General features: G+C 52.5%; 1 protein-coding gene across 1 annotated transcript; it reads right to left on the bottom strand.

Moving 5' to 3' along the window:
• Window positions 1-13,985: 13,985 nt before the first annotated feature.
• On the bottom strand, window positions 13,986-115,453 carry EHBP1 (EH domain binding protein 1). The gene is given in 27 exon segments (XM_078858698.1): window positions 13,986-17,243; window positions 18,960-19,074; window positions 20,332-20,405; window positions 22,259-22,358; window positions 35,887-36,007; window positions 37,088-37,185; window positions 37,758-37,875; window positions 41,450-41,586; window positions 47,681-47,795; window positions 54,532-54,690; window positions 55,350-55,439; window positions 55,940-56,863; window positions 57,418-57,466; window positions 57,983-58,161; window positions 62,214-62,523; window positions 65,066-65,128; window positions 67,199-67,709; window positions 68,248-68,285; window positions 68,287-68,392; window positions 69,198-69,302; window positions 70,713-70,852; window positions 72,162-72,343; window positions 78,013-78,066; window positions 78,690-78,785; window positions 97,630-97,687; window positions 109,812-110,185; window positions 115,341-115,453. Coding segments are annotated over 26 exon segments (4,137 nt in total). The 5' UTR covers window positions 109,916-110,185; window positions 115,341-115,453; the 3' UTR covers window positions 13,986-17,152.
• Window positions 115,454-117,221: the final 1,768 nt, after the last annotated feature.

Genomic DNA, 117,221 nt, shown 5'->3' with positions numbered 1-117,221 from the left:
TGGTGTGGCCAAAACCACGCCCGACCGCTTTTGTCTTCCCATGTTTTAACACACCGTACCAGGTATTGAACTCACATTTCACGACGCTCCAAGAGCGCAGTGCGCTAACCGCTGCGCCACCACTCGGCACACTCGACACACACGAACACACACGCGCACGGACATCCACGCACGCTCATACATCACGCGCACGTCACGCGCGACACGTGTTGAGCCATTGTTACCGTGAAGACTCCACTCTGGCAATCTCTCAATTAGCTGCCGATGTAATCTCCTCGCTCTCGTGCCACGGCGCGTCCACTCGCCCGCCGCTGTCCGTCCGCTCAAGCCCCCCCCCCCCCCCCCAGACCGAGTTCACGGCTCGCTCGCCTCCCTTCATCCACTGCTGGATGAAGGCCTCTTCCGTGCCGCTTAGACACGCGGAGGTGCTTGTTGTTGTTGTTGTTTGACCACACGTAGCCACGCTGCTCGGTGCTGCTTGGTGATGATGGTGAAGGAGGAGGTGAAGGAGGAGGTGTCCAGGATGGGTGAGGGCACGGAGTCGCATGCGGCACTTTGAGGGCCGCTTCGTCGTCACGCTATTTATTAGGGGCCGTCGTCTCGTATTCACCACGAATATTGATATTTTTTAAACCAAATTAAACAAAAATGGCTCATTGTTATTGTGGTTGCCGACCCCTGGGTTAGGGAATCACAACCCCACTGGAGCTCAGATCTCCAGTTAACCCCACTGGAGCTCTCCGTGAACAGGAATAGAACTCAGATCTTCGGTTAACTCCACTGGAGCTATTGGTGAGCGGGAATATAACTCAGATCTCCGGTTAACCCCACTGGAACTCTCCGTGAACAGGAATAGAACTCAGATCTCCGGGTTCACAGCGCAGTGGGCCACGACCACGTCGCCACCTCGAAACTCCCCAGTTTTTAACACAACGCGTGTGGAATGTTGTTATAGATCAGCGTGTGTCTGTGTATGCGTAACTGAATGATGCGTGTGCGTGTACGTACGTGTAGCGGTTAGCGTGTTGCGCTACGAACCCGGCCACCCGAGTTTGATTCCCGCTCACAGCCAGCACCGGTGACGATTATCTAAGGCAGTCGTGGGCCTCCTCTAGGTCGACTTAAAAGAGTACAGTGCCTGGTGCGACGTATAAACATCGCCACTAGGGAGACAAAGGCGGCCGGGCGTGATGCTGGCCACCCGCTCCGGCCTTCATAGGTGCTACTCGTTAACAGCACTTTTCCACAACAGTCTGTTAAGGCTACACGGGGGGTCTTTGTCTTTGTTGTGTATAACAGAGGTTCGTGCATTGCATTGCTATCAACCTTTCCCATCCAAGTTCGATTCCCGGCCACGGAGTTGCGATATTAACCGGCGATGCGGCCTTTAAACGAGTACTGGGGAGACAAAGGCGGCCGGGTGTGGGTTTGACCACGGCGCGGCCTACGATCCATAGTATTAGGATAGTGAATATGTGAATGAATATGTTCATGAATGTGCGGATGAATGTGCGGATGAATTTGTGAATGTGTTCAGTGATGGTCCGTTCATTCTTGAGGACGTGCAAAAAATTGGTCAGTTCTTCAGTCGTCCTCACTCGGACTGCCGGCAATTATCCATTGATTCGCATGACCCCAGTGGCCAAGAAGTAATTATGATATTTTACGCGTAAATTCGAATGCACTCGTGTGTGTGTGTTAGTTTATATCGGTGTGTGAACGTGTACACACGCACACGCGACACAGCATGAATGGTTACGGGTAAACGCGTGAGAATTTGTGTCCTGTATATATGTGTATACTTTATTATGCATTCACACGTACAAATACTCTTTATATAATGACTAATATAAATGTTGTGGTTATGAGTATACAGTATATGTGTGTTTAAGTAAATATTTAGATATGAGTATATATGTGTATATATGAGTGTTTATGGATATTATTGATTACACATATTGGAATATTTGTACATGGGTGTCTATGGATACGGTATTATATGTATTCGCTATTGTATATGAATATATATGGATATATGTGTGTCTACGAGAATGTGTGCACGAGTACAAATGTGTGTTTGATAGTATATGTGTGTGTGTATCTTAGTATATGTGTGTAGCGGTCGTGTAGTGGTTAGCGCTACGCTGCGCTACGAACCCGGCGACCCGGTCCTGGGCCTCCCCTAGGTCGACTCAGCCTCAAATGAGTAGCTGGTGCGATTGTGTAAACATCGTCACTGGGGAGACAAAAGCGGCCGGGCGTGGTGCTGACCACCCACCCCCTCGTGTGCCGTGCTGGCCTTCATTGGTGCTGCTCGCTAACAGCACTTGCCCCAACAGTCTGTGCAGGCTATACGGGGGATCTTTGTCTTTGTATATATATGTGTGTAGGAGTATGTATGTGTGTAGAAGTATATATGTGTAGTTATCCCTTCGACCGCTTTCTATCGCCTTTAACGTCACACTCGTTCAAGAAGTTCCCCAAAAATCATCACAGTCCGCCGTGGCCACTCCACTGCTGGATGAATGCCTCCCCGAGCCGCGTGCCACCGTGGCAAGGCCACGCCACGCGCCGGGGCCTTCACGAGACGAGTTGGATCGCGCACTCCACACACCTTGCCGACGTTCACGCTCTCCCGTCCCCCTCAATGGACCCTGGGGCGTCACAAGCGGCACATTTATTCTTCTGCTGAGTCCCACATTTGTACTGTTATAAGAAAACAATCACTTACATAATTGCCGAATCTAAGCTCACTTATAGCCCTTCTATAACATCACTCGGTCACGCGGGTTTGTAATCAGTCCTGGATGTGTGTGTGTTGAACTTCTTTCGCACCGTACGTAGCCAACCGCGCTAATCGGAGGTGCGGGGCAAGGACAACACGGAACTAAACACACCGAGACGCAGTTCTAGAGAAATGTGTAAATCCACTGCTGGATAGGGGCTTCTCCACGCTGTGTCGGTCGGTCACGTGGTTACATGACCATACTTCTCCACGCTGGTCAATGCGGGTTGGTGAAGGGAAAGATGGTGGCGGGGGGTGCAGGACCAGTTCCGATTTCACTCGCTACTGATGTTAGCCGTGGCCGGGTATCAAACTCAGGTAGCCGAGCTCACAGTTGCAGGAGGAGCTCAGAGTGAGTAAGTCCAGAATGAGTAGCCCAGAGAGAGTAGCTCAGAGTGAGTGAGCCCAGAGTGAGTGAGCTCAGAGTGAGTAGCTCAGAGTAGCTGAGAGTGAGTAGCTCAGAGAAGATCAGCTTCCAGTCCCCAGCCAGGCGACGGTAGCTGAGTGGGGGGCGTGCGCGCTGAGTTCCACCATCGTCACCCGGCCACCCTGCCGCCGTGCCATTTCCGTGAACCTGTCCTGGGCTTTCCTTGCGAGCCACAAACCCGCATTGACAAGCGTGGTGAAGTATGGTCAAATAGCCGCCGTGACCGACGCGGGGCGTGGACAGACCTTTCGCCGGGCAGCGGGTTAAGAGTCAGACGGTAGATTGTGAAAATAAACCAGCACGTGAGATCCGACACGAGGTTTGAGCGGCGAGACTCACGCGGGGGCGCCACGTGCGGTGCGGATGAAGGCGTCGCTCCTCCTCCTCCTCGGGGCAGCGGCCTCAACCCCCAGGGTGTTGCAGCGGCTCTCCTCGCCGGTCACGTGGCCCACGCACGGCTCCATCTGACGGTCTCTTGACCTTCGGGCTTCACGGCCTCGTCATCTACCGGCTTCCTGCTTCGATGGCTTCATGACCCCCTAGCCCCGTGGACTCCCAACCACCTCGATTCGTGAACTCCTGGTCTCCTGGTCTCCTGGTCTCCTGGTTTCCGCTTCTGAGCTCTTGATCTGGTCCCTTGACCTCTTGGTCTCTTGACTTCCTGGTCTCGTGAGCTCCTCTTAGTACGACCATCTGGTCTCCCAAGCTACACGTCTACTAAGTTCTCGTCTCCTAACCTCCTGGAGTCACGACTTCCCGACCTTCCCGCCTCATTTCTAGATGTCCCGGTGTCTTAGTTTCCCGCCCTGCAGACCCCCCAGACCTCCCACTCCACGTTCTCACGGCCGCGACTCCGTGCCCTCTCGCTCGGCGGCTCGCCCAAGACTCGGGCCCTGCAGGGAGACACCCACGGCCAAATTGGCAGCCACATGGGACGAGCCCTGCGCCTTGGATTTAAATCTCCCTCCTCCTCCTCCTTCCCTCATCTTCTCTTCTTCCTCCTACTCCGGAAAAGCCTCCAGATGTCACGGGACGGCGAAGACGGAAGAAACTCAACTCCTCTAATCCGCGCGCTGCTATCGCTCCACGCGCGCTCTCTGTTAGCTCTTTATTTTGCGTGAGAGAGAGAGAGAGGGGGAATCCCTTATCCCTTTTTCAAACGAACCCGACTCGAGCGCCTAAACCTATTTGCAGAGCGGGCGGAGGCGAAGTCCCATCGCAGTGCATTAGCCTCGCGCTGGCCACACACAAGAGACAAAGATACCCCCTATAGCCTTCGCAAACTGTTGGGCCGAGTGCTGCTAGCGAGTAGCACCTGTACCTCCGATTAGCACGGTTGGCTACGTACGGTGCGAAAGAAGTCCAACATACATGCCGATACGAAGGGCGGCTCGGCGCACCTCCACGCCCGTCCGCCTTTGTCTCCTGAGTGGCGATGTTGACACATCGCACCAGGTACTTCTTTAAGGCTGAGTCTACCTAGGGGGAGTGCCAGGACCTGGTCCAGATCATCGTTCACCGGTGTTGGCCGTGATCGGGAATCGAACTCGGGTCTCCGGGTTCGTGGCGCAGCGCGCTAACCGCTACACCACCACTCCCCGCACACAAACACACACGCAATCAAACACAATCGCCCGCACACGCGTGCACACTGTGGCAGATGTGTAATTGAATGAAGACGGGGGAAGGGCGGGGGGTGGAGAGGCGATCACGAAATCAAAAAGATCGCTCGGGTGAGGGGACCCCCCCCCCCTCCCCCCCGCCTCCTCCCAGCCTCCCCCCACCTGAGTAGTGAGGCAGCAACACACGCGCACGTGGTCTCTTCACCGTTGCTTTGCGCACTGTCGATACGTCTCCCATCCCAAGCAACCGTCCGTGCGTCCCTTCAGCGCGAGGCTCAGGGGTCCCTCCTGGGTGCCGCCAGCTGATCTCGAAACGGGGGGGGGGGGGGGGGGGGCTGCACCACGCTGGCAGCTGATGACGCGGGGCGTGGAACGGGAGGAACGCGCGCAACGATGGAACGAGTCGCATCGATTACTGTCGCCGATGGATATTCATTTGCCCACGAGTGGTGAGCGATAGGCGAACGGGTGTCGGAAGCTCGCCCTTTGACCCACACTGACCCGGCGTGGTGAAGTATGATCAGGCGACCTCCCCATTCCTCCATGGTTCTCATTCAACGGTGGATTGGATACGCGCGGGACACATGTTACGCACATGTTACGCACATGTTACACGCGTGTGTAACGGTTCGCGCGCATCTCAGCCACGCGTATTAACGGTACGAAATCAATGAAGAATACGAAACTGTATTTAGACTAAGGGAGGAATCCGATGAGCTATGAAGCTCTTTTTCACAAATGTCCGTTATGGGCGGGTATAGGTGGGAGAAGGTGCTGATGATGATGATGATGCCACCAGTTACTGGTGACATCATCATCATCATCATGATCTCATCAGTGGTGGCATCATCATCATCATGATCTCATCACTGGTGACATCATCATCATCATGATCTCATCACTGGTGGCATCATCATCATCATGATCTCATCACTGGTGACATCATCATCATCATGATCTCATCACTGGTGACATCATCATCATCATGATCTAATCACTGGTGACATCATCATCATCATGATCTCATCACTGGTGGCATCATCATCATCATGATCTCATCACTGGTGACACCGTCATCATCATGATCTCATCACTGGTGGCATCGTCATCATCATGATCTCATCACTGGTGACATCATCATCATCATGATCTCATCACTGGTGACATCATCATCATCATGATCTCATCACTATGATCTCATCACTGGTGACATCATCATCATCATGATCTCATCACTGGTGGCATCATCATCATCATGATCTCATCACTGGTGACATCATCATCATCATGATCTCATCACTGGTGGCATCATCATCATCAAGATCTCATCACTGGTGACATCATCATCATCATGATCTCATCACTGGTGGCATCATCATCATCATGATCTAATCACTGGTGACATCATCATCATCATGATCTCATCACTGGTGGCATCATCATCATCAAGATCTCATCACTGGTGACATCATCATCATCATGATCTCATCACTGGTGGCATCATCATCATCATGATCTCATCACTGGTGACATCATCATCATCATGATCTCATCACTGGTGGCATCATCTTCATCATCATCAAGATCTCATCACTGGTGGCATCATCATCATGATCTCATCACTGGTGGCATCGTCATCATCATGATCTCATCACTGGTGGCATCGTCATCATGATCTCATCACTGGTGGCATCGTCATCATCATGATCTCATCACTGGTGGCATCATCATCATGATCTCATCACTGGTGGCATCGTCATCATCATGATCTCATCACTGGTGGCATCATCTTCATGATCTCATCACTGGTGGCATCATCATCTTCATGATCTCATCACTGGTGGCATCGTCATCATCATGATCTCATCACTGGTGGCATCATCATCATGATCTCATCACTGGTGGCATCATCATCATCAAGATCGCATCACTGGTGGCATCATCATCATCAAGATCTCATCACTGGTGGCATCATCATCAAGATCTCATCACTGGTGGCATCATCATCATCAAGATCTCATCACTGGTGGCATCATCATCATCAAGATCTCATCACTGGTGGCATCATCATGATCTCATCACTGGTGCATCATCATCATCATCATGATCTCATCACTGGTGGCATCGTCATCATCATGATCCCATCACTGGTGGCATCATCATCTTCATCTCATCACCACCTGTCAAGGATGTTGCGGCACACGCACGGCGCGAGGGCGATGTTCCGATGGCCACCCCCGCGTGGTAAGCGCCAGGTGCCGCATGGCAGCGTGGGGTTCCAAATCCATCGGCAAGCGCATCGTGAGCTCCAAAATCGATTCGGCAAATTCTCGAGCCCCCCGCTTCCTGCACCGGGTGGCCGGAGTTTCCTGCACCGAACAAGACGCCGGACGCTCGCCCCAATCGGTCTCGCGCGCACGCGGGGGGGGGGGGGGGACGTCCACGTGCATCCAGAACAGCCCGCGTCGTCAAGTGGCCTCGCCTCGCTGCGTTGGGGATGTTTGGGGCACTTCCTCGTGGTGTACAAGTGTGTGTGTTCACTGAACCCGGCCAACCGAGTTCGATACCCGCTCAGGGGGAACACCGGTGACGATTATCTGAACCGGTCCTGGGCTTCCCCTAGGTCTACTCAGCCTCAAATGAGTACCTGGTGCGGTGTGTAAACATCGCCACTGGGGAGACAAAGGCGGCCGGGCGTGGTGCCGCTCACCTGCCCCATTTGGTGCCACAGTGCCGGCAGCCTTCACAGGTGCTGCTGCGACTCGCTAACAGCACTTGTTCAGGATACACGGGGGATCTTTGTCTTTGTAGGTGTTAGGGGGTCGGTGGGTGAGGGGGGGTCAGTGCGGGTGATCGGGGGGGGGGTGAAGTGAGGCTGGTGAGAATGGTGAGAATGGTGAGGCTGGTGAGTGAGGGCGGGGGAGTGCTCTGTGAGGATTAGCGCGATGATTATGGTGAAGTGCCTGCGTTGCCGCTAAGGCGATTTGTGTGGCCCGGCGTCTGCCGATGATGGCTGCGTGCATCCAGCACACACCTCGTCAACAACAACAACAACACGGCAACACGCACCTCATCATCAAGCAACAGGTCAACACACATCGCGTCCACACATCAACACACTAACATGTTAACACAACAACAACAACACACTGCATCCACTTACCAACGCACCGTATCATCACAGCAATGTTACAACGCCACATCAATACACAGCAACCACACACACAGTGACACACACAGTGACACACAGTGACGCACACAGTGACACAGTGACACAGTGACACACACAGTGACACACACACACAGTGACACACACAGTGACACAGTGACACACACACACAGTAACACACACACACAGTGACACACAGTGACACACACACACAGTAACACACACACACAGTGACGCACAGTGACACACACACAGTGACACATACACAGTGACACACACACAACATTGCCACAGCACCACGCACGCTACACGATGTTGTTCTATGGATGTTCGTCGTCATTGGAGCTCATCAGTGAGCCATGACTGCCAAAACGAGCCCGCATTGTACTCGCAGTTCGGGGAGGCCCAGACACAGATTCAGAGCGAGAGCCCAAAGTGTTAACTGGGTCATCGTTGGCATTGGGGCTCATCAGTTGACGATGGGCTGCCAAAGCCAGCCCCGTGTTGTGCGGGTGCGGAGTGGGGATCGAGTGAACAGACGCAGCAGGATGCCGCGTGCGTCACTCTGAAGGTGAGATCTTGACAAAGACAAACCCACGGTGTGTGTCACTGTGTGTGTGTCACTGTGTGTGTGTCACTGTGTCAGTCACTGTGCGTGTTACTGGAGTGGGGAGCGGTAGTGTAGCGGTTAGCGCGCTGCGCTATGAACCTGGCGACCCGAGTTCGATTCCCGATCACGGCCAACACCAGTGACGATTATCTGAACCGGTCCCGGGCCTCCCCTAGGTCGACTTAGCCTCAAATGAGTATCTGGTGCGATGTTTAAACATCGTCACTAGGGAGACAAAGGCGGCCGGGCGTGGTGTTGGCCACCCACCCCCTCGTGTGCCGTTCCGGCCTTCATAGGTGCTCGCTAACAGCACTTGCCCCTACAGTCTGTTCAGACGATACGGGGGATCTTTATCTTTGTTGTCTGTGTTACACTGTGTGTGTCACGGTGTGTGCTACAGTGGTGGATTTCGCGCCTCGCTCCATACTTGGTGACCCGAGTTCTACTCCTGGGCCTGCCCTAGGTCGGCTCAGCCTTAAATGAGTAAATGATGCCGTGTCACCCACCCACCCATTCGTGTGCCGTGCACGGCCTTCACAGGTCCTCCAGCACGTGCCCCAGCAGTCTGCACTGAGCTACACGGGGCATGCGACGTGCCGTTTGTCTCCACCTGTGTCGCGACTCGACACCTGTACCCAGTCGGCGCCGAGGCTGGGCCGCAGAGCGCGACCCAGGCGAGGGAGGCGAATGGACGCACGGGAAGGGTGAGTCGGGGGGCAAAGGTGAGGGGGCAGGAGAGGTCGGTGAATATTCAAGACAGGTGAGTGGACAGAATTGGTGAGTGGACAGGACACGTGACGAGCGAGTGGACACGTGACGAGCGAGTGGACACGTGACGAGCGAGTGGACACGTGACGAGCGAGTGGACACGTGACGAGCGAGTGGACACGTGACGAGCGAGTGGACAGGACAGGACCTGCTGGCGACATTGGCCGCCCCGCTTGGCGAGGCGCGCGCCGGCCGGGGGCCTCTGGCTAAGCCGCGCTAATGCCCGCGGCGAGGAGAGATTACGCGGCGCGCTAATGAAATCTGATTTTAGAAATCAAATCCCGGCCAAATCTGGGGCAGGTGAGCCCGCACTGGACGGCGTGTGCACAACACACACAAAATACAGCCTCAACAGACTGTTGGGGTGTAAGTGGTCCTTAGCGAACACCTTAATGGGTTACGTGAGGAGTCGGTGTGGCCAGCGTCACTCCGTCTTCGTCTCCCCACTGCCGATGTTGACACGCCGCGCCAGGCATTCCTCATTTAAGGTCGAGTCGGCCGAGCGGAGGCCCAAGAAGGCCAGTTCGGGTGATCTGTCATCGGTGTTGGTCGTGAGCGTGAAATCGAACTCGGATCAGCCGGTTCCACAAAGCCCCGGTGTGAGCGTATCGCGTGTGCCTTCTCATCGGTTCTCTCTAACAGCACTCGCCCCAACAGTCTGTTGAGGCTATGGGGATGATCTTGGTCTCTCGTTGAGTTCCGGGGGGCGGGGGAAGAACCACCAGAACCACTCATCGCTGATTTGAGCCACGGTGGGAAATCAATCTCATACATCGTCGACAATCTCATCCAGTCCGACACGCACGGCGACGACTCCGCGGAACCGCTCCCTCGAGTCGCCGCACGAGACTCGGGCCACGTGCTCAGCGTGGGTCACGTGCTCAGCGTGGGCCACGTGCTCAGTCACGAAAGCTTCATGATGATAAGACGCTTCGTCGATGTATCACTTGTGGCCAGGTCGCTCCTCAAAAAGAGCTACAGAGCTCAGTGGGGCCTTACCTGGTAAAATAAAAAAACTATTGTTTAGTTTGTAGTTTAAGCTGAATTTGACATCATGCGTGTAATTGTGTCCAGCCTCTGGTAACTGATGATGGACGCTTGTGTTGCGCCCGAAACGTCGTGAATTATTATTTTATTTATGTAATTAATATTAGTTCCATTATTTATTTATTTATATCTACCTACGTGACTTTACCGAAAGAACCAAAGAGTATAGATTCCTGCAGTCACGAAAGCTTCACATCAATAATGTTGTTGTTGCTGCTGCCGCTGTATAAACGTGTTTTGTGTAACGCGCTGTACACACCGACCTGGCTTTGATTCCTGGACGGATACAATCAGTGGCAAGGAATGTGTTAGAATCGTCATCATCTATCCACTGCTGGATGAAGGCCTCCCCCAGCCACCCACCCACACGTCGTTGTTCATCATTCAAGGTCCTGCGAGGTCAACAATTTAGGTGGCTCCTGCCCGTGACCTCGCCGCTCCACCTGTAGCACCACGGTGGTCGCCCTCCCGTGCGTGTCCTCATCTCCTTTCTCGCCTCTGCCCATTGGCCACCGACCCTTCAAATGATGCGTTCGGCCCAAGCCCGCTTTGCTATCCTCGCCGTTCAACGCGTCTCAAATGTCTCCCCCCTTTTGTTCACTAATCCACGCGTCCCTCTTTCCGCCTCTCGGTTTAAATCCGTGTGTGTGCGCCTTCTCCAGACTTCTTTGCAACGCTTTTCACCTTTTGTTTCCCACCTTGCCGTGTCAGAGTCCCCGCGATTCCCGGCCCACGTCGTGGCAGGCGATGCGCGCAGAGATTAAAGCAAATGGCTTTGTTGCTGCTCATTCAAAATAGTCGAAATGTTTGTTGTTGTTGTGGTGGTCGTGGTGGTGGGTGTGAAAAACATTTCTCGCTCTCCTTATTTATGTTTGAGCCCGCTCGGACCCTCCTACGACTGCTCTCGTCAGAACACAGAGACAGTCCCGGGTCCGCGTGTGGTTTTTCCACCACCCTCGTGTCGTGTCCCTCCAACAAGCGGCGTCTTTGTCCGGCGATTTGTCAACTCGGCACCCAAGTGAGCAGCAACTGGCGCAGCAGCTTGGCAGTGGCCACTGCAGTGGCCTGCCACACAAAGACAAAGGTTCCCCGTGTAGCCTCCACTGACTTTTGGGCCAAGTGCGGTCACCGAGCACCTGTGAAGGCCGGAACGGCACACGAGGGGGTGGGTGGCCAACGCCACGCCAGGCCGCCTTTATCTCTCCCAGTGGCGATGTTGACACACCGCACCGGGTACTCATTTGAGGCCGAGTCGACCTAGGGGAGGCCCGGAACCGTTTCAGATAATCGGTACTGGTGTTTGCCGTGAGCGGGAATCGAAATCGGGTCGCCGGGTTCGTAGCGCAGCCGATCACCCCCAGCATGCATTAGACAAATTGCTGACATTAGAAACGCAGGGAATCATATACTTTGGGTCTATCGGTAAAGTCACGTAGATAGCTTCAAAGAAAATAAAAAAAACTACGACACCTTCACCTTTACCCTTTTACCCGGTAAAAAGGGTCAATTACCTTACCTTGCCGAGGCCTACGCAGGCACGCCATGCAAGGAGGTTCACATCTGGCAAGCACAGCGATGGCAAGGGCGGAGCTGTGGTCGAGAAGACCCAGAGCAGCTTGGCGTGGAAGTGACACCACAGGCAACTTGCACACAGCTGTGGAGCCGATGACAAAGATGATGTTGCACGACTGATAGGAAGTGAGACCTATAGCAAATGATGAGCCGCTCATGAGCACGCAGGTTATGGGAACTCGTGAACTCTCTCCACGACTGGGCCACTACTCGTGGGGAGTTTAGGGGGGGGGGGGTCTGAGCGAGCATGACAGCCCCCCGGCCCCTCCTCTTAGAGGCACACTCCAGACGCAGCAGTGGCGTTCTCAAACGCCTTCTTGGAGCAATTACCAAATCATCAGCACGCAATGGCCACGGAACGCGCATAAAGCCAGGACAAATATTGACGCGTCCTCGACATGAGTAAATAAACGCGTTCGGGGCGGGTGGGGGGAGGAAATATGTTCGCTTTGCATCAAGTCCGAGTCCGTTATTCTCTCTCACGATAGAAAACGCCAGAGATCCGAGACGGCGAGAAAGTAACTCGCGGGGAGCGACTGCAGCTCTGCCAGGGCGAACGGGGCAGGGCGCGTGTTGGTGGAAGTTGTGGTGGAGGTTGTGGTGGAGGCGAGGAGGGGCCCGGATGAGGGGTGACGATGAGGGGGGTAGGCAGAACAGCAAACACAGGCGGGGAGCCATGACCACCTCCATGCTGCAACATACAGCAGCGCAGACGCGGACAGCGTGCTCGCGAAACACACGCTCGGTGCAAGACTCGCACTTTTAATCTCTCGCCTGTGTCTTCCACCCCCCCACACCCCCTCACCCCCCCACACCCCCCACTCGCCTCTTGAAGTCACTTCCATTGCGCTCGAACCCTTCGCGTTCCCGTCTCACCGTTCACGCTCTACCTAGCCCCGTGTTTCTCTCTTTCAATAAAACGCGTCTGGCAAAAACAAAAACCGAGTTCCTTGTCAACACAAGCTGCCGAGTCAAACCGAGCAAGGTGGCACCCATCCTAGACACGTGCCCCGACCTTCCCTGCCGGCTTGCCGTAACGAGCTCACGACTCGCTACCACGACTCCCACGACGTTGTGTGCAGTGGTGGTTTCGTGAAGAGACACGGCACACGCTCGCACCTGCCCCCCCTCCTCCGCCTCTCCGCCAAGTGTATGGTGCGGCAAACAGGACGCATTTGTACTTTAATAGCAGATGGATAAAACCAGAGAAGCCAAGCGATTGGTTATGAAGAACGTTGGCCAAACATAGCAACGGAGAACACTCATGGAAACCTGTTGAGAAGCAGAGGCTTCTTTGCATAACGATTAGTGGATTTATTTAGAGCTGGGCTATCCGACTATTTAAGTGATGAATTACCCTACCGATTATGGGCAACGATAGCACTCGACTAATCTGATTAAGCGCCGCGAAAACGAGTTGCAGATGCAGCCGTTCCCGCGTGCCCGACTGCACACGTGACGGGTGGGGCCTGTGACGCTACCGGCATCCACGGACACGTGACGGGTGGGGCCTGTGACGCGTCCGTGTCCCCGCTGCGTGTGAGGTAGGAGGGGGGTGGGGACCGAGGGACTCCCAAGGTCTCGACCACAATAAAACGAGTCGATTTAATGGCCTCAATGGACTCATCGTCTCACGTATCGCACCTCCGATGAGCGCGCTTGGCAATGTACTGTGAAAGAAGACTACGTATACGTACATCATAGTTTGTATTATTAATCAATGGATATGAATGGCAAGACGGGTGGATGCTGGCATGTTGGTAGGTGGTAAGGAGAGCCGACGTGAGGACCCCGACATGGGCCGCAGGCTGGCCGATGCACAGAATGCCAAACATCATCTCACAATGTGGCCGTGTTCCCCCCTTTCGCCTGTTCTCACCACGCACCCGCACAGAACGCGAAGCTTCCACGTGTATAGCGGTAAACGGTGCGCGGCACAATTTGAAAACACGGACGCACAAATAAAAAACGCGACACCTTTCAAATGGTCTTCTTTTTTTTTATAAAAACACACGAACATTGCTGGCGGACACAACACACGCGCAAGTCTTACTCACCGCCCCCCCCTCCAATCGATTCGACCGCGCGTTTAATACGCCACGTTCATTGCCATTACTATCACTGACTACTAATTAAAATTCATTAATACAGTATTGCACTGTGGCAGCCTCGCTCGCGTTTACCCATCGGCGTTCCGGGGCCACTCCGGCCAGCACAAGGCACGCCACTCAACTCCCCCAGCCGAGTACCAGCATGGCGGCCGTGACGCTTCACGGAAACTTCGGGGCTGTCGCCGCCAGCAACCGTCTTCGCTGGAAAATGTTGCCGCGACGTTTCCGATCGTTCAGCCTTTTTGGTTGCCCAGATCCTTAACAATTCTTTTCGCTGCTCCCTCTCGTGGCAGATGGGATTGGCAACGTCCAATCGGATCGCACGTAAAGGTCACCTGGCTACCCAACGTTTCAAGCTCGCTTTTTCGGCAAACAGCGCTCCGGCGACGATTGCCGGAGATCTGTTTGCGAGGACAGCCTGAACGTTTCCCCGGTCCGTAGCTACGCTTGGTGTGCAGGCGCTGGTCGCAAGTCTCCCGTCCGCGTTCTACCATCGATTCAACAACAACTCTGTAGCTGTCTACCAGGCCGTCGCGAGGCGAAGATGCGAGGGCGGGGGTCAGAAGGGGTCAGTCGTTGGTGCAACAAAATATCTGGAGTTAAGTTCACACCGATTTAGTTGGGAAACAAAGGGAAGATATCACGCATCCAGGTGTTTTATGAAACTGCCTACAAATCCGTGGGGAGTTCATGGTGAAGTTAGCCATCATCTTGCATGGCAGATATGGTGGCTCCGATCGGCGACAATCAGGTTGAGAATTGCCTCAACCCGATTGCCACCCATCGTGTCGCGATGACTCGACAGAATCGTTTGTGGTGGCAGAGTGCTGCCGAGTGGCATTCCGCCCAATTGCCAAATGTCGCTCGAAATGGATTGCGCGTGAAGCTTTTACACAGCGTCTCGGCAAGTCGCAGCAACCGGGCCGATCTCCTGGCAGAAATGTCACCATTACATTGCGTAAACTCCCCGTTATCTGTGCCGCCCTTGAGCCGTTGCGTACTCGAGTTGCAGGTTCTGATCGCGCAGATGCAGGTAACAACTAAAATGCTGCAGCCAATCAGAGTTGTTTTTGGGGGCTGGCTCCAGGTGGCAATGGGCACGTCTGTAAGCTGCGTAGGACCGGGGCTGGCGGGGGGGGCTGGGATAGGATTAGAGCGACTGATAGGGTGCGGCACTTTTTTACAGCGGCGGTATTTCGCGCTTCAGAGCTCTCGCTCAAGAATCCATGTCGCCCGCGTGTCACCTTCGACACACGCACACACACACGCCGACCGTCCGTCCCAACACCCGCGCAAACAACGCCCACCCAAAAGTTAAAACACTCGCACCATTCACGGCTGCTCTTTAATTTAGATTCGTTTGCTCGCTCTTGTTTATTTATTGTATTTGTGGATCGGCTATAGTCCCCGACACCATCATATCGGTGCCGCCTCTTGTGCCTCGATTCAGAAGGCCACCGCCTTCCCTCTCTGCGCGGGCCGACGAATCGGCGAACGCTCCACCGACGCCGGCTGCCGCAGTTTTGAAAGTTCACGCCTGCCGTTTGTCCGTTAGGCTCGCAGAGCGGTGACGTTTGGGAGAAGAGGCGACGACACTGAGATGTGAAACCAGAGACGGAGACCCCGCAAAATCCGTCGCACTTTAGCGCAGCGTTCACGACTTACGGAAAGGATAGTCTATGTTCACAAAACACAGCCCCAAAAACCCAACGAGTCCAGCGTTTAGCCTAACCTCACCAAGCCCTAGCTCTAAACCCTAATCCACACACAGGCCTATCCGTAATGCAAATCTAATCCTTCTCCAAACACCTGGTCTCGTACTCTTCCCTAACCCCAGTGCTTACCATATCACCTGCCAATCTAGACCTAACCCTTACAAAGCCTACTCTGTTAATCAAGGCCCAGCAAGTCTAGCCCGTGTCATAATGAGCCGAGCCCTTGTGGTAGTTCTAACATCTTGCCTTACTCCCCCTAGCCTGAGCAAGCCTGCCTCTCGCCCTAACAAGCCCGAAGCCTAACAAGCCCGGCCTTTATTAGGCTCCTCGCTCACGCATTGTGAGGGTTTCCCATTAGGCAAACCAAAAGTGAACCCTATTTGTTTTGCGGCAAAACTGCACGGGGATCGCCAAGTTTCATGACAGCTCCATTACGGTGGCACGGGGCTCTCCCCAAAGGCTTTGCATGGCTCCGTGTGTGTCTGTGTGTCTGTGTGTCCGTCCGTCCGACCATCACTCCACCTGCCGGCTCGGCGAGCGGCGTCACCGACGGACGTCGCTTCTCTGCAACAACGGCGACAGCGCGGGGCCGGCACGCTGCCGCCTCGTGCGCGCGACGCTCTCGCGATAAAACGTCGTCCCCAAACGTAGACGCTCAGAAAAAATTCCTCGCGCAGGTGTGGGGAGGAACAAGAACAAAAATGAGCGCAATTAAAAAATCAACAGCAAGGAGCTGGTGGGGACAGACCCGGGGAGGATGGGGGGGGGGGCTAGGATTACGGAAACGACACGCAAGCGCTCTAGAGTCCAATGAGCGAAAGCACACGGCACCACCTCGCATGCGCAGCGGAAGTCAGACGGAGACTGGCGGTTCACCTCTTTCTTACTCCCTCAGCCGCCATAGGCGGGCGCGGAGGTTCGAGCCACCGCACTGCTCCATTAAGGGCCTAAAGTGGATCACTGGCTGCACAGACCCCGGGGCTAAGCCCGACCCGACACGGGGATCTCGGACGCACGGCCGAAGAGCACGGCGGCAGCGGCGGCGCGGCCTTCGTCGTGATCCAGAAGCAGTCCCCCCCCCCCCGTGTCCCGCTGCCGGAAGCGGAGACGCCCCCCTCCCACCGGCGTCACCCACATCGTCACGGGCACCGCCAAGCTCCGCGGAGTCGCTTCTCGCGCTCCGCCGCATCCCGGGAAGAGCAGGAGACGCGAGTTTATGAGTGGGAGCCGCGACCGGCCGGCGTCGTGAGACGCGGAGAGCGGCTCGACGGCCCAGAGGCGGGGAAGCGGGAGAGGGAGGTGCGCGTGACGCGTCTCCTCCGGGCGCTACTGGATGCTGCACTTGTCGTCCTTCTTGACGATCTTGCCCACGTTCTGCTCCAGCGTCCTCTCCACGTGCTCGTCCTCCTCCTCAGCCCTGACGGAGCGGGGAGGGAGACGCGTCAGGTGACCCCGTGGGTGGGACACACCGCAACCGACACGCTTTTGCTTGCATTTTTTTGGGAATGCGAAAGGCGGTTCCTAAATTTCAGTTCCTGCACCCCAGCGAGTCACGGCTATTGAGGGGGGGATTCCAATTGACACAAAGCATAATGCGAGCAGCGGTTGATTGGTAGATGCGGAAAAATACGGACGACCAATCGGCAGGACGAGCGACGCCGCTGGCGCACAGGGGAGGGAGGGAGGGGGGCTGTGGTTTGACGGCCGCTTGCACAGAACGACACAAAATCCACGCCTCTCAAACGTAAACATCACAAAGGAGGCCTTTGAGCCGTACAGGGTGTGCGTGATAAGAGATTGTAATCCGCAACGCGAGCCACAGGTAGCCGCTCGTGTACATCAAGATGCAGGCGGACAGCAAAAAGTGCGCGAGCTCGGACGACGCCGGTCCCGTGCGAGAGAAATTCCCACGCTCGCCTGGATCGCTGCGGACCCCATAACTATTCGCGCGTCCTATACGACTGTACCACTTGTCCTGAATCGTATCACGACGACTCATCTTTCTACGCCGCCGAGATTCGATCAAGTCCAGATGCTGTATGAACCCGCACCGCTTCGTAGTGCGTCGTGGCGCGTGTAACATTGAGAGCGGCTGCCAGGTTTCCAAGAACCAAATCGCATGACATATAAACTAATGCATGATATCTTACAGCCTCTGTCAATGCACTGCTGGATGGAGGCCTCCCCATACCGTGCCACTTGTGGGGTTGTGGTCAATGCTGGCTGGTGGTGTGGTGAAGGGGCACTGGACCGGTTCAATTACCAATTGCGGTCGCTGTGGCGAGAAATAAAACTCGGGCAGCTGGGATCACAGCACGGTGCGTAAACTACGACTTCACCATCAACAACCGCTAAGTGGCGGTGTCGTCACCACGGCGCTCGTGCCAGGCTATGTGCACTTTAAGGCCACGTGAAGTGTCGAACGCCCGCTGGCGGGAGGTCACGGGACAGACCCAGGTGCCATGGGTTGACTCATTGATACTAACACGATAGTTAGAATCTAATTCAACGATTGGTCATGGGAGTAGCTCCGTGTTGTAAAACTTGCAACACACTCTCAAGACAGGCCTGTGCCGCAGTGTTTAGCGGGAACAATGAACTCGGGTTCTTGGCACCTGGGTTATACTCCTTACTACGAGACAAAACATCGATGGCCATTGGCAACACCACCCCTTCACAAAAGTGCCGTGTACGAGTGTGTGTGTATACGTGTATGCGTGTGCTCAGGGAGTTGTGGCACAAGCGGTAAGTGCACTGCCCTATTCTACTGGATGTGTGAAAATGAGCTTTGTAACTCATAGAATTTCTCCCAAGATAAATAAAGATTCTGATTCTATTCATCTGGCTACTTGAGTTTGAGTACTGGCCACAGATAACATCAGCGGTCAGTGACATCAGATATAGTTCATGGCCTCCCTTAGGTTGACTCGGCCTTATGACACAATCACCTTGTGCAATGCGTAACAATCAGCATTGGGGAGACAAAAGTGGCTGGGCGTGGTGCTAGCCACACACAGATACTTTGCAATGCCGGTTCATCCTTGCTGGGTCCTCGCTAACAGCACTTGCCCCAACAGTCTATGCAGGCTACGCGGGGGGGGGGGGGGTGGGGGATCTTTGTCTTTGCTCTCACTGCTTTTCCTGAGCGTCCAGGTCCTGCACGAGCGCGTCGCGCTTGTTCACCAGCGTCACCAGCTCGTCCAGCAGCAGCTGCTCACGCCGCTTCTGAGCCTCCGTCTTCTGCCAGTCTGTGACGCGCGCGCGCACGCACACACACACACGAGTACATGTCAAAGCCAAAGGTGTCTCCCCCCCCATTCAAACAAGCAGAGGGTCAGAATTCAACCTCCGATAGCGACTCTCAACCAACCGGGGGCGAGAATTCCATATTCCCATGGCTGGGCCCTGACGAACGGGCTGCACAGTATCAGCGGCATGGATACAGCACCTTGTGCGTAGCCTCTCTCTCTCTCCAGCTGAGATGACATCCCATAGACTCCAGAATGAAAACACCCCCCCCCACCCCCCCAAATGTTGCTCACAGCTCCGTGCACCGAGCTGCCGAGCGCCGAGGCCCTGGGTTCAAATCCAGGCGTCAGCCACCTCCGCTGAAAGTAGGCTCTCGGGCGTAGCGAGAGTTGTTGGTGTCAGCCTCAGCCACCGTGATTGCGCAAAAAACACCGCCACGTTAAAAATCGGGTTGTTCACCGAACGTGGATACATCTCAGCTCCGAGAGCCGCCCGCCCCCCACCCCCCACCCCCCTTGTATGCAGAGCGGGGGGTGGGACACACAGCCACCCCCTCCCGGCGCTCGGCTCCACGAGGAAACCTCCACCCCTCCCCCGCAACACCGCTTACTCCCCCCTCCCCCTGGCTGGGAGCTGTCAATCACCCCCCCCCCCCCCCATCGTCTCCGCCCATTCAATTACTTCTAGCAAATGCCCCTTTCCTCGCGGGACGGGAGATAACAGCACTCGCCGCTCGATAATAGATGTTTATCCGCTCTGCCGAGTCCCAACTGTTTCAATGTCTAATTAAAATGGAACGAGACGATCCCATCGCAACCCCCCCCCCTCTCCACTTCGTTTGCCCCTAATTCTCTGTAATGAAGGTCTGTCGTGATGCAGAGCCATACGCCGCCGCGAGCCCCTGCGCCAACGCGTATCGATAAAACGTGCCTAACTAGGCGAGAGGCCGTGTGGCAGACGAGGAGGAGGGTCGTACGCACGCCACTAAGTCGCAGCTCCAGAGGCGCTCGATGCAGCGTGCGTGCGTTAGTGCCGTGTGTGCGTCAAGTGACAAGTCATGTAACAAAATGTACTGCGGCATGTGTCACGTCGCGCATAGGCCGTGTGTGTTCTGGTCACGTCTGTTGTATACCTGTGCTGTGCATCTACATGGCTACGTCAAGCATCAGGTGTCTGCGTGTCCGCGCGTCGATGTGTTGCGTCTGCACGCCTTGCGTACACAAAATGTTGTTGCAGTGTTGCGACAGCGCGCGCACCTTCGATGGCCATCATGGCACGCAGCTCGCGGTTGAGCAGCTCGTAGCGTCGCTCCAGGTCGTGCTCCTTCTCCCTGTGAGTGGCGGCGGTAACAACAACAACAACGATGACGCCCGCGCCAGAACCGACGGGAGCAAAGAGCATCAGCGAGTGCCTATTGGGACCAGCACGGCACGTGAACCGGTCAGAATCAGCATCTTATTTTTATACTGGAGAAATCCGATGAGCTATCAAGCTCTTTTCAACATATGTTCGGGAGGGGCAGGTCACCACTCACCCGGCTGCCTTCACCTCCCGAGCGTTTGCGTCGTTGCATCGCTCATCACTCATTCTAACAGGAGTGAACCTGTGAGATGGCCAGGCCAAGAGCTTGGATACAAATTCTAGATTGGCGATGTCACGGATCATCGCGAGTGTGAACAATTCTGGCCAACTCATGACTCGATCGGAAAGTAACAAGACCAAAACATTGGAGAGAGGGCCGTCTCAGCCCATCGTCCCCCTTGCCATCAGCAAAATCGGAACCACTCTTCGACGAATTGCCCTATCACTCGCTTGAGCAGGAAGATCGGTGTTTTGGACAACAGAAAACAGATCATGCAAGCAACTTAACGAGTCACAAAAGTGCCGACGAGATCCATCTGGAATATACGGTGTTCATAATAAGTGATGTATGCGTGGCAACTATTAGCGGTGAAACTTAGACCTACAATGAAATTAGATCGGTTTTTTGGGATTTTTTTTTATCTGTGCAAGGAAACTGCGGCGTCCCGGCGGAGGAAACCCACGTGGAACAGGGGGCAAAACCCGACGAAGTTTACGCAGAAGAGCGCCCGAGTCGGGAATCGAAGCTCGGAAGACCTTTTACTGCGAGGCACAAGCGGTGCCACCGTGCCGTCACCCTGCCTCGGGCCGTAGCACAGGGCACTGCCGGCGAGGAATGCGCGGCACGTGAAGGGCTCGCTCCTCCGCGCTCTCGACTGTAATCGGGGCCGGAGGGGAGGGGAGGAGGCAGCGGCGCTTTGTCCTGCACCGAGCCCACGACGCGCCGATCCGAGTTTGGCCCCAGGGTCACAGAGGAGGAAGCCACCATCTCAAGAGAATTGGCTATAAACGGATGAATGTGGCCTTGGCAGCACACGGTTGAATTTTTTCCGAGAGGACCAGCAGGTCGTATTTTTGCGGCTAACACACTGCGGTATTCATCAGGGCGGCCGCCAAATTCGAACCGCGAACCTCTGCAACAAGCGGCGAGTGCTCTACAGTCACCGCCCGAATAAAAACGTGACGTATAATCACGTAACGTCGAAAATACCGACGTCGGAAATTAAACAGCGGCTAATGGACAAGGGAAGAAGTGAAACAATGGGGGAGTTGGGCTGAACAGGAACGGCGAAGTCATGCTGGAGAAGAGACTGTGCCGTGAGGATACCGTGCCTGGTCAGGCCGAGCCGACGGCTCTCAGAGTGCGAGCTCCGGAGGAGGAGGAAAGGAAATAAAAACAAACTATCCACCCAACCTGCCGATGATTGGCACTAATTAGCAACAGTGAGAGCATTCAAAACATAAATGTATGTAAAATAATACAGCAGCACCTAGGAAAAAAAACACCAACGTTTTTTAAAGGCTGTGAAACAGCCAGGTCAAAATGTCTCTCTGCTCAAATGTGCGCAGAGTAGCACTCATCGCTGGCCCGGAGCCAGAGGTGAAAATTCCATATACCGACGATGGGATCAGTATATTCACGGCATGAATGTTATTGAAATCAAGTACAGGCCAAATTGCTCCCTCCTCCCCTCCGCCTCTTCCTCCTCCTCCGCCGCCTCCTCTTCTCCAATGCCTCCTTCGAGTGCCGGGTGTGGAGGTGTGTGCGCCCGTATGCCTACATGCACGCACGCACGCAGGCGCACGCCGCTCGCGACTCACAGGATGCTGAGCTGGTTCTGACGGCGGATGAGCGCATTCTTCTTGTTTACGAGCGTGAACCACTCCTGCATGAGCATCTCCTCCTCCTCCTTGCTGCGACCTGCACGGCACGGCACGGCATGGCGGCGTCACAATTGTCACACATCGCGCGCCGTCGCGTACGCCAGATCAACGGCACAACGGCGCCGCGACCATACGGACCGGCACGATACGCACGTCAGAGCGTTAACCAGTTTACCGAAGAAACGCACGTAATTATAAAATGCCGCAAACACACACGGCGAAATGACCCAACGTGTACATCCGTCACGTAAATCATGTTAGCGACACAATAGCCAGCACGACGACGCAACACACATCACCACAAAGAACACGACGCAAACACGGGAGGGTACAAAACTGCACGACAACACAAGACACACGCACGGTCCCAAACATAAATGAAGACGTAACCACAGGCAACTACCAAACCTGTACCTCGATACGAAGAACGCACATCATCATCATCTCCAAACCGCTACTCGACGAGCCCCGTCGTCCAACGAAGCCGCGCGCCGACGACAAACGCCGGCACGCACGTAGCTCGGCGCTGCGACGGCACGCTCGGGGGCACTCGGCATTTCATTTACGGCCAAGCGACCCATTCTGGTTCCGCAAACCGGACGTCGGGCGACTACTCTGCCATCAAATTTCGATTTAAAGCTTTCGTGACTGCAGGGATTCATATTCTTGGTTCTTTCGGTAAAGTCACGTAGAAGGGAAATAATAAAATAATAAAAATCAAACAATACAATTCTCACGACGTTTCGACTGCAACACAAGCAATCATCATCAGGTGTGAAAACCACAGCAAGAAAATTATTTTCTTTATTTCCCTTCTATGTGACTTTACCGAAAGAACCAAGAATACTCTGCCATCAGTTCGTCGCACTATTCGACGCCCGAAAGAGAGAGGCTTAGTGATTGCAAGGACCGCACTCTTATTTATTTACTTGCATCGGACGTAGACTGCAGAAATTATAAAAACACCCGGTCTCCTGGGAACACCCCTGTTGCTACCGCTTGTGACACGGGCGTAACGCGAACGCGGTTACACGCGGTTCACGTGGAAGTAACCAACACGCGCGAGGGCACCTGCGAGCACACCCCGCAAGTGAGTATTACGTACGTGCGGTCGTTACCAAACGGCGCGCGTTCGCAATTGCCGCACGTTTTTTTTTTCCTGGCAAAATTGGCACAACGGCCGCCACGGCGCCACTTCCGTGACTCACCCGCGAGCGCGAGCGGTCGACCCGACGGTGGGGGTTGGGGTTGGGGGCTGCGGTGGGGGAGATTGTGCAAGAGAGAGCACGGGAGGCGGAGGAGGCACGGTCTCGTCTTCGCGCGGCACACCGGTTCACGGCACCGCGCGGAGAGGACAGCGTTGGGCTCGTGCGCCCCCATGGCGAACGACGTGCCCCCCCCCCCCCCCACGTTTTCGCTCACACTGTAATCCGCGGATCCAGCCAACCGAGAAAAAAAAAAACCAAACGAGTAAAAAAAATATGTGTACTAGAAACGGGCTACATTTAGAATTCTTCAAAGCGGTTGTTATTCCAAATCCCTTCGCACAAACACGGCAGAGGAGAACAGCTCCTTGTCAGTCGAACAGTCCCTCGTCAAACCAGTTAGGACAGCACAGAGCTATCAAAACACGGCTCCTGACAAGCGGCGTCTATCGTCGCCGCCGCCACCGAGCAGAGCTCAAATTAAACAGCGACATCCGCTCGCAGATCCGATGAATGCGGGGAGCCGGCTACGGAAGCCATCGACACAACAGTGGCGGTCACAATCAGAATCTTTATTTACCCTGGAGAAACCCGATGAGCTATGAAGCTCTTCTTCACAGATGTCCACAGTAGGGGCATGTCAAAAAGTGACAACAAAAACAAAGTAAAGGAAAGGTAAGCAAATCACTATAAAGAAATACAAATAAAGTATATATGGTGAGATGATGGAAAGGGTCCCATCTTGCCTAGAAAGAAAAGTTAAATAAAAAAAGCATAAATCAAAGAGTAAAAAATAACTGCCACCGCCGCCTCCTCCCCCCCACCCCCCCTCCCCTCAAGGTGGAGAGAAAAAAAATTCAAAGCGAGAAAGGGCCGGCAAGAATTGGCGGCGCTGCGGGCAGAGCGGCCGCGGAGAGTTTTTAACTTTTTAACCGCTGCACGCAGAAAAGGGGAAGTCGCTTTTGTTAAAACACGGGCGGCTCTAAATCCCCCCCTCGGCCTTTGTGCGGGCCGCCTTGACGGGCACAAATGGAAAGCCGGGGCGGCTTTAGCTGAGCCCCTCTCGAGAGGAGGCCGCTTCAAAGGATGCAGCCCCAAGCCAAGCTAAACTGTTTTCATGCCGGAGACGCCAACCACCGCCACCGCCGCTCCCAGGGCCGCTCCGGCCCGGCTCGGTGCGACGTGTGCCGGAATCCGGGGCCCTCGCTCGGGGTCCAAGCCTCCGGCGCTCGCGTCGTACGGGACGGGCGACGTGACGACCATCGCCTCGTGCACCTTGTGCGGCGTTGGTGCCTGTGGTGCCAGTGTGCCCGCGCGAATCGCGCCGCCAAAGCGATTACTGACCCTCTCCGAAACTCGAGATGTCTTTCAACGGTTACAAAATTACGAATTCGCATCGCATCGATGGTTTACGCCGATATTGGTTAATAATTTTGCATTCTTCCAGATGTATTCTACATGTTATTGTTCTGGATTTGGAAATTCCCCAAAGCTGGCAGGGCCAGGCTATGGGCACGAGTAAGGACGCATTTCAGCACAAATCGCACACCACAGCAATGCGACCGGGGTGTGTACATGAGCCATGGTCACAATCCACTGCTGGAAGAAGGCCTCCACCAAAGCTGCTGCCATATGTTACAATCCTGCGATGTAGTAATTTACCTAGCACCTGCACACAAGCTGATTTCAAGCTCCATCTCCTCGGTGGACGTTCCATTTCATGGCTGCCACTCCACTCCGTAAGTAATCTTGACCAACATCCATCATTCAAGTAGCTGAGATGATGTCATTAACCTGCGTGCGCTCTTATCCACATGCTCCTCCTCCTGCTCCTGTATCTCAATCGCAATTCCAAGAATGAATTTCTCAGGGGTGTTACAGAACTTTTAGGAGAGCTATTTTACAAAAGTGAAAAAATATTAAGTAAATAAATGATGGAAATGTATGGGAATACTACGGTGATAATTATATATATAATGGCATAAACTTGATTTGAAGCTTTCGTGACTGCAGGTTCTTTCGGTAAAGTCACGTAGAAGGAAAATAAATGAAACAATAGAATACGCAACACAAGAACGTAATCAACCAGGTAAGGTGCTGATTGTTGTGTTAGCCGACTCTCCGTGTTGTATTGCATTGTATTTCTGAGTTCACTAGGTTTGTTTTCTCCCTGATGACGATTGCTTGTGTTGCAATTGAAACGTTGTATTCTATTATTTAATTTATTTCCTTTCTACGTGACTTTACCCAAAGAACTAAAGTGTATAATGGGCATACTAGCCCCTAGCCATAGCAATGTGGAATTCAAACGGCGAGTTCAGGTCTGCCAACAAAGATGACCACTCACCGACACATGCGAGCTCAACCACGTGTGTGACCATTATTGAAGACCAATGTTATTGTTAAATTACAAATATATAGTATAATGGTCTATATATATAGTCCACTTGGCTTTATAGAATCCACACGTCTATGTAGATTCTACAAAGTACTCTATATATAGACAAACAGACTCGATATATAGACAAGCAGACACATCCGCCGCACATCTCTGCGACGAGACCGCCCCCCCCCCCCTCTCCGGGACGCCGTCCTCCCTCTCCCTCCGGGGGCTGTCAACCTCGGGGAGTCTCCCCCCCCCGGCACCCCCCCCGGCACCCCCCCCGGCACCCCCCCCGGCACCACCCCCGGCACCACCCCCGGCACCACCCCCGGCACCACCCCCGGCACCCCCCCCGGCACCCACCACCAATGCAGCAACTCGACGCGTAGCGACTCGCTCGGCGTGTAATGAGCCACCCACCCCCATTCCCCCCCTCCCCCCCCCCCACGGCGATTCGATCAATTTCCACGATTCGGGGGTCGCGATTCAACTCCAGCATTGATTGTTCTTCGTCTCTGTTATTGTACCGCTTCGTTGTACTCTTCTCTCGTTCCGTCTCGCTCCGTCCGCTTTGTTTGCCGCGCTACCCTAAAATGTGACAACTGCGTAAGACGCGCAATCGCCGTCAACCGATCGATCCTCGGGTGCGCAATTCGACGCCCGTATTTGCGAGCGGCGGAATCGATTTTTAAACGACGACTCGACGTCACGGGCCCATTGGGCACGCACATCCGTGGTGCCCCAACGTACGCAGCACCGGTGGCAACGACGAGAGCCGAGGGGGCATCTCACGGCGTTGCGGCGAGCGCGTCCGTGCCGCTGGTCGGTGGCCCCCCGTGTCATCGCTTGTCGTAGCTACGGGGGAGCCGATATTATTTGTTTATTCGTCTGCGTGTCGACGTTCGTTGTGGTGCAGAGGTTGCCAGGCGCTGCAGATATTGTCAGCGACTTGGGTCCGAGCACAGGAATTACTTCCGTGATACTACATCGGTGCCGTTACGCGTTGGCGCCACGGGTGGTGCTAACATCAGCCCCTAGACTACTAATTCTACTTTGCAAGGGAAACCTGGGATAAAGTCAATTCACTTGACCACTCCTGCTCAGGCCACTTCACAGCAAGGTAGGGTTCACTCTCTCTCCCCTCGAGAGAAGCTGCTGCTGCTGTTAATGCACCCAACCGAGTCCTAGAACACACACGGCAGCTGCGATAAAGTTGTTGTTCTTGACTTAAAGCTTTCATGACTGCAGGAATTCATATTCTTTGGGTCTTTCGGTAAAGTCCCGTTGATAGGTTCATCTAGCTACGCGACTAGCTACGCGACTAGCTACGCGACTTTACCGAAAGACCCAAAGAATATGTTGTTGTTACATTCGGCCATGACGAGCAAGGGTGCCCCCACGGGCCTTCTCGTGCGCCCTCCCCCCCCCCCCCCCATGGGCCCCCCCCCCGTGGGCCCCCCCTGCGTGGCTCCACAGGCCCTGCGCGCGAGGGGTCGTGTTTGCGAGTGGCGTCACGTGGGTTATCACCCGCCCGCGCCACCACCACCATCACCGCCGCCGCTGTGAGTTCTGTGCAAACAGCTCGCAAAGCCGCATGAGAACCGGCCGACGGCATGGTGGGGGGGGGGGGTAAAGAAGAGGGGGGGGGGGAAAGAAGAGGGGGGGGGTGTGGGTGAACACGCACACACACGCACGCACACAAACAGACGCGCAGGCCAACTGTAAAATACCAGCGATCAAAGCGTTGTCGCAAACAGGGCAGCGCCACCTCTGCCGCGTGCGGCACGATGCACGGAGGCTCCGGGAGTCCAGCGTGGGCACACGCAGAGCGCCCACAACCCCCTCGCTGGGAACCCCGGCAACTCTCTGACAACAACGACGACGACAACAACCAAATGTGCTTGTGCCGAGCTTGAATAATCATACCACATTTGGAGATAAGGACTTTTTTTTTGCTTGCGTAGTTAAAAAACGTGTTGGTTTTTTTCCCTTTAAAGGGATAACTCTAAAAAAGACAAGACAAAGAAAGAAACTGAAGCCGCGGAACAACGGAGCAAAATCAAAGAGAGAGATTCCAGTGCACTGACTCAAGTTGCCGACGATACAACTTTCAAGCGCGGACTCCAGGAATCACATGACTGCCGTGCATGCTTCACAGCCGCTTTCTGCCGCAATTATTCCCCTGCCTGCTCATTAAGCGAACGAACCTTAATCCAATTTGCTCAACGGATTTTTTTTTCCTTTTTAAAACTTTTGTTTAATTCCTGCCCCTGCACCCCCCCCCTACCCCCACCACTACTTCTGCTACGCGCCCAGCGAGTTCGCTAGTTAAAGCGTTTTTGTTGCTTTGTGGGCTCGGGTCCCCGCGTTTGAAGGGGCCGTCTCGAGCACGGAGGCCCTCGGCGAGCCCCACCGGCGCTCGCCGAGTGGCGGACGCCGGGACCTCGGACCGGACCTCGCTGCGGCCAAAGATTAGCCAAAGGTTTTTTGTTTTTTTTGCAAAACGCTCACCACGGCGAGACCGTGGCCGGCGGGCGCTAACCTTCGCGCCCGCGACAACGCCTGCTCCTGGCGGCACCGGCAGCGGGCAGCCAAGCCTCCCCCCCCCATCCCCGAGTGAGTGGCCGCTCATTGCGCGCAAACGCCGCCGCTTTCCTTAATTGGGGAGGAGGAGACGGCAAAGGGCAACGGGACTCCGCGACACGCTTTGCCGTGCGCCACCGCTGCGATTGTTATTTTTATTTCTTTCGCTGCCGAGAAGGGAAAGGGGACGGGCGGCTCAATCGTGTGCGCGTCGTGACAAACGGAACAAGAACAACGTACGACAAACTAGAGAAACAGAAACAGCTGAAAAATGCAGTATTTGCAAGAAAATTCCAAGTTAACAAAGAGATGTTAATGCTGAACGGACGATAGCAACTGTGCAACGTACACATTGTGTGCTGTTATGTGGGAGCAATCGAATGACGGGCCATTTAACAGGCTTCCATTAAAGCCATTCACGAATAAATAAAAGTTATGCATTTCATCCGATGTGATGTTTGAACGTCAAGGTCAAACGTTACGTTACGCACACCACGGGAAGCCGCGAACCGATTCGTGCAGAGCTGGGGGTCACGAAACAACGGCGGAGGCCAGGGTCGCACGACGGCCGGCGTGAGCATCACGGCATCCGCGGTGCCGACACCGCCACCGCCGCTCCCCCGGTCAACCGAGACAAAAACCGGGGAGTTCGGCTCCGTGCGGACGCACGAGACGCGTCTGCTACGGCTTATCGCAAAAACACAAAACGCGTCTAAAATTTCCCCCGACAAAGGCAACGTTAAGCCAGATTACATGAGGCCCCGGCGCCCCCGGCACGGCCGCCGATCGACACGGCGCTGCATTTAATTGTGCAAACCGAGGCTCGAGGAACCAGTCAATCATCCATTGTCGCGTAACATCAATACTCGCTCGTAAAAATGTTTGGAATGTCTAGAATGTGCAGCGGGATGACAATAATCTCCCAAATGAAAGCGGGGCGAGCATGGCGGCGGACGAAATGACTCGCGCGGCGCGCGGCTTTGTGACGGGAGAGGGATTTGGTATCGAGCCGAGGCCGACACGGACCGCAGCTCAATTTGTGTCACATCTCTCCCCGCATTCTCTCGCGCTGCGGCGCTTTTGTCGCGTAGTCGCAGTATCGAGAGGAGGCCCCGTTTGTCCGGCAGGCGATCTAATCAGCCACAAGTGAAGGGGCGGTGGGGGGGAGGCTGGGAGAGAATGGGGGGGCTCTGCCGGTGGGGGGTGAGTGAGTGGGGTGGGGGGATAACGGGTGGGCTGCTGGAGAGAGTGTAGAGTCTATGCGGGAGAGGAGGTGGTTGACAATCAGAAAAGGTGGGGGGGGGGGGGGAGTCGCTAGGCGAGGGGGGGGAGACAAAAACACAAAACAAAATTTGAGAATAGAAAGAGAAGGGTGCGCGCCACTGGGCACTGAGGAGAGGACAATGGAGCAGAGGGGGATCATCGCGGCGCTGGGACGGGAATTAAAGGCAGAGCTAATCCCGGGCCGGGCCGGATTAACAGCCGCCATCGCCGCTTCTGCCGAGACGCCACTTGACCCGTGGATTAGAGATCCGCGTCGTCCCGGGACCTGGATACGAGCGATACGGAGCCCCTCGGTGTCGGCATCACCTCCGCACGCACGCGGCAAACGCGCGTCGTGCATTACACAGATACTGTCTCTACATCCTCAGCACATGCCAAACGCACGTACGTCCCAAATACAAATCTCGCGTACGTCCCATACACTGAGTACACACGAATCTCTCGCACATAAAACAGACGAGGATATCCCAAACAAACTCATTAGACACGCAGTACTAGTAATGTCTCAGACCCCGACACACATCTCAGACACACCAGTCAAAACAAAAGCACAATTCCCGAATACGCACGACACACGCTCTAAGACACACCCCAAGCATGCAGGCTCAGATATCCACAACAACAACCAAAAAGTGACGTCAACGCCAGCACTTGTGCCAGGATAGGTGCAATTTAGGGTCACGTGAAGTGTCAAAGGTTCGCTGCTGGCAAGAGGTCACAGCACAGTCCTAGGTATTATGAGTTGACTGACCGAGATGACTGGCAGAAACACCACCACTCAGACGCACACACACACATCCCATACACGGTGATGCAGACACACACACACGTCCCTAGGGAAAACCCAAATCACAGCGAGATAGGGGGGGAGGAGCTGGCGACAATGATCCGGTATTGTAGCGCTCCGAGCACAAAACTCACGGAAGTAGAAACCGCTCAAGACCCTCCCGTGGAGGCACAAGTTATCGGACGCAAAAATTGGCACAGACTTATAGAGGACGCGCGGTTACGCCGGCGAAGCATCACTCCCCACGCAACGTGCATCACCGACAGCGGCAAAGCCTCCGTGGGCTGCCTTCATTGCCCAGAGGCAAAGTTCCAAGATTACTCATAACCGATCACAATCAAGATCAGTAGGCAAATAACTTTGCCTAACAACTGCTTCCTGGGTCTCCATTGATAAATTTTCATTGCATGCCAACGGCATTTCACGTGATTAGGTTCCAAGTTCATTCTGTTGAATTCAGGTGAGAAACTCAAGCGGCTCGGATAGTCTCATTTGCAAGAGTGACCTGGGGTTGTTAGTCTGCCAGTATGTCTCGTCCCACTTTATATCGTCTTAAAGTTGCACATTGCCAGGCACAAGCGCTGTGGTGACATCACCGCCACTTAGTGGTGAATGGCGGTTGTTGTTGTTGTTACAGTCCCAACAGAGTAATGTTAAATCAAGGACAGCAAATGTATTGTGCCTTGACAGCCGTGCATACCAGGTGGTTGTTCTGGGCTCCGGGGTATTGTGCCGAGCACGACGGGGCAGTGGAGATAGCTCATGGACACATTTCGAACCTCCCAGACTCCACCAACCTGCGCTGACCAGAGCGGTGAAGTCTGATCAATTAACCCCCCCGACCCTCGTGGTGTGGAGGGAGGCCATCATCCAGCAGTGGATTGACCAAAACGCTGAGCGTGTGCATGGATGTACAGGGAGAGTCACCGTGGAGATTACACATTCCAATGGCGGGGACCAGTCCGTCTACATTGGGCACCGGTGTCAACATGTTGGTACGTGCACACGCGGCGCGTCTACGACCAAAGTACCCGCGCAGCGTGCACGATCTCATCAGATCTCAGAAAGCTAAGCAGGAGGGAACTTGGGTTAGCGCTTGGGATAGGTGACCACCAGCGGCATGCTTGCCAAGGGTGTTGAGGGCGTGAGGCTGCTAACGTGGCCAGGCCGATGGCAGTGCTGCGAGCGTCACCCGTTACGCGTGCGAGCATTCTGTCCAACTGCTTTGCTGAACGGTCAACGACGTCCAATTTGCATTTAGTTGCAGATCCACGCGCTCCTCTTTCTGTCTGCCCAGTGGAACTCCGAAGCGTGCAGCTCCCCGCGCTTCCACGCTCACTTCGTGGCTCTCGTTCCACTTCATTTCTCAGCGGCCGTTGCGTCCGACAGCTGCCGCGGCATGCACTAATTAAGAACCGTTCGCCGTCCTGCACGTACAACAATACGTGCGGGCTCCAATCGTGCGCTTCCGTCAAAAGGCATCGGGTAGCGAGACACGGGCCCGGCCACGCGATTACGGCCGGGGCGACGGCGGCACGAACGCCACAGCGCCTCCAAAAATGCGGGTCAGAGGTGACAGCTGTCCATCAGGACTCGCAAACAAGAGAGTGGTGTTTACGGAGAGGCTGAGCCTACGCCGGCACACAAGCCCGCACACCTTCAGCGCCAGCGCGCCTCCTGGCTACCGCATCTTGTTTTGGGTTCCTCTTTGGCGGGTGCTGGGTGGGATGAAGGAGAGGGAGTGGCGAGGGAACGCGCGCGGGAATTCGTCAGTTTTTGTTCGGGTTTGTCTAAACCTCCCAGCTTCTGTCATTCAGACGAACCGCACCGCTCCTCAGTGTTTCTGGATCTGAAACTTAAGCGGCCGTTTTTCAAAACCGTAACCGAAGCTTCAATTAAATGAGTTTATCAGGGGGATCCGAGTAATATAATGATAATGAAAGGTGGCTTTTAACAAAACACACTGCAAAGGAATTATCCTTATTGTGGTTCAATCGCTGACTAGCCCTTTTCTCGTAGCCTTTAAACTTATTCCAATTCATTAAGATAGAAAGCAAGTCTTTCACAAAAGAGACACACTGTGACAAGCTGGGCAAGCCCGTGTGATCAGCCAGCACGTTCTCAACAAGATTATTCCATAACTTGGAATATTCGATGGGGGAGAGCCAATTGCTTTTGCAAACATCAACTGCTTCATTTGGGAATTATCTGAATCATTAACGACGCAATCCCCGACACTTTAATTACCCCCCAGAGAAGCCCAGCAGGTGTTATATAAATACTCACATGTTTAGCCCAGGAGTTAATTGATTCATTAACTAATTAATGTCACCTCTGCCCCTGGCAGCCCCCCCTCGCCCCCCCACTACTTTCTCCCAACCATCACATCCCACCGCACAATTTGCGTTCGTTAAGAAAATAATCCTGTCCATCACTTCGTTAACGCTTCCCCTCGCCGCTAACGAGCAGAGCACACCGCCCCCCCCTCCCCCGCACAGCGCTCGTTACCACGACTCTAATTGCCAGCCCGCAGCCTCGGGTATCGGCAGCGAGGCTCGTCCAATGCAAGGAGTCGCTCGGCGTGGGAGCGAGCGAGAGGGTGAGCAGGTGAGCGAGTGAGCACGAAACGACCAGAATGACGGCGCCGTGGGGAGAGCACGCGGGGGGAGGGGGTGCACGGCGGCGGCCGCGCCTAGGAAGGGCCCGGTTATGACCGGCCGCCGCTGCTGACACTTTCTCCCGGGGCTCCCGGCTACGCTGGGATCCCTGCGGAGAATGCTGACGGCCTCCCAGGTGCCAGAACGACCGCTCCGCATGGGGCCCGTGGGGGGCAGTGGCTCCAGTCAGCGGGGAGGCCCAGGATGGAATTTAAGATCTCCGTAAAATAAACTAAGGTGGAGGTCGAGGGAGGGCATTGTTTTCTAAAACTGCGATGGCGCAAATTCTCTCCCGCGCGGAGCGTGCTCGCAACGGAAGTTGCAACGTGAAAAAAGACACCATGGGCGTCGATGCCGACTTGATTACGGATTTTGCCCGTTCTATTTTTAAGTTTAAATTGCGACTGGGTCTCCCCCACCCCCCTTGCATCTCCTCCCTCCGTGGCACGGCCACCACGTGGCCCCAAAAGCACCCTCAGCCCAGCTCACATGTTAAACAAACCCCCCCCCCTGCTATTAGCCGATTGGGAAGGTAATTGTAATTCAAATGTTTTAAATGTCAATTACTGGACCACGGCCTTCAATTGGCTTTTGTAGGACATTGCGATGGCTACACCCACCAGGCCATTGGGCTTCTCCATGCCCCCCTCCCTCTCTCCCTCCCCTGGGGCTCAACTCTCCCCCTCTAGCACCCCTCCCTCCCGCCGCTCTTCACGCAGCTCGCATACATTTAGCCCCACGCCCGCTGAAGCTGGATCGCGTGGGCGCGAATAAGCCATCGCTAAAAATACATTATTAGCTTGCGAACTGAAAATGTACGAAACCGCACCCCTCCTCCCCACCCCACCCCGCCCTCCCGTCTCTCTCACACACAAACACCTTTTCACGCAAACGCCTGTCAATTTGCGCACTTGTTTTACCCACCCACCGTGGATTGCTCGCCAGGTCACACGGTGTAAATTAGCTGCACTGGAAGCAGCAGGCCCCGCACCCTCAACGGCACTCTTTACCCCCCAAAGCAAACAGGGGCGAGAGGGCCCGCAGTGAAAACAAGGACGCATCACGGCCACCCTCCAAACGCACTTCACGGCAGGCAGGCAGCCCCCCTTCCCCCCCTTCCCCCCCGCGGGCCACGCTGAGTGGGCGGCAACGGGAGCCCACCCAGGTGTAATGTACCTGGGGGGGGGGGGGGTGCGGGGCTGCCTAATGATATTTTGTACACACACACACTGAATGCGTGTATGCGTGCGTGCGTGAGTGTCTGCCGAGTGTAAAGCACGTGGGGGTTGGGTTGTGTGTGCCGGGGCAAGTGGAAGAGAGTGCCTTGTGCGTGTGCATGTTTGCACACTTGAGCGTGGGTGTGTGCATGTCCGTTTGCCTGTGCGTGCACAAAACGGTCGTGGAGTGGGGAGCGCACTACACTACGCACTCATTAAGCTCACGAGCATTAACTGGATCTGGGCCTCACCTAGGTCGACTTAGCCTTGAAGGAGTACCTGGTACCACCTAACCGCCCCCCCCCCCCCCCCCGTGTGTTGTGCCTGCCCTAATCTGTGCTCGGGAACAGCACTTGCTCCAACAGCATGTTAAAGGCTATAGAGCGGATGTTTGTTGTTGTTGTGTGTGTGCATGTCTGCCTGTGTGTGTGCACGTGCTGTGCACCACAATCCCAGCGGTTTGATTCCTGTCCGAGAACACTGGACACACCACCCGTCGCTATTGGTATCGGAGCCTGGCTAGAATCAACACAAAGCCACCTCGGTACATCGAGCGTGATCGTCGCCGGCCGCAATGAAACAAAGGCAGCGTGACGCAAGCAGTGCCGACAACACGACCCCATCGTGCACCACGCAGGCGTTAACGGGAGCTCGCTAACAACGCCCGTCCCAACAGGCTGCATGACCTCAATGCGGAGTATCCGCGCGTGCACGCGAGTGTTTATTTATTTATTATTTATACAAAGGATCGAGTCTCTGTGGCCCTGGTGCGTTGTGCGCATGGCGGCACAGAGCGGCCGTTGGTGTAACCAACGCCCACCCACCCACCCACCCCGCACACTCCGCTCTCCGCGCCCGAGTCGCCGTTCCAGGCTCGTGCCTCTCACACGACCACACGCTCGCTGGGAGTTCTCTCTTGCCATGCGCGCGACTCTCTCTCCCGTGACGGCAACAGCAGCAAGTAAAAGGAGCGGAGTTGCTCGTCGCTACATTTGGTATTTGCGCAAGCATGGGGCCCGACAGCGGCCAATGAGACTTTCGGATGTCGAGCTCCACACGTCACTGCGGTGGGATCCGCTTGGTGGAGAAAACGGCGGCTTTAATATCTTAGCCTGATGTACGTAAACCCGCACACGCTTAAGGATCACACGCAGACACATACAAACCCAACACACGATGCTGCCACAATGCTCAGGTCTCCGCGCCTTGTGCCGAATCCTCTTCGGAATATCCTTTTGCCTTGTACCCCCTGCCACCGTGCTCTCTCCCCTATTCGGTCTTCCTGCGCACCCTGTCCACACGTTTCCCTGCGCCTCCTTTGCTCGCCGATCCCCTCTTCGCACCCTCGACTTATTCACCCACACCTTGTTCACTTTGTTCACTGTGCCCTTGTTCACTTGTTCACTCTGTTGTCCCCCGCGTCCCTTGCACCCCGTGTCCCCCGCGTACCGGTCTCCATGAGGAAGCGCAGGCGTTTCTCGACGCGGGCGGCGCGCGTGTCGATCTGCCTCTGCTCGCACTCCAGCGCCGACAGCTCCCCCACCACGTACTGACTCGTGTCTAGGAACTCCTGCAAGCGGGGAGCATTCCGTGCGGTGACCGTCACGCGCATGTGCGTACGTGCGTGCGTGCAACACGATGGCGCGCATTACGTTTACACGGGCGCGTGGTCATACGAAGGGTGTCCGGGAAGAAGCCGATCACCCACGTTGGGTTTTGTTGAGAGTTGTCGGATTAAGTGAATTCAAAAAGTCAACTAATAAGTGAATTGTACAGAAATGTCGGTGGGAGATGATACATTAAAAACACTTTACAAACATCATACGTGCATTGTTACCAACTTCAACGTGCTATCTTGAGTTATCTTAGATAAACTATAGCAGTATGGGGGGTTATCAAGATTTTTTTAAAATTCAGAACACCCCACATGTGAGAATAGCTCCCAAGCCAAACTTGCGAGGTAGCCGCTGACATCTTACAAGACATGACGCGAGCTGGCCAGCAAGTTCAGGGGGGACTACCGCGGTGCAAGAGCACGGGGCCAGCGTGGCCGCCGAGATCCTGGGTTCGAATCCATGTCCCACCCTCCCGTGATCAACCCCGGTTCTCAAGCCCAGCAAAGCCGACGGTCTCCGCACAGAACTGCGCCAAGCAAAAATCACACGGACATTGTTTCGCATTTAGGCTAAATTCGGTTTTACCGACAGGCAAGGAACACTGCTTGCAGTGCTTTCGCGAGGTGCAGCACGTGACTGGTATTGGCAAAAAGGCAAATGACGCGACTCCCAGAAGCAGACCTGTGGACGTCATCTTCTAAAGCTGCGGGAGATTTCAAGAGAAATTCCTTCATCTCGCGGCACGTAGCCAGCGGCGCAGCTTGAATATAATTGGGAATAAAATCCAACGGTTGCTCAAACGGAAGCCGTTGACAGGAGGTACGTGAGGAGGTTTCGCGTCCTCGCAAGTAGGTGCGATACAAGCGACCACAGCAGCTGCTCTCTCTCGCAAGGGAGACGGAGCTGGATATCATCACGGCGGAGGGTACGCAAACTCGCACAGGAGTCGCGCTCGCAGCCACGCATGCCTGCCGTTGGGTCAGCAGCTGGAGACACGCGCACGCACGCACGCGGGTGGCGATGCGAGACCTCACCTCCTCCTCCGACGGCTGCCGCCCAATGGGGGCCGCTCCATCTCTGTCCCGCGACCGCTCCCTCCGCTCCTCGCTCGGCGACTTCTGTCTCCTGGGCTCTGCGGGCGATGTGGTTCGTGACCCTCGGTGTTTCGTCAACACGCCAACCGCTCACCGCAGGAACATTTCATAAATTAAACCAAAGTTTCTCCACACTCAAGCTGTCGGGAAGCAGTACTCATCATCACTGGCCGTGCTGAACCAGCAGTGTAAATTCCACATTCGTATAACAAATGTACCGCTATTATGCGTGTCCTGTACTGCTTTTTCTAATCCGGGGCTCCCTTGAAAACAGACCTTTATTCTCAATGGGCTCTCACCTGACTTGACATAAAAATCCGATCGATTCATTGATAAATAATGCGCCAGTCATTTCAAAGGGCATCCAGGGTTGACTTCCCACAAAATGGAACTCAATTCACCAACGCACACACAGAATTAATGGCCGAGTTGACCTCCAACCAGTGTTTGAACCCCCGACCTTCCGATTGCAAATTAAATACTCTGCCAGAGCAGAGCCTCAGTCAGGCTGAAGAGTCCCGCTAAGGAAGCGTGACCTATTACTAACAAAGCACGGTGCCCGCTGTAAGCCCGCGACGTCGCTACGTGTGCGGTGAGACGGGTCCGGCACCTGGTTTCCCCTCCACCAGCTGCGTGAAGGACTGCAGCTGCGTCTTCCTGACCGTCGAGTCGCGGTTGAAGAGCGGGGCGCCCCGCAGACGACGCAGCCCCTCCGCGCCGCCCCCCTCCTGCCGAGGCAGCAATGGTCGCGCTGTTTAAAACGACCGTCGCGCCCCGACAATGACGCAGGTTTCGTCGTCGCGTCCCGACGACGACGTTCGTCAGCGCCGATGCCACGCGCACGCAAATGCCCACGGGTAAAGTAAAGCGAGCAGCGGAGAACAAATACGCGCATTCACGGGTGTGCGCGCGCGTTCACTGCGACGTGCGTTGTCACAGCGGCTCAGGACGTGTGTTTTGGGCCGCTGGATCTCGTCGGCGAGATCCAGCTACCGGTGTGGTCTACTGGCCAAACGTGCGTATGGGGTTGTTCCTCCGCCGACCTGGAGCTTACCGCTACACGTACGTGCGAACGCACACACAGACGCACGCACCAATTGTGATTGTCTGCGCCTGCGTGCATGTTTGGAGAAGCGTGCGTGTACGCACAGCGACGCGCCCACCCACGCGCGCTCCGCCGCGTGGCGACGGCGTCATTGCCCGCACAGTGATCGCCAAGCGCCGATCCGGTTACGGAGCCGCCGTCGGGGAGGCCAAGGTCAAGAAGGAAGCGCTCGTGTTTGTACAACGCAGACGCACAGACGCGCAGACACGCAAGCACAAATAAACACGCGCCGTCGCACAGACGCGCGCACACACAATCACCAGCTCACAGTCACATCGGAAGACTGCTTGGGCAGGTGCTGTTAGCGAGTCCCTATTGTAGCTGGTAAGGAACGTGGATTAGTAGTGTGCTCAGCACCACCTTTGTCTCTCCAGCTGTTGTTTAGGCACAGAAGACGTGTGATCATTTAAGGCCCGAAGGCATCTGGGAGAGGCCCAGCAAACATTCAAATGCCACATCCCACTGATATTATCCGTGGCCAGTAATCAAACCAAGTTCAGCGTGGTGAGTAGGGTCAGTGTGGTGCACGAGCCACTATGCCACCACCTTACCCTGTATGCAAAACACACAGATCCCCCATATAGCCTTCAAACGACTCTTGGGGCAAGTGCTGTTAGCAAGCACCTATGAAAGCCGGCAAGGAACACGAATTGGTGGGTGGGCCAGCACCACGCCGGTATGCGCGCGCAGACACACAGCCTCGCATGCACTGGATTATCCAGGCCACACGAGAAAAGAATATTCGTGTTAAATAAAACATGGGCGAATTACAGGTGCGAGTTATTCATGACCTGCAGTGTGTCCCGGGCCACAATGTTTCCTGTAGCGGGATGGCAAGATATTTCCACGCAGCCCAGCGCAATATTTTCCCTCTCAAACAAGCAAATCGCATTCATCAGCCATTATCTGTCTACTGCTGGATGAAGGAAAACCCAAGCCGTCACACCATATCTCACTGTCTTGCGATAGGATATAATTTCCAAACGAGCTATGATAAAATCTGGAAAAAGACGACATCAGCAGCATAATTTAAATAATAAAGATTGACTGAAAGAATAATGTGCAAATATCGAGAAGTGTAGATTTCACTTGAATCTTAAACATCTTACAAGCATGAATAATTGCCACGTTTAACCTTTAACAATTTATAATTAATTCATATCGTCTGACTTTGAGCCATCGTTGTCTATGCTAATAATGACCAAACACAAAGAATTAGATAGAAACCTGAATACATAAAACACACGTGTGTTTTAGCAGAGTACACGCACATTACACTCTGTATACGGCAATCGTACAGATCCCCCCTGAAGCCAAAACAGATTATTTGGGCACGTGCTGTTAGCGAGCACGAGGGCCAACATTCTACACGGCGGGGATCTGTGACGAGTACCATGCCCGACTGCCTTTGTCTCCCGAGTGTTACACTAATTACTCTTTTGAGGCGGAGCTGAACAGGGAGAGGCTCAGGACAGGTTCAGATATTGTTGGGGTAAGTGCTGTTCGTGAGCACATATTATGACCTGTATGGCAGGACCTTAATAACTTGGGCCACTGGTTTGGGAGTGCTAATCACTATGCTTTCACTCCCCACCAAACACACAAAGATCCCTGTGTAGTCTGAACAGACTGTTGGAGCAAGTGCTGCTAGCGAGCACCTATGAAGGCCGACATGGCACACGAAGGGCTGGGTGGCCAGCACCATGCCCGTTCGCCTTTGTCTCCCCAGCGGCCATGTTTACACACCACACCAGGTAATCATTTGAGGCTGAGTCGACCTTAGGGAGGCCACAGAACCGGTTCAGATAATCGCCACCGATGTTGGCAGGTTCATAGCGCAGCGCGCTAACCGCTACACTACCGTTTCCCAAATACAAGCACATCCACACGTACGTTCACACACACAACCACACGTCAATAAAGCCCTGGGACCGGGTCCGACTCCGGTTGCGCTGGGTTAAACGCGGCGTCGCGGTGACACCGAGTCACCTCGCGGGGGAGGAGGGGGCACCGCCGGGGGCCGCCAGGAGAGAAACGCTGGGGCGTGACGACCGGCACAGACGTCGCACTTTATCGCGCGCCGCAGCCCCGCCAGCGTGCAGCACGACGCCCTGGCATACGCACAATGGCCTAATGAACTTGGGAGCTGGGCTGCCGGGGACGATGACGGGCGCCGGCGGAGGGGATACAGCGAGCGAGCGAGCGAGGGGAACAGTGGGGGAGGAGCTGGGGGAGTTCTGTTGGAGGGGATGAGAGGGGAGGGAGCGGCGATGTGCGCAGAGCTTTTTGTCAAAACAAATTTTAAAAAGGAGAATTCGTTTTTTGACCCGTCAGGCACGCCCGCCCACCCTCCCTCTGCCCGCCGAGTTTGCGTAACGAGGTGGGATGGGCCGCGTGCGGTGGTTGCCAATGCGACACGCGCCGGCCCTGTTAGCAGTGGGGCCCCTCGCCGCGGCCCGCATTGCACCGCATACGCCGCCGCGTTTCTGCCACCGCGGCGGCATCCCTCGTCCGCCGGGGACCGGTTTTGTTTTAATCCCAGGGCCGTTTTGTCGGAGCCAAGCAGAGGGGAAAAAAAAAATAATCCCGCGCGGCAATCGCGTGCGCCACTTTGCATCCGCCGAGCCGATTTTGGCACCATCAGTAACCGGAAATTTTAATCACAATAACGCTCTTTAATTTTGCCGGATAGTGTTTGTGAAATCAGTGGCTCCGTGCACCATTATATGGTGGCCTAATGCAAAAATCACTGATATAACAAGTCTGTTTAATTAAAACACACAATTTCACGGCGTAACAATCATTGGCGATGCACTACAGACCTCGGTGCACTAAGAAATTTCAAGATGGTCGATGACGTGTCCTCCCATGGACGATAGTTTGCATCGTTACTGCGGTTGCGCGCTGCCGCACTCGGGTGAGCCGGGCTACGATTTTTGGTTCAATTTCCAACCAACAGTCATCCAATCAGTGAGCCACATGACCTCACATTGTGTGCGTGATTGTGTGCGTGACTGTGTGCGCATCTACCTGTCCAGCGGAAAATTTGCACTCTTGTAAACCAGACTCATACTGGTCTCTTGTCCATCTAAGCAGCAGAGAACCCTTGGCTACACGGATCTGTACGCCATTGTGGATTCCGTGCGGTGGTGGTGGTGGTGGTGCGTGCGTGCGGCTTGTGCCGGGCGATTTCTCACCAGGCCTTGCTCATGGCTGCCGTTCTCCGTGCCAGGCCGCTGCTGCTGTGGCGATGTCGACACGGCCGAGGACAGAGACCCCGAGCCCCGGCTCCGTGACTCAGACGCTCGTCCGACCGCAGCCTCGCTCGTCCCTCCTGCGGCCGTCACAAGTCCAAACGAACGAAGCGTCCATCTCACGTGGTGCGACGGGGCGGGCAAGCAGAGCGAACGCGGGGAAGAAAGCGATGCCCTGGCCGGCACCGGTTTCTAGCCCGGCAATGCCACATGGGAGGGTACGGCCTGAATCCGCGTCTGGCCTCCTGGCCTCGTGATCGACTGCACCAATGACTTGATCCAGAGTTGTGAGGGTCGCCACATATTAGAGGTGGATATTCATAATTGTATTACATTTTTCAGGGTGTGATTACTTAAAATCGTGGGGAAATTCGGGTGTGGGAATCCAACCCACGTTGGTTGGATGCGAGAGCTGAGACACAGCGGGGGACTGCAGGTAAACGCTCCCTCTCTCCCTTCTGGCATGGGAAATTTAGAAATCACGTTTGAGCATTCGCCACCCCGTAGAGCACACACAGCAAATCCATGCCTCAAAAAGCACGACACACCACGGCAGCGGCACTCTCGAAGCATCACAATGACCGCGCCGGCGTCTTCACGCGAAGTGAACGCAGACAAACGGCGGTTAGCTCTGGTCAGTATGCGCGGCGTTGCAACCGAGGCTTTAGGTTGATTGGTGGAAAGCTACGAATGATTCGCGTTTGACAATTTCATCATTGAGGAGAAAGGCCAAATGAGAGGTTAAGTGTTCAACACTACTAATCGGTGTGTGTGTGTAGCCATCTTAAACATCTGGCTCATACCTGGCTCAATGTGGGCCTTACCTAGGTGATACAACTGCCTGCATTGAATAAAACAAAGGATGAGAAAGAAGAAAAAATGCGGATGGGATTTTTTTTGTTCGCGACTTTCTCCACAACGTGTTCCCACGGTAAAACTGGTACGAGCAAGGCTGAGGAGGCTAAGTTATTCCGCTCGTCTTTAGCTTCCAGCAGCTTTGGCAGTAGCTCAAATTGGAACTCCTGGCCGAAATATTGTCGGATGTTTTCCCGGTTTAAACCCACAAAACGTACAGTCCAAAGGGACCGCAGCGAGCGATGTGCCAACCCCCCCGCCCCCCCGCTCACGAACAGGCACCTCGTGTTGCAGCAACGCGTGCGTGCGTTGTGTCGCAGAGTTATGCCACCGTTTTCACCAGCTTGTGCCGACCTATAGAGTCATCCTGCCCTGCCAAGGCGCCTCACTGCTGGCTGACTGAACATTAGGCATTTTACAGCGAACGCCAAAGATCCAAGGCTACCTTTCCCACTCCAACAAGCCGGGAGAAAGGTACGGTGAAAACCAAGGCAAACACCTCCGAGTGTAAACAATTTGGCACTCTACGTCCCTAAAAACGGGCGAGCCGGTGTCGTGAGTGTGCGAAACAAGGTCGCCCTCACCGCCACCTTCCCCCATGCACCGCCCCCGCGCGCGGTGCTCTACGCGGCACTCACGACGGCCGAACCGGCGTCGGCACCGAATTGAAAGACGAGAGCGAGCGGGAGAGAGGAAAGCGAGGGTAGAATAGTAGACACGTGACAATCACTTCGACTCGTTGCATGCGTTCCGTAGCTCCAGCGGGCGCCCTGCTGGTTGTCAACGGAGTCGCCGGGCGCCTTTCATCCCCCCCCCCCCATGCCCTCACCGCTGTTGCTCCTTTTCTTCCGTTATTTCTCCTGTTTGCCCTTATTGTTTGCCCAGCTGCTTATGATGCTTTGGTGTCCCTGTAGGCAATTTTAGATCCGAGGCTATTGAGTGCTCAACAAAAGGTAAGGACTTAACAGCTGTAAAATCGATTCTTACACTCATGATACGCCCATCGAATGATGCGTGCAAAAATGTACTATTTTCATTGACAATACTAAACGTGTGATTTGCGGGGGCGTGGAACGATTGCTTCGACTCATGACACGTGCATCAAATGCCGAGATTATGCGAGTGAAAATCGACTACAATTTATGGAAAGTATTTGCGAATTATATACAATTATTTATTATTAAGCCTACCCGGGAAAGTCTCAGGCTCTTTTTCAGGAGGTTTCTGTCATTTTCTAATACTGTCTGCGGAATCAAATGTTGACCTCGAATCATGACAACCCAACGAGTCGTGGAGGGGGTAAATCGGTCGCACATCGGTGGCATTGCTATCCAGCGAGCGTGCAGGGGGTGCAGCTGTCATGGGGGAGGCTCGTGAAGGACGCTGCTACAGGTCAGTTGGAGGCAGTCGCTCGACAACAACAACAGAAAGCAGAGGAGCGATGCCCACAGAGGAGCGACACTCACAGCTGGTGCATTGGCCAGTCATCTCAGTCGGTCAACCCTTGGCACCTGGGTCTGACCCGTGACCTCCTGTCAGCAAGCCTTCGACACTACACGTGGCCTCAAAGTGTACCTGGCTTGGCACAGGCGCCGTGGTGAAGTCACCGTCTCTTAGTGGCGAATGGTGGGTATTGGTATTGGCTGTCATGAGGCTCACAGGCTGGGGGGGGCGTAGTTGCCAGAGTACTGGGGGGGTGGGTGGGGGGGGCACGCGCCAGGAGCCCACGCCCAAGTAAATAAGTGGCACGGCTTTTCAACGCTCGCCGGCTGATCAGAGCAATTGGAGAGCACGAACCCAAGCGGCTCGGCTCGGATGGAGCTGCCCCGGGGGTGCCGCTCATTGGTGGGAGGAGGCGGCGGTTCCGCCGCCCGCTTGCGCCCCTCCGCAGCGCGGCTGTTCAATGTCAGAGCCTCCGGGGACAGCGGCGCGGAGCTGGGGAGGATTACGGACGTTGACCTTGCGCCTTCGTTTAACCTGCCTCTTTCACTCGCACTTTTGTTTACCTGCCTTCGTTCACCTGCCTCGCTCACCCGCACACGCAGGGCCGAGTGCGAAACCGTTGCCGTGCTCGTGAAAGGCACGCATTTGGGCTTGGAGCTAACAAATAACAAACGAACGAATTTGAATTCGGTGCCGAGGGTCAGCCATTCACAGTAGGCGATAGGCGGAGAGAGCACGGCCAACTCTAACGAACACGGTGCAAATGTGAAAAGAAGTTTTCAACAGAGTTCACTTGAACAAATTAAGTACGAGATCTCGAGCCATCGAATGCAAGAGCTCGAAAAGCTGGGCCCTGTGTTTTAGAAATCGCCCGGGTCAGCATGCACGGCTCCGTGCCCGACAGTGCGTGACGAGGCTCGCACCATCAGGACAGCGCCGCAACCACGCCACGCCCCGAGTGCGAGCATTGCGGCTAAAGTGTAGTTGCCACGCAACCAATGGCGCGCTGTCTTTGAACACCACTTATCCCATTTATTCATCTTCCACTGCAGCCCGTTTAGAGGACAGGCATTTATTACGAGGACATTTATTGGTCAAATCATCTGTGCTTCTTCTTGACCGGGCCACTGTCCGACACTTTGGAGTGACACACTAATAATGCTTTGGCTGTGTAGCTGATGCCTCAAGGCATCTTTCAACTCTATCAGATAACCAGATTCGTCCAAGGTTTACAATTTAAGTACTGTTTTTGTTGCCACTGCTGAGATTCCTCGCAAGTCATCCTCCGTGCGCACGGTCAGCGAGGGCGATCAGACCCTCGAGAGTCACGTGACCATTCGAAACCAGGCTCTTGGAAAGGGTGGCGTCTGAGAATTCAACGTGTTAGTGACTTCAGATTGAAACGAGGCCCAGGAGAAACTGCAGAGGGCTGGGAGCGAGACCCCAAAGTACGTGCCCAGTGTAAAATAGGCCGCGAGGAAACCGACTGTGGAAATTGTTCCGATTTGTGGGGGGGCAGGGGTTGAGAGACTGAGGGCATATCCATTCATGAGTATAATTGCAGCCCGAGGATGGAGGGGAGCGCCCGACATGTCGGATCGTGCTCCGCGTCGTTGTAAATTGCACGGCCCTCACGCGGAGCACCTCGCCGGCTGCCCAGGTGCCGCCACCGCCATCACCGCTACATCCCAATTGGACAAATCCCGTAATGACAGCGGGCCCAGACGACGCCGAGCTCTCGCCCTCATGCCCACCGCCTCCCCCAAAAGCTGCAATTTAACCCCCGCCCCGCGACTGCCGCTTCAGACATTTTAGCAGGGAGCTCACGCCCTTTCGATGCCCTCCGGCCGCAGCGAGCTCGCCGGCGCGTGGCGGCGACACGAGTCGTGGAGAAACAGCGCATGCCAAACGACAGCAGAGTCACACCGCGGCATGCCAGCATTCTCTTGGGTTACGCATTCGTTTGGCAGTTTTACCGGAGGCGGCAAGGGCACCGGGAGGACTAGAGAGCAGCTCCATCATATAGGCCAGCGCCCGGGCGTCATCGCCGTCCAAGTCGCCCTCCTCTGCAAGGAACAGCACCGGGTTCCTCACGGCAGCCACGCCACTCTGCGACGCCGGCGACCGGCACCGTTTGCCGCCAACGGAGGAGACCGGGTGCCGTCTAACGTCACCTCCGCGCCATGCTTCCGCCTCCTACCAACACCTTTGCCTCCTTCACATGCCGCGTGCGCGGACGTGAAGGCTGCTGGCGCCGTGCCGTCACAACGGCTTAATCCGGAGCTCGGAAACTTGGCACGCCGCTGAATGCGCGCGCCAAGTCGAGCTCAAAAATCGCGCGCGCGCACGCGCGCGGCAACGGGGGGCGTTCGCGGCGTTGCGCCGGCAGCCAAGCCAGGGGCCTCGGGATTTTAATAAAGCACCGCTCCGAGTGTTGTTACCACGGCACTGCAGGCCACGCTTAAGGCATCATCGCCATCCGCGGGCGAGCGGCCCACTGTCCGGCGCGATACGTTCCGCACCCCGGAACGTGCACGTTTAGACTTGCGCCGCGCCAGCGTCTCGCTATGATTCCGTGCGCCTTGGAGGGGCGGGCGGGCGTCAGCAGCTGGCTATAAGCGAGCGACGAAACTAAAAATAGTCAACCGAGGTACTAGCCAGGGTTCGCTAACGAATCCAATTACAGCACGGGCAAATTTCATGAATCTAAGTGGAAAAACTACATTTCACATCTTTCTTACAAAGTGAACAACAACATTGAGCTCAACAAGGCGGGCAACACGAGCCGGCACAGTGCGGCGTCTCCCAGTGTCCACACGCTCCGTTAATTCCCTGCCGAGTGCACGCAGGCGCAAGGGGACACCACGTCGTGATGCAAATGGATAAATATGCTTTGTAGGGGCTCGCCAAGTGCTCACAAAGCTATTTTAAATGACATTTTCTTAGGCAGACGCTAACAATTAAAATTTAGGTGCCAATGGCCACAGTGAAATTTCCACAATTCAGGGCAATAACTTCAGAGATTGACGTTCGCTTGACGCAGATTTCATCGCTCGTTATTATCGTTGTTTACCAACGAGGCCATTAACATTTTGGAGACGTGGATGACACATGTGGAGGGATTGCTGGCCGGTGGCTCCCAATGGCCAACTTGTTCACTGCCCTGAGCCAAAGGCTGCAATTCCACATTTCTAGTGCAGGAGCCAGTTAATCCATAAAACGCCCATTTTACTTTCAAGCATCTATAGAACTCAACTTATAAAATATTATGAAACTGATGGGTGACGAGCTACTTGGCTCCCACTCGTCAGAGCTGGTCTATGAACCACATGAACAACAGTGCTCCTAATCTCTCCAGATCTCAGAAGCCAAACAGGACTGAGCTTGGTTAACTACTTTGACGGGAGACTGCCGGGGAACAGTCGGTGTTGTGCTGGGGCAGCATGGCGGTGGAGGGTTTTGTCTAAATACTCGCATTTCAAACATTAGTAGAAAGGGCATTGTGATCATGATTGGGTTGGAGCAGTGGCAATGCGACAAACGCACTGCACTATGAATCTGGGAACACAAGTTTGATTACCGGCCACAGCTAACATCAGGGGCAAACAATATCCGAACCGGCCCTGGGTCCTTCCCCTTCAATCCGTACGACTAACCAGCGTGAAGTACGGTTTACAACCCTCCACGCTCCTGACATGTCATTGAAGGCCTTCAACCAGCAGTGGCTTAGCGAAGCTCTGTGAAGTCGCTCTGACCGCGCCGACTCTCTAACGACGCGTCTGCGATCCCTCCGTAAGTCCATGTGCACCAACGACCACATCCCTCGCCGCTCACCCGAGACCGGCGAACGGCGAGAGACGGAGTGCGCCGACTCACCCGAGACGGTCCTGGACCTCGTCATGGACGACGACGACGACTTGACCCCGATGCGCGCCTCCGCGATCAACTGACGGGCACGCTCGCGCAACTGCCGCTGCCGCTCCTCGTCCGTCTGGGGGGGTTAGTGGGGGGCGACAAGAAGAGACCCCAACGGTGAGCTCCCGCCACGCTCCCGCCACGCTCCCGCCACGCTCCCGCCACGCTCCCGCCACGCTCCCGCCACGCTCCCGCCACGCTCCCGCCACGCTCCCGCCACGCTCCCGCCACGCTCCCGCCACGCTCCCGCCACGCTCCCGCCACGCTCCCGCCACGCTCCCGCCACGCTCCCGCCACGCTCCCGCCACGCTCCCGCCACGCTCCCGCCACGCTCCCGCCACGCTCCCGCCACGCTCCCGCCACGCTCCCGCCACGCTCCCGCCACGCTCCCGCCACGCTCCCGCCACGCTCCCGCCACGCTCCCGCCACGCTCCCGCCACGCTCCCGCCACGCTCCCGCCACGCTCCCGCCACGCTCCCGCCACGCTCCCGCCACGCTCCCGCCACGCTCCCGCCACGCTCCCGCCACGCTCCCGCCACGCTCCCGCCACGCTCCCGCCACGCTCCCGCCACGCTCCCGCCACGCTCCCGCCACGCTCCCGCCACGCTCCCGCCACGCTCCCGCCACGCTCCCGCCACGCTCCCGCCACGCTCCCGCCACGCTCCCGCCACGCTCCCGCCACGCTCCCGCCACGCTCCCGCCACGCTCCCGCCACGCTCCCGCCACGCTCCCGCCACGCTCCCGCCACGCTCTTGCCGCTGTACAAAACCAGATGAGATTTTATCATGTTACAAAAGTGTTCATAGTCTTCATGTTCCCTGCAACTATATCAAACACAACGGTCAGTAATGTTATAACAATTTAATGAAAATATTTGTTTATGACCATAAGTAACGTTTTCGGAAAGCATATTGGCGGCCACATTTGTGGCTCAAAATTGGTGATGGAACCAGCAGATGTTCCCCACTTAACAAATTAAACTGCAGGATTCAAGCCCATGTGTGGTCGCGCATTGCCCCACCGGCTCAAAATGTGGCATCTGTAGGTATGAAATGTCCACAAGTACACCATCACACCAAAGTGGACCCCTTATAAAAAAGAGACATCTGCTTTCAATTGGCTCTTTCCTGATCATAAACAAAGTTCATCCATCTACCAACAAATTGCCGACTTGACATCTGCACCACGCAAGCCCTCCCCCACCGCGCCCCGCAACTGCAGCTCGGAGACACTCGCGGGCTCGCTCGCCCCACGCGCTTCACGTGGCGTCAAACAACTCGCGGACGAACATCGGCGGCTGAAGAAGTGAACTTCGCAAGCCAGAGTCGAACCTAGGAAGGCGGCAGAGACTTTAAAGTTGCCGAGTCTCTTAAAAACACAAATCCTTTTCCCCCAGCCTGTTTCCTAATCCACCGGTTCTGACAACAGAAGTTTAGGATCCTGTGGGAGGATGAGGGTTAGGGGTGCGGGTGAGCAGGCAAAGGGGGAGTTCAGTGGAAGAGACTGGGTGAGGATTTAAGGTGGGGTGGGGTGGGGTGGGCGGGGTGTAGGAGGGCGTCAAAGGAATCGCTGAAGCTCAGACTTCTTCAATGGGTGCAACGCTACATCACGGGACCCACAACCACCTCTTGTTCTTATATTCATTATTTTATCGTTATATATTCTTCTCTCTTGCTTATCTTTTTATAGCTGCCTTGTGTATGTGTGTGTGTGTTTCTAGTTCTAGGAATGCAAGCAGGGGGTCCCGAGGAGTCCGGCCATGGGAAGCAGGGCCACAAATAACAGCAGGCCCACCAGGGGTCAAAGGTGACTTATCCACCACAAAATAGAAGAGGCTTAGCAGTTGTCAGGACTTTCTTAAAAACACAGCCCCGGCTGCCTAATCCAGAGGCATTATGTGTCGCTTCGGAATTATTTAATGTCATAATATTCCAGGAAAATGCGACGGGCAGCGCCGCGCCGCACCTGTTAAGATTACCCTTGCCGAGGGGGCAAGGGGGGCCATGCCAGAAAGTGGAAGTGGAGAGATAACAAAGCGTGGAAAGGAATAAACTAAACGGAATCACGGCACGGAGACGATGACCGCCACGAGTGGCGAGCAGCGCAGTCGCGTCCCCGACGACGACGTTCGACGTCCACCGCAGCAAAGCGAAGCGAAATTACGAGTAATTAAATTTGGATTCAAAAAGCGGCCGAATCCGTGGCCCATTATGCGAGGGTCAAGTATTGCTGGCGGAGCGACATTTCCCACAGAGGGAAGGAGTGCGCGGCGGGGGGGGGGGGAGGGGGTTGGGTTGGGGGTGGGTGGGTGGGTGGGGGGGGACGGGGGCACGAGGCCCTGGGCTGGGATTACCCATCTTCCTGGGAGACGGCTCACTAAGCCCCCCTGCCATGTGAGATTGTCCAGCCCCCTGCACCAGTCGCTAAAAGATTCACCGCACACGCACACGCGACGCACATGCGGGGCGCGTACGTTCGGTCGCACACGCGGTCGCGTGTATATGCATGGTCGAATACGTACGTGCACGCGTGCCTATGCGCGCCAAAGTCTGTGTGCGTGCAGGTGACTGCGAGGAGCCGCCCACTGTCATGCACCTGTTATAAAAATTGGCGTTTTATCTCCCAAAAGACATTGGCAAAAAATAGTAAATTTTTTCAAATATATTTTGCAACTACGCATGTATATCTTAATATCACAAAAAATAACGAAAACGATAACTATTTTTAAAATACAACATTTTTGCATGGCATGGGGAGGCCGTCATCCAGCAGTGGATTGATAAAAGGGCCGGTACACGTAGAGAGCGACATCGTGGGATTTACAAAGCTGGGCACCTTTGCACAGGAAGTGCTACTCCATCTGGGAAGAGCCGCCGGGTGGAACATCTGCAGGGGCTCTCAAGCGACGTGCCCTGCTTGTTTAGAAGAGGACACTAGGGGCTCTTCCAACACAGCGAGGGCCCCCCCCCGCCCACCAACCCCACCGGCCACCGCCCCCCCTCCCCCCGCCGACAATCGCTCCACGCACCCTGCAGGATAAACCGCCACGCAATAACGAGCGCCGAGTGATGGCCTCAATTTAAAATGGCTTTGCTGCTGCTACCGCTTGGTTGATCGGCGTGAACCGAAATAAGTAAAACCTTGGCGGCGAATACTTTCAAGTTCACATTTTTTCAAAGTCATTTCAGTTGAGTCATCAAAGCGTTACGCGACCGTCTCATCTCGCGCCAGTGCTACACATTGTGCTTAGCGCACGACTTTCTCTCCCTTGCTTCACTGCGCCGCCTCAAAAACAACGCTCATTTAGAACGCTCGCCATCCTCGCCGCTCTCCATCGCACCCCCACGAACCCTCTCCGCTCCCCCATCGCGCCAACACAACCCCACCCAGCACAGCCACTCGAATCAACATATGATTCACACAATGAGCTAATCCCCTTCTCTTTCGCGCCTCGCGCTCTCGCACGGCGGCGCGGTGGCCCGGCCTCGGATCCGGACCCGTGGGACCGCCATCGTGATCACAGGTTTCCTGCAAGCCCATTACGGTAGTCAAGGAGTTACATTTACAAAATGTCTCTATTCTTAGTTTTTGTTGTTTTCATGTTTCGATGGCGAGCCGGCTGGTGCTTTGGGCTGGATGGGAAATCATTGAAAATGAGAAATAAATTAAAAGAAGGGGTACAAGTGGAAACTCAAAGTGGAGGCTTGCGGTTGGTGGGTGGGGGTGGTGACGTGGTCACGCACGACGACACAAACCGAGTGCGACAGTCCGATTAGGTCCTTCCCCCGGCGGCTCGCGCTTTCATCTTCTTCACCGCCGCGCGCCCTGCGATTGTTCGTGGGCCCCAACGTGCCGGCCAGGGGGAGTGGGGTGGTGGTGGGGGGGGGTAGCAAGACTGCGTCGTAGCTTTTCACGTTTTTTTCTTTTGGCGCAGGGCTACGGCGGCCAATGAACAAAAAAAGTTTACGCCATCGGCTCTAACGACCTGACGAATGAGGAGCCAGAGGTTGAAACGAGAACAGAGAAATGGGGGGGAAGATATGACGTTCCAACGATCGCGATTTGGTCTCGAGAAGCAAATCCTTCAGTGGGGGGGGGGGGGGGTTAACTGCTCTCATCGCCGCTCGCTTCAGGATTCTCCGACACGGTGCGAGATGCGCGCCTACGCGTGTCCCACCGTCACCTGCGCCGCCGGATGTCTGCCGCTGCGGCAGAGCATCTTCAAATGTTTCTAAGTAAATCAACATCGTCTTGCACTGTGTAAAAAAAAAAGCTGCACGCACACACACACACACGCTGCTGCTGCTTCCGCCACCAAGTGGCTTGATGTAGAGCGTTTCATTTCACAAGATGCCAAGTCGAGGCTGCGCCTCAAAAAACGACAAATAAAAAATTAACAATAAAAAAAAGTTTCGCATTCCGAACCACACACACACACGTACGAGTAAAACAACAACCATGCCAAGTTACACGTGCCAACAAATTATCCAAAACTCATAACATGATTAAGTGTGCAAGGATTTTAATTTAATTCCAATTTTTGCAATTTTTCTGATTTTATTTTCTTATTTCACATTTTTGTTGTTGTTGTTGTTGCTGCAAGAGGCATCTCGGCCGTCCATCACGGAGCAGCACTTATCAACTCTGTGCATATGGACGTCACGGTCGGCCACCCCGACACGTCACAATCACAGCGCCCGCCCGCCCGCGCGCTCGCCCACTCCCCAATCAAGGCAATCGCAAAATGCTTTCAGGAACAGGTGGCGCGTGGCGAGGCGGCGCGAGACGATAATGGGCTCGATACGGCGAAATGGCCTCCCTGCTACAGGGGGGATACACAAACTCAATATGTTGCACACTTGCACACACATGCACGCGCTAGTGTGTGTGCGTGTGTGTGTGTGTGTAAGCGGATGTATGCGCGTGTGGGGAGCAGTGGTGAAGCGATTAGGGCACCGCGATACGATCCCGGCAGCCCGAGTTCGATTCCTCGCTCACGGGCAACACCAGTGACGATTATCCGAGCAGGTCCTCGGCCTCCCCTAGGTCCAGTCAGCCGAAAAGGAGCAAATGGTGAGATGTGTGAACATCGCCACGAGGGAGATAATGCCGGCCGGGCGTGGTGCTGGCCACCCACCGCCTCGTGAGCAGTGCTACTCACGAATAGCACTCGCCCCAAGCGTCTGTTATGGCTATACGGGGGATCTTTGTCTTTGTTTATGTGTGTATACATATGTGTGCATGTGCTAATGTAGGAGTGCGAACACTTGTACGTGCAAGAACATGTAGATACACACACACACACACACCTGTGTACTGTATAATTAAATACTTAACTACACACACACAGGTTAGTAGGGTCGTGCCACTGCTCCCGACACACACACACGACCACACCGCGTGTGTAGTTGGCAAGAGGCCAGAGAGAAGATGAGTTGGGCCACAGGCTGGGCTCTGAGTGATGAGTATCTCTGGAAGTGGCAAAAGTTGGGCCTCCCTTGCCCTTACGAAGTGCATGCCTGTACACCGAGCGCCTGTACACGGAGCGCCTGTACACGGAGCGCCTGTACACCGAGCATCGATTATAACATGAGAAAAGCGGATTCTGGAACGAACGTGCTTATGCTAGTGTTTATAGGAGTTTCAATGTCCAGGAACAAGAATAGTTCAGGTTAGAGGTCATAAGCACTTGGGTTTCCAGTCATAAGCACATGTCCGAAATCCATCAAGCCAAAAGCTACAGAGAATAAAGTGGCCATCGAGAGGCACTTTAGCCCACGCATGCGTAACAACACATTGTTTGGCAAACAATAGAGCCAAAGCAATTATAAAATTAAAAACCATCAATGCTCTCAAAATATCTCCGTACGACAGCCGAGCGCGCCAAGGCGTGCTGGAACACATGAGCGCGATAACGCGATGACCCCGCACGTGGGAATCAGTGGCCCACTGAAGACCGTGCAACGGGCTCTGTCGCACAGATGCCGTGAGAGCATCTCAACAGAAAGTGTGACACGCACGCGGTGTGCTCTTTGAAGGGCGCGAGGGAAGGTAAATGGCGCCACCAGCAGGGTGAAGTGAAATTGTTTTCCACACGTGGCGCCCGAGTGGAATTCGAGTCGAGTCGGCACCCAACCCGAGGGCTTCTCGACAAAGTCTCGGTCCAACGCCACAACACGACTCAGGCCTCCAACCCTGACTGACGGTGCCCCCTGGCAATTTCTTCGACCACCGCGTGCTCAGTTTGTTTGAGAACGATGTCCGTGGAGGAGGCCGGGTGGCTCAGGGGTCAGAGCAATTGAGCCAGAACTGCTGAGATGCCGGATTCAAATGTTGGGTTTCAGCCACCAGTGGCTAAGCCAGGTTCTTAAGTTCGATTAGTTGATGGTATCAGCCCAGTCACCAAAGCCCGGCGGGGATAATCATCATATTAAAATGTGATTTCTCACTTAAGTTGGCTACATTCCACCTCCGACAAGTTTATAAAATGTCAGCTTTGCCATGCGACGGGTATTTCTCCAGCAGCGCACGTTTGGAAAGTGCTCCCCTGGAGTGCGGATTAAGGGGGGGAGGTCGGTCACTCTTACTTTTATTCAGAATCGTTACTTATCCTGGAGGAATCCGACAAGCTATGAAGGTCTTTTTCACAAAAGTTCCATATCGCCCACCACGGGCCCTTCTCAAAACACGCAGGGCGATGATGTGCTGCTCGGCGAGGGCCTCCGAACGGACAATTTAGAGCGACTGCAATAAAACTGGGGAAGGGGACGGCAACCCGCGAATGGCTGTGCACAAGGGAGCTGCGCTCTCACCTCGGAGGGCTGTCGCTTGGCGGGCTGGAGGGCCGAACCCGGCGTGGCGAGCGAGCCGCCCCCCTTGCCCCCTCCCATCTTGAGCGCCGCGTCACGCCGGGCCTGCTCCAGCAGGAGTCGCGCTCGCTCCTTCAGCTCCTCCTGGCGGCTCAGAGCCCGCTGCCCAACGCCACATACGTCGTTGTCGTCGTCATCGTCGCGGCCGACGGCGGTCATCACAATAACAAGTGCTACCACGTCCAATACCACCGCCCATCATCACGACCATCACCTACATGATCAAGTGCCACCAGTCACTGCAAAAATGCTTACCACCATCACCTCCACCATCGTCTTCATCATCATCATCATCACATTTGCCACTATAACAACGATAAGCAATCATCGCAATGATGAACGTCACCCACTACCATTAAGGATGAAAACTACTTTAGAAGGGAAACATCATTGCGTGCACCTCAATACCCTTTAGAATGTTGGGGCAAATGCTAATAGCGAGGACTTATGAAGGCTGGCACGGTGCTTGAGAGACTGGTGAGGCCAGCACCATTCAGCCAACCTTCATCTCCCTAGTTATGATGTTGGAACACCGTGCCAGTGGTACCTAGGGAAGGCCCAGGACTGGTTCAGATGTCACTTGCCACTGATGCCAGCCATGGCTGGGAATTGAACTCGGGTCAGTGCGCTAACCATGACACCTCAACACCCGCGCACACACACAAGCACAGGCATACATGCGGACACAAGCGGACACACGCGTACTCACCCACGCACACACACACACTGACGCACACACGCCCACGCTCGACCAGCCGCACCTTGTCGGTGGCGACGCCGCTGGTGCCCACGTCGGCGAGCGTGGCGGACTTGGTGAGCGGCACCGACCTCTGCACGGGACTGCTCGGAGCCTGGGAGCACACGACATTACCGTCGTGGTAGCACACACACGCGCACGTGGATACGCGCGTACAACAGACTGCTGGGGCAAGCGAGCACCTATGAATGCTGGCACGGCACACGAGGGGGTGGAGTGGCCATGACCACTCCCCCGTGCTGATGCTTTCTACACATCGACTAAGGAGAGGTGCAAGATTAGCCGTGACCGATGACCAAACCAAGGTCACCGGGTTCGCAGCACAGTGAATACTATAGCACCGCTCCCCATTTTCATGCATTTGTTCATTCTTTGGAGCACGTGCTCACACTTGGAAAGACAGAGACAAAAGTGCGTAAAAGGTAACACCTGATGACGGACGCTTGTGTTGCGCCCGAAACGTCGTGATTTATTTTATTTTATACCTACGTGACTTTACCGAAAGAACCAGAGCGTATAGGTAACACAAGGGCCTGGGTTAGGGAGCGCCTCATGCAAGCCGCTCGCCAACGGTGACCGGGAGAGCGGCTGCACCTTGTCGGCCTCCTTGTCGGAGCGCTGCGAGAGGCTGCGGTTGAGCTTCGTAGCCGGCGCGGTGCCGTCGCCATCCGAATCGCTGCGGTGCGCCAGGTCCGCGCGCTTCTTCTTCACCAGGTCGGCGTCGCGGCTGTGCGCGAAGGCGCTCGCCCGATGCGCGTGCCCCGAGGGCTTACGCGACAGTGCCGACGGGAGGCCCTGGGCCTCCGCCTCGGCCGAGGCTCTGTCCGCGGCCGGTCCCGGCGCCACCCCCGCGGGTCTCGTCTCCGGCTCGGACTCGCTGCCACTGCCGTGCCCGCCCAAGTCGCTGAAGTCGAAGCGCTCGACCGGGAGGAGCCGTTTCTTGTCCGTGCTGAGCGACAGCGGCGCCGCCGACGCAGCCGCCGAAGGCTCCCTGCGCGTGTCCGCCGTCGCCGCGCCCGGCTCCACCGTGGGTTTCTGCACGGGCACGGCAGCCGAGTCCCCGTCGCTCTTCCGACTTCTGTCGCCGAACCTCGGTCCGGTTTCTCCGACCTCGTCGCCAGGAAGCCTGCCGTTTTGCCGCGGCGAGCCGTCACCGGGGTCGACGGGTTCGCTGCCGATCTCCGGCGCTCCGGCCGGCGGGGCCGAGGAGGCGGCGCTGGAGGCAGCGTCGGCAATGGTCCCGTCGACGGCGGCGCCCGCCGTGCCGCCCTTCATCTCGGCGTAGAAGCTGCGCTGGGAGATGGCGGCGGCGGCATCGCTCTCGAAGCTGCCCACGGTGTAGGTGCTGCGGCTCGACGTGTCGCCCACGTGGAGCAGGCTCAGCTCCTCGCCCGTGAAGTGGGCGCGGATCTGGTACAGGTACGTCATGACCGTCAGCTTGTCCGGGATGGCGAGCAGCACCATGTCGGACGGCTCGAGGAGACGCGAGATGCCCAGGCCCGCGAAGCCTTCGTAGGCCTGCCCGGGAGTTCGCACACGCGCACGGCAGGCACGCGCAGTCATTCACTTGTGGATTTGTTCACTCGTTCTTTCATGCGTTGGCAGCTGGGCTGCCTTTGAAAGGCGTGGCAATAAAGACACGTGGGGTTAGGATGATGCTCGACAATCGCACGCACTCACAAGGGCTCTTGAAAGCCGATTCATCCCAATGAGTAATAATCCCGTCACTCACGCTTGACAGCACGCTCATTTACATATGTCACTATCTTGCAAAGCAGGGCATGCCAAAACAAAGCAGACTTTTACGGAGTAATATTATTCATTCTGCAATGAAACTGACAACTGTTGGAAAACGCCATAGAAATGTGGAATTTCCACCATTTCTACCTCTAGCTCAGCAGAGGTGAACACCCTCGCATGTTTTTTTGCTCAAGGACAGCACGTGAATGACAATGCAGTGTTTTAGTTATGTAAAAGCCATTAATTATACCATTTTATGCATACATGTTTAAAAAATATTAATATTCACCTTTAATTATAAAACACACGCACAATTATCTCCGAGTCGTTACCTTCTTGTTGTTCTCTTTGATGTCTTGTGGGTTGAGGCCCTTGTAGTCGCTGTACAAAAAGGACAAAGAAACAGTGCCATTTGGCATGGCTTCCATCGACCGCAAAGCATCAGCAAAGATTGAACATAAGTGCAAAAAAATACATTTTGGACCAGGCCCACGCAGTACAAATGAGAATCCCTCGGTTAAACGGTGCAATGCCAACGCATTTGTCATTTTTTTGTTTTCACGGGTGCACAGCTGTTTCACACGGTGCCATTTGAAGTTGCGGAATACGGAGCAGCGATGATACCAAGCCCGGGTAGAAGGGACGACAGAGAGAGAGGGCAGTGCACAAAGGACAGCGCACCGCCGTGAACGTGGGACGGGAGAAAGGGCAGGACACGGTCAGTGTGCCGGGCAGAAGATATTCGTGACAAGGATCTCGGAAGGGCCGGAAGAGGGCAGGGCATAGTGCAGGAGGGGCAGCAGTAACATGGGGGATGGATGGGAGAAGTGGCAGGGAAGGGATACACATTAGGTGACGTGAGTGTCAGAGAGGAAACGCGCAAGGTTCAGCACTGACATGAGGTTGGGCCGGAAGTGATGCAGGATGGCACAGAAGGCCATGCCGTTGCGCCACGACGTGGTGAAGTTGGTGATCTTGACTCCGCGGTAGTCCCGCGTCACCTCCTTGCACCAGCTGAGCAGGGACTGGATGGAGTTCACCTTCTTGTCCAGCACGGGGCTCGGCGATGGGCTCAGCTGCACACACCGGGGTGCGCGGGGGGGGCACGGGGACAAACCGCGGGACCTTGAGGCGTCATCATCATCATCCATGCACACTCACGTGGCCTCACTCCAGGCACTCTTTTCCTTGAAATCAATACTCTCCCCTGAGGCCCTTGGGTTAATGATCTATTGTTATTAATGTACATTATGTTAATACAACATTAACTACAAACCTCAACCATCAATCCAAAGCCAAACAGGCTGTTAGGACAAATGTAGAACATTCTAGGCTTGTGACACTAGTTACTATGCTCATATAACTCATCACGACAACAAAACAAATACACAAATACGGTATCATCGTAACCAGTATAAATGCATCTCGCGACAACAAAGTTTGGTTCATCATCAAAAGTAAGCATGCAAGTTCAACTGAACATTCCCTCTAACAAGGGGAATCGACGGTGAACCTTAAACACCACACGGGGTGGGGGATTCCGTAACATCCACAGCCTCTCAGCTTCCCGAAGATCCTGAGAGTTTGGGACAGCGAGCGTTAGAGATGCTACATCAACAGTAGCCGCAGCAGCATCTCTCCTGACGCACGGCAAAATTCCTCGTGGTCACACGGAGACCATTTGCACCGGGTGTAAGGCAAGAGAAAAAAAAATCTCCATTTAAAAGAAATCCCCTCCTTTGAGATGGCAGAGGGGTTGTTGTGTTTTTTTTTTGCGGGCGGGCCAGAGGAGTCACATCCATGGCCGACCCCACCGACACAACAACAGCGGACGAGAGCGCCTTGCCAAGCGTGCTTGGGCCAGGGGCGGGGGAGAAAGTGCCCCGAGTGGCCGTGCATGCTAATGCAGCGCTCGCTGCTCTCCTCCCACTTCCAGTGGGGCGGGTTGACCAACGACGGACAACCTCGCCAAGTCCAGCGCGAGCGGAACGTGTCCCTTGGGAGGGCAACGCGTGGATTCGAGTCGCTTGTTTCCACGTCGCACAGTTGGATTAATTTACATCGGTGTGTACAGCGGTACACGCACTCACAACCACTTCCTGCTCCACTAGACAAATTCAATCTCATATTTCAATCTCATATTTCCAAGGCAAAAAAGATGCCCCACTTGTCAGCCTGACTGGCCAAGCTTGCCTTTTCATATATTTACATAAAAGTTTATCTCCCATCGTTATTTTGCTTTTTTCCGAAAGGTTGCCACGACCCCTGCCGAAGAGGGTCACGGTAACCACGGTAACTAACCACGGTAACAGGGCGCTGCGCACTGTCGCCGGGCGTGCAATCGCCATCTCCAAGCACCGCCCTCGCGCCAACCGAGCACCAGGCCGGTGGTCCTGGCGCCATCGCCACGGCTCACGCGGTGGCGCAGGCGGCTCGCGAGGAGCCTGCGCCGCCACAAACAGACCACCTGTGCGCCGCCACGACCACCGACAACCTCGCCGGCAATCGTAGGAGCGCCGCCCACGGCACCGACGGTCTCCGAGCATCAACTCCACCCACGCGAGTATGACGTCAACAGACACGTCACCACCGACGTCATTTGGAGACCTAACGCCGCGGCAATGTGGAATTTCCACGGCGTAGCCAACGGAGACGAGCAACGCTTCGCGGCCATTTGAGCAAGGAGCCACTCTGGACTTGTGCACGAGCGGTTTGAGGCATTGTTTGATGGTGCGGGGACAAAAATAATAAAATCACAAACGGTTCTTTGTAAATAGCTGGCGCACAGGAAGTGCCACGGAGGCCTCAAGCAAACGTCTGGCGCGGCGGCGTACGCGGCGATGCATTAACTAAACCAACTCCCGCGGGGGTATTTATTTTTGTTTGCCAGGTCTTCAAAAGAGCACGAAACCGACCGTGCCAAACAGATGAACCAAAATTAAAGTCGCATAATAAGCGTTTAGACAGCGATATTTGCTTAGGAGCCATAGAAGCCACTCAGATTCATGGGAAGTTGAGCGTAGGTGTCCCTATCAAAACAACTCGGGACAACGGCCGCGGCAGTGACTGACAGCCGCCGCACACTGCGCTATTGACGCGTCGGGATCCAGGAACCGACGGCTCCGGTCCCCGGACAAAAGCGGGCGTAGTCTGGGGCAGGGCCAGGTAATGTGGGGCGGCTGGCAAAATCACACAGCGATGCGGAGCCCATGCCCCAAAAGGAATGCGGCTTTACAAGAGATGGGGGGGGGAGAGCGCGGGCCTAGGGGTCGACACGAAGCGTGGGGGGCAGGCACACGAACCTCCATGGGCCTGGGGCAGGGGGGGCCCACAGACACGGGGAGCCGAGTCCCACGCACCTCACTTCCACCGCGTGTGGCGGGGCGCTGCCCTGTGTTTGAGACTCGCGCACCGACCGTGCCACAGCCCGCACTCGGATAAAAGTTTCAAGTGCCTCTGTTGTCTCAGGTTCCATCGGCTCGGGCCTACACTGTGGTAGTCATCATTTACTGCACATGAGGAGGACGCGATAAGTTGAAGGCGACGTGCAAAACATGTCTCCATCTCTGTGGCACTGCCGGGTGCCTACAGACAATAAGAGGAGTCAGAGGAACACGAAAGAGAAGGTGGTGGGGGGGGCATAGGAGGCACTGGTGGTGCCAGACAGGGGGAATGGGAGTGAGCACCTCCTGCAAGTTTCCCCATGGTCCGATGTGTGACAGGAGCATCGATGTCAGGGCTATCCATGCTCCGACCACAGCTGATTGCCCGTGTAGTTTTTTTGCATAAAGAGATCGGTGAACTCCAACTGAGTAACTCGAGCTACATCTGGGAACGGAGAGTTTTCTTTCATTTCCGTCCTCGACCGCCAACCCGCAGCCTCCGCAAGATACGACATTTCGAAAGGATTAGAAATCGGAACAAACCACTGAAATTATACAGGGCGGGATTTTAGCAAGAACCACTGCAGATTTCACAAAATACAAAACACCACGCGCGCACGTATCAGTACCGATTTTGAAAACGGAACATTCCGTAACTTTGAAACGTGTTTAAAAAAAAATCCTTTTACAAACAAACCCGTAAAGTGGTTCTATGAGTGAGCGTGGGCTGTCCCTGCTGCTGTGACTTTAGTTTGAAGATTCTAAAGTGCCCCCGCCCGTACACCCCCCACCCTCCCCCCCGACCATCCCCAACATCCGTCGTACAGAGCGATTACACGTTGCGTCGGTTATTATTTGAGACCCACTTTGCGCAACGAGGGACACTGCCTCCCCAACATCGCGGTGGGCTCTCTGGCAGGTTCAGAAGATTACAATAATCATGCCGAACCCCACTTTTAACTACAAAGACCCAATTACAGTAACTTACTCCGAGTTGCAATCGACTAATGCGTTTTTTTTCGTGTGTCTAATTTAACCTGGAAAGATTCAATGGCTCCGATGACCTTTATTCAGGAGGGTCCAGAACTGGGAACTTACACGTAGGAAAAAACAAAAAAAACGGAGAGCCTGGGAGAAATCCAAGAATGAGAGGAGATGAAAAAAAAATCTACACAGGTCAGCAAACACATTAACATCATGTGCCGAGTATTAAAATCTATTAATTACAACTTACACCAATTGTATGCGTACAATACAAGTAGGCTAGCGGAACAAACAACTGTCCAAGAGGCAAAAGAAAACAGAAACGATACAAAGGAGACAGTAGAAAAACGAGACAATAATAAAAATAATAAATTATTGACGAGAATGGCGTCCCCGCATCGTGACACGCGGCTGAATGTCTGGAGAGGGGGGGGGCGATCGAATGAATGCCTAACGGGTACACCTCAACTCTCCGTAAGATCAGTGCCAACCGTGGCAGATGCAGATACCGGATGCACAAATGGAAAAACAAAAACTCTCCAGCAGCACGCGACTGTGGTCATCCGAAACAGACCGTACAACGTATCACGACGCGATGCCCGATACGAAGGAGACATCGCGGCGATACGCTCCGCTGATCCTGGTGCGGTTATCCGGCTCGACCACCTGAATGTGAGACTGTAGTTGTTGCTCGGCATCCACGTGGGCCGCACAAAAAAACGAACCAAGAAGTGCCAATGCAGCGGGGCGGTTCCTCTCACCTTGGGCGAGGGCGACACCTGCTCGGCGATGGACAGGGCCTGAGGGGAAGGCTTCGCCTTTGGGGTTTCGACGCCACCGCCGCTACCAGCCAGCGCGGGGGGGAGGGGCGCGGGAGCTTTCCTCTTTTCGTGCTTGGCGGGAGTGGTGGCGGTCACCACGGATACGGGCTCGGAGGCGGGCGTGGACGAGGAGGAGGCGGCGGGGGACGCGGACGAGGAGGGAGGAGGGGGCGCGGGCGCCTTGCCGCGCGATGCCACCGCGGCACTCTTGGGAGGGTCCGGCGCTGGCGGCTCGTAGAACGGGTTCGATCTGCCACACAACAACAGTGGGATCCTTAAACCCCGACGACAACACTGCAGGTGTATTCAGAACCATTGTGTATTCATAACCACGATAACACCGCAGGTCTAAACATAACCATTGTGGAGGGACCCAAGGCAAACGTGAAAGCCCACAAAAGTCGATTGCCCATACGTGTGTTTTCATTTGAAAAAAAGTACTTCATTGAGTTGCTTTGTGCAGATGCAAAACGTTTACATGACGTTCAACGAACTGTGTACGCTCCCCCTCTCTTCTGGTTTTGTTCTTTTAACAAACGATGGACACAGATGGATACGTTCTACCATTAAATGCATCCTACTCGGGGTCATTAAGGGTACAGGAAATAAGATATTGGAGATATAGGGCAAGAATGGTAGCGCAGTGGTTAGCGCACTGTGCGATGAACCCGGTGACCTTTAGTTTGGTTACGGTCCACAGCGAACACACGTGGCGAGTGATATCTGACCCAGTCATGGGCCCTCTCTCCATCAATCTGCACTGATCAGCGTGGTGAAGTATGATCAAACAACCCCTATGAACGACACAGTGCCCGGAAGCCTTCATCCAGCAATGGACTGATAAAAGGGATGTACATGATTGCTATTATAGAACTATCAAATACAGGAATAAAAATAAGCTACACATGACAATTTCCATCCAATAACAGGACACCAACTCCAGTGGGCTGTTAGAGAAAAATCATTTGCAACTGCGATTTGAAATGATGAGGAATTACTCCGGCTTCTTAAATGGAAAACCAAACAATTGCATCTCGCTATTGTTTCCATGCTAATTTTCACAAATTATCACACACTACACCAGCAGGTGCGATCAGTCGCACAAACGGGCTGCATACAATACCTCCGGCAGAACCCCGATTAAAAAATTTCAAATCAACCAAACGAGAGCTGCAAACGTTGTCATCCCACGGGTTAGCACAATTTGAGTTAACACAATTGGGTTAGCGCAACCAGCACATGGGTTAACACAGCCAGGTTAGCACGACCGTGCAAGCACAATCGACAGGTTGGTTAGCACAATCCACACGCCAGTTTGTACAACCCACACTCGGATACGACCAGAGGCCCCAGGACGGCTCCCACCGCGCCCGGCCGGCCTTTCAGTGCGGCTCTCCCTGCCGGGCAGGCGAGTGGGTCAAGCTGCGGCATTCGTCACGGATGCGGTACCTCGACCCGCTCGCGGGGAACAATGCAAGAGCACGGGCGGGGGTGGCAGATGTGAAGGGGCGCACGGCCACGATCAACGCCGCTGAGATTTTGGAGGTGGGACCAACAAATTTACAAACGGTGATCGCCTGGTGGCTCCGTACCAAGGCCGCGAGTACCGCGCGGTCCGACACGATTTTGTAACCCTGCAATGACGAGCACCGAGACTTTTAAAATGAAACTCTCAACAGTGTCATTACAGTGCTCCGGTGACATCACTACGACATGTTTTAACGCAGCATTGTTGACGTCACACGATGACCGTGCTGCCATTACCGAGCTGCAAAGATTAACGAAGCTTCAAACTTCTGGTCAGACGTGCGGGAAAGCACAGCCGCGTTACATAAAGCCACGTTTGTCTTTTTTCGCTGCAATTCCTCTTAACAGCCACTCGTGCTGGTAACCAGCCCCGTACGATATCATGAGTCTGCGAGACCACTTACACAAGTTAAAAGCAGAGGCATCACCACCACCCAACAACCTCGTCACACCATCGTCACAGCGCACCGGCACACCCTGGCATCCCTCGCTGGGCCACAGAGAGGAAGCTACCGCTTCTGTTGCGCGACGATGTTGAATAACAACGCAGGCAAAGATTCTCAAAAATCTGACACCAATGGCACCACCGTTATAATTGCAGCGTTAATGACGTGCACAATTGGTAACAATATTAAGCTTCGAAAGTTTGCAGAGTTTTGCATTTGAGAGGGAAGATGGTTCTCACTTGTGTCAACTTTAAGACTGGTTACATTTTGGGAAACCGAATTTTGCTTGAGTGCACACATTATACATTAAAATCATTGATCGCAGGCCAAAGAATAAGAGAATCAAAGTGAACAGCTCTCTCAGACGGTCGCTCTTGCTATTAACCAAAGCCAAGTTGTAGTTCACCTGAAGAGGCTTACATGAACAACGTGAGTAGAGCAACAGAGTTAGGATGTCAGCTCTGTACTGAACAACGTTCAGTCTCAGGGTTGTTCTTTTTTTGCTATAAATACATTGAATTATTTTAACATATTGATTTGTTATATGAAGACATACAAAAGTGAGTGACAGACTCCCTGCAACTGTCGATCAATGAAAACGAGCTCCGCTCTGGGGCAGGCGGGCCAGGACAGGTGTGCGCGCTCGCTCCCCCGTGGCACAGAAAGCGTATGGCAAGCTCACACGCACACACTCGTAAACACGCGTGCATGCACACACATGACCACACACACGAGCGTGGGGGGGGGGGGAGGTAATGCTGGGACGTTGACGCGCACGTGGCCCTCGGTGTCGGGGCGCCCCCGGTCGGGGCGACTCACTCTGCTGCGCTCGAGTCAGCGGCTGGGCGATCGCCAGGTGGATCCGCGGCGGGGGCGGCAGCGCTGTTGGGGGAAAGAGACCCCGAGACGGAGCCACGCGGTCATTCCCCCCCCCTCCTCCTCCTCCTCCGTCGCAACCTCGCACGGCGTTCCGTGGCGCGCGGAACGTTACCACCGACGCCGTCGCGCTGCCGCTTCGTGGAGTGGGCAATGAACCACGTGAGTTCAGCGGAAGTGAAACGATGCGTGGGGGTGGGATGGTGGAGCTGTGGGTTAGCGCACCGCATCCCCGAAGCAGTGCCGAGTTTCTACTCCTGACCATGACCAGTACCGTGTCGGGCGATGTCTAAACCAGTCTTGGTCAAACCCCGGCCCCTGCCCCAAACCACATTAGCAAGTTTGGTCAGGTATGGTATAAAATAATAATTATTATTACTTTCATTAAACTGATGCAAGTTTCAAAGCAGCCAGAGAGGTTAGTAGGCATGTGCACGCTCAAAAATTCGCCTTTCGACAGAAAATCGATTGTCTTGCTCAACAAACACAAATTGAATTATGTGCGTATTCACAGATCGCTTCATGTCAATTCTAAATCGCTCAAAAACTAAATATAATCCAAGCTTGCAGTGAATCGCCCCCAAAGCCACCACAATGCGGTGGGAGCGACTGGCGGCGACATCTCCACGAGCTACTAACCCCGCCGAGTCGGCTCATCACCCAGCTCATGGGTGATGAGCCGACTCCATCGCCGTCAACTCACACGGTTCACACAGATTCCTGTACAGGGAAATTGAGTTCTCAGGTCCATACGGCGTACAGCCGTTCCAATACAGGCAACAACCTTGTCTATTTGTTTGCGTTTCTCCCTTGTGATGGGACTTTGTAGGATTAACTTTGAGATGTATCAGGGCACGGGGTGACTGAATTGGTCTGTAATAATGTCGGCACTGAAAAGGGGTTTACAGGTATGGGTCTCGTGCCACGTCTGTCTCCTCTCATCTTCTCCAGTCCTGTTCTAGACTGAGCGTATTAATTTATGGACACCGTATTGGAACGCATCCGGTTTGCAAGGCGTATAATGTGGACATTGTGAGCTTAAGCGCTGCTCAACACGGCGTCTACAAACATTCTCACCGTACGTCACAGGGGTTAAGGACAATGGAGCAGTCCTTGTTAACAGTCCGTGTCTAAAACGCCGCCAAGTAGTGAAACACCAAAGTTGTTGCAAGTTCATTATTTAAAAAAAGTGATCGGTAATAACAAGGCACGCGCGATTATTGCGCACGCCTTTTCGTGCAGTATCGCTAGTCTTCCTCCTTTTGTTTCGATGTCATAGCTAAAAGGCTTTATTCACGTTTGCTTTTGCATGCATTCTCTAAACGGTATTTATTTTGTCACCACAATGGATTTTTTTTACAATTGCATTGCTCATTTTCCTGCAACAGGTTATTGCAGTACGGCTCGTCACAAGGGCCCCCCCCCCACAACCCCGCCCCATCCCCGCTCGGCGACCAACGACGGCCACTTATCGCACGCGGCGCCGGTGCACTGGCGCTGCGACGCTATTGCCGAGTGGCCCACGGGAGCGGAAGGCAGAGTGGATATGAGCGTGTGATCGACGCTTGCTCGCAATACTGCCCGGACAAACCAGTTCTGCAGAGAGACCAACATGTGCCAGGATATGTCGGCCCATAAATAAAATAAAAAAAACAAGTCCACTTCGTGCAACTAAAACTATAACCCACGAGGTGAAGGTTAGAGAGAGTGAGTGCGTATGGGGGCAGCATGACCAGCAGCTTTCACGCACCGATACCTGGGTGGTGGCGGGGGGGGGTGCAGCGGTGTACAGGGTCAGCCACTTCCGCCATTGCCAAAGTAATGAGCTACGAAGTCTCAACGTGTCGAGCCTGAGCACTGCCATTCGACGGTGTTGCGGGTGCGCGCTAGCACACGGACAGGTGTCCCCATGCGCGCACGTGTGTGCGTGTGTACAAACACACAGTCCAACATTCACCCCAACAGACTCAAACACACTCACTCACACACACCCCCTTACACGCGTTGACACTCATCCCCACCCCACACTCGCTCGCTCACTCACGCCCCCGGGCAGGTAGGGGTGCCGCCACTCACTCGTCGAGCTGCTCCGAGTCGTCGGCCGCGCTGCCGTACAGGTACTTGCTCATGTCGACGGCGCTGAGCGCGTCGCGCTTGCGGCTCGGCTTCTGGGGCGTGGGCGCGGGCGAGGACGAGGGCGTCACCGTCGGCACGGGCGGCGCACGGCCCTTCTCCGGCCGCCTCTCCGGCGTCGGCGCCGGCACGCACTCCTCCGCCTCGTCCTCGAAGGGGTTGCTTCCACACTGCGGCGGCGAGCCGGCCTCCTCCTCAAACGGGTTTCCGCCACCGCCCTCGTCCGCCCCGTCCGGATCGCCAAACGGGTTCTGGGAATCGTTGCCGCCGCAGTTGCCGGTGGCGTCGGGGTGGCGATTCGTGATGGCGGCGGCGGTCGTGGTGGAGGTTGTGGCGGAGCTTGAGGAGGTAGTGGCGGGGGCCGGGGTGGGAGCAGAAGTGTCGCTGCGATGTGGCGGTGGCGGAGGCGGCGTCGATGACGCGGCGATCCTCGGAGGCTTGAGGGGTTTAACCTCTGTGGTTTGACAGACGAGAGCAGAGTGAGCAACATGGGTTCCAGGCAGACAAGTGAAGCGTCAGCGGTGAACACTACAAGGCATATTCAAGTTGACATTACTTTGTTGAAATGTAGGCCCTGATGAGCTCTATTTACAAATGCAATGCAGGGGTTCGTAGTACAGGGCCATTCAATGTTATCAACATTCATGAACAACTGTACTAATTTGAGATTAAATCATGCTTCACTTTAAAATGTTTAAGCTCATTTGATAATCTATCTTACTTGAAATTTGGAGATAAATGTTCGATCCTTATCTTGATGATTTGTTTTGCAATAATATTTTCTGACCTTTCATCTGTTAACCTTTCGAACAACGCGCATTCCTTTTGACCGTCCTCGCTACGCGTACGACACTTACTTTGCAGCACAGCGTTCGCTCAAACAAACCTTAAGCGTTAGAGGACCCTCGCCTGGTTTTAAATAAGTTGATCGATCGATTACCTGATGGAATGAAACACCGAGACCGACCCAGCTCCCAACCAATCAGCCTCACCTTGCTGCACCTCGACCACTGCGGGGGGGGTGGGGGGGGGCGGGGGGGGCGGCAATGGCGGTCGTCGCTGCCGCCGCCACCGTTCCAGACGGCTCCTCCTCTTCATCGTCAGCGTTATCCAGGAAGTTCAGCTTGTTGATGAGCTCTGGTGGCGGGGCGATTCGAGGTGCCAAGCGGAGTTCGGTGGCACATTTGAAGGTGGGGGAGGAAGAGGGACATTCGGGTTGGGGAAAAGATAATCGATTTAGATCTTAAGTAAAACGTCCACATTTCCCGCCATGTGAGAAACGTCGAATGCCGGTCCCGGCTGAAAAGGTGCCACGGGTCCGTCGGCGCAAGCAAGGTCTCGGAAATGAGACGCCACTGAGCAAAGCGAAGCGGGTGGGTGACGTCGCAACGGGACACGGGGTAGCCAGCCACGAGAAGCAAGGGCACAGCGCACGATGCGGCATGCCAGGCAACGCCGCGGCCTCCCAGGACGCGGAGGAGATTTCCAGCGACAACGACGACGACGGAGCGGGCACGCGAGCATGCAAGCACGAGACGGGCACGGCGGGTGGCAAGCACGTCAACAGCCGGCAGGCAAGCGGTCACACAACTTTTGCAGAGAACGGAAACCGGGCAGGCAGCAAGGGTACAACGATGGGGTGAATCGAGTGGGAACTTTTTCACGAAGGGATCATTGCACACACACACACACATGGGGAACATCAAATATCCATCAATTGATCGACAAAGTTGGCAGCATGTAATAGAGGGGCCCAAAAGAAATCCACGGAAGTACCATCTCAATAACCTAATTTTTTGTAGGTTAACTGCAATCATCAAAGCGAGTAAGGACTAGGCAAGTCAATGGCGACTTAACAAGCTGTCGGTGGTCATTCCATATGCCGACAACTCAAAAGTATGCTTCCGCAGATTTCCATCGGCTCCGGTGACAAGAGGAAAACCTTGGGAGGAGGTGGCAAGGCCGGCCGAGTGGGGGCCCTGTTTAAAGGAGCCCTGATCCTTGTCGTCCTCTAAGCGGCAGAGAGCATTCAGCTGGTTTACTATGTCTAGAGGGGAGAGAGGTGACGGACAGGCAGCACGGACACGCAAGGGGCGTGGGTGGGCGAGGGCGGGGCAAGGATCGTCGTGCGGGACAAGGGGGGGGGGGAAAGGGAGCGCAGGTAGCAACGGTGGAACCATCGCAGCCATCGACAGGGAAAAAAAATGGGGTCGGGAGAAATGCAGGGAAATCGGCATCGCGTTGGACAGGGAAGGGGCGCGGCTCGCTGGGGAAGAGTGCGGCAGCGCCGTCGGGCGGTGATAACGAGGACGTGGAGGGTCCGGAGTGGGTGGTGGTAAGGAGGGGCAGGGGGGGGGGGTCGATGCAGGACGAGGGGAGGGGAGCGTAGGGCACAAGACGCAGGAGCCCGGGGTGACGGGAAGAACGGGGCGGGCGGCACGGGGCAGCGGCGGAGGAAGGGGAAGCAAACAAGGGGAGGGGGATCGAGATCTCCGTCAATCCCTCATGCACGCGGAACGGTCATTCGCCTCCCGCCACTTGTGCCCTGTGCGAGTGTGGCCAACCTCCGAGCCAAAGCCGTCGGCCATCCTTAAATAAGCGACGGCTTGCACGCTGCATGCAGTCACATTCCGCGGCCCAAAAAACAAAAACACACGCGTGCGCGCGCACACACACACACACGGGCACACAAACGCAAAGTGAAATTGCCACATTCTGTTTTGCGTGCGGACAGAGCGCAGGGCGTGCCGTCCTCCACACCCCCGAAGCGAGGGCAGTGCCGACGGGAGACAGGGTGAAAGTTCACGTGCCCGCCAGATACGCAGCACGCACTGTACACAGCACACACTGTACGCAGCACGCACTGTACGCAGCACGCACTGTACGCAGCACGCAACCGCGGAAACCTGTGAAACTGGGAGGTAACTTAGCGGGCGTTCGTCAAGAGGCAACACTTTAGGGTATTGTTGGAAATGATGAGTGCAAAACGACGGGAGGAAAGGGACACTCATTGCAAATGACTCGACCAATGCCGAGGCAGCTGATACCAGCTGGGGCGTCAACGTGGCTGCTTGCCATGTTCTTACGGAAAAAGCTAGTTTGCATTATCATTCCGATATCCAATGCCTAAACGCAAAACTCCAGGGAGAACGTATTCAAATGACCTAATTGAGGGGTACGGCAGAGGTCGCAAACGGGTTTTGATTCCTTACCCGTACCCGGCCGCACCAGGGTCGCAAACGGGTACCCGTACCCTATCCGATACCCGGCTGGGTACGGGTAGCCGGGTATCGGGTAGGGTATCGGGTACCCGATTGCGACCTCTGGGGTACGGGCTGTTGTTATCACCGTGACATTTTCTCCATCACCGCACAAAACCGTAACCGCCTCGCGTCTCAAAGCGCATTGCTGCTGGGCTAACGCGGCGGGCCTGGCACGGGCGGCTCGGGTGTCGCACCTGTAATCTTGGCCGCCTTCTCCTCCTGGTCCACGCGGCTCTCCTCGTCGTCCTCGTCACCCTCCTCAAAGTCGTCCAGGTTCCCGATGTCGGCCTGCTTCATGCTCATCAAGCTGGCCAGGCTCTGCATGTCCTCGTCCCTGCGTGCGTGCGTGAGCGAGCGTGTGCACGCACATTTTAATTAAACATTGTCCTAGTCGTTTTGATTTTTTAACCCCCCCCCCCCCCCAATTACATGCGACTCGTGCCCCTTGCACAATGTCACAAGATGTATATATCGCGCAGCGAGCAGTGAAGCGCGTGCGTCAAGAGAATGGCCCCCTCGAAAGCTGACTTCCCGCAACTACTTCAAAGTTACCTTTTAATAAGCCTCTCAATCCACACTTGGGGGAGAGATTTGTTTTACATGCCCTGCAAACAGTGTTCGTCGCACGTCAGTTATAAACTGGCATTTTGAAACAGCACTGCAACAGGCCGAATGAATTCACAAAAACAAACTAAACGTGACGTTTAACGTGCAGTTATTACAAACTCAACCGAGACCATCCGCTTGCCGTACGTGGGAAGCTGGCTTAATCGCACGCGGCTGAAACCCGGATTCAAACCCAGGAACTCGGCGATGCCGGACTCAACGCCGTGACGTGGCCGCGAGCGCCGTGAGCCACTCGGCCACGTCTCATTGTGCTCTCCCCCCACACACCCCCGCCCCCCAATGCCCCCGCCCCCCACTCCCCGTGGTCAGGTTAATCCGGGAACCCTGCAGGTCACCTCACTTCTCTCGCAGCTTCTTTCCTCGCACAACTCTACTTTGGAATTCTCTCCAAAAAAGTATCCTCCCCCCCCCCCAAGCGCTTATAAGCGTGGTCAATTCAAGAACCAGGGAAACTCTTATCTATTGATGACGTTTTGAACCTTTGGGTCTGTGTTCAGCAACAGGGTTAAAAAAATGTTATTTAGAAACACTGCAGAAACTACCCACGGTGAGATCTAATTCGTACATCTGTGAATCATTACTTTGTAGCTCATCGGATTCCTCCAGTCTAGATACACATTCTGATTCCGTACAGCGTCGCGCTTGTGAGAGATGACCAAGTCGGGACCACAGCACTACACTGCAGCCTCGTGCCCGCCCAGCAGGGGGCAGTCTCCCCCATGGGGCCCGATTCAACTGTGCTGACATGGTGGGTGCAACATTCAGCAAAGACGTCACGTGGAAAGCGTTACAGAGCTCTTTAACATCACAAGCCGCCCCAAATAACACTCCCGTAACAGGCAAAACACAGTGGAGCCGGTACGCTTTGTCGCTCAAGACTGAAGCTTGCAATCATTAAAACGAATCGAATTGTTCAAATGTTGCATGCCGAGCACCGTCGGCCAACAGCACCGAACGACCGTGCAGTGACAATGGGGGGGGGGGGAGATGAAAGGAACGCGCGCGGGTGTACGTACGTGGCCTTGCCCTCGCGCAGGAAGATGCAGGAGAGCGACAGCTGCAGCGTGGCGGCCACCACCTTCTTGCTCAGCGGCTTGAAGCGCAGCTTCACATCCGTCTGCGTGGGCATGGGGCTGGCGTACTGCTTCATGTTGATGTTGGCCGACGCCAGGGCTTTCCGGCGGCCCGCCGACGACTCCTGCACGGACGCCGCCGCCACATCGTCGCACAAGAGACATCCGCATCTTCATTATCATCATCATCAGCATCATCATCGGCAGCAGCGGTAGCTGTGATCAATCCACTGCTGGACGAAGGCCTCCTCAAGCGACCGTCATTTCCAGCAATGCAAACGACAAAAGACAAGTCCGTCGATTTATTTTCTTTGCCTTGCAAAGTGGAGAGATGAGAATCATTCATACAGACACAATTACATGTACCGCACCTCAAATTAAATATTTTCCCTTGACTTAAAAACTGTTTAAGCCTCCTGGTAATAACAATAAATTACAATGATACTACTGGACGTAGTTCCCCCCATACCATGTTGGTCATTACGACTGTTTGACCACACTTTACCATATCGGTCACGAGGATTGGTTTAAATATCACTCACTCACAACTTGTGCCCGCCACGCTCCGAAATCCAACTCGGATCACTCGGTTTATAACATAGTGCGCCAAATAAGCAGATTGGATTCTCATTTTTCTTATTCTTACTTCAAATGATATTTATTGTCGAACAAATCTTTTAAGAACAAAGCAAAACGTGTAACCTTCATGTGGCAGGCAAGCGACGTTCCATAAACCCGGAGTGATTTTGACATTCGGGCTGTGTCTTCAAGGCTGTGTGCGCGCGCTAACCCAACAAACGCGGGCTTGAAAAGCGACGCTCGGGTGAAACGCGGCACCAGGAGCCTGCACGTCAAATCTCGCCTGCGTCCAACGGGGCGATTTGCGAGATATCGCGCGACGACGGAAGAGAGCGATGAGAGACAAGCGTTCAGACGCACGGGCGGACAGACGCAGAAGCGTGACGCCCATAACCCCCGCACCTCATCTCCCCTCCCCCCCTCCTCATCATCTCCACACTCAACGGCCAGCAACAGAATAGACCTCACGCCGGCACTCGCTTTGCATTGTGCACACCCCAGTCATTAACTTTCAACGCTACAATGCCGAATCGTTACCGAATCGATACCGAATCAGGCGTGAGAGCACGCCGAGAGGGGGAGCCCCATTCTCAACCAACGAGACTGTTGCCCTGCTAAATCCCACAATTAACACTGAACCAATGTGCAACCATGAAAACAGCAATGCACGCCACACACAAGCAGAATTGTGGTAAAGCCAACACCTCGGAGGAATGCGCGATGACCCCTAACCCCCCCCATCCCCCCCCGCACCTTCCCCCCCCCTGTCTACAGTACGAATGCCGTTGCAAAAAGCGGCCGTGGCAGCCGTTAGCGTAAAAGCACTCCTCCTCGGTTTGTGCATACTTCCCTGGGCTTAGGATAACAAGGCAGGCGCGTTGACAGGGCTGAATTACAGGTCGGGCCGGACGGAGGAGCAAACAGCGCGGCAGCGGCGGAGGAGCCGTGAGCCGGTGTTGACAGCGGGCAGCAGAATGGAGCTCACCGGGACCCACAGAGGTGGGGGAGAGAGGAGCGGGGGTGCTGAGGAGGGCGGCTCGGCGTGCGTTGACCAATAGAATGGACAAACGGGGCAGCAGCAGCAGCAGCAGCCGCCCGAGAAGCGGGAGGAGAGGGTTGGTGGAGGCAGTCTGGCTTCTGAACCTCGTGGAACCAAATCGGTTGCTATCGAGGAAGGATAAATCCTTTCCCGGTTATCGGCAGAAGAGCAAATCCTGTGTGCAAGCCTCACCACGGGACTCTCGACTCTAGACAGCAGAGTCGTCGGCACAGAGAAGACAAAGACTCACCACCACCCACCCACCAAACCCCCGTATAGCCTTCACAGACTTTTGGGGCACCGTTGAATTGTGAGAAGACACCATCCCACTCACAGCCACACACTCACGAGTAAGGTTTGCTTACAGATGAATGTCCAGGAAAGCTTAATAAACGGTGACATCTCATTGTCCAGAGCAAGCAGATTAAGTTGATGCAAACGGTGAATTATTAAGTCACCGTGCGACCACGTGGAGTGAGAGGATACAACAAATACTACACACATAGATTAAGTGTTCCAATCCAGATCGCATGGAGCACCTGAAAACTACGTGTGGGTTATCAACTTTTTTCGGGATGCCCACCCCCTTCAAATGAACACGTGTGAATTAGTAATTTGATGAAGGAATCATTTGGCTTCAATGGCATGGGCTTAACAGCCATATAAGACGCAAGCAAGAGTTGCTTGTGATGGCTACAAGCTTAATACACAAAGCAGATGCAGCACCAATACAAACAAAAGTCTTTTAGGTCACACCTAATCTGCATAGAAAAGCAAGGGACAATAAGCAGCTTACATTTCTATATTTGACATCTTCACACAAATCCGTGAGCCACCTGTGGTACGAATACAGAGGCCAGCCGGTTGAGGGGGAATTTCTCCACGCCTTGCAAGCCGAAGCACGCACCACAAAAGGCAGGCGATGATTTTAACGTTTGCAAACACTTGCATTCATGCGCACAAACCGCTCCACTCTGTCCTCCACGAACCCGGACCTGCCAACAAAACCACGGTGGGGATCCCTTTGCACCTCGGAGCAAAGCCGAGCGTTCGCGACGTTTGTGTTTGCGATCGTCAAGGCATTCACCTAACGAGAACCGATAAAAGCGGATTCCATTGTTTTGTCACCTTGTCTCTTTGGCCAACTTTGCAGAGTGAAATTTAATTCGTGATTACGTGGAACGTAATGTCTGTGACATAACAAACCCCCTGCCCACCCAACGCATCCATCACCAAATGGGCTCTAAAGGCTCTTCTCCAACTGTCAAACATAATCCAAGTTGCGCTCCCACCAGGGCCACTGCGCAAGTGGGCCGCGCGCAAACCGACTCACTCAACACCGCGGAAAGAACGATCGGCCCAAAAGCGAGAAAACAATAAAACGATAAAACTCCAAACGCCGCTCAAATCGAGAGGGAAAAAAAACGTTCCTCTCGTTCGAATCTGTCCCCACTCTGCAAAGGTATACGCGCTTCCACGTAGCCTTAAACTCAACCCCAACACAGACCTACGCCGACGCGAGTGCAGACCAATCGCGCACGTCCACACTGGAAGGGTAACCAGGCTGGCTGTGGCGATCGTCAAAACAGGGCATCCTGCGGCGTTGACGCACTCCCGATCGAGGCAGCCGGCTCGGATCTTCTCAACCGAGCCTGGGCTCGACTTGCACCGAGACACCCACTTGTGGTTCCGAGCTTCCTCGCCACGATCTCTCAACAACAGCTCGGTGGCGAGCAGAATGAGCATAGTCCAACAGCGACGAACCAGTTTCTCGTCAATAATCCCCAGCACCTCCGCAAACCCGGTTTCCCACGTGCAGCCCTTCCTTGCCGTGGCTGGGCTCTCCAGGGCCGCTTTCAAAACATAACAAACAAGGTCATCCAGGAGGTGGATCGAGAAACTTCCCAAGAAGTGTGAGGGGGGGAGGGAGAAGTTTGAAATTCCAAGTTTTTAATAGTTCCCTACAAAGCTATGTGCTTTCTTTGGTAAAAATGTAAAAATTACAAATTTCAGGGTCTCAACAAGGGGGCTGATGATCCTTATCACACCGCTGAGGTCACGCGCCTGTCCCGGATCCCCCAACGAAGGGCAGAGGGGGCATCTGCGACAACTCAAACTGTAAAAGCGGCAGACAGATGCAGGCTGTGACGCGTATTGTGGAGGAGGATTGCCTTCGAGCAGACTCCTCGCGGGAGTGAGAACACCGAACACTGCGGACGATGACGCCGTGGCCTGGCCCTGCCAAACACGTGCGTACGCTGCAAGAAGAACGAAGAATGAAGCCAGCCACGGAGAGCGACCACAGTTGGGAACGCGTGGATGCCTGCGGATTCCCCGTGGCAGACAAGGCCAAGAGAAGCAGCTGCAGCATGAGAGTCGCGTGTGGTTACAAGACGTTCAAGCTGCTCAGGACTGAAACACGAAGCAGAGAGTTGCACCAGCAATCCCCAACCAGAACGATTCACATATTCAAAGCACCCACGTTGGCCCAAATGAAAAATGTAATTTGGCAGGAGCCTCCTGGAAAAGAGTCACGTGACTCAGTGAGGCTTTCCGGGGCAAACAAGAATGATGATGGAAATAAAAAGCATAAGCCAGAGAATGCTGGCTAAAATGCCTGCAAGGGAGAAGGATGGTTACTGAAACCCATGGTGGCTATTCCCCCTGGCTGGCTTCAATACGCTTGCTGCTCAGCAGAGGGCACATTTGAGCTACTTTTTTCAACGACGTAACATTTAGGAGGTTAGGTTTCGTTGCAAGACAAGATTCTCGTAGTGTACTAAGATAAAGTTATTCCTGTCGGAGAATGCCAGGTTATTTGCAATCGTGTCAAATGAAGCCCAGCAGCAGAGGAAGCCGAATGGCACAGACGCTAGGGGAAGGGCCCACAGCACTTGTGATTTTATGAGATGGGATGATTTTACAGACGTGCCTTCGCTCCGCAGTTCAATCTGCACACGTGACACTTACAGCCCTTTGGCAATCCACTGCTGGATGAGAGCAACTCCACAGCATGGTGGGGGGGGCGGGAGGTTATTTATCCATACTTCGTCACAGTTGTCACTGCGGATTGGTGAAGAGTAGACTTGGGACCACGGAAGTATAGCACAACAACAGCTGCTGCTGCTGCTGCTGCTACACTGCCTCCTACTGGCAACATAGCCGCACAGCAGCCTGCAGTGCCCGACTAACGCGTGTGGTGGGCACACATCCGAAGCACTACCCAGGCCCCAACATAGTGTCCAATGTCTAATCAAACTGGACACTCGGTGCACAGCGAATTGGCCAGTTCAACACAAGTGGGTCACAAACTGTAAGGCATCTTCCCTCAAGCCACACATTTCTACAGCTGAAGAAGAGCCACTTGCTGACCGTGGCCTCAGCAGGGGTCTAAGGGCCTCGAGTCTCCAGTGGCTGACAGATCGAGATTTGAAAAAGGGACGGAGATTGTTTTTATTTATTGTTTCTGTTTTTTTAAGGAAGTTTCCACCTGCCCCTCCCAACCACAATCACGAACCCTCGATCCCGATAAGCTCCGCAAGAATTCGAAACAAAGCAACTTGAAAGCGCTGCGTGAAAAAGTCGGCGTGTAAAAATTAATCAGTTAAAGCCAATTCTTATCCTCGTGATACACGCAGGGTAAGAATCGATTCCTGATATTTACGATCTATACCAACGTTAACCTATAATTTTATTGTAGGCTTGATGAATTTAGTAAAATAAAATCTGTCGGATATATTTTTATAAAAAACATTTGTTTTCCTTACTGTAGAATACAGCTGTGCGCATTTGGTAGAATAAGCACAGACATCAGGAAAAATTATTTGCCAGCCCAATAACAAAAACCACTTTCACACAGCGTTGCTACCCCGAGCTCCGATGCTCACTGGTGCCAACAGCCCCCTAGTGGAACAAGCGTCCTTGACAAAAGTAACAAAAGCACAGGAAGTACACACACACACCCGCCCTACATACACACCACACCACTACACACCCACCCTACACACACACCACGCCACAACACACCCACCCTACACACACACCTACCCTACATACCCCACACACACCCCACCACAACACACACCACACACACCACACCACTGCCAGTTACACTGGGAGTGGAACAACTGCCATTGCAGGGAGCAGCAGGGCAGGGCCGAGAGCGTGGCGACTCACGTTCTCGATGACGAACGTCCACTCTTTGTCTTCAAACTCCTCAGCGTGAGGGTCCTGTCGGTTGCATGCAGGACACGCGCACACGGGCAACGCACGTTGTGCGTTTGTTGAACTTCTTCGCACCATACGTAGCCAACCGTGCTAATCGGAGGTGCGGTTCGATTCGCCCACGAGGGATGACCAGGGCGAGCATGAGGCACAGCCCTGTGTCTGCGTGGCGTCGACGGCTTCCAGTGGCATGCAGCCGTCACGCTACAATTTGTGGTCAGGCCGGGCCACTGTTTTCATGTTTTACTCAAGTCGATCACGGGATTTTTAGCCAAACAACGTATTGAACTACGACCATCCACGAGGTGTTCTTTGTAATTGATACAAAGAAATAGCTGAATAGTTCGGTTTCCATCACAAAAAACATTCGGCACCGCGGCGGAACCCGATTTAAACTTTTAGCATGAACATATTTCAAAGTATTAATATGGGAAGTGTACTCCCCAACAATGCATTCATACGAATCGTATTGTTTCAGAGTTAAGCATTAAACGCAGCCACATCTCCAAAATCAGGCTTAAGGAGTGGCATTGCAAGGGCTCCAATTTCAATCAAGGATGTAAAAAACAAGCGTGCAGAGTGGAGGGGCACAGTGGGGGAGGGGGGAAGGAACGTGGCACGGTGCTCACCTTGAACAGCGTGACGGTGATCTCGATGTTCTCGGGCACGGGCCACACCACCACGCCACGGTACGTGTTCTTGATTCCGGGCTGCCAGCTGTGCGCCTACACGACACACGAGACCATTCGGAGACCGCAACGAGCCATCGACTCTCCCGGAAACAATTTCAATTCGTGCGGTGTCCAGATGCAATTACACATCTCCAGACGATATGCAAAACTAGAAATAAATAAAATTTGGGTAGGGGGGGAGTTTGGGTTTGGGGCAGGAGAAGAGACCAACGCCAAGACGCAGCCCAGGAGGAATAACCAGAGCCCAGAACAGACAATGAGCCCCAGGGCAGTCCCAGTCCCAGCCCCAGGGCCAGCCCCAGGGCATCCACTGCCAGCACGTCACTACTTACAGCTCCTGGGGATCTGGCCATCACCGTGCTGTTTACAGGGTCAGACCTAACACACAGCGCACAACTAGTGACTCGCGTGTTTTTTCTTATTCTGTTGAACCAGTGAGCGGATAACGGTTGCGGGGAAAATGATATACGTGAATATTACATTAATAAAAATCAGTAACAATAAATATTTGTCAGAAAAAAAATATTTTACCACGTAAACTACTTATTTACGATGCAAGTTTCATCCTCAATGCCCCAAAATACCTAAAGGGGAGCTTCAAAAGTGTTGACCTGAATTAGGTTTTATTGGACGGGTTACTTTCAAGCGCCCCGAGGTGTAAACAAACTCTAGATACATTCTCCTCGGCAGAAACACAATTACGGTAGGTCACAGACCTGCGATGAGACGGGGCATCAAAAACAATCACCGCGAGCCAGTCGAGGGAGACACTTACCCCTGAAGGTTATAAATAGCAGGGTGGTTGTGTGTGTGTGTGCGTGTAAAGAAATTGATTCGTAAATTTACGAGAGGCACCAAACCGACAAGGTCCGATCCCTGACATTAAATCACCACCGCTCGTCACTAAAGGGCGCCGGGTGAGATCGCTAAACGGACCGGAGGGCGCCGTGCTGCAGCAAGCGAGCCGGGTGACGTGCTGCGAGCAGCGATAAATCCCGCGGTGGAGTAGACGACGCTACTGGACAAGGAGCACAACGGTGCGGACATCGAGAGACAAAAAAAATGACCCGGCCTCGCATCACGACGACGACGCCGCCGCCGCGAGGGCCCTCGGGGGAGAAGTAGCGCCACTCCTCGACGGCCACTCGAGGCTGTCGGCGCTGCCACACGCGCCACGAACCCCGGCGTCGCGGCCGTTCCCTTATCGCCGCGGACGGTGTTGCGCCGGAGTGCTCCCACGCCAGTACCACCCCCCCCCACCACCCAAAACATCAAATCAGCAGGCGCGGCGGAAATACGGGGATGTGCGGCACTCATGAAATTACTCTCGTCTAATAGCATTAACGGCGGCCGACTCTGCACCTGACAGGCCTCTGCGGTATCAGTGAGCGACGCGAACATCGGTGAAACTATCGCAGCGTAATTTAGTTACGTCGATTGGTATTCATTTGTGCATTATCTCTGTAATGTGCTTGAACGTATCGAGTGGTTGTCAATTGGATAGCCTCTTAGCAGGCCGCATGGCAAGTGTTACACATTGCCATTCACCCCTCTGGGTGTTTTAAAGTGATAAGGCCTCTGCCAGAAACATCGCAGGCGATTTTGTACTCTGCTATTAGGCCATGCGCGTTAATGACGACGGTGGTGAGGTCACTTAAGTAATAAAGAAGGGAAATGTTTCCTTCCTTCAACCCTGAAAGCAAGCTACCCTGAGCACCGGCGCCACACATCTCCTCTAAGAGCAGACGCAGGCATCGCGTGAATTAGAGATTTAGTGCGGCACGTGGCCTTTGAGAGGTGGATAGCTTCTCGCGTTGACCGTCAAGTTGAGAAATTGAGCGCGTTGAACGATTTTCAACTAAAGTGTCTGGTGGTGTAAGAGGGGCCAGCGGTTTACTGCCTCTTCCCTATACCCCGCATCTGAGGGGCCGACGCTTGGGACATCCTCGGCTGGGGCGAGCCTACTTGTGATTTGTTACAATTATTTGTTAAATCTATTTGTTAAAATAATGGGGCTGGTCAAAGGGTATGGGCGTGACAGCATCGAGGTGGAGTCAGCTGTGCGCGGGGGGGGGGGCGGCGGCGGCGGCTTTTCTATTGCGATCGCACGAGGCGCGGAAAACAAAAGCACCGCGGGCTCGTCACGTTCGCAAGCGTCGTACGCTTTCACGCGCGCAAGTACAAAACAACACAGTTGGGAGCACACCGAATTACGGGCACCAGGATTCACCGTACAAATTATAAACGTCCCCGTTAGCAATGGATCGAGCCAGGTGGCGCTGTGGCCAGAGCACCGGAAATGAAATCGCAATCAGAAGGTCGGCAGTTCAAAATCGCAGTTGGAGGGGGGGGTGGTGACTCAGTGTGTTGTATTCTGGCCTTCTTCCATCATTGATATATAATGAATGAAAACACTAAAGCGCAGCAAACTGCAAAACACCAGGTGTTGTAGTAATGAACGGGAGGAGGGCTAAGATGGCAGAATTGCAACCTTGCTTCAGGGATAGATAAGGCCTGAGAAACGGGCATGTCACCCGTGCAAGGGCAGAGACAGTGGGAGAGTCAGCCAGACAGTTAAAGCAAAAAAGCCCAACCATCTATGACCTCAGCACATGGGCAAATAATTGGGCAATGAAAGGAGCAGAGGCGCCTTTGTCTGGATCACGGCCACAGAAGGCCGGGGGGGTCATCACTGATTGTGTGTTAGGGATTTCGAGCTAATTGGAACACGTGCACACAGGGAGGAGGAACACGCCTTGTTCTCTGCAGCTGAAAGATAAACTCAGCTCAAGGTTGTGAACACAGGAGAGGGGGCTGATTAACAACCACTGCACGTCTGAACGTGAGGGGGCTTTGTCCTGAAATTAATCACACTCCCAGAGCAGAAGGTTGGATGACCACAGTGAGACGAAAATAAGGGTGTTGCTCTCTCTCTCTCAAGGCTGCAGGCTCAGCTGAACAGCGAGGCTGCGGGGGGGGGTTACCAAAAGTTCGTGTTCGCCTAGTTAAGTCGAAAAGCTCAATTATTCTGTATTGCTATTAAAATAACGTTAAAGTCGGAGTTTAACAACAGGGTAGGCTAAAGTTATTGATACAACTCGACCCGAAGCATAACGGGATAAATCACCACCAGGTCGAAATAAAATACCTAATAAAAGAGCGATGTTAAACCCAGGGTCGGAGAGAAAGGGAGATCCCGGCCGTCTTTGTATCCCCGCAGCGCGGGATATGAGTGTGTACACGCTCGGGGAAACCTCCACTTGAGTCAAGCACCACGATGGGAAATGACAGACCTTAGGTTAAATACAGAATCATAACTGGGAAATGGTAAGGGACAAATGTTAAAACTTTTAATCATTTCTTCATGCGTCAGCGAGAGTCGGGGGGAGTATGCCCCTCCCTCCAGGTGGTGCAACACGGACAAAGACGCCTATGAGACGATTTGTAACGTCTGTGTTTTGGTTCATGAAGAAGGCCAAACAAGGGATGAATCGCACCCATGACCTCGAGGCAATTTGTAACACCTGATTGTTTGCTCGTGGATTTTATGGAGGGAGTATGACAACGGAAAATGCCGTGGGTGATACACACAAGGACACACGGACGTACGGACACACACATGAACACACCTACACACGGACAGATCCTGACACAGTAAATCAAAAGAAAACCCCGCCTTGTGGGCAGGACCCAAAGGGATTTTTCGGCATAAAAGAAAGGACTCTGAGCATTGGAAACCAGTTGGACCAGGAGAGTCAACTCATCACGAGGGCGACCAACGGGTCGACTCATGAGCGAGCTCGACCGGAAGGGTCGGCTCGACTCATCAGCCGAGTTGGACCAGGAGAGTCAACTCATCACGAGGGCGACCAACGGGTCGACTCATGAGCGAGCTCGACCGGAAGGGTCGGCTCGACTCATCAGCCGAGTTCGACCAAGAGGGTCGAACTCACCAGCCGAGCTGCGACTAACGGGTCGGCTCGACTCTTCAGCTTCTGGGACTCAGCCGAGTTCAGCTGGCTCTCGGGGCTCGACTCAAGCAGCTCCCCGTCGCCTCTGCAGGCGGGCAAGACCCGCTTGACAGTTCAACCTGCCGCGTCAGAAGCCCCTGCTGGCAGCCAGGGTCGCGGTCTGGTGACGAGAGGACGACGGTGCGCTGCGAGCGAGCTGCGGGCGCCACCTACCGACCGGGTTCCGAACTACGACAGCGTATCAACAGGCATCCAACCAATTCCCCACGGCGACAGAGGAGCGACTAATACGTATGACGCGCACCGCCCCCTCACCACACGACCCCCAGGCATCTGTTTGACATAAAGAACCGACTCCGAACACTGACTATTGAAGACAACTCTTACCACTCAAACCCACTCGAACCCATAAGCCATCCGTGGCTGTGAAGAAAAACTCGAGACCGAGTGATGGCCATCCGTCATTTGTAAGAGTATTATCTTTAATATTTAGTGGACTGTACTCTTAATCGCATAAATTCCCAACAGATCCATCAATACGAATTGATTCTTGGCACCTCCTTCCGCCGAGCCACTCTGTTGTCAGATAACCTGCGATGTATCTGTTGAGAGTGGTGCCTTTAAGAATAATAACTGTTTTGATTGTGTTTTATCGCCGTATAATCTTTCAAGCATCTTTCATTCATTAACGTTAAGGTTTTCTTAGCATAGTATTTGCATGTTTTAACGACTCTCTCTCTCACTAACAACCATCGCGTTACGCGGGATCCATGTGCCGTTGTCAAGTGAAATCAGACAATCGTTGATGATACTGTATTGATGCCGTGTTGACGTTCCGGGATTGAGAGTTCGCATACTATATCATAGTCGAAGTTGAATTAGTAATAAATTGATTAATACAGAAGTGGTTGTGTGATTCTTTCCTGAAGTCTATGCATAAGATCTGCTTCTGCGTTGAGATCTGAACTTGGTGACCTTAATAAACACACTAACACATACTCAGTAAATGTTAAAGCGATAACGGGGCGAACCGGGGACCTAAATAAGCGAGAATGAGACGAACCTAGACAACGAGGCCGAGTTAATCTAAGTTAATCTTGTATACTTACACCACACCTGCATAACTGCATACGATTAATTGCCTTATTCCGATCGATAACCCACCCTCGTCACCGAGGCGGGGTCTGGTTATCATAACGACTTGCATTATCATAATTACACCCACTCGCATAATTACTACAATTACCTCTCGAATTGGCATAATTAAATGTGCGTAATTACATGGATTAAAGTATTTCCGGATAATTACACCTTTGGCCAAATTTCGATTGATTATTATTATTTTCACTGAATATTCATAACCCACATATACAACATAATAATTTCACCCACGCACGCATACAACACATCAAAATTTTCACACCCAACATATACAACATAATGGGGGCTCGTCCGGGATTTCTCGCAGACAGTTTGTGCATGAATTCAGGAACGAATCACTGTTGTGTTAATCAAAGTGTTGTGAACTGACGTTGCTTTGTGATTGTAAACGGGCGTAAAACAAAACAAAACGCGCTCTGAAGGGAAATACCAGAGTAGCAGAGTATAACAAAGACAGCTGGGCTGAAATTATTTGCTCGAGTTGAACTGACGCATCCTGTGATACAATTGTTTATAAGTGCTCTGAAGGGGAATTCTAGAGTAACTCACGCCGCACATGAGAGGTTAGAATTAAGATACACTCTTAAGTCTATTAACCACACTACGTAATAGAGATGGCACAGGATTCACAGCATTCTGAGGTTGACACACCAACGCATAACACTGATACAGAGTGGACCTCTGAGGAGGAGATGGAATCTATGGAAAAACAATATCGGGAATTTGTGTTAAAACGTACTGGACGGACTGCTAGCCAGCAGACGGAGCAGAGAGATATATGGGAGGGGTGCCATACAGAAGATGTTAAGGCCCACAGAAGGAAACTACTTAAGGACGTGATGAAATGTGGCAAAGCCAAACGTGACGTAAAAATTGCAGAAATAGCGAGGGTAGACTCGTATCTCCTCGCACAGACAGACAGAGAAAGATTATGGAATGAGGAAAAATTTGAAAGGGAAAGACAAGAGAAACTGTCCTTAATGGAGCAGGTAAAGAATCTGCACGCCCTCGTGAGAGAGAAAGAATCCGCACTAAATGCACCAGTGAAACACCCAGACGCTGATACACAGAACACATACGGGAGTAACAATTTACCACACTCCGAGCCACGTGGACGTAGCCCAGGGCCAGATCCCACAATGAGTATGGCTACTGTGCAAAGCAATTTTGATGAAGTAACACCCTCGCAAATCGAGGAGAGAGAAGATGAAATAATAATACAAACGGGAAAACATGAGGCCGACCACCCCAACGTTAGAGAGAGACAAATAATTAACCCTAAGTCATCAGGATACACTGTAATGATAGGGCGGAAAAGGGCGGAGCTGGTGCAAGACGGGAAACATGACCTAAACAGCACACCAGGCAGACGCACGCTACGCAAGTATGACCGACATGATGCAGATGACAGAGACAGCTCACCAGAGAAACGCACCTCGCACAAACACGACCAACACGACACGGGTAACAGGAGCTCACCAGAGAGACGCACGTCACACAAGCATGAGCCATGGGATAAGCAAAAATCACCGAGCCAAGTTGACCCACGTTACAGGTGCAAAAGGCACTACAAAAGTCATGTTAAGCAGAGCCACCGTGGTGGTGACGGCTCATCTGACACTGACTCCTCTGACGATGACCAACACGACACGGATAACAGACACAGCTCACCAGAGAGACACACCTCACGCAAACATGACAGACACAGCTCACCAGAGAGACGCACCTCATGTAAACATGACAGACACAGCTCACCAGAGAGACGCACCTCACGTAAACATGACAGACACAGCTCACCAGAGAGACACACCTCACGCAAACATGACCGACATGATGCAGATGACAGACACAGCTCACCAGAGAGACGCACCTCACGTAAACATTATCAACACGACAGGGGTAACAGAGGAAGCTCACCAGAGGGACGCATGACCCGTAAAAATCACCCACGCAAAACCACCCGCACCACAGATGACAGAGACAGGAATCCCGATAACCATGAAGCACGAGACAAACATAAATACAACACCTCACCTAGCAGGCACTCCACACGTAGTAGGCAGCATGAAGGACAAGGACAAAAACACTCACCACATAGACACCGCTCAAGGAGACCACGCACACCAACCCACAAGCACGAATCACAAGACCCACGTAAGGAAAACAAGAGACACAAGCAACGGGACAGATACGAATCCTCGGACAGAGGGAGATCACGACACAGACACGGGAAACATGACAACAGTGATAGTAGAGACAAGGGTAGCTCAGGTGAGCACTCCTCAGGAACCGACACCACTGATGACGAACAACACACTTTTAACAGTAAGACACTAAAACTAATGGACAAAGCACTCGTGAGAATTCCCTACTTCGATCCACATAACAAGAACAGGGACATACACACTTACATAGCTACAGTAGAACAGGAGGCTAAGATCCGGGGTCTGGGTAAATCAGCAGAAAAGGCATGTTTATTATCAAGGAGCCTACATGAACCCGCCAGACCATGGGTAGCCTCCCTGCCAAATAGGGTGAAGAGTGACTTTAAACAATTGAGCCGAGCAGTAGTTAAGAGATTTGGGGAATACTCCACACTATCCGAAGGATTGAACGCGGCAAAGTTGATGACCCAGCGTGTAGACGAAGACCCACGAGATTATCTCCTACGCCTTAAGAAAGCATATTACGCAGGGGACGGGGACAATGCCCAGGGAGATAAGACAGTTTTAAAAGTGATGTTCTTTCAATCATTGAGACCTGAAATAGTGAGAATAGTAGGAATGATGTTGGACCCCGAGACTGCCTCCCTACGCCAGATTGAAAGCAAGGCCCACACGGCCTGGGTGAACGGACGGAAAACCACTAGCATAGCCAAAACCCACATCGTCACCAGAGATAAAGAATGCCTCGATCTGGAGGGAAGCGAATCTCCAAGGAATAATATTAGCGCCACACGGGGTGGACATGAATTCCCCCAGGAGAGGGCGCCTAACCCAATAGAACCAACACCCGGCCACAACACGCTGAATAGCGTTCCACGTGGGGGGAGGAACGAGTCAAGGGGAACCTGGCACTCACAGCCGCCACCACCATGGAATGCAGAAGAGGGCGGAGGCTGGAATTATGGAGGAGGAAAAGCGAGTGACGGGCCATACCTACCCCGCGGAGGCCGACGCCCACCAAACCAGTCACCATATCGTCCCCTACTGCCGCCTCCACTAACAATAGAGCATAGACCACCGTTAGCTAACAGGAATCGATATGCTCACCACATTAGGATGGAAAGAGAGCTCCTAGGGAGTATGAAGACTCCCATGCAAATAGCGAAGGGAAGACTACCAACTATACCCACACCGGAGGAGGACACACCCAGCGCAAAGGTAGCCCAAGTGAACGTAGGGAAGACAAGAAGCCCAGAAGCAATCATCGAAGTGGTACCAGAGGGAAAAGGGTACCATCTGGGGGAATTGATTCCCGTAGGACCAGTCGGACGAGTCCACGTGGAAGTAATACTGCAAGACACCCTGACTAGCCAGGGCCTTTGTGATACTGGAGCAGAAATATCCATGATATCCAGAGAATTATTTGACGAACTCCAGACTGCCCTCCAGAGGAAGAATGAAACACTACAGATGATGCCAAGTAAACTTACCTACTCAGGATGTGAAGGGACCCACATGCGACCATTGGGCAAAGTTATGACGAAGTTGACGTTCAACAAAATCAACATGAACCATCCCCTATATGTCGTACGGAGCCCCGGAAAAGAGTTGATCATTGGGATAGAACTAATGAATCGCCTGAAACCCATTATGAACCTTGAATCCCGACAAATTTGGGCACAATCAATGCCGGAGCAACTAAGAGACTCAGAAGATGAAGACGTTATGAGAGACTCCACGGGAATCCAAGGGATAACACAAGAGCTCAACGTCCTATCAACGACAATCAGGAACGAAGACGAGGACCCAGCAGGTATTCGAATCACTCAGCTAATGACTAACAGACTGAGAGAAGACCGAAAGGAAGCCGACTTAGAGTCAGTACCACCAAATGACCATCCCCTCATGGAGTATATACCGCCCCCTGGAGGCCAAACCTACGAACTGCAAACCGATGAAGGAGAACACAAGGGCAAGAGCGTATTACCCTCGGATGAAGCCAAGGCAACTCAACCGATAGTAACGCAAAAGGAACTTTCAACCGAGCCGCCCGAAACCACGAAGGCCTTGGACCCAGGACAAGGAGTCTCCATAATAGAAGAACAAATCGAACAACAAATTGAAGCAGCAGACGCCCTCGAGACCGACACTCAACGAAATGAGCTTCGTCAACTGCTCCACAAATACCACTCCCTGTTCTCAGAAGACCCCTATGATTGCGGCAAAACCGACCTACACGTGGTATCTATTCCCACACTGAAAGGAGCGCCAGCGGTATATGTGAAACAATACAAGATTCCACTGGCTGCCTACGAATCAATCCAAGAAACCTTGGAGAACCTACTCAAGAAGAATATAATTCGAGAATGCAACTCAACCTACAACTCACCGATTTGGCCTGTATTGAAACCCACAGGCAAGTGGCGACTCACCATCGACTATAGGCAACTCAACGAAACGGTTCCCCTATCTCGATGGCCAATGGCAGAGATCGACCAGAATCTCAACCAAATAAAAGGCGCAAAAATTCTCACCACCATGGATCTATCAAATGGCTTCTGGACCATGCCCGTGAAAGAAGCGGATCAATACAAGTTGGCATTTACATTCAATGGAATACAGTATACTTGGAACCGATGTCCATTTGGATACTCAAATTCACCTGCGGACTTTAACATATTCCTACACAAGGCAATGGACGACGCAAAAGAGCGAGGTACCATCGTCTATGTCGACGATATACTGGTCAAGGACTCCTCATGGGAAGAACACCGCGAGAGCCTCCAGCATACCCTCGATCAGTTAAAGGAAGCAGGCGCAAAGATTTCAATACAAAAAGGACAGTGGGCACGCAAGAGGGTGGACTACCTCGGGCTCCAGGTCGGCACTGAGGGACTGTTACCCCAAACCAAAAGACTTGGAGCCCTCCTCGCACTCAAATCGCCCACCACAGTCACGACCCTTCGGAGCTTCTTAGGGATTTGCAACTACCTTCGACAGTTCGTGGACGACTACGCAGGAATCGTTCGACCCTTAGTCAAACTACTGCAAAAAGACGAACCATGGGAGTGGGGACGGGAACAGGAAGCCGCAGAAAAAGAATTAAAACGACAGATCACAGAGGCATCCTGCCTAGCATACCCAGAGAAAGGGAAAGAATACTACCTGGAGACCGCATACTCAGATCATAGTATCAGCTCGGTACTGTACCAGAGACAGGAAGCAGAGAAACGAGTTATTGCCTATGCCAGCAAAGCCCTCCGGGGAGTGGAGATGAAGTTCTCCGAGTGTGAGAAGGCGATATTTGGAAACATCTGGGCCATACAACATTTTCGGAACTTGTTGAACGGAGAGAAGATCATCCTGGAAACGAATCATGAATCCTTGGCATACCTCAACAGTAAGAAGATTCGAGAGGGCCGCGTAACCAGCAGCCGAATAGCCAGCTGGGCACTGACACTTCAAGGCCTACCAATCACAGTGAAATACGCAAAAAACAAGAAAAGTCCAATGGCCCAAGGTCTTGCCGATTTACATGATTGTACCTTTGACAGCGTAGAAGCAGAGGACGAAAAGATACCTCCGGAGGACAACAGGTACCTGCCCTTCAGGAAGGAGACATGTGCCGACCTACCAGTGGTATACATCGATGGATGCTCCCAGATGAGGGAGAACAAGCTCCACGCTGGGTCAGGAGTCATTTGGGAAACTGGCCCACTCACAGGGATTCAAGAGGGATTTCAGCTGGGACCAAAGTCAAACCAGTATGCAGAGTTGGTCGGGGTACACATCGCTGTCCAAATGGCATCCGATAACCAAATACGGACCATGGTGGTGTGCACTGATTCCAACTACGTACAGCACAGCTTCCTGCACCACCTACCCATATGGAAAAAAAACGAGATGAAGAACTATAGGAATAAACCAATTCACCATCGAGAACTATTCGAGGCCATAGATAAGATGGTTCAGAACAAGGATATGAAGATATTTTGGAAGAAAGTAAAAGGGCACTCCAAGATACCTGGTCAAGAGAAAACGGGGAACGACCAAGCAGATGCCATAGCAAAAGTGGGAAGCCTGGAAGGCACCCCGTGGAAGCTAGAAGACCAAACCGACAGAGACGGACAACAAGAGTCGACGAACCAAGACATCGCCGTGATAAGACTGGTCACAAGAAGTGGGAAGAACCCGGCAGAAGCTGGAACCAGAGCCCAATTGAACAGTGCCCAGCCTTCCGAAGACCTGATCAGAATGCAACAAGAGGACGAAACACTAAAGACCCTCGCCGATCATATCCAAGATCCAGCAGGAAAACCGATCACTACTGACAACTTGAATGACAACAAAGAGCTCGAGATCATGCATAGCCAAATCAAAAGGTTCTCAATGCGGAAAAGGCTACTGGTGTACACGAACGAAAAAGACGGTCGACCTAGATGGGTAGTCCCCTCTCAATATCGGGAAATAATGTTACAACACGCCCACAATGAACCGTGCAGCGGCCACCGATGCGAGGTGAATACGGGACAGATGCTGCGACAGGTGGCCTACTGGCCAAAAATGGGGGAAGACATACACAAACATGTGTCCAACTGTCTCGTGTGTTGTAAGTACCAGCCAACGACTTCACAGCATAGGGCACCCCTACAGAGGAGGGGAACAGATTATCCTTGGGCCAACCTACAAATCGACTGGATAGGACCTGTCAACCGATCAACCAAAGGGAACAAGTACATGCTAACTGTGACCTGTGCATTCTCTAAATGGACAGAGTGTTTACCAGCACCCAACAACACCGCGGAAACGACCGCTATCCTACTGATCAACCAAATATTCAGTAGATGGGGCCTACCGTCAACGATCGATTCAGACAAAGGAAGCCACTTCACAGCCGAGGTCATCACAGAAGTGTGGAAGATGTTGGGAGTAAAAAGACAATTACATGTCGCATACCATCCACAATCCTCAGGACAGGTGGAAAGAGCCAACAGGACCATCGTGAGCCTCCTAAAGAAATATGTGTCTACCACGGGCCGCGACTGGGATACGAAACTACCCCTAGTCTTGATGGCCATGCGAGCCACACCCAACCGAGCTACAGGCAGGACACCCTTCGAGATCATGACAGGGAGGCTAATGACCCTCCCAGTACACCTGTTATATGTCCCAGCGGAGGACGAGACCCCGACGGCAATGACGCCAACTGAATACCTGACGGGACTCAGTAGTCACCTACAGAGCACATTCGCTATGGTCAGGGACCAGTTGCAAGTAGAGGCTCAGGGGAGCAAAGCATACTATGACCAAAAAGCCAGCCACGCAGAATACCAGCTAGGAGACCAGGTGTGGTACCTCAATTACGAGAAAAGAAAACAGAAGTGCAGGAAATTCCTACCTTCCTGGACAGGACCACACGAGGTTGTTGACAAAATGTCCCCAGTAGTATATCAGCTAAAAATCACAAAGACAGGAAGAGAGCAGCAATACAAGTGGGTGCACATCAACCAAATCAAACCGTACCCTGTGCTGGTGGAGCAAGATAAGGAATAAAGGTAGGAAAAGGGGGGGGGAACTAAACTAAGGGGCATATCACACTACAATAATGTGTAACATGTTTTCCAGGAAATGGCAGCCCTCCTGCTCACGCTCCTGCTAACGTACCTTGCCAAGCTAGAAGGGAGCCAAGAGCTGATCAAGCCAGGACCAGAATCCGGGGTGATGCTGAGAGACTCCTCCAGCTTCCTAGTAACCGAAACGAAAATAGTAACCCAACAAGTCTATGTCTCCTTGGAACCTGCCTTGGTGGTAAAGAAGCACTTCGGGAAGTTACCACCCCAAGCTACCCAAGCAACCCGAATATGGTATTATGACTTCCTAAGATACAGTGAACAGAATGTCGGAACGATCCTGAAGCAATTACAAAGAACCATGATACTTCCCCCCACCACTGTCAACCTAACACGTTCCAAGAGGTCTATCGGCCTGGGAGGGGTCTTTGGAATACTATCCGGTTTTAGTTCCTTAATCACACTAGGAGTATCCATATCCAACGCCGTAAAGATTGGACACCTCACGCAAGGTATCGAGAATTTACAGCTCGATATGCATCAGATCCAGCAGCAAATACAGCACCAACAAAAGAATCTGGTCGAAATGGGATCCACCCTCCGAGACACCGTGGTTCTCGTAAACCTACATTCTATCATGATTAACTTAACATTCCAAGAATTGAGTTCTGCAATCCGAGATCTATACGAAGAAGAGAGTATTCGAGAGCCAATTCAGTGGGTGATCCAAGACTTGTTGCGTAGCACCAGCGGCAGCATCAGTGATCTTATACAAGGACAAATTCCGTCATATCTGGTAACTCCAACACTGATAAAAGATGTGCTACAAGCAGCATCCCCGGAAACAATCAGTCCAACTCAAGTACAAATTGCCTTCAACATGGGTACAGCCACACCCATACATGTGGACCCCCAAACTAGACAGCTGGCATTTTTGCTAAATTTACCCCTGGTCAAACCCGGAAATGTATTTCGATTGCGGACAGTATTGAACGTGGGTACATGGAATAACGACATTTACTCCAAGATGGAAACTCCCGTAGTGGTGGCCTACCAGGAAGAAGGCCCCCTTAAGTACCTGGTGCCTGACCTAAACCTGTGTCAAATAATGAAAGAGGTTCATTGGCTCTGCCCAGGGGAACCATTTCTGACCAATACAGCAGAAATAATGTGTGGTCTGTCAAACCTAAGCTCTAAGGAAACTTGCAAGTTGAAGCTAAGTAAACCCAAAGAAAGAACCGGAACAGTGGCCATGATAGCTAATGCTCAGTGGTTGATTAGCACCCCTCTAGATACGGCAATTGTTTCTACCGATCAACACTCCATCACCATGGAAGTTCCGATTCCAAGCCACGTCGCACTGGTCACAATACCAAGAGGAACATTCGTACGCATAGGGGACAAGGTATTATATAACCTAGACAAAAGCCTACACCAAGCGGAGGTAGAAATAGTAGACACATTCCGAGGCCACAAGTTTGAGATAAGCAGCACTCTGTCCAACTTGTTGAACAGTAAAGAATTCCACATGGTGAAATTATCCCTCAGCGAATCAGAGATTAACATAACAGATCTTACTTGGGCGACCAAAGAAGCTGGATATCAGCGAAATCAACAGATGGGGATGGGAATCACAGGGGCAACAGGGATAATCATACTAGTCCTGGCTATTCTAACCTTAACATACCATGTGGCCAAAGTGAAGACCGAACTTAAAAGACTAATCGCAGGCACCAGCCACCTACCATTCGAGTCCAGGAGCAGGGATAGAGCCAAGGCCTGATGATGCCACCCAAGAATAACCGTAGAAACTATATTTTTAACGATATCTCCTATAACACGTAGTCAATAGAATAATTTCTCCCTTCCTTATCGTTTTACCTTCCTTTAGAATATTTTTTTTTTTGTCACATATAACCATGTAAGTTGTGACACGTACGCGCGCGTTGTAAGGAAATAGCAGCAAAACTTGAGGACAATCGATGGTTCATGATGGAAGAAGGGTATACATTTTTTTTAAAAATAACCCGTGGCCATTTGACCACTGGCCATTTTTTAAAGGGCGGAATGTTGTATTCTGGCCTTCTTCCATCATTGATATATAATGAATGAAAACACTAAAGCGCAGCAAACTGCAAAACACCAGGTGTTGTAGTAATGAACGGGAGGAGGGCTAAGATGGCAGAATTGCAACCTTGCTTCAGGGATAGATAAGGCCTGAGAAACGGGCATGTCACCCGTGCAAGGGCAGAGACAGTGGGAGAGTCAGCCAGACAGTTAAAGCAAAAAAGCCCAACCATCTATGACCTCAGCACATGGGCAAATAATTGGGCAATGAAAGGAGCAGAGGCGCCTTTGTCTGGATCACGGCCACAGAAGGCCGGGGGGGTCATCACTGATTGTGTGTTAGGGATTTCGAGCTAATTGGAACACGTGCACACAGGGAGGAGGAACACGCCTTGTTCTCTGCAGCTGAAAGATAAACTCAGCTCAAGGTTGTGAACACAGGAGAGGGGGCTGATTAACAACCACTGCACGTCTGAACGTGAGGGGGCTTTGTCCTGAAATTAATCACACTCCCAGAGCAGAAGGTTGGATGACCACAGTGAGACGAAAATAAGGGTGTTGCTCTCTCTCTCTCAAGGCTGCAGGCTCAGCTGAACAGCGAGGCTGCGGGGGGGGGTTACCAAAAGTTCGTGTTCGCCTAGTTAAGTCGAAAAGCTCAATTATTCTGTATTGCTATTAAAATAACGTTAAAGTCGGAGTTTAACAACAGGGTAGGCTAAAGTTATTGATACAACTCGACCCGAAGCATAACGGGATAAATCACCACCAGGTCGAAATAAAATACCTAATAAAAGAGCGATGTTAAACCCAGGGTCGGAGAGAAAGGGAGATCCCGGCCGTCTTTGTATCCCCGCAGCGCGGGATATGAGTGTGTACACGCTCGGGGAAACCTCCACTTGAGTCAAGCACCACGATGGGAAATGACAGACCTTAGGTTAAATACAGAATCATAACTGGGAAATGGTAAGGGACAAATGTTAAAACTTTTAATCATTTCTTCATGCGTCAGCGAGAGTCGGGGGGAGTATGCCCCTCCCTCCAGGTGGTGCAACACGGACAAAGACGCCTATGAGACGATTTGTAACGTCTGTGTTTTGGTTCATGAAGAAGGCCAAACAAGGGATGAATCGCACCCATGACCTCGAGGCAATTTGTAACACCTGATTGTTTGCTCGTGGATTTTATGGAGGGAGTATGACAACGGAAAATGCCGTGGGTGATACACACAAGGACACACGGACGTACGGACACACACATGAACACACCTACACACGGACAGATCCTGACACAGTAAATCAAAAGAAAACCCCGCCTTGTGGGCAGGACCCAAAGGGATTTTTCGGCATAAAAGAAAGGACTCTGAGCATTGGAAACCAGTTGGACCAGGAGAGTCAACTCATCACGAGGGCGACCAACGGGTCGACTCATGAGCGAGCTCGACCGGAAGGGTCGGCTCGACTCATCAGCCGAGTTGGACCAGGAGAGTCAACTCATCACGAGGGCGACCAACGGGTCGACTCATGAGCGAGCTCGACCGGAAGGGTCGGCTCGACTCATCAGCCGAGTTCGACCAAGAGGGTCGAACTCACCAGCCGAGCTGCGACTAACGGGTCGGCTCGACTCTTCAGCTTCTGGGACTCAGCCGAGTTCAGCTGGCTCTCGGGGCTCGACTCAAGCAGCTCCCCGTCGCCTCTGCAGGCGGGCAAGACCCGCTTGACAGTTCAACCTGCCGCGTCAGAAGCCCCTGCTGGCAGCCAGGGTCGCGGTCTGGTGACGAGAGGACGACGGTGCGCTGCGAGCGAGCTGCGGGCGCCACCTACCGACCGGGTTCCGAACTACGACAGCGTATCAACAGGCATCCAACCAATTCCCCACGGCGACAGAGGAGCGACTAATACGTATGACGCGCACCGCCCCCTCACCACACGACCCCCAGGCATCTGTTTGACATAAAGAACCGACTCCGAACACTGACTATTGAAGACAACTCTTACCACTCAAACCCACTCGAACCCATAAGCCATCCGTGGCTGTGAAGAAAAACTCGAGACCGAGTGATGGCCATCCGTCATTTGTAAGAGTATTATCTTTAATATTTAGTGGACTGTACTCTTAATCGCATAAATTCCCAACAGATCCATCAATACGAATTGATTCTTGGCACCTCCTTCCGCCGAGCCACTCTGTTGTCAGATAACCTGCGATGTATCTGTTGAGAGTGGTGCCTTTAAGAATAATAACTGTTTTGATTGTGTTTTATCGCCGTATAATCTTTCAAGCATCTTTCATTCATTAACGTTAAGGTTTTCTTAGCATAGTATTTGCATGTTTTAACGACTCTCTCTCTCACTAACAACCATCGCGTTACGCGGGATCCATGTGCCGTTGTCAAGTGAAATCAGACAATCGTTGATGATACTGTATTGATGCCGTGTTGACGTTCCGGGATTGAGAGTTCGCATACTATATCATAGTCGAAGTTGAATTAGTAATAAATTGATTAATACAGAAGTGGTTGTGTGATTCTTTCCTGAAGTCTATGCATAAGATCTGCTTCTGCGTTGAGATCTGAACTTGGTGACCTTAATAAACACACTAACACATACTCAGTAAATGTTAAAGCGATAACGGGGCGAACCGGGGACCTAAATAAGCGAGAATGAGACGAACCTAGACAACGAGGCCGAGTTAATCTAAGTTAATCTTGTATACTTACACCACACCTGCATAACTGCATACGATTAATTGCCTTATTCCGATCGATAACCCACCCTCGTCACCGAGGCGGGGTCTGGTTATCATAACGACTTGCATTATCATAATTACACCCACTCGCATAATTACTACAATTACCTCTCGAATTGGCATAATTAAATGTGCGTAATTACATGGATTAAAGTATTTCCGGATAATTACACCTTTGGCCAAATTTCGATTGATTATTATTATTTTCACTGAATATTCATAACCCACATATACAACATAATAATTTCACCCACGCACGCATACAACACATCAAAATTTTCACACCCAACATATACAACAAGTGCCACATCCGTCTGGGAGAAGATAAAATTTGTAGCACTTCACAGGAAATCAAAATAGTGGTCGCCCCATAGGGTGGGGATCAGCCATGACCGTGAGTGTGTAGCATGTCCACCATGGAGATGATCGCTGCCCAATGTCTCGCCGGAGGACGAAATCTGGCTGCTTTTAAAAAAAGAAACGGCACGGCAAACCTCGGGGCCAGCGATGTCTTAATTTTGCGACGCAAAAAGGAAAGTTGGTTTGCGAACTTCCACCGACACCGGGGACGTGCTCTCTGAAAGCGTAAAACCGTAACACCCCGAGTCACGTACGCTCTCTGCTGCAACAGCTGGTACAAGTCCCCCCACGGAATCGAGGCCCACACAGCGACTTGGCTGCGGATGTGCTCGGGCCGTGAATCACCGCCCTGAATAAACCGCCGCGCGCATTGCTGACAGACGCCCTTGAAAGTCCAGCTTCGCTCTGGGCCAGGACGAGCGGCCCCAGGGGATCGTGTGTGCGTGTTCGGCACGGAGCTTTGCGTTCCCTTCGTGTACGGGGGTTACGGCCGGGGTGGGGAGGAGTTAGGCGTAGGGTTGGCCGGGGGGTAGGCACTCTGGGTGTGCAGCACACGCAAAACTGTACCAATGGAGTGAAGGGGAGAACACGAGTTAATGATACACAATTTTTTTTAAAAGGCAGCCTCCTAAACGAAATTTACCGTCGCAGATGCACGCACTTAAAGCGATAACTGGCTGCACGAGTGGCAGGAGAATGCGCACTAACGGAGCCACCTCGCATGTCGATCGAGCGAGAAGCAGCGAAACCATAAACGGATGCACGGTGGAATGCTACGATTACAAAAATGACACGAGGAGAGCACCGCCAACCAGCAGCGCACGAAGGTTCCGCTCACCTTGGACGACTTGCGCCGGGACCTGCGCGTCCACACCACCACGAGCTTGTCGGGCTGCCTGCGGGAACACCAACCACACGGCACTTAGCCAACCTGGGCCTCCGCGGCACAGACACACCGAGCGAAGCGGCATCGCGACGCGGGAAGGGGTACGCGTGGCGTCCATGTGGAAGGCACGCGTGCTCGCTGTACAAACAAGCGGGCAGTTGTCTACAATGCCCATACCAACAGGTACTTATTTCAAGCAAAAATAGAACATTAGGCGAGGATTGCTGCTGGCAGAATTATTTCCTGCTGCATGCAAACTGGCTTACCAATTTCAAAACTTTTTTTCCAATCCCAGAAGATTATTTAAAAAGTTTTATTAGGTGTGACATTTTCATCAGAGTTGTACATTATGTAACTGCTCTAAGTCACGTGACATATTTCTCACATCGACCGACTCTCGCGTATTTGGCTTCAATTGAATAATGAGCTCCCGCATTTATGAGCTGCTCCCTGTGGAGTTTGTGGCTCACTATGAGGTCTGTACTGAGTGGTCAGAAAACGTGCTTCCAGGAGCAAATGCAGCCTCATGTTCCGAGGGCTTAACGATGACAAATGCACTCGTAAACTCAAACACCGTTTACGTCAAACACACAGGAGTGTTGGCGTCAGTCACCCGGTTTTCAAACAAATGAGTGCGGACATCATTCATTATGGCACCGCAGGTGTAACGCATCACAATCACAACAGTGCACAACGGACAAAGCACCTCCATGTAATTAATGAATTCAATTATAACAATTATTCCTTCGTTGAAGACAAGCGGCCATGGACGGACGACAAAAAAAAACAAATAAGACTCCGAGAAATGTTCTATCGGCACCTGCCACAAACGAGACAGCGGCAAGCCACCAGCCCTATCGACCGTTCCGTGGTTACACGGCACAGCGCCTAGTGTCGCTGTCGTGGCTCACGAATCAGCACAACGCCACTACGACGAATCGGCCGCACGCACCGGCCTGGGCTTTACCGCCCGCCTGCGTAGTCCATGTACAGGTGCGGCGGACGGATCCGACGTGGCGTGTGGTTGAGCGAAGCCATAAATCACCGAGCGCCAGTCACGCTTGTCACGTGCGCACATCAAAACCAGGCTCCGCACACTCGACTAAGTCGAGGTGGAGTCAAGGTTAAGCCCTGCGATTGACAGCAAGCCGTGGCTTTCATCTGCAATTTTTAGAGCAATTGCTGTACGTCTACAAAACACAACCCCAAAGCGCCGGTGACCTTTAATTTGTCATCTTTGATTTTGCGAGAAAAACTTGGAAAACCATGGTAATGTGCGGAGTTATCCCCGTTGCTATTTAACGCGTGACAAGCTCTCCTAATTTACGACAGCGGCGCATGGCAACGCCGCGGTGTCCGCGCCATCTGCTTCGTGAGAGACGGCGCACTTTGGCATTTCCCAAAACATGAATTTCGTGGGCAGCTGCAGGGAACCGACCCACCGTCGACTCGTCACGCTCCGTTCCGGCGGCGAACGTGCCGACACCGCGAGGCCAAATTCCTAAATGGGCGAACGGATTCGTCCGGAAGCTTCCAAACTTAGACAGCGAGAGAGTGCTCTGGCAAGAGGGAAAGAAATATTATCCGACTTACACGCTCACGTGGCCCAAACGTATAAAAATAACAAAGCACGGCAATTGACAGCTGTCACCTTTACATTAACGCAGGGCATTTGAATCCATTAACGGCACCGACAGGGACAACAAAATGTAGTAAACTTGGGACTGGGCTCGTGTTTAAGACAAGTGGGCATTTAAATCAGAACCGCGGGTGTTCAAATCGCGAAGCTGATCACGCCTCGGTCTACATGACACCGCAGTGACCGGAATGGAAACGGTGATGCAGCAAATATTGACACCACCATCCCTGCCTCATCACCCACGTGGTGCTCCTTCCAGGCCAAGTTACGTGCCACACTTCACTTTTTATAACCACAACTAGGGAATATAATCTCGGACGCACCGATGAGTGGCACCGATGAGTCGCACTCAGGGAGACCGGTGGAGTACGAACACACGGCCACGTTCGCCGCTCCCCGGCTCTTTACAGTTTCTGTTTGTAGCCAACACTCTCCACCCACGCATCTCCCTTTGACACCACACAAGTGAACCAATGTGAGCGAGCTCAAGCCCCTCTCCCGGGGGGGCAAACTCCAGAGTAACTGTGGCCAACATCCCTAGAGATATTCGAGAGGGCAGAGAGAAGTCTGGGCACGAAACATGTCCTCCAATAATTATATTAATTCCCAAGATATGATTCCAGAACACAATCTGTTTTGTTTAAACTTTACGATCTCATTTCACGTCGTCCACTTCGTTTGGACTATCTCCCTCGTTAGTACTGCTCGTGTGCGTCTGTATTGTGTTGTTCCTTAGTACTGTCTGCGCGCTCTCGTTTGTACTGTCTCGATGATACCATGTTATCTGTACTCTGTTGTCCTCCTCTGTCAAGTTTGCACTGCCCTGTTCATTCCAACCATTAGTTTTAATGAAAACAGACTTTCATGCAAGTGTCGTGAGCATAAAAATCTATGATCAAATCGACGAATTGTCGCGTGCGTACTTAATAGCACAGGGCAGGGCGCCAATGGCCCTTACCTACAACCACCACGGCCGCAATTTCGCGTTCGCCGTTTTGAAACAATAATTTTAAGAGGTTCACGCTGCACGGCTCTCCTCGGCAAGTTGGGACAAGAAACCAACTCGCGAGTCCCCACCAAACAAGCGACGGAAATATTTCCTTTGGGATTTACGTTATTGAATTGAGGCGGCAGAGAAGAAATAACAATTCCGTGCGTTAAGAAGCCACCGGCAGCATTTCAATGCAATGAGGAAGAGCGCTGATCCTTTCCCCCACACGGAGCACACTCACGTGAGAACTATGGGGAACTCGGCAGAGCATCCTGCTTGAAGGCCTTTTGTGGCAGCGGGTTGCAAATGTTTCTCATCTGGAATGCGGGCCGTTATGATGACTGCGCCCGCACGCATCGGTTCTGTCACGCGACACGTGCGAGCGAGCGTAACTCTAAGCACCATTTCGCACGAGGAAGAAGAACAAGAAGTAGTAGAAGCGGCGTCCCTCGACACGCCGCGCGGTGGAGATGTTGCAGAAAAGCCACGATGGTAGATTCTGACCGGGAGAGGCCAAGCACTCGTCGGGCGAGCAAGTCCTCCTGGCTGCAGCTCTCACGGCCCCCCAAAAGGAGAACCACGAAAAGTCCGGCCAAAATTCCCCCCACGACATTTTCAAGAGGATGCAGTATTTCGCAACATGGCAATTAACGGAGAGCGTTAGCGACGGGACGGGCGGGGAGGGTGGAAGAGATGACCCCTCCCCCCCCCCCAGAGGTATTTATCCCACGGGCAAATCCCACCACAGGCCATAGGGCGGGAGGAGTTTGTGAGCGAGCAGAGGCGCAGAAGAAGCGCGAAGCGCCCCGTTGGGGTAGAAAGTGACGAACGAGCTGGACCCCGCATCGCTCGCATAGTTTGTGCTCCCGTGTGCAGCACAAGCCCAGAGCGAGGCCGCCATTAACGAGTACGGACCGTATTTTATTTAAAACGCCACGGCGGGCCGGCGTTCACAAAGGCGATCTTTGTGTGGTGTTCTTTACTCATTTAGAGTCGGTTACTTATTTTGCTTTTACCCCCCCCCCCCAGCACAGAGCCTTGTTTAAATTAACCTCTACGCTTTATGGCACGCACTGCGAGCCAGGGTTCATTGGCAAGCTTGGGAATGCGACCCCCTAGCGGGGGGGGGGGGAGGCAGAATGGGTCAACTCCATCCTTTGCTTGTGTTGGCTCCGCAGTGCCGCGCACGTGCAGGAGGTATCGCCCTGCGGAGGACGCAGATTGGCGCAGTGTGCGAGTGTCCCAGCGAAAATTTCACGTGGACCAAAACCAAACACGCGACAACACTGCTAATTATGCGCGTGGTTGCACAGCTTAAGGTCTCTACGGTTTAATTATTTATCGACTTCCTTTGCACAATTCATCTTCGTGTAACCTACAGGGGTGCACAAGCCCCGCGTACACATGGCTTACACGCCGCGCATGAATTATATATGCCGCAGGATGCAGAAACATAACACAAACTCGGACGTCATCCGGTATAAAAGAGTGTTTGCGCGAATAAAACCACGCTGTGCGATGTTACAGCGAGATGCCGTGGGGGACCAAGTGACGGCGCTCGAAACACGATCTTTATTTCGAGCTTCTTTCACACCGTACGTAGCCAACCGTGCTAATCGGACGTGCGAGGCAAGGACAACAAACTAAACACAAACATCTATTCGAAAAAAATTTGTTTTCAATCTAGATTATTTAAAAGTGCATAGCTCCGGTGGCTTCCTAATATCAGAAGGAAGAGCATTCCAGCTGGTCACAGACGCGCATCGGAAAGCACGCGATGCGGTGACCGTCTTTGTTCGATGGTTAGCCCAAAAGCCGCTGCGAGGATGACCAGAGTTTGCTTGAAGGTTCATGCTCCGTTTGTATTACCCTTAGTCCAAGAAAAATTAGAAAGAGAAACCCAAATTGTCACAGACGTGCCCTCCTATTGCTTCAACACAGCACACGAGAAAGTTGATCTGTGTACAAAAAAAGTAAAGCAATTTAATGCAACTCAAAAAGGTTAGAAAGTTCAATTATTTCTAAATCGAGGTGGTCAACTGGCTCAGAGGTCAGAGTGCTGTCCGTGCACTGCCGACATCTTCCTTTCAAATCGAGGTTTCAGCTGCCTGCGATTAAACCAGGTTCTCAAGTTGGCGGTCTCAGCCCGGTCAATAACTGCATAAAATACCATTTCAATAAGTTTGATTTTGCACTTAATTCGCTTAAATTCCAGCCATGAGAATTAAAAAAAACATTCTTTGACTGTCATTCAATGAACATTAATTTCTGGCAAAGTATTTCCTCCTAATGTGGATAAGCGGTCAAATCAAAGATATTCCAGAAGCAGTTCTGCGATATGTGATGGGCTTCAAGCTCTGCGTTTCCCAGCTTGAACCTTCCGCATCGAATCCCAAACCCTGGCTGTAGAGCGGACCCCAGTACGGAACTGAACAGTGCCAGTCTTGCGCAGTCTTTTAAATAAAACTCAGCCCTTTCTGCAAGGAGCTTTGTCCGGCGTTTCGTTCTAAATTTTCACCGTCGCCACCGCCGCGGCCGCCACCACAGCCGCCTCCTCTCACAGGTAGCGACTTAGCGCGCTTCGGGAGGCCACGCAAGGCCCGGGCGGCGGAGTAACCCGAATCGCACGGCGAAACGTGACCCACGGGGCGGGGAGGGGGGGGCCCACGATAGAAAACATTCTCGCAATTCGTGGGCGGCGGGGGGCGTGGACGCGGCCCACAGAAACAACATCGTGGGGGCGGCGCCGCGATGGCTTCTCCCGCGGCAGAGATTCGCATCGGAACGCCGTCACATTTGGGCGTGCGAGAGCTCTACGGTAAATATTCGCACGTGTTCTTACTTGACCAGCCCCCGGAGCTGTTTTTTTTTTTAAAGGAGAGAAGAAAAATACTCGAGCGCAAACGATCAAAAAGCAATAAATAGCTTTCCGCCAGGGTACCGTTGGCTTCAACGTTTCGGTACATGGTCACATGATCAGCATGTGCAGCTCCCACTTATTAATTGCCGCATTTATCGGATTTTGCTAACGACTTTTACAATGCCCTCCCGGTTGACATACTTTTTCCATTCATCTTCCTGCCACGTGAAAGAATTCCAAAACTGCCGAGTACAGCAAATAGTAGTGACTACACAGCAGAGTATTGTCTCCACGATAGCGTCTCTGGAATAACATATTTATCTATAACTTAAAATGTTTAAAATCTGCAAGATGTTACAAAAACGAAACACGGTTGCTGACGAAGTAAATTGGAATAAACGTGTTTAAATAGCGCATGAAAGCATAAGAGAGATGCACACACAAAAAATAAGATAATTTACATGGGTTTAAAAAGGCGTCGTTCTGTTCAGCAAAGTAAGTGGGCTTGGGCCGGACTTTGCTAAAATAAAGGGACGGTTGCCAATGGTCAAGGATAATTGCAGAGCGACAGGCAAGGGACAGAACGCATCCGAGATGACGTGCCAGGAGATGGAGCGATACCAACAGCGTAACCGCAGGTGCTTGGTGGATTTTTTCTTACATCGCAGCATTGTGAGCACATGGCAGTGGGGAGGCCAGCAGTGGATTGATCATGGCTAATGATGATGATTTCCAGAATATCATTGACAAAATCTATTTCCCCACAAGTGTACAACACCAACCCCAATGATCCATGCGCATATTCATGCACGCACTGCAAAAAGCTGCGTTGTGCCGGTTGGAACCCTCGTGGGGATAAAAACATTTCTCCGCCACAGACTCCGGAAGCGTGCGATCCAGCTGGTCAAATAGCGCAAAGAAAATAAAGCTCCGTACTGCGAGCCGGTACTGTACGCGCTTGTGTATAGTCAACGTATGTGTGGGTACACAACCGTGCTACACAACACGTGCTCATTATCATCATCATCTGGGCACCAGATTTTTTAAGATTTTCAAGATGATATTTGCTATAATTCACTGACAAGATCATGCGTCATGCAGGGTCCGAATCAATATCACTTGAAAACTCATTTCTTTACAAGTGCTTTTTTGTGTTTAGTTTGTTGTTCTTCCCCCACACCTCCGATTAGCGCGATTGGCTACGTACGGAGCGAAATAAGCACAACATACATACATCACTGCCATTGTAAATTGTATGCCAAATACTGTCTCGGCTTGCAGCAGCAGTTTGCGCTGAGTGGGAATTCTCCCAACTCAGCACTTGGGCATTCAGCCCAAGCGAGAATTCAGGAAGGGACAAATTGGTAACCGAGTACCGATGGTGATTGAGATATGTTTTTCTGGATTTTTTTTTATCGCTGACATAAGTTACATTTTGCTGTGACTTGTATCACACTTTTGGAAATCCACGTAGGTACGCACTTTGAAAACTGCTGGCCAAACATAATTTCGATTCGATAAGAGAGCTCTATCATGCAATAAAAACGTAAAAAAAGACCTGTCATAATCGGTGTGGATGTAAAATAACCCTTGGCGTGATTGGTAAGAGCCGACCTCATGCCATGTTCACACGTGTTAGAGAAGCCACGATTATCATCATCATAATCACCACGATTGCAAACGCCGCCACCGTAATTGTGATGTAGCCTTCTCTAGTTTATGTGCCCATGTGGACCATACATCACATGCTCTGCTATTTTGATTCCTTCTGTTACTGCTGACAAGAGGACAATGCATGAGTTTGCGGGGCGACGCGTGCAATGCGGAATTCTTTATGCAAAGTTGAGGTTAAAACACAGAAAGTTCGCTATCTGGAATCACACTCCTTTCCGACACAAACTTCCTCACATAAACCCAGGCCCCTGTACTTCTGCTCATATTCCCCGCTGCGCTTGTATAACGGAGGCTATGGTAACAAGGAAGGCAAGGATGACCAAGTCATGCTCTACGGCTGTGAGCATCATTTCATTTCCTCATGCTTACGCTCAACAATCGCATGTTACACACAAAAGGGCATAAGAATTGGCAGCAGAAACTCGACTTTAATGCATCTCATTCCAACCCCGCCTCTTATTCTCTCTCTCGTATGGAAACCATCAACATCTACAGTAACCTTGCCAATGCATATTTTCAGGAAAAAACCAGGCGCAGATGTTTAAGGTTGTGAGATCAGCTTTCAAGCCTCAGTCAAATTCCATTCATTTTGATGGTAACTCTAAAAGCCATTTTTTTACAATAGATGTCCATCCAAGTGTGATCACTCGGCTTTTACATTTCCTGCCCGCATATACTTCAGGGTTCCACAACCTTAAAATCCAACAAGCAACGCTAACCGCAACGGCGCAAGTGTGTATCACTGTACCCGCAACGATTCTCAAAAAGGTATGATAAGATAAGGGGAGCCTGAAAAACGCGTTCAAGGATTTTGAGCAAGAGAGGACACCCTGTTTACAGCAATTATTTTTTCTTGGTCCCAGTTTTACCCGTTTAACATCACGTGTTGGACGTCAACTAACTTGGACCGGGGCCACACACAAAAATAACTGGACCCTGTTGCCCGTGACGTTTAGATTGCTGGTAACAAACACACTTTGTAATGAGCAGGACACATTTACAAAGCACGATGTGCGCACGTGTGGGGAGGAGGGTATGTCCACTTTCAGACCACTTGGTCGTGTTCAAGAGCAAGCTCCGAGTGAAAGGAAGCCGACTTGAAGGTTGCCATTCATCACGTGCTCCTTGATTAATAAACCCCACCTCAAGAGTACTTTCCATCAAGGCTCACGGACTAACTAATCGTTTGGCCGAGATAAACGTGGGTATAAAATTCACATACTCAGTGTTTGTACGCACTAGCAGAGTGTAATGATTCTACAGACACACATCGACCCCTTGAAGAAGCAGTGCATTGTGTGCAGTCTGCTTCATGGCCCAAGCCTTTCCCGATTATGGACTTTTGCACCATCCCAGTTCTTGTTGCACTGCAGGACCATGCTGCTCACTCTTATAGGCCACTCACAAAGACACAAACACAATAAAGCAAAGTACTGCATACACAGCGCGCAACGTGTACTGTCGTTACGTCTGAGATAAATTAACAAAAAAAGTTGCCAAGATTTTCAGAATTACTAGTCCAGCGAATTACAGTAATGTTTGTGCAATGTGACATTTACGACTGTAATTTTTTAACGTGGCCAGCATTTTCCGAATGCAGCCAAGATTTTGGTGCGGTACAGTACACGTACGCACCCATATAAGGCCACGTGGAGTCAAAAACAACATTCATCCTGTGCAACTTTGTAGGGAATCTGGCTTTTTTGGTGCTCAAGCCAATGTGAACGTAAAATGTTACCCTTGACAATTTGCAGCAGCAGCATTTAGCGCACACTGGCTAGGTTACATGCTGGCAGTCTCTTCTCACAGACGCCTTACCTGGTTCGACAATTGCAACGGAGATCAGTGGCTTGTGATCAATGATGAAGCAGTTAGCTTCAAACTGATGCTATTCATTCAAAATATTTTGGAGTGATCCATATTTGTTTTCGGGTTAGGCCACGTGGTGGTAGTTTTACACGTATCCATGTATTGATCAAATTCTGACCGATAATGCTGCTTCACCGGTGGCATCAGAGTTTTCATCACCACATTCAACATCGACATGTTGGCTGCAATAACCTACGTTTTAAGTTCACCGTGTAGTATGTGTAAATGTCAAAGGACCAAACGTGTGAGTGGATATATATGGGCATTAAATAAGATTACAGTACTTAATACCATTTACATTTTTGTGTAGATGACCAAATATAGTTGGAAGCCAAATTGAGTTCCCACAGAAATGAGCATGTTTATAGCCCTGAGCCAATGGTGGATATTCTGCATTTCTCGGAACAGGGATGAGTTTAGTCATAGGCCAATTACTGCTGCCTTCCTACAGAGTAAGACTAATTGTAGTGACCATGCAGGATGCAGGAGCGAGTTGATCACCAAATAGGATTTTAACTGTGAGTCACGGTGATTTTACCAATGGGTAAAGAGGGGCAAAAACCCCATCTCGTATTCCTGCAAAAGGTAACAGTGCAACTGCGTGGGTGCGTGGAGGATTCTGCGATGCAAAAATTACCACAAAGCATTTAATTAACATACGGATGCCAACAGTGACTCACAAGCATCTGGATTCGTAATCACGTTTAAATATAGCATTATCGCTGCTCCGCTGTTAATGCCCCCAGCATTACAGTGCGTTTATAATCCCAATTGTCTGCTGCGAGAGAGTCGTCACGGCGGAGCGATCCCACCCCCAGCAAACGGCGCAGGCCATTGGCTGGGGTTTGGCATCCTGGGTGAATCCCAAAATGCGATATCTGCGAGAGCTTCGGAATTCCCCATTGAAACCGCCACCAAGCGGCTCGTGACCAGCCGAGAAAAAGAATAGCATCCGTAGGACGTGTCCGACGGAAAACCCGCACCCAAGAGGAGAGTGATCGAGACGCTAAACAAGTCACGAATTAAAAACACGCATGGCCTTCGTCGTGAAAGCCGGTGGCACGAGAGCTTTCATTTACCAGAAGCCTGAGCAATGAAATTCAGTGCGCGGTGCCTAATCTTGGGGAACGAGAGGGGCGGGACGCAGGGACACCGTTAACATGTAAATTAGCCAGGCTGGGCACGCGCACGCGCGCCAAGTCTGCGCGCAACTGTTTTTTTCCTCTCTGCCAGACGTCTTTTTTTTCTCTCTCGCTCTCTCTCCTGCCAGACGGCTCACACCAGCGACAGCGCAAGAGACAGTGAGAGTCTTCCCTGAATATCGTTGCTGGCATCTGCGTCACATGTTATATATAACTGCGGAGTATGTGTGTCGCGTTAAGGTCACCCTTAGCTCAATTCCTGCAGTGCGTCGGTGGCACACACGTGCAAGCAGAGTGTACCGGACGGCTCGCATCAATATTGCAGTAATGTCAAGATGTGTCATGCCAATAAAATGGAACACACTGTACACTTATTTTTGAACTATGAGTACATCCAATCAGTTTTTTTGTATGTATAAAAACACGAGTATGTTAAAAAAAAACTTTAGATATTTTGATTTAATATCGCATGTATTGTGAATATCCGAATTTGAAGCAGAATAGAATATTTCAATCTTTTATTTTTTTCATCAATAAACCGATAAATATCTGTCCATCCACCTCGTTGTCTTTCAATTATCTCCCTCTGTCCGTCTCTCCCTCTATCTTCCATAGTCTGCATCTCCCTGTGCCTCTGCCTCCAACTCTCTTCTTTGCATCTCCGGATTTCTGTCCGTCTCTCTCCATCTCACTCGCCATCTGCTTCAGTCTCTCTGCGCAATTACAGTCGGTAGAATTTCACCGTTTACATTTTATTTACTTTTTTCAGCAAGCACTGTACTCTCCAATATTCAACTGCGCAACACGTTTCACAAACAACACGACTACCAAATCAAAAAGGAGCTTCTGCGGATTGATTTGCCCGAGCATAACCAAGATATGTATGCATGCAAAGGTCTTAAGTTGTTGCGCAGCCTCACTGCACGGCGCAATTCTATCTTAAAATTCATCGACACGACCCCTTAATGTCCCTAAATCCAGCACTCGGAGCGACAGCACAGTGATGCTTAACGCATCGAGCTGCGGCGTGCTCCGTGCACAGGGTAATGGTCATGTGAGCAGGCATGGAGTCAGGAGACCGAGCGGCATGTGTTCCACGCTCATACGCTACAACGTTCCACGGCTCTTCCCTTGACCGTTCAGAGCGTGGATTTTATATAAATAAATAAATAAACGGGCAGCGACGACGACAACAATGAGAACATTCAACCACCAACGATGCTCTTCTCGTGGCTCGTGGGGCCCCGTGACGAAGCGTGGTTACGGAGAGGGCCCGGGGACTAAGCAATGGGACCCCCTCCCTCCCCAAATTGGCATCCACATCAATAAAAGGGGGTTACAACTCCTGCATGGTAACAAGCAGTCAATATTCCAATTACTGTAGCTAAATTATGTTAGCATGCACTGTGTGTCACAGGTACGCCTGTTAGCAATTAAAGCTAGGCGAGGGTGAATCATAATTGCCCTACTGATATTCAGAGGCAGTATAATGTCACTGCTCGATCGTTAAGTTACAGACTATGGTGCATAACCTTTTACCTGGATATAAATTGGCTCATCAATGGGAACTGGGCCATTCTAAACGTAGTGCTATCGCTTACAACAAACACCAATATAATATTCGTAAAGATGATAATACACAAGTTAGCAATTGTATTTGTTGATCAAGTACTTGGTCGGTTGAGCCATGGAGCCACTGGTTTGCACATGACGCTCTGACCCCAGTGACCCAAGTTCGATTTACAACCATGGCCAACATCAGCGGCGAATGACATCTGCACCAGCGCAGGACACATTCCTCTCCCTTTCGCCAACCCTCGCCGACCTCTGCGGTGTGAAGTACGCAAACAAACAAACAAACCCCACGGCCGACACATGGCACGGGGAAGAAGCCTTCGCCCAGCAAGAGAGATTGAGAAATTGCTTAAGATTATTATTGAATCAAGTACTTGTACTCACCATTTCTTGGTACACTCCACCATCAGCTCTTGGTAGGAGGCCACAAACTGGAACTTGGAGGCACGTTTTCCCACTCGCTGCAGTCGCTTCCAAACCGAAGACATGATTGAGCCGTGCCACGTCGTAATGAGCTCCAAAGTCTGACGGCTAATCGCTCCAATTGCATAAAATGTAATAAATAAATTAAAAATGTTGCATAAAAATTCACGGTTACTGTACAGGTACAGCTCTAAACGTATGGCTTCAGTGTCCCACGCATAGTCAAGTCTTCGTAGCGAACTTGGCAGTAGACCGGCGCCCGCTCTACATGGCTTGGTTAAGGCCTGGTGCTTGCCTGGCTCCGGTCGCAGCCCTCACTTCGCGAAAGTCAGCCCCTGCAAAATATGAATAATAAACATAGGCAAAATTATTCACTTTCATTCGCAACATGTACTGCACGTCACGAGCTTTAAATAAATAAATTAGTTGAAATATGCTCCAGGAAGTGAGTTGGCTGCTCCTCCAGTCAGTAAAAACCATAATCACAGGCCTTGTTTGTCTGCGATCAAAACACTCGCAGCTTATGCCAACACAACACGTTGCAGCAAGGTCACGGCAGCCACGAAACAGCCCGAAGCTACCCACTATTATGATGCATAGCAGAGGGGTGCCCTTAATTTTGCAGATGTGGTTAACAAAAACAAAGAAAAACTCAAGAACGTGGCCTTCAAGGCCCAAGAGGTCTGCAAAAGGCAGCATCAACAGTTCCCCAACTCACCAAATCTACGATAAGCTAGACTATTAACTGGACACGTTTTGCAGTCGGTGCCAAACAAAATGAGAAGTTGTCATAAAAAACACACATTTCCATATGGATGATTTTTTTTTTAAATCACCAAGAGCTCGTTGACATTTCACTGTAATGACATTGCCTACACAAATGCCCCCGCTCCAGAGGTAGGCATGCTGAGCACTGTACGTCTGTCAATTATTCACAAGAGTGAAATGGGGTTTTTATTCGTGCAAGCTACTTGTTTGTAGAGGTAACCGACTGTCTGCATCTGAAATGAGTTTGTAATGCAAGCTCGAAGTAGTCTTATTACCTGTTCCATGACACCACAGTTCCAAACCCTGACCGAGACTGGTACAGCTGTATTAGCAACAGTCATCCTGCCATTCTTAGCAACGCCATCGTCGAGTTCAGACGCGCAGGTGACGAGCAAATAAATGTATCTCTTGAGAGTAAAAAAAGGATGGCCGGGTAACTTAAGAAGCAGACTCAAGACTCGTGCCATCACAAATCCTACCTCTAAACCAGATGAGTCTCACGCTGGAGCATGCAGGCAGCCCCATCCTCCTCGATGAACGAGATTCTGGGATGAATGCGACGACCACTTTTGCCCCCATCTCATTGTTCTCAGTCGACAAGACGATTCCGTCAATTTACTTATCAATCGCAACAAATCCGTCGAGCAGCCTGCGGTGCACTTGGGACCCACAGAGAGACGTTCAAGGTTGAAGGCATCCGTCCCCGTGCCCTGCGTGTGAAGTTCACAAGCCACTGGCCGTGACAATCTACGCATCCGACTGCCACCACGTGATTACCACTGTATATTACGGCAATAAAAAAAAAGAGCCCTAAGCGGACCCAGCCGATGCCACATTCGGACGTTCGTCGCAGGGCTGAGGATTAAAACACGGACACGATTTGCGCTTAAGACTCAATATACCCAGTATGTTAGTTTAACCAAGCCACACTTGCAATGAGGGCCACGGTCTAACCCGGTCAAAAACGTCCTCGACGAAGGAGCACCCAACAACACGCCGTGGATGAGGCGACGGAGGAACCAAAGCAGCAGAGCGCACGTGCCAACAGGAAAATGTTGAAATCTCTTTAAAATTGAAATTTTTCACAATGCCGATGGCCAAGCAATAGCTCCTGTGGTAAAGTGGGCCGCGACTACATCATCAGTAAACGTGCCACGTACAGTCATTCGGTTTCATGTCACCGGTGCGTCCGAGTTTGAGACGGGTGATCGAGCTTTCCTCTCCGTGAATTAGCCTTACTTCATTCCTCGTTTGTTTTAATTGACAGGCAGCGGAATAATAAAATGTGCCCTTCCTGTGCGCCGTAATGACTTGATGAAACTCAACCAACCTCGGGTGACGTGCTAAGTTTGTAATGACAGCAGATGCGGTTTAAATCCTTGCCTTAGCTGCCACTTTATTCCAGCGGTGTGACGCATTTCCCAAGACAGTTACATCAACACTGCATTGGGACACACTGCGCTGCCGTTAGAAATGTTGCGCAGTATGCGACGTCCCTGCCTGCCCCCTGTACACACACACAATAGACACTTTGAAAATCAAGGAAGGCACATATGGAGCTCATTAAGTGCCAGCACTGCCGTCCAATAACAGCTTCCACAACCTCAGTTCACTATTGATGCCGTGGTAGAGGCAATACTCATTACATAACCGCACTCCACATCAACTGTTTAGAATATGGTGTGTTCAGCTGTCTGTAAACCATTAGGATAACCGATCGGTTATCACAGTCCTGAAAATAACCGATCCGGTTATTGTATTTACAACACATATACAATAACAAATGTAATGGAACACATCTGTTTGGAATAACGAGGTTTCCACTGCACTGAAAACATATACTGATTCTAGAATTGAACATATACCGAGTAGAACTTTCCTCTTGATAGCTAGGTTAATAAAAGTCCATAAAAAACAACTTCAGTTATCGCGTATTCCGTATCTTTGTATTGCTACAATTACAACGCATGTGTAGCGTGCCTCTCGTCTCCTGCAATGTGAGAACACATTTGTAAACACACAGCCCACTGCCATGAACAAAATAGAACAAAAACAGCCCTGCAGCAGAGTGCAGTAGATTGAACTGTGTAACAATAAAACATGTTGTTCCTGGGCAGTAAGTGTTCGTTCCTAATTGCGTATGCCTCAAAAGTACTGAAAGTGGCTATTATTCCCCACAAACTTTGCTTTTGTGACCAGGACAGTGATATTTTGAAATGTAGCTATTTTCAATGTGAAAACGCGGTGTGCATTTGTGTCATTCCTTCACGTAAAGTCCTGGTCACAAAAGCAAAGTTTGTGGGGAATACTTTTTAGGCATAAGCAATTAAAAAATGACACTTACTACCCAGGGACAAACATCGTGTTAGCAAGTGTCGTCAATGTCGGTACAATGAGAGATTAGAACCAACATCGCCTTTATAACAACAACAACAACAACACAATTGTAAACACGCACAGCTGTAGCATGGAGCAGAGGTGGGACAAAGTCATTGTTATGCAAGTCCAAGTCGAGTCGCAAGTCATCAAATTCATGACTCGAGTCTGACTCGAGTCCAAGTCACATGACTCGAGTCCACACCTCGGGCATGGAGTATACTTATGAATACCGACACACACTCAAAGTCCACTACTGTATTACACAAATACCGCCACAGTGATAAACGAGAAACACCACACACTCAAACCACCGATACATTGCAGAAGTAACGCCCCTACAATGGTACCCTTTATCAGTGCGAGTGATACATGGGTGAGCATCGATCATCCTCTATTCTGATGAACGTAATAAGCACACACAAACACAACCACTATCATCGTGACGACTGTCTGTACACCCAACACAGTTAGCCGTCTTTATACCGACACATTTGTAAACACACAATCGCCTACCGGTATGCCGGACGTGTCCTTACACGAGTCGCATAACAATGATACAAGGAGTGAACACCACAAGACAATACACACACACATTGGCCGTATCAACACATTTGTAAACAACACAATCAGCCACCGTTCTAAAGCTGTATTACAACCACAATTCGCACGCGTGTGAGATCATACAGTACACACGTGTGAAAACATACAGTACACACGTGTGAAAACATACAGTACACACGTGTGAAAACATACAGTACACGCGTGAGAGATCATACAGTACACACGTGTGAGAACATACAGTACACACGTGTGAGATCATACAGTGCACGCGTGAGAGATCATACAGTACACACGTGTGAGAACATACAGTACACACGTGTGAGAACATACAGTACACACGTGTGAGAACATACAGTACACACGTGTGAGATCATACAGTACACACGTGTGAGATCATACAGTACACACGTGTGAGATCATACAGTACACACGTGTGAGATCATACAGTACACACGTGTGAGATCATACAGTACACACGTGTGATATCATACAGTACCTGTTCTTCACCTGAGGACGGCTGCTTGCGTTGTGGCCGAAACGTCGTGAGTATTTTATTTTATTGTTTAATTTTTATTATTTTATTATTTCCCTTCTACGTTATTTTACCGAAAGAAAGAACCAAGAAGAATAAAAAAAGGAGGCCACAATATCCGCCACATACTCCTCCATATGTGGAACCACGACTGCGACCATGATATTGACACGCGTGTAAAATCATCCCAATTAGCCACTACGTAGTATGTGTGTAGTACATATACTACATTAGTGAAGTACATACTACAGCAGGTCCCAACCACAGGGGCACACGTGTACAACAACAGCAGCAGCCTGGGTTAACCACCGTGTACAGCACCAGGTTAAACAGATACATTCTGCATATAGAACGGGGACGTCTTTGAAAGTGCATCCGTGGTGATGAACCAGTTACCAAGTTACCATTCACAGATGTGCCACGGTGACGCTACGCAAGGCGGAAACGCCAGTTACCATTAGGAACACCACTACTGTACCATGTATCCACTGCTAAAACATGGTAACGTCGTTACCGATAGGTATAGGTAGGTACACGTCTATACCAGTTACCACTGATGATACATCACCACAGTTACCACTGGATACATCACCACGGTTACCACTGATGATACATCAACACAGTTACCACAGTTACCACTGTGGATACATCACCACAGTTACCACTGATGATACATCACCAGTTATCACAGTTACCACTGTGGATACATCACCACAGTTACCACTGATGATACATCACCAGTTACCACTGCGGATACATCACCACAGTTACCACATCACCACCGTTACCACGAGACCTACCTACCGTACGTGTGTAACAAGGAAGGGCGATGTGGTGTGCAGCCAGAGGCCCCACCTCGCCAACGCACTCACACCACTGGTGATGTTGTTGCTGGTGGTGATGGTGGTGATGGTGGTGTTGCTGGTGATGTTGCTGGTGATGTTGCTGGTGATGGTGCTGGTGGTGCTGGTGGTGGTGGTGGTGATGGTGGTGATGTTGCTGGTGATGTTGCTGGTGATGGTGCTGGTGGTGCTGGTGGTGGTGATGGTGATGATGGTGGTGATGGGGGTGATGGTGGTGTTGCTGGTGGTGGTGATGGTGTTGCTGCTGGTGGTGGTGTTGCTGCTGGTGATGTTGGTGGTGATGGTGGTGTGTGGTGGTAGTGTGTGGTGGTAGTGTGTGATGGTGTTGGTGTTGGTGGTGATGGTGATGTTGGTGTTTGAACACAAAGCGAGGGCTGTGTTGCTCACCGAGCGGCCATCGCAGAGCCTCGTCCCCCCGGTCGCGCTCCTGCTGCTGCTTCACCTCCTGCTGCTGCTGCCGCCGCTGCTGCTGCTGCTGTATCTGCTGCTGCTTCTCTGCCCGAGCCTCCTCCTCCTCCTCCACGCCCTCCGCGTCGCCCCCCCCCCCCACGGGGCCGCTCATTAAACCCGGGACGGATTATAGACAAATCCCGGACTGGAGCGCAGCCGCAACCCATTAAAACTCGGACTGGATTTCGCCTGGACTCGCACGACCCGAAGCGGAGTCATTGGAGGTTTATGAAACTCATCAGCTGCTGTGAGTTGTGTAGATTCTTAGCGTGTTCACGTATTAGCAGACCACGACCACACCTGGGCATCGCGGCGCCTGTGCCAGGCCAGGTGCACTTTGAGGCTATCACGTGGAGGTCTCGGGGCAGACCCTGGTGCCATGGGTTGGCTGGCTGAGATGACCGGGTAGATGCAGCACCAGCTGTACACCGAGACTCGCAAACACATTCCTTAACATTAAATCGGCCCAACATCTTTATTTTTACGCAACGATATACCAGGTACACTCCACAGAGGGCATTAAAGGGGGTTGACACCAGCACAACCCACACATTACGGATTGTAGCGCAACTGAAACCTGTCTGAACCGCATGTTGCCATAAACTGTTTCAATTCACTCTACCAACCCCCTGGTGTCTTTCTAAGCTTTGATACCAGGCCCAACATCTTAAAGCAGAATCCTCTTGAAGAGGTATCTTACGATTCGCTGAGGCTCCCCCGATTAATAGATGATAGTAGTACTAGGGGCCGTCCATAAATGACGTCACGCGATTTGGGGCGATTTTTGACCCCCCCCCCCCCTCGTCACACGGCGTCACAAAAAGTGAGAACCCCCCCTCAAATGATGTCACAAAGCTCTGCCCCCCCAAATAAAACATGCTTCAAATCGTTTTAAACTATTGTCATTGTAGTGCGTATTTAATGTGCGCTGCACTCTGATGTTGTAGGAGAAAACATTTTAAAAAGTCTATTTAATTAAGTAGAACGTGTTGTCTATATTTATTTAAAGTTGCGCATTTTGATGTGACATCACATTTCTCAACGCCCCCCCTCTCGTCACACATCGTCACTAATGTCTGACCCCCCCCCCCCCCCCCCCAGGTGCGTGACGTCATTTATAGACGCCACCTTATTACTGTGACTGAACTCTGGAAATAACGTTGACCCATACAATCTGGTCTGGATGCATGAAATCCGAACTGGGTACATCAAATCCCGCTGGAATTACTGCTGCACACATAAATCCCAGCCTGGTTCACATCTTGAAACCTCCTCCGGACTACACCTGGGCTCACATATCCGGCTGAGATATTTATTTTTTGTTACAATAATCCATGGACCACACCCGATTCATAAAGCCCAGCCCAGGCAATGCCTGAAATAATATAACACTGGGCCAGATCTGATCCAAGTAAAGCCTTTGCATTCATAAAAACCTGACCTGGATTCCACCTGCGTTCATACGAGTGGAGCGTACATTCCAATCCACATCAAACCTGCACTCCAGTTGCCAGGGGCGATGGTGCTGATTACCCCCACCCATTGAGTATATTCTATTGCATTACACTGCATTATATTCTGCATCGAGTATTCTATATTGCATTTAATATACAGGGTGGTCCAGGTGTCTCGTGTCCCCAAATTAATTGGCCCCTAACATATAAATTTTCTCATTTGCATATTCATTTCTGTTTTAAATAAACCTTACTCCCAAAATATATCACGTTTCAGAGAATTAAATTGGTGGGGGGGGGGGGTCACAAGACATCTGGACAACCCTCTACATTACAGTACAGCGTCTCATATCCGATTCACTGG

The sequence above is a fragment of the Lampetra fluviatilis genome, chromosome 7, assembly GCF_964198595.1.
Source record: "Lampetra fluviatilis chromosome 7, kcLamFluv1.1, whole genome shotgun sequence".
NCBI classification, from domain to species: domain Eukaryota; kingdom Metazoa; phylum Chordata; class Hyperoartia; order Petromyzontiformes; family Petromyzontidae; genus Lampetra; species Lampetra fluviatilis.
This window is presented reverse-complemented; position numbering and strand designations above follow the sequence as displayed.